This window comes from Phaenicophaeus curvirostris (genome assembly GCF_032191515.1).
Source record: "Phaenicophaeus curvirostris isolate KB17595 chromosome Z unlocalized genomic scaffold, BPBGC_Pcur_1.0 scaffold_52, whole genome shotgun sequence".
NCBI lineage: Eukaryota > Metazoa > Chordata > Aves > Cuculiformes > Cuculidae > Phaenicophaeus > Phaenicophaeus curvirostris.
Window position 1 is genome coordinate 1,322,529 of NW_027206665.1, and position 144,179 is coordinate 1,466,707.

At 43.4% G+C, this 144,179-nt stretch overlaps 1 protein-coding gene across 1 annotated transcript; it reads right to left on the reverse strand.

Annotated features, from left to right (window-relative positions):
- Positions 1 to 40,024: 40,024 nt before the first annotated feature.
- Positions 40,025 to 92,623, reverse strand: LOC138733862 (ADP-ribosylation factor-like protein 15). Its single transcript, XM_069881369.1, has 5 exons — positions 92,574 to 92,623; positions 80,480 to 80,667; positions 75,607 to 75,666; positions 63,397 to 63,605; positions 40,025 to 40,223 (listed from the first exon to the last, which is right to left on the reverse strand). The coding sequence occupies exons 1-5, from the start codon at positions 92,621 to 92,623 to the stop codon at positions 40,071 to 40,073; spliced, it is 660 nt and encodes a 219-aa protein (XP_069737470.1). The 3' UTR covers positions 40,025 to 40,070.
- Positions 92,624 to 144,179: the final 51,556 nt, after the last annotated feature.

The window sequence follows — 144,179 nt, forward strand, 5'->3', positions numbered from 1 at the left end:
ATTTTATTAATTTATGGTAGTTGCCTAAATTTGAGTCCTACTTTTATTTGTGTTCCAGTTACTGTTCAATATCTTAAAGGTGCTGTGAGATTACATTATTCCTCCTTTCATACCTACCCATCTTCCCCCACTAATGCTCACATTTTTGTCCCTCCCAGCTTCAATTGCATCAACAGACCCACAATGACTTTTTAGTTTATAACTAGAGAAAATTTGCTACTCCCAGAACATATGATTATAGCCAAGTTCTAAGTGCCTGAAGAGGTGGTTTGCAATGGCTTTGCTGGCAAAGGCACAACTTTATTAGTGCTGACAAGACATTAAATCCCTATTACAATTACCTATTTTCTGGCTCAAGTATTTGGAACAACATCAGCTCTTGCAGAATGCAATTTCTTTTCTTTCCCCTTTTCCTGAGTTTCCAGCACAGACTGTGTTGCTACCCAATCTGGGATGTGAGGGGTGGTCCCTGGGTCCCCCCTGTAAATTTAGGGATGATCCTCATCTGATTAAGGTAAAAAATAAACCCAACAATTGATCTAAAAGATATTTATTCTTACAGGCAAAAATCTTGGGAATAGTAAAAGCATTGGCTTATCAAACCTTTGATAGGAACAAAGAGGAGGAGGAAGAAAGAAGGAAAGGGGGAGTATAAAGAGGAAATAAAAGAAAAATAGCAAAGATTAACCACCCCAAGGCTTCAGTGCTGAGAGAATCCTTCCAGGATGGTGGGCATGCCAATGGCCCCTCTTGCAAAGTATTCCTTATAGTTTTGGGTGGGCCTGAGCAGTGCTGCTTCTAGGAAAGTTCTGGAACTGAGTTGGGGGGACTCTGGAGTCCAAGGTATTGTTCTGACCCTGCTCTCCCTAATGACAGCATGACCTCTCTGGGCAGCAAGCACAGCTGGGCTGCTTGCAAGAGTGAGGTAAGGCTGAAGGACACTGCCTCTGCTATAGTCAACATTTGAAAACAAGTGGTTTAAGGCAGCAAAACCAATCTCTTACAGGCTAGAATGGCAGCTGCAACTGCCTTGGTGTATTACAAGCACAGTGAGTGCTCATCGGGCTGTTCGGCAGGATTTTCTGGACAAAGGCACTTAGGAGCAGTAGCAGGGCACAGAAAGCACTGTCATAAGATAGAAAGAGAATATCACATATGCCTGAAGTGTGTTGTTGGTATAAAGTATTCACGTATTCCTCCCTTTGACCACTCATCTCCCATTTCCTCACTGATGCGCTTTCCCTGCTCTCACTGCCTTCCACCTTTCTGTTGTCTCTTTCCTCCTCTACTCTCCATTCCCTTTTCCTCCCTGTTCCACACCCTGTTCCCCCACCTGCATCCTCATAAGATGTCTCAGACCCTATGTCCCTTTTCCACATCTCCTAGAATTATCACATATGGGGGGGAAAAAATGTTTGGATTTCACATGCAGCCCCTCCCCTCGAGCATCTGGTGCTAGGAAACAGCCAAAGGAAATGGCTGGTTAAAGAGCTTTGCAGGCTTTGGAATTGTGAGTATTAACAGACTACATGGGTTAAGAGCTGCTGGATGTTTGACTGCAGCTTGTCAGCAGCACTTAGAACACCTCCGCCCACTCCAGTCCACCATGACTTCCCCCTTTATCACTTAGTCACATGGAGAGGGCAGGTTCTTACATTCCAGCCTGGGGACATGAAGAAGTGCTAGCTTCTCTTCTCTTATAGGGCACCTTTGACTAATTGTTTGATAAAAAGCTATTTCGTCCAGATATTGTTGCCAATGTTTTTTTCTGGGTTTTCTTTTTTTCCTGCCTAGTAGAAAAACTGGTCATAACAGAAAATAACAACATTTTACATATGTTCTTCACTCCTTTTGTCAGACATAGTCAGTTTTTCTGATCACTTCTATTATCAAGATTATTACTGAAAATAAATGAATTATCTGACAATCATAGCAGAATTTCTAGGATTTTTAGCTATACCAAACATCTCTCAATTTCTCCCTACAGGACTATTTCACAGGCTGATCCAAAATCAGGGCCTGCTCTTCAGACTGTTCATTCTTAATTATCCTGAGACTCAGACAAATAAAATCAATGAGCTGAAGTCTGACACTGATTTATTTTCAGGGGCAAGGTCTCACTTTGTAATATTGTTTGAGGAGACTGTATTCCACCTTAGTTTTATTTGCTGAGTTCCAGACAGAGGTCTTCTAAAAATAGTCACATATATAAAAAGATGGGGTTTTTTTCAATCCATTATTGTTAATTACACACAACCTCAAATCATCCTTTTTCTCCTTAATATTTGCACCAGTCTAATGACTGCACATTGTTATCTCTCTTAGCAGTCTTGTAGCCCAGTTCCACATGACTAATTTCCCTAATCTTTGTGGCAAGAAGGAGTGCTGGAGATTGCAATTGTTTTGTATCCACCAGCAGCCTGACAGATGAAACAATCCCCACACAACAACACACTATCAGCCAGCTCCTCACATTACCTGGGAGCAACCTGACCAACTATGAGAGGTTGCTCAGGGTATGAGAAACTGCCACAGCAGCCCCAAATGGTCTCAGTCTGAATTGCTCTCACCTTCCCTCCTGCTTCCAGTAAAGCAATTTTACAACTAACAAATTTTACAACTGTCTTGCACCAATTGCACACATGCAATTGCATACTGAGATGGGTCAGGGACCTCATCTGGCTGAAAATAACATGGGAAAAGGACACTGGTGTAAAGGTGGCAGAGGAAAACGAAGTGCTTAGCAGCATAAGCTGGGGAGGTACATGTGCTGGCCAGAGGAGTTCAAGCTCTGTTTAAAGCCACCTGATGCAGGCTACCCTCCCTCTTCTGTGAGAAACATTCCCCAGTGCCAGCCCATGTGGATGAGGCAGATTTCCCCATCCATTTAAGGAGTTTTAAAGTGGAAGAAGAATAGCACTTCCACAGTAGGATATGTAATTATTTTTAATGTCATGATAGACTTAACTCAGGTAAATATTGACTGTTTACTGTACAGGAACAGTTCTTTGAGACAAGGTCCGCATAGAAGCCAAATGCACAAGATCTCAGCTGCACCATTGGTCATGTATGTCTGGCAGGACTGAATTTCTTCCACTTATCCATTCTTGCCATGTTCCCAAGTCCACCCATACTGTGAGGAAAGAAATATCCAGTTTAGGTAAGAAGCAGCTCTTTTCCATGGAGCAACTGTTCTGCATGAAACTTTGTCTACAGCAAGCAGCTATCTACTTGTTTAGAGAAGGGATATTTAGGAGTTTCCATTCACTTATATCAGGACAGCTCTAGCATTATAGCATGTGACCTGGATGTTCCTATCAAAAAAATTGTCTTGAACAAAACACTGCACTACTTCTCTCCACATCTCAATGGGGGGGGCTTTTTTTCACACAGAAAACCCCCCTCAGTTTTGCCAGAATGTGTCTGTTCTAGCTGGTAAGTAAAGAGGTCAAGTCCCCATTTCTCCAGTTTATACAACAACAACTAAACCCACTAACAATTTCTAATGGCTCAAAGTGAGTACGTATCAAGTCTGACAAATAAAACTAATCATGACAGGATTAGAAAAGAATGTGGGCATGGGTTGATGGATGATGTGCAGATATTTATTTTGTTAGAGACTTACAAAAGAAGTGGAAAGTCCAGATATTTCAGAGACACTAAATAGTTCAATATTTCTGAAATGGATGTTTCCAAGGGAGCTAGTTAACATTGAAATGTCCAAATAGGATATGCCTTCTACTTGGCTTTATTAGTTGGTCTAGCTGAGATTTTATTCTTTAAAGAAAAGCATTTTGAGTTCAGCAGAATAATTGTTTTCAGTTCATTTCAACTAACTGCATCAGGATGCCAGTTGTAACAAAAATGAATCTGAGTGTAGGACCTGATTGCTGTTCCACATGACCAGGGGCACAGCACAAACGGAGTGATTGTCTGCATAATCTTTAGTTCAGTTTTATTCATACTGCAGAAACCTGGAGACCAGATATTTCACTTGAAAATTTCATTGAAATTGCTCTATGTTTACACATTTCTAATTTAAAAGATCACTTTTTTATTCCTCAGCTATTAGAGATTGCACCTAGTCAACTCAGGTTGGAAACTACAGATGTTGTTCTGAATTTTTATCATCCCCATCTTTTGTTTTCCGTTGTCAATAGCTCTGTTGTTCTTTCTATTTTTACACTACTTCAGCCTGGAAGAAGCTCTAAAAGATCACCCTGTATCTACTTGAAGTACATCAGTGAGTTGCTTAAAACAAATTCCTTTAATTAATGATTTTCTCTGCTAACACTTAAATCAATAACACTTCTTCAACACTATGACAACACTGAAGTCATCCACAGCTTTGCAACAGATTTGCCTTGATGCTTTATTTTGGTGAATTTTCAAAGGAAGATCAAATCTTGCTTCCAGACTTCCGGTCAACCCAGTGGCTTTCCTAGCAGCAACACACCTGACAGTCTTCTGTAGTCTGCAGAAAGTTTTCTCCATCACCACTGGGGCTTGGCTGCAGGTTTTCTGTTCCTCTCTGCAGGCTCTCCTTGAGTGGCGGTCTCACCGCTTCGTGCCAGGTTTTTCATCTACAGTCTTTGTGCTGTCCTTCCACCAGCTCTGCAGGGATGGAGGCATAATGTTGCCTTCCAGAAAGTACTGTGTCCTTCACAAAGGTTCATAAGGATCTTTTAAAAACTTTCTACCGCTTAATCTCTGGTGACTAGGTGACTACTTTTATTGTTGACCTGATGGGCATAGAGCATTTTGTCCTTTCTGGAAGAAAGGTTTTTTGACCCAACAAACAATAATTACAAAATTTCATAGTTGCATTAGTGAAAGCTCTACCAATGGCTTGGAAGATTCCTATGTATACTCTTGATCCTGGGGGGAAAAAAAAAAGTGAGAGACTCATTCCTTCCTTCATCACTTTGAAGACTTACAGCTTGTGCTCTTAGAGCTGGTGCTTTACCAGCACCCACCTCTAGGGGAGGCTAGTAAACCCCCAGTTTATTACAGCATTTTCCCTACATATGTTGTCAACCCAAAGAATCACAATTGCTTAATGTACAGAATTTGTATATTGCAAATCTGATGAGATAATGCTTTCCGGCTAGCAAATACCTTTCTCCTAAGGATCTTACATTATTTATGAACAAAAAGTAACTCATTTCTGTAGCGATTAAGGCATGGACCTTGTCGATGCCTTACTATATGAGATTGCTCCACTCCCTGATCTTCCCTCACATTTAAGTAATTCAACATATACAGTGCCTTCCCTAATCTGTTCTGCGGTGTTTCACCATTCATTCCCCCTTTATGTTTTAATAACATATTTTTTAGTGTCTGATGGGCTCATTCTACTATCGCCTGTCCTTCTATTATATACACCTTATTTGCCCACTGTCAATTTTCTTTCCATGTTAGTACTGCTCTTCCTGCTTTTCCTGAGCCATCAGTAAATATTGTAGGGCCGTCAACCGGTCGCTCTCTACATAAGGGCTTCCGTTCTATTTGCAATGTTTGCAGAGAGGAAAACAATTTATGACTCAGTAAGTGGATATCAATACTTCTTGGATAATCTGTTAGAGCTACCTGTAAATTCAAACTATTTGCCATGCACCACTTAACATATTCCTTTGTCATTAGAATATATAAATGATAATCAGGTCTTGGCCTAATAACTTCAAATACACACACACACACACACGACCACTCATTTCAAACCTAGCTCAATGCATCCATATAATGTTGGTTATGACTACTCGATAATAACAGAACAAGTATTTCAATTCCAGTAAAATATTGCTCTTTGTTGCTCTGTGAGTGTCGTACTTTGCAGGTTCATGATTTTTGTAGTTTCTGTGTTCATAGAATCACAGACCGGTCGGTCAAGCCAAAGCCTCTGTCTCCTCGTACACAGTTTCCTGCATGGGGTACAATTGCTGAAAACCAAATCAGCTAAGTAATTCTACTGCCCTTTCATATAAAGTCAGGAGGCATAGGCATCCAAGCTATGACTTGCATTGCTCTCGTAAAGTCGGCATCAGTCAATTCTGGTAAAACAAGCAATCTTTGTAACAGGTGATCATGCAATTAACAGTGCACTAAGTCCATTTTTGCATTCTCTAAGACTAATTATTTAAGCAAAACTTCTCTAGCAGTGATATTGCCTGCCTGCTTATTTAAGGCCTCTTGTAGTTGGTCTAGAAAAGTCATGTAATAAACGCCATTTTCCAGATTTCTTTTTTATCACAAATACAGGTGTGTTCCAAGGACTATTAATTGGGACTATATGCCCTTAATTGATTTGCTCCTCCGCTAACTTTTGCAATGCACCCAATTTTTCACTTGTTCATAGTTCCAATGCCTATTGCCATTGCATTTAACACCTCTCTCCCCCACAAGATTAGTGGAACGTGCACAACAAAGGGTTGCACAACAGCCATTTTAAGATGTTCTGGCTGTCTCCCTCCTTTTTTTTTAAAAATACTTAATGTGCACTTCAGCATAAGATGCTGAGTTTGTAGGGGCTAAACCAAATGTATTTCAGGGATTCTTGTGGACCCAAACCCTTGTGAGCCACGCTCTATAGAGTCAGCTTGGAACACAGCTGCTTTGAACAAAATTAATTTTAATATCAAGTTTGCAGACGACACTAAGCTGGGTGGAAGTGTCGATCTGCTGGAGGGTAGAGAAGCTCTGCAAAGGGATCTGAACAGGCTGGACTGCTGAGCTGAGGCCAATGGCATGAGGTTTAAGAAGGCTAAGTGCCGGGTCCTGCACTTGGGGCACAACAACCCTATGCAGTGCCACAGACTAGGAGAAGTCTGTCTAGAAAGCTGCCTGGAGGAGAGGGACCTGGGGGTGTTGGTTGACAGCCGACTGAATATGAGCCAGCAGTGTGCCCAGGTGGCCAAGAAGGCCAATGGCATCTTGGCTTGTATCAGAAACGGTGTGACCAGCAGTCCCAGGGAGGTTATTCTCCCTCTGTACTCGGCACTGGTGAGACTGCACCTCAAATACTGTGTTCATTTCTGGGCCCCTCACCACAAGAAGGATGTTGAGGCTCTGGAACGAGTCCAGAGAAGAGCAACAAAGCTGGTGAAGGGGCTGGAGAACAGGCCTTATGAGGAGCGGCTGAGAGAGCTGGGGTTGTTCAGCCTGGAGAAGAGGAGGCTGAGGGGAGACCTCATTGCTCTCTACAACTACCTGAAAGGAGGTTGTAGAGAGGAGGGTGCTGGCCTCTTCTCCCAAGTGACAGGGGACAGGACAAGAGGGAATGGCCTCAAGCTCCGCCAGGGGAGATTTAGGCTGGACATTAGGAAAAAATTCTTCACAGAAAGGGTCATTGGGCACTGGAACAGGCTGCCCAGGGAGGTGGTTGATTCACCTTCCCTGGAGGTGTTTAAGGGATGGGTGGACGAGGTGCTGAGGGGCATGGTTTAGTGTTTGATAGGAATGGTTGGACTCGATGATCCGGTGGGTCTCTTCCAACCTGGTCATTCTATGATTCTATGATTCTATGATCCGCGCTCTATAGAGTAAGTTTGGAACACAGCTGCTTTGAACAAAATTAATTGGAGTATCTGGCTATGCTTTGGTATTAATACTAGTGAAGATGGTGTTCGTAACAGTAGTGCAGTTGGTGTCCATACCCTTGCTTGAATTATTCCAGTAAAGCCTGCATCTTTGACCCCAGGTAAAACAAAAATTCCCAACCGAATTATTTATAATCACTCTAATTACAAGGCAGTAAAGCCACCCCACAATGGTCCTTCTACGTTCTGTGGTATTGTTTGAACTGCGGACGATTGCAGCACTACTGCGATGGTGGTGGCCATGTCTATCTCAGTGCTGCCTCTGGTTCTTGCTCTGAGATGAGAGCTGCTGCTTGCCATGGAGGCATCTGTGTTGGTACATACCTCCGAACCATGCTTTGCTCCTGGTTTTCTGACAATACTGTCCTGTTCTTATCCCATTTTGATCTACACCAACTGGCAAAATGTTTACCCTTTCCACACCGAGGGCAGATTTTTGGCCCTCTATCCTGGCATCACGTGTGGCAGTCTCGTTTAAAATGTCTCTCCTTGCCACATCTGTAACAGAACATCTTTCTGTCCTGGTTTGCAGTCAGGGCAGCAGCCATCAGCTGTGTTTGATGCGTAAATAATCCCAGCTGTTGTTGTAGGATTTTTTAGACCGCACCATGTCTTTCTACATTCATCATTAGGATTTTTTATCGCTGATTACAAAATTAAGGCTTCTGTAACTGCTTGGTTGTCTACCTGCTTGTCGAGAGCATCCTTCATTCTGTCTATAAATGCCATATACAGTTCATGCCTGTTTCGACTTTCCGATATCCGATATCGGATAAGCGTTTGATAAGCCAAAAAGCTGTGCCTGTTGTAAACTTGCATTATTTAAACTGGCTTGATTCTTGAACTGCTACCACTGTCGTTTCCAAAAACTGCCTGCGTTATAGGAAGCCCCCCCTCGGCCGGGGGCAGTGGGCCCCCCGTGGCCCGTGGTGCAGTTAGCACTTTCTTTACAGGTTTACGAGTCTCTGGCCTCCCGTGAACAAATTTCAGGGAAAGTTTGTAGCTGGTTAAGGTCACCACACTTCTGCAGATGAAAATAAATCACAATTCCTTCATGGTCTGCTGGCCCCGGATCAAAAGGATTATTGGCCGTTGCTGATGGCCCTGCACCAGTCTCCGAATATGGAATATTACTGTTCTGCTTTTTTCGTGGTTCTGCTAAATCTTTGCACGAACTCAAGTGCTTTGGCAATTTGATCATTAATCTCAGGGTTGTCCCTGGTAGCCGTGTCCCACAATCTAAATCCCGCAGTGTCCCAGACTTTTATATCATATGCAGGAGTCAAATCTAAACCTGGATCCCGACCCTGTATCGATTTTAACCAAGTCCTCAGTCGTCACTCAGCATGCTTAACATCCGTTTTTCAGGGCTCTTACTTGTCTGGACTGCTTCAGTGCTCCACACTGGCCAAAATTCATCCAACCAGGCATTGCTACAGCCGCTACTGTCTAGCGGTTATGACCCTGAATATCAGGATTTTCCCTGAGAGATGTGGGACCCTCTCAAGTTGGATGCCATTTGTAGCGATTAAGGCACGGACCCCGTCGATGAGGCAACAAACGAGATCAGCTTTATTGAGAAGATGCAAACCTTATATAGTGCCTCTGTATCCAGTAACAGCGATCCCAGTGAATTTCCACCCATGAGAATCCCGCAGTACAGCGACAGAGTGCAACCCCCTGTTTTCCACAGATGTGCCCCTTATCTTCATGTTTTCCGCCTAGTGCATTCCTTTCCTATTAACCCACGGGTCTTAATAAAGATTCCAAGGTCTCAACAAGCTAGCAAGCATGAGAACATTGGCCGTTTGTTCTGTGCTTGCTGCTAATATTGCAGGTACACCAAGGCATTGGCTGTTTGCCCCAGCATACACACAATACTGGAATCTTTATTCCCACACATTTTCACACCAGCTGTGCCGAAAAGAACAAATGAACTTACTTGGGTCTGAAATGAGCCAGACCAAAAAGTATTTCATGTTGTCTAAACAATAACTAACGTTACTAAATGCAGTAGGGATTGGGGAATCTGCTGATTGCCACTATGAGAAGAAAAGTGGACAGATTCAGCTTTCAGAGACTCAATCCACACAGGTTACCACTGGTTAGAGATGTGCCCCACTATTGCTGTAACAACAGTTAAGGAAAAGAAAATTTTGCTTCACTGCTAAAGACAAAAAAGAATGAAAAGCCTTTGTATGCTGGGTCTAGAGATGGATAGTTGTTGCTACTGAAGGAGGAGGAAGAAGTAGAAAAGATCTGACAGACTACGGGTGAGATGGGCCATTTAAATCCAGACATCATATGTTTTAAAAAAAAAGATAAGTAATTTGAGTCAAGAAATCATTAATTGGGCCTTTGGGTTTTGTAGCCATGATAAAACTGGTGCTTGACTCCTTTTTTTTTTTTTTTTTTTGCTAAGATGCTAGACAAATTCATAGAATCGTAGAATCATAGAATCATAGAATAACCAGGTTGGAAGAGACCCACCGGATCATTGAGTCCAACCATTCCTATCAAACACTAAACCACGCCCCTTAGCACCTCGTCCACCCATCCCTTAAACACCTCCAGGGAAGGGGACTCAACCACCTCCCTGGGCAGCCTGTTCCAGTGCCCAATGACCCTTTCTGTGAAGAATTTTTTCCTAATGTCCAGCCTAAACCTCTCCTGGCAGAGCTTGAGGCCATTTCCTCTTGTCCTGTCCCCTGTCACTTGGGAGAAGAGGCCAGCACCCTCCTCTCCACAACCTCCTTTCAGGTAGTTGTAGCGAGAGCAATGAGGTCTCCCCTCAGCTTCCTCTTCTCCAGGCTGAACAACCCCAGCTCTCTCAGCCGCTCCTCATAAGACTTTAGCACATGACTAAATACACAATGATAGAAGCACTTATTTTATTTCCATAAATTCTTTTGAAAGCCATTTGAATGCAAACTGAGCAAAAAGAAACCCTGTTTAAATGAATTAACAAGGAAAAGCAGTGGGGGATGGGGTGAGAAATGAGACTGAACACAGACATAGTAGATAAAATCTCTTAAAAATAGAGTTGTTTCTTACTCACTTTAATTGAAGAAGGTATTTTTAACACCTTTATTTAGGGTCAGAGGCCTCTGGTTCATTTATCCAATTTGAATGCACTGATGCAGTCAAGATAGATAGTGAAACATACTTCATCTGTTTCAATACTTCATACCAGAGACTGCCTGTTATGTGTTGACTTCCTTTATTTTCATCTCCATAAATAAATGAAACGGTAATATCTTAAGTGAAGTGATAACAGCCCAAAATTGAAATGATACAGTAAAAAAATCATGTCTTGTTTAAAAGCTGCAGCAAACACATCTCTTTTTAGTGAGGCCAAGTGATTGTACTTGCTGCCCTGGTGTGTGCAGACTGTAGTAAAAGGATGACTGTTAGAAAAATTACAATAAAGCTACACTTAATCAGTCAATCATTTTATTTTGGCTTGAAAACTGAAGACAAAATTTTATAAAACATCAGAGCATGGTAGATGATTATTTAGATTTGATTTCTCTGAGGAAGGGATACACTGCTCAGTGCAAATGTTGCATCCCAGTACTTTTCTCATTGCCATAGTGTAAACTGAGGCTATGGCATTGGTGCTAACTCCAAGGTCTGAAGATGAAAAGCAAGGGGGTATAGGAAGAAATACACTTCTCCCCATTAAACCACTATCAAAGAATCCAGATGGAGCCTGCAGGTTCAGCTGGGTGTTAGTTGTCCCAAAGCATTGCATTGGAAAGAATTAGGACAGGGGAAAGCAGATGGATGGAAATTAATCTTGTCTGAAGTAGTATGGAGAAGACAACTTCAAAAGGAAACCAGAAATAAACTAGACATATATTCTCCACATATATTCCTAAATCAAGCATCTGCTGCATTACATCAATACAGACATAATGAAAAACCAAGTATGATTTGCAAGAAGTGGCACTGGTGATTCACTGCATGGTACTACCACTGCTCAATTGCTAATCAGCTATGGTGAGTCGGGGAAAACTGTACAGATGGATATATCACATTCAGAAGAAATATAAAATTGTGGCACAGCTTATTTGCAAGCATATTTTAATTTCAAAATATTGATTTATTTATTGTTAAAGATACTTTTAATCCCTGTCACTATTTTCCCACTAAAACTGTAAATAAATTTAACATAGTACAAAATATTTGAGGCTGAAATAGCTGCATGAACCCATTTGGTTTTAAATAGAGCTTTGAGAACCACAGCACCATAACTCAGTTTATACGCAAATCTGAACTTCATATTGCCTAAAAATTAGAAACTAATTGATTTGAATTATAGTAAAGACATGAATAATACATTTAAATAACAACATGAATTGTCCATAAATCTGAGATAGCTGGTAGCATACTCTATGGATGATCTCCAATAGCAAGGGGTTGAAATATGTAAGAGGACAGATTCTAAATTGTGAATAGATATCTTCTTTTGTGTCTGGCTGGGTTTGAGTTTACATTGTTCAAAAGATACATGTGAATGTTTAGCTACAGCTGAAAGAAATGAACTACATCCAATAAACCTTTTCTGTACAGAATGCATCAAAAAGACAATGCCAAAATCTATGAACTGTTTAGACAAAAGACTTTAGTCTTTCTTGAAAGCCACTGTTCAATCAGCTTCTTAATATGAGCCAAGATGTAAGCATGCCATTCCTGTATCAGGTGAAATTACACTATTGTACACACATTTTCACCATTTTTACTGTAATGCAAAACTTAGCTTTTAGCCCAGAGGACTCTGACAAAACTAAAATCCAAGTCATGCTGGGACAAAACCTTGTCTCCTCTGAAACAGCTGAAGAAGAGACTCATAAGTGTTCACAAGGTACAATAGGACAACTAAATGCTAGTTGAGATTAGTGAAATCAAGCCTCTTGTTACCAGACAAATTTGTCAGATTACCAAAGTGAAAGTGCTTTGGAAAATGTAACACGGAAGGACTACAACCTTGCTGTGATATTCTCATCTTTGGAAGGCCCTAGTTGCATAGGGAAAGCACTACAGTGAGAGCCCATGTTCATTCAAACACCAGCTTTGCTTCAGAGTCTGGATGATCTTCAAGTCAAAAAAACGCTCTGCATCTGATATCCCTTTCTGCAAAATGGAAGGAAATATGTCCTCACATTTGGAGAGAAAGTTGTGAGGCTTAATTCTGTGGGCTTGTAAAGCTATTTGCATAAAATGGAGGAAGAGCCATAGGATGTTCCAACTACACAAAACCATGACATTGATTACATATCGACGTGAGGAGGAGAAGTAATAGAAATAAATTGACTACCATTATATCAGACATCTTCCCTAGAGAGCTAATAGCTAGCACTACCCCGACAGCATATTTAAGGGCATTACATAAAAACCTAGATAAAAATGGGGAAATATTGAAATAACTTCATCCATTTTAACTGTTGTTCTGTCTGGATGGCAAGATATTTTATTACAGGTCATGTAGCAGTCATCCTCTAAAAACATGCATATTTAAAATAGCTACATACACCTGTAAACAATTGTTCATGTGATGATGGCCTGAATGTCAGTAGCAAGATGAGTCTTGACTCCTATCAGACAGACTAATGGAGCTTCTGCGGAAGCTCCAGACATAACCGTCAGCCTTGAAAGACACCAGCACTTCCTTAATATTCCAAAAACTACACAGGGAGGTCTGCTTCCTGCCTGGGGCCTCCGTGAAAGACTATACAACAAAGCTTCCTTTCCTGGTAAAGCTTACAGATTATTACCCTCTATTAGTGTTCCAAGTAGGCAATAATGATATCCAGAGGAAGAAGCTGAGGGCAATTAAGAGGGACTTCAGGGCTGCGGGGAAAATGGTGAAGGGCTCTTGGACACAAGTAGTGTTTACCTCCATTCCGACAATAAGGAACAAAGAGGGAGAGATCAAGAAAAATCACAGAATCACACAGAATAACCAGGTTGGAAGAGACCCACCAGATCATCGAGTCCAACCGTTCCTATCAAACACTAAACCATATCCCTCAGCACCTTGTCCACCCGTGCCTTAAACACCTCCAGGGAAGGTGACTCAACCACCTCCCTGGGCAGCCTGTTCCAGTGCCCAATGACCCTTTCTGTAAAGAATTTTTTCCTAACGTCCAGCCTAAACCTCCCCTGGCGGAGCTTGAGGCCATACCCTCTTGTCCTGTCCCCTGTCACTTGGGAGAAGAGGCCAGCACCCTCCTCTCTACAACCTCCTTTCAGGTAGTTGTAGAGAGCAATGAGGTCTCCCCTCAGCCTCCTCTTCTCCAGGCTGAACAACCCCAGCTCTCTCAGCCGCTCCTCATAAGGCCTGTTCTCCAGCCCCTTCACCAGCTTTGTTGATTAATATCTGACTCCGAACCTGGTGTGAGGAGCAAAACTTTGGGTTCTTTGATCATGGACTGGCCCATGCATCTCCAGGCTTCCTTGCCAGGGATGGGGCACACGTGTCCCCTAGGGGTACAAAAATCCTGACCAAAAATATAGCAGGGCTCATAAATAGAGCTTTAAAGCAGATGTGAAGTGGGAGGGGGATGAAACCAGGCTAGTCAGGAGTGAGCCTGAAAGTGGAACTCGAGTGCCTGAGAGATGGTTTGCTGGCAAGGACTGCCAGTATGTCACCACAGAGCAAGTGGGGGCTAGGGCATCTGGTGATGGAAAGGATGAAACTGGCACTGATGGGTTAGATATTCCAAGGACCAGTCATTTGGGAGTGAACACTATACCCTTTATGAGAGCTGAGGAAAGAACAGCCCAGCTGAAGTGCATTTACACCAATGCATGCAGCATGGGCAATAAGCAGTAGGAATTGGAAGCTGTTGTAGGGCAAGGAGGCTATGATGTCATTGCCATCACGGAAACATGGTGGGATGACTCGTATAACTGGAGTGCAGCTATGGTGGGATTTGAACCCTTTAGGCGGGACAGGAAAGGCAGGAAAGGAGGTGGGGTAGCCCCCTATGTTAGAGAGTGCTTTGATGCCCTCGAGCTCGATTATGGTGATGACGGGATCGAGTGCCTGTGGGTAGAAACCAAAGGAGCCCACAGAAGGCAGAGATTGTGATGGGAGTCTGTTATAGACAACCTAGTCAAGAAGAAGCTGATGAGCTCTTCTCTAAACAACTGGGAGAAGTCTCAAGATATCTCACTCTTGTCCTTGTGGGAGATTTTAATCTACAAGACGTCTGCTGGAAGTACAATACAGCAGAGAGGAAACACTCTAGGAGGTTCCTGGAGTATGTGGGAGACAACTTCCTCACACAACTGATGAAAGTGCTGACAAGGGAAGGTGCCGTCCTTGACCTGCTCTTTGTGAAGAGAAGGCCTGCTGGCTCCGTGCGGATGAGCACGGGCGTCTGTGGTTGCAAGGCAGTGGCCTTGATGAGAGGAGCTGCTGCTGCCATTGCTGAAAGCAAGTAGATAAGAGAAACTGCTGTTGTTGCTAAAAGCAAGTAGATGCTTAAAAAAGGCTCATTTGTATTAACCAATCCATGATTGCTTAGTGTATTGTAAGAACCAATTAGTTTGAAACACGCTTCTTGTAATCGCTATAATAATGTGTTCTAAATGCAATAAATCGGACACTTGCTTGCATCAGGCTATCGTCCCGTCTCTTATTCGCGGCAAATTGGTGACCCCGATGTGATACGGATGAGATTACCAAAGGGTCAGAGAACCACAGGGCTGCGTGGCATGCTGCGAAATCCCACGGAATATTGAGTAAGTTGCTGAAAAGAAGCAGAATCGAATAAGTTGCTGAAACGAAGCAGACACCGACCTGTCAAAAATCCCTCTGGAGCATAGAGGTGAGCTGTGGGAAAAATGGGGAATCAGGTTTCTTCCCCTGAAAGAGACGTATATGAACTTAGGAAAGCCCTCCTTCAAAAGCATGGGAAGAATATTTCTGTGCGTGATCTTAAAGTAATACTTAAATGGGTACAGGCGAAAATACCCACCGTAACTGCGTCCACTATCTTTACGCGGAAACTCTGGGATGATGTGGGGGTGAAACTGTGGGATGCTACGATAGAGGGAAAAAATGGAGCAAAAAAGCTGAGGGCTCCCTGGCAGAAAGTTTTTGAAGCGTTAAAGGCGCATGTCGGCTTAAAAAAGCCGAGCGATAATTTCAAGCCGAGTGCAGGATCGTCAACAACTGTACTAACCCCTCACCCCCCTAAACTGGCTGCGCTTGTCTCTGCAACCCCTGACGGGAGGGCTGACTATCCCTTTGATCCGGGTCCGATAGACAACGACAAGGAGCCCGATCCCCCCCCTCACTGTCCCTCAGACCAACGGGTGCAAGCCAGGAGGGAGGCACAGAAGCAGGGAGAAATTGAAATATTTCAAGCTTTGATCCGTGCATGGCACGGCGGTCCGCGCTGGGAACTAATTAGTGATGAAGCGATAAAGGAGATTCCAAAAAACTGTAAAAAGAGAACCAAGCCGTGGTGTAAATCAAAATGGGATAAGAAAGGGACACTATTGTCAGAAAACCAGGAGCAAAGCATGGTTCAGAGGCACGTACCAACACAGACGCCTCCGCAGCAAGCAGCAGCTCTCACCTCATAGCAAGAACCAGAGGCAGCACCGAGATAGACGTGATCACCACCATCGCAGTAGTGCTGCAATCGTCTGCACTTCACACAATACCATGGAACGTAAAAGGACCATTGGAGGGTGGCTTTACTAACTTGTAATTAGAATGATTATCAATAATTTGGTTGGGAATAGGCATATGGGCATATGGGGAGACAGAGGCTGTCTCGAAAAAAAAAAAAAAAAAAGAAAAAGAAGACTCTACCATAAATGAAATATTTGTTAGACAATCGATATAAGCCTTATTAGATAATGCATAGATAAGTATTTTAAGTGTTGTATGTTCCCGGTACCGTGTGTAATTTAAACATCCGTAACATGGAAAAATTGTGGATCCAATAGTAATAACCAACATTGTATGAATGTATTCAGCTAGCTGAGAAATGAGTGGTTGTGTGTGTGTCTGTTTGAAGCGCTTCAAACGTTTGTAAGACTTAAAAATTGGCTTTGATTAACCTTGAAAATATATCACTGGGACCTTTCAATCTCAAATGTCCACTAAGCCGGCAAACAGGTAAATTTACCTGGGGATCTTTGAAATGAAAGGCTTCAGAACAAAAAGTTTTAAAATACCTAGCAAAACATGCAACTGTATGTGTGTGAACCCCCCCCCCTCCTTTTTTCTCCTTCCTTTCTAAGTTTTTTCTTTCTTTCAGCTTTGCAGCAGTCTAAAGGAGTTAAGGGTGTTATCTCTCTAGAAGAATGTTGTGAGAACACTCTGCATTCCAATGTTGCTCGTCAGCAATTGCTGGGTCCTAGTGCAGACAACCTTTAGGGGTAATTGAGGCAATAATAGAGGAAAATTCAAAAGCTTCATTACGAATTATTGAGTAGATATTTTGCCACACTAACCCCAAAAACCATAGTCACGAAATTTGAAATGATTACAATGATAATCACCGAGGGAAGAAAAAGAAGTGTTTAGTTATTAGGCCAAGACTCGACAATCATTTATATCCCAATGACAAAAGAATATGCTAAGTGCTGCATGACAAATATTTTAAATTTCTGAGCAGATCTAATTGATTATCCAGAAAGTATTGACATCCATTTACCAAGTCATATCATTACTGAACGTACCTATCAAGTAATAAAAACATTGTTAGCAAAACAGAAAAAGGGGGGAATCAGGAGAAACACCAAGGAGCAATGGAGCAATATGTAATGAATTTTTTGCGATTAGCAGGAGATAATCAAATTGTGTCGAAGTTGAAGCATGTACAAACTATGTCATCAAAATTAGAGCAAATATAAGACAATGTGAAAGTGCCACTGAAAGACAGTTATTATGGGCAATGGACAGGTCTGTATAAGCTACTAACATGGGGATGAGGTTATGCTTGTGTTTTAACAGATACAAGACCATTTTGGGCACCTGCGAGGTGGATCAAGCCCGCATTGCTGCGTGACAACTGTTGAGCCCCAGCCACGAAAGCAGTCAACAAGAATGAGGAGGACGTTAACATTATGGATCCTTTTAATCTTATGGGTGGTAGTTAAAGGATGTCCCTGGGTGATCGATTCTCGAAAGAATGGGTGGATAAGATTCTTGTTGTGCAACAGGAAGGGGGAGATGTAGGACAGGATCTGCCTAGCTTCAAGAAAGCCCCCAGTACAGACCAGTTGATAAAACAGGACGTGCTGGAACTTGTTGGACGGAGACCCTGGGAGGAGTAAGATAAGGTTTTTGTTTAGAGAGGAATGGAGACTGCTGGCTCCGTGCGGATGAGCACGGGCGTCTGTGGTTGCAAGGCAGTGGCCTTGATGAGAGGAGCTGCTGCTGCCGTTGCTGAAAGCAAGTAGATAAGAGAAACTGCTGCTGTTGCTAAAAGCAAGTAGATGCTTAAAAAAGGCTCATTTGTATTAACCAATCCGTGATTGCTTAGTGTATTGTAAGAACCAATTAGTTTGAAACACGCTTCTTGTAATCGCTATAAAAATGTGTTCTAAACGCAATAAATCGGACACTTGCTTGCATCAGGCTATCATCCCCTCTCTTATTCGCGGCAAAGGCCTTGTGGGGGATGTGATGGTTGGAGGATACCTGGGGCAAAGCGATCATGAGATGGTAGACGTTTCAGTTCTATATGAGGTGAGGAGTGGGGTTAGCAGAACGGCCACACTAGACTTCCAGAGGGCAGACTTTGGACTGTTCAGAAGGCTGTCCCACAGGAGGCAGTCCTTAGGGGCACGGGAGCCCACGAGAGCTGGGTACTCTTCAAAAAGGAAACCCTAGCAGCTCAGGGGCAAGCCGTCCCCATGTGCTGGAAAATGAGCTGGCGGGGAAAAAAAACAGCTTGGTTGAGCAGGGAGATCTGGGCGGACATAAAAAAGAAGAAGAATGTCTATGAACTTTGGAAGAAGGGACAGGCAGTCCACTGGACTAGAGGCTGGCTGATGCAATAACCATTTACAAGCAGGGTCAGAGGGAGGATCCAGGGAACTCCAGGCCTGTCAGTCTGACCTCAGTGCCAGGGAAAGTCATGGAACAGGTGATCTTGAGTGCTATCATGAAGCACATGCAAGAGAACTGGGTGATCAGGCTCAGTCAGCATGGGTTCATGAAAGGCAGGTCCTGCCAAACTAACCTGATCGCTTTCTATGACAAGGTGATTCGCTTACTGGATGAGGGAGAGGTTGTGGATGTAATCTTCTTGGACTTCGCAGCATTCTGCTTAGGAAACTGTTTCCTGTGGCCTGGACAGGCGCACACTCTCCTGGGTGGAAAATTTGTTGAATGGCCAGGACCAGAGAGTGGTAGTAAATGGCATTAACTCCAGCTGGAGGCCGGTTACAAGTGGTGTTCCCAGGGCTCAGTGCTGGGTCCAGCCCTGTTCAAAATCCTTATCAGTGACCTGGATGAAGGCATTGAGTGCACCCTTAGCAAGTTTGCGGATGACACTAAGCTGGGTGGAAGTGTCGATCTGCTGGAGGGTAGGGAGGCTCTCCAAAGGGATCTGAACAGGCTGGACCACTGGGCTGAGGCTTGACAAGGACAAATGCTAGTTTCTGCGCTTGGGGCACAACCACCCTATGCAGTGCTACAGACTAGGGGAAGAGTGGCTAGAAAGCTGCCTGGAGGAGAAGGACCTGGGGGTGTTGGTTGACAGCCATGTGAGCAGGAGCCAGCAGTGTGCCAAGGTGGCCAAGAAGGCCAATGGTATCTTGGGTTGTATCAGAGATTGTGTGACCAACAGGTCCAGGGAGGTTATTCTCCCCCTTTACTCACCACTGCTGAGACCGCACCTCTAATACTGTGTTCATTTCTGGGCCCCTCACCACAAGAAGGATGTTGAGGCTCTGGAGAGTGTCCAGAGAAGAGCAACAAAGCTGATGGAGGAGGGTTCTGGCCTCTTCTCCCAAGGGACAGGGGACAGGACAAGGGGAAATGGTGTCAAGCTGTGCCAGGGGAGTTTCAGACTGGATATCAGGAAAAAAATTTTCACAGAAAGGGTCATCAGGCACTGGAACAAGCTGCCCAGGGAGGTGGTTGAGTCACCATCCCTGGAGGTATTTCAAAGACGACTAGATGAGGTTCTCAGGGACATGGTTTAGTGGCAGGTAGGAATGGTTGGACTCAATGATCCAAGAGGTCTTTTCCAACCTGGTGATTATATGATTCTATGAAAACTAAGTTGTACATCAAATTCTCAAAACTGCCCGTTTTCCCACTGAGATGTGAATTACTTTAAAGGGGGATGAGGATATATGATGTAAGGGAGAAGTTAGAAACACTTAGAGGGCTTGGCTCACTGAAATGTGCACTGTCTGCTAGTAAAGGCCTTGAAGACCTTGGATATTGATAAGGAAGGAGCTCATTCACACACATTCACTGATAAAGGAAAGCTGGGATGTGAAGAAGAGCAGAAAGCCAGCTGCATCCTGCTCTGTGGTCTTGGATCTTGACCAGGATGAGACTGCGCCTGCCCGCAGATTGAGTTTAGGGATGATTCATGAGGAAGATGAAGGCTACTTGAGCCCTGAGCCCCCACACCATGACCACCAGGAGACACTGCGCCTGCACCAGTATGGGAGAAGCTTCTCAAATCTAATTATAATAGGAAGCGGGGAAAGGTCGTGAATATGTAATAGGTGTTTATGAATAGGCATGTCTTTACACTATAACTATCTGCTTGTTAAACCATACAGTGTGCGAGTTAGGAGGATTGCATCCTCGCACCTGCCGGTGAATAAACACATACCTACTTTATAACCCTTAACTGAGTTATAGAGTTTGATTCCACAGAACAGGGAGAGGGAATCTGAGATAAGTAGTCCATAAGGAAAACATTTCCCAGAATGATTTTGAGATGTTATCAGGCAATGGTCTGGCACTGTGCTATGCTCTTAAAGGAGCTAAACTGTGATCTTAGTCAGTCTTTGTGCCAAACTGTGCCACAGGTACCACCTTTCATTGAGAAGACGTTGCCTGCATCCACCCAGAAGTCACTGCTCAAGGCATTCCTGGGTCTCACAGCTACTAGGGCTGTACAATAAAGAGATATGGTCCTTTGGACATTAGGGCCTTTTTTAGGGCCATGAAGATTAAGAAGCGAAGCAGGAAATTAATGAATGTTTACTGGGTTTCTACGTTTTCAGCTAAATAGATAAGTTGAGGTTGCAGCAAGTGCCCAGACCCTTCTCCTTGTGAAAAGGCAAGTACCTGAATAAGGTGCGCACAGGTTGATGATTTGTTACATCAGGTGGCCGAGTTGCAAGAAAACATTATAAGACTGTACAGTGTTAGAGAAGCCAAGACGGAGGCCCTGGTGACCCACAAAAGCAGGATTCCACTTCAGTCTCCACCTTCCAACATTGCAACGAGAAGCAGATATGAAGCTTTAGCAGCTGTAGACACCCACAAATAAGGTCTGCATGGAGAAATTGTACCAGTAACACACAGTGGATATCGTAAAAAGAAACAAAGAGTGCTCATAGTTGGTGACTCCGTTAAAGGGTGCTGAGGCATCCATCTATCAGCCTGAGAGGGAATCACAAGATGTACGCTGCCTTCCAGGGTCTAAGGTTTGAGACATTGCCGAGAGGGTGCCAAAACTCGTGAAGAGTACAGACTGTGCATCCAACTGTGGAATAAGTCAGGCCAACCAGAGCAGTAACAAATGTTCCTTAGCTGCCTTTCAAGATGAGAACCAGAAGGTCAATTATCTCGAGGGTGTGTATGGCTACGATGGATCCTCTTGCACCCCTCCAGGGAAACCTGCATGCATAATTACCTCTCTGAAATGCCCATACCCCAATGCACACAGCATGGGGAAGAAACAGAAAGAACCAGAGATCTGTGTGCAGTCACAGGGCTACGACATCATTGCGATCACAGAGACATGGTGGTACAGCTCACATGACTGGAACACTGTCATGGACAGCTATGTGCTTTTTAGAAAAACAGGCCAGCAAGGTGAGGGGATAAGGTTGCTCTTAATGTGAGGGAGCAACTGGAATGCATCGAGCTCAGCCTAGGAGTGTATGAGGAACGAATTGAGAGCTTATGGGTAAGAATCAAGGGGCAGGCTAATTTGGGGGACACTGCTGCTGGTGTCTACTACAGGCCACCTGATCAGGAAGAGGAGGTTGACGAGGCCTTCTGCAGGCAGCTGGAAGTAGCCTGATCACAAGGCCCTGGTTCTCGTGGGCGACTTCAACCACCCAGATATTTGCTGGAAAGATAATACAGCCAGGCACACGTACTCCAAGAGATTCCTGCAGAGCTTAGATGAGAACTTATTGACACAGGTGGTGGAAGAGCCAACAAGAAGGGGTATACTGCTGGACCTTGTACTAACAAACAAAGATGGTCTGGTTGGGGATGTGAAAGTTGGGGGCAGCCTTGGCTGCAGAGACCACGAGATGGTGGAATTCAGGATGCTGCATTGAAGAAGCAGGGCAATAAGCAGGATTGCAAAACTGGACTTCAGGAGAGCTGACTTTAGCCTCTTCAAAGTCTTACTTGGAGGAATCCCATGGGTAAGGGCTCTAGAAGGTAGGGAGTCCAAGAGAGCTGGGCAATATTCAAGCACTTCTTCCTCCAGGCTCAAGATCAACGCATCCCTAGGAGTAAGAAATTGAGCAAAGGAGGCAGGAGGCCTGCATGGATGAGCAAGGAGCTTCTGGAAAAACTCAAATGGAAGAAGGAAGTTTGCAGAATGTGGAAAAAGGGACTGGCCACTTGGGAGGAATACAGGAATGCTGTCAGAGTATGCAGGGATGGAACTAGGAAGGCTAAGGACCACTTGGAATTAAATCCAGCAAGAGACATTAAGGGCAGCAAGAAGGGCCTTTCAAGTACATCAGTAGCAATAGGAAAACTAGGGAAAATGTAGTCTCGCTGCTCGATGAGGTGGGTGACGGAGGATACAGAGAAGGTGGAACTGATGAATGCTTTCTTTGCTTCAGTCTTTACTGCTAAGGCCAGCCCTCAGGAACCCCAGACCTCGGAGGAACAAGCGAAAGTCTGGAGAAAGGAGGACTGTCCCTTGGTCAAGGAGGATCTGATTAGAGGTCATTTAGGCAAATTGGACACCCACAAATCCATGGGCCCTGATGGGATGCACCCATGAGAGCTGAGAGAGCTAGCAGATGCTATTGCTAAGCCGCTCTCCATCATCTTTGAAAGATCATGGAGAACAGCAGACGCGCCTGAGGACTGGAGAAAAGCCAACATCATTCCAGTCTTCAAAAAACAAATGGTAATTTTGATATTTCTCCTGATTCAGCACCATGAAGTTCCAAAACTTCTCCCCACCCCATCAGCACCACTGGAGAGAATAATTAATTTTCTTGTGTAGTCTTTCAGTCAGGGTTGAGGAATCAGAATCATAGAATCACTTGGTTGGTAAAGACCTTTGAGATCAAGCCCAACTGTACCTGTCCACTACTAAATCACATCCCTGAGCATCTCCTCTACCCATCTTTTAAATCCCTCCAGGGACGAGGACTTAACCACTTCCCTGGGCAGCCTCTGACAGTGCCTGAGAAATCTTTCAGTGAAGAAATTGTTCCTAATGTCCAATCTGAACCTGCCCTGGCATAGCTTGAGGCCATTCCCTATCATCCTATCGCCTGTCACTTGGGTGAAGAGACCAACACCCATCTCGCTACAACATCCTTTCAGGGAGCTGTAGACAGTGATAAGGTCCCCCTAGGCCTTGTTGAGGGGATTGAGACACGGACTCCAATCTGATGGATCGAAGATGCTTTATTGTGTTAGCTGTCTCTTTATATATCCTTTTGGGTTACACAACAGGCTGTGCATAAGCTGTCCACGTGCCTATCTACAGTTTATTATTGGTTAAAGGTGCTTGTCCACAAGGCTATTACTAACATGTTATTGGCTAAACAACTGCGCATGCTTATAAACAAGTTACACTAAAATTAACCATGTTGATATTTTTCTTCTTTGCTTTTCTCTCATTCGCTTCTTCTTCCCACCGAGCTAGCTTCCCACCGAGCTAGCTCTCTCTTTCAAGGTCTTGTCAGGGTTGCTCGATGTCAACAAGGCCCAGAGCATTAAGTCCTTCTTCCCTATAAAATGTCTCTACAAGGCCTCCCTTTCTCCAGGCTAAACAACCCCAGTACCTCAGCTGCTCCTCATAATACTTGTTCTCCAGTTCCTTCCCCAGCTTCGTTCCCCTTCTCTGGATGCGTCCCAGCCCCTCAATGAGGGGCCCAAAACTGAAAAGAGATGCTGAGCATCATGCACTGGAACAACTCCACTACAAGACAATGGAATGATATTAGAGCAAAATTGGGTAAAAAAGAGAAGCAGGAATGTAATATATCCCAGGGCCTCTGAAAGTTCCAGTTTCCTTTCCATAGTCATACATTATTTGCACTAGCACCAATGCCATGAATGCTTCCAGAATTTCAGTCGTTAACAGTAACCCATTTTAATACAGAGAGATCACTTTTAAAAGGGTGTAAAACCTGGCAAATATTTAAGAACAGCTTCCATGAAGCACAAGAGTGCTCAGTCCCCAGATGTAGGAAATCAGGCAGGGAAGGTTAGAGACCAGCATGGCTGAGTCGAGACCTGCTGGTTAAACCCAAGAACAAGAGGCAACTGCACAGGCAGTGCAAGCAGGAACAGGGAACCTGGGCAGAGTCTAGGGATGCTGCCTGGCTGTGTAGGGATGAAGTCAGAAAGGCCAAGGCGCAGCTGGAGCTGAACTTGGCAAGGGAAGTGAAGACCAACAAGAAGGGCTTCTACAGGTACGTCAGTTGGAAAAGGAAGGTTAAAGACAATGTACCCCCACCGATGGATGAAAATGGTGACCTCGTATCAACAGATGAGGAGAAGGCTGAGGTACTCAAGAACATTTTTGCCTCAGTCTTCACTGACAACCACACTCCTCACCCCACCTGGGTCATGGGACAACAAGATGGTGACCAGGGGGTAAAGTCCCTCCCACTATAGAGGAGGATCAGGATTAGGTTCGTGACCACTTGAGGAACCTGAGCATATATAAGTCTATGGGACCTGATGAGATGCATCCCGGAGTCCAGAGGGAATTGTCCGATGCAGTTGCCGAGCCACTCTCCACAATATTTGAAAAATCATGGCAATTAGGAGAAGTCCCTGGTGACTGGAAGAAGGATAACATTGTGCCTATTTTTAAAAAGGGTAGAAAAGATGACCCTGGGAACTACTGACCTGTCAGACTCACCTCTGTGCCTGGGAAGATCATAGAAAAGATCCTCCTAGATGACATGCTGAAGCATATGGAGGACAGGGAGATTAGTGGCAGCCAGCACGGCTTCACCAAGGGAAAATCCTGTATAATCACCTTAGTGGCTTTATACGTTGGGGTAACTGTAACAGGTAACCACAGCAGTGGACACTGGAAAACCAATGGATGTGATCTATCTGGACTTCTGTAAAGCCTTTGACATGGTCCCCCACAACATCCTTCTATCTAAATTGGAGAGACATGGATTTGATGGGTGGACGGTACGTTGGATAAGAAATTGGTTGGATGGTCGTATTCAGAGAGTATTGGTCAATGGCTCGAAGTCCAGATGAAGATTTGTGAGTAGTGATATCCCTCAGGGGTCCATACTGGGACCAGTGCTGTTTAATATCTTCATCAATGATATTGACAGTGAGATTGAGTGCACTCTCAGCAAGTTTACAGATGACACCAAGATGAGTGGTGCAGTCGTCAAACCAGAAGGACAGAATGTCATCCAGAGGGACCTGGACATGCTGGAGAAGTGGGCCTGTGTGAACCTCATGAGGTTCAACAAGGCTGAGTGCAAGGTCCTACACCTGGGTCAGAGCAATCCACAGTTTCAATACAGGTTGGAGGATGATGAGGCTGAGAGCAACCCTGTGGAGAAGGACTTGAGGGTTCTGGTTGATGAGAAGCTCCACATGAGCCGGCAATGTACGCTCGCAGCCCAGAAGGCCAACTATATCCTGGGCTGCATCAAAAGAAGAAGCGTAGCCCACAGGGCGAGGGAGGTGATTCTGCCCCTCTATTCCTCTCTTGTGAGACCTCATCTGGAGTCCTGTGTCCAGTTCTGGAATCCCCAACATAAGAAGGATATGGAGCTGTCCAGAGGAGGGGTACAAATATGATCAGAGGGCTGGAGCACCTCCCATACAAGACAAGCTGAGAGAGTTGGGCTTGTCCAGCTGGAGAAAAGAATGCTACAAGGACATCTTATAGCAACCTTCCAGTACCTGAAGGGGTCCTACAAGAAAGCTAGGGAGGGACTGTTCAAAAAGGCTTGTAGTGATAGGACTAGGGGCAATGGCTATAAACTGAAGAGGGGCAGATTTAGACTAGACATAAGGAAGAATTTCTTCACCGTGAGAGTGGTGAGGCACTGGAACAGGTTGCCCAGGGAATTGTGGATGCCCTATCCCTGGAGGTGTTGGAGGCCAAGTTGGATGGGGCCTTGGGCAGCCTGATCTATTGGGAGGTGTCCCTGCCGATGGCAGGGGTTTGGAACTAGATGATCTTTAAGGTCCCTTCCAACCCATACTATTCTACAATTCTATGATTCTATGAAAAACAGGTGGAAGAAAAGGCCTGCTGCTCTACAATCAGGAGATAACTAGCCAAGAAAATGTAGGAATATTTCAAATTTGGATTCTGGACTGAGAATTCACCAGACTTCAAACAATTTTATTGTAACTACTAAAACAATACACCAGTTGTGGCAGAAGCCCATCCCCCTTAAGGCCAGGGCTTTCGACCCTGTAGCCGCCGACTCTTTCACACCCTTATTTTCACACCTTTGTCAGCACACTGTAGCTACTGTTACATGCACACTCTGGTGCTGACTAGCAGATATTACCCGGAATAAGGAAGATGAGTCAACAGACAGGGTCCCCAGCCAACGGGGTGTCTTGGGACAGAGGAGCCGCTGGACTACGACCAATAGATGACCACAGTTCAGATCTGACCAGGCTATAAAATGGGGCCACCACCAGAGAACCCTTTTGAGTGGTTCTCCTTGGAGCAGCAGGTCTGCAAATGGTAACTTTCCCCTTGGTACTGGGATGCCACAGTACTGGGACCAGTGCTGTTTAATGTCTTCATCAATGATATCTACAGTGAGATTGAGTGCACCCCCAGCAAGTTTGCAGATGACACCAAGCTGAGTGGTGCAGTCGTCAAACCAGAAGGACAGGATGACATCCAGAGGGACCTGAACAAGCTGGAGAAGTGGGCCTTTGTGAACTTCATGAGGTTCAACAAGGCCAAGTGCGAGGTCCTACACCTGGGTCGGGGCAATCCACAGTTTCAATACAGGCTGGGGAATGAAGGACTTGGGGAGAAGGACTTTAGGGTGCTCATTGATGAGAAGCTCCACATGAGCCAGAAATGTACACTTGCAGCCCAGACCAGCCCTATCCTGTGCTGCGTCAAAAGAATCATGGCAAGCAGAGATTCTGCCCCTCTACTCCACTCTTGTGAGACCCCACCTGGAGTCCTGTGCCCTTTTCTGGAATCCTCAACATAAGAAGGATATGGAACTGTTGGAATGGGTCCAGAGGAGGCCATGAAGGTGAACTGAGGGCTGAAACACCTCTGCTATGAGGACTGGTTGAGAGAGTTGTGGTTGTTCAGCCTGGAGAAGAGAAGACTGTGTGGAGACCTTATAGCAGCCTTACAGTACCTGCAGGTGGAGTACAAGAAAGCTAGAGAGGGATGTTTTATGAGGGCATGGAGTGAAAGGTCAAAGGAGAGTGGCTTTAAATTGGAAGGGGGAAGATTTAGATTAGACATTACGAAGAAATTCTTCATGGTGAGGGTGGGGAGGCGTTGACACAGGTTGTCCAGGGAAGCCGTGGATGACCCCTCCCTGGAAGTGTTCAAGGCCAGTTTGGATAGGGTCTTGAGCAGTCTCGTCTGGTGGGAGGTGTCCCTGGCCATGGCAGGGGGGTTGGAACTGAATGGCCTTTAAGGTGTCTTCCAACCCAAACCATTCTAGGATTCTATCCCTGCATCCCCTGATAAAGACCCCTTCCCCAGCTTTACTGTTGGCCCCAGATATATATATGAGCTATATATATACACTCATATACTGAACCTATAATATGTTAAATGTTATGAGAGTGTTGTTTTGATCCCCCCATTGACTCATTGATTTCGGCCCTTTGGTTTCAGTTTTGAATTAAAATTTGCTTGAATGCACTATCTGTGTGGAGTCATTTTGGTGTACCTCTGTGACATCACTAAGCTACCAAAATGATATTTTTGGGGTTAAATAAGCTTTCAGTAAAATTTGATACTTCCAAAATACTGTTTATAATCACTTGAGAGAATCCATTCTGGGATTCTCTGATGAGGATCAATGTTCTGAACTAGCTGAAGTTTCTGGGTGGGCACTAGATCTGCCTGCTCAGAGAACTGCATGATGGCCTTGAGATGAAAAAAAACCAAACAACCAACTGTCTTCCCTTGGTTAAGGGAGAAGCAGAGAGATCTGGATGGCCAAAGTGAGAGAAGAAACTCATCCCTTCTACCTGAGTTCAAGACCCAAGTCCAGGATAGCATGACCAAGGATCTGAGGGTTTGGGGGTTTTTTTGCAAGAACTAGAACAAGAAACTAATTATCTGTTTATAAAAGGTAATATTCTTCATCCCCTCAAGTCAATTTGCATGGATTTGCCAAGTTTACACCGCACTCAATCACTCTGCTGTGCTAATGCTCCCTTGCTCCAAATATTTCAGATCTGTCTTTTCATCCATTGAAGGTCACTGGAGACTCATTACATGCTGCGTAAATGCTGCAGACATGAAGAGAATACATAGATGGAAGGGAAAAAGTATAATCCCAAAGTTTTCTAAGATCATCAATATTATGGTCCTCATAGCTCTGAAAAACAAGAGCTGTAAGTCATCATAAGGGGATTGATCAACTGCTTTAGCATGAAGGTGGGCCAGCTATGCCTAATTTTGACAGTGGGTATAACTACAGGAGGACAAGAAATTTTACTGAGAAGGAAATGCTGTTTGGGAAAGATGTGTTACAAAGGGAAATGAAGATAGATGACAAAATTTCAAAATAAATTCAGTTGTAGGTAAGTACAGCTGACACAAAAGCAATTCTGATAACATAATCTCACATTTACATCCTCTGAAACATCAATGCAATGCTTTTTATTGTTTCTTCAACACATTTTCTCCGAGTGCCATTTTGAGCATGCACATCAATCTTCCCTGCAACACTCTAATGAAGGTACTTTTCCCTTTGAATTTCCTGTATTTTTAGTTCAAGAAACTGTGTTAAAATAACCGGAGAATACAGACATGCAGATTAGACACTGCTCAGTAACATCAGGTAATCTCTATAGATGAAGAAAAACCATGACAATACTGAAGGAGAAATAAATATTGTAACATTTTGTGTATTCGAGCTATAATGTCCCATAAATAATTGAATGAAAAAGCTATTTTATAAAATGCTTGTAGAAAAGATCTTTCCTTTGTTGTATAACCACAGGTACGGCTAAATGACTTTCATAGTTTTCATAGGAAAGCTTAAACAGGGGAAAAAATTATGACATTTACCTTTCCATATGGAGGCCTACATATGGAATGACATTAAATAAAGTACAATAGCATTCTTCCTTATTTAAACAGCATGGCCTAGTGCAGCGTCAGTAAGGACAACTTAATAATCCAAAGGTTCATTTGCCAGTAATGTATTTCACAGACACACTGTTCAGCTACTAGTGATATCAGAAAATCAATTTACACATCAATTATTCACTACTAGGTTTGCTGGGCTGAAACTAGTCCAAACCTAACAAAGGGGTCAAATTTCAATATTTAAACCAGATTATAAACTTTCCCAAATTCGATTGCTTGAAGTGACAATACTTCTAGTTTCTATGTTAATCAGTAGTTTCTCCATTAAAGAGGCAGCTGTGGAATATCTGAAGTACTTAGAAATTCTCTCTATATCTCTGGGTGGAAGATGTCCAGCACAAAGTTTATAGGCTATATCTTTGTATGCCAGTAAAGGCATGACCCCCATAGCTATCAGAAAATCCCACATTCTGGTGTATTTCAGCACTTCACAAAAGTTAACATACCCCTAAAGCCCCATATCTACATCCAAAGTAGGAGCAAAACAGTATCACATCCATGGAGGGGCTCAGAGAATCACGGAAGCAAGTACCAGAGATAGGACTCATATTTAAGAATTCATTGTTCACATTGAGTGGGGGGTGTGTGTGTCCCATCCAATACTCGCCTTTGAAGTCAAAATGATTAATTGCTTCAGGACGCTGGTGAGCAGGGACTTTCTAGCAAGTGTAAGCTGTAGGTTACAACACACGTGGCACAGCTCTGAGCTCAAATCCCTGGAGAGGGCCACACACTCATGTTTCCTTCACTCCACTGATCTTCATGGGAGCACACTCTGAACAGCAGTGACTTGAGACATAAAACTCAGACCCAGGGAAAAAAAATCAAAGTATTTTGTAAGTTTTCAATAGCATTTTTGTGAGTGAGAAACACTCCCCAGACAGCAAGGGCAGGTTAACCTTGGCATTTAAAGAAACACAAGGGTAAGTACGTCAGGAAACCAGGAAAATGCAAATGGCTTCCCATGCCCAAAAGCCAACTCCATTGTCACTTAAAACAGCTTTGAAACCTGTTGTCCACATTACCTTGCACTTCTGAACTACAAACACGTGCACTGGCAATCTGATGCCCTTCCTGGGACGTGACACATGGTGCAGCCCCACTGCAGCCACCCAGGACCCTGCTTGCTGGCTCTAAGGGAAACTGTGTGCTCAGACGCAGGTGCTCCCATTACTGAGGCAAACTGTTATGCCTGAAAGTGCAGAGAGTACAGTTGCTGTTACACAGAGGTACTCCTCTGAAAGAAGCTGTAGGGAGGTCTGACTGGCACACTGGGGGAAAGGCCTTGTGCACGGGAGAGGGAGGTCTTTCATATCTCCTCTGCTCAACCAAGGAGTAGGTTTTGATCTGCCCAGGATGACAGTGCATCAAACTGTCTCTCATTCAAATTAATCTGCCAGACAGTTAGGACACATTCCTCAGAGAGTTGCCAGCAAAGGGCTGCAAAGGAGGGTGACTCCTGCCCATGTTCCTTTGTGTCTCCTCACTGCCTCATCTGCCTGCCAAACAGGCCTGCTGAGATTTCCCCCCATATCCAGGCTCAATTTGTATGCAAATCCTCCCTCCTTTGTTCTTACTCCCTTCAGAAAGGACAAATTTACTATACTAACTATAATTGTCTTAATAACACGAAAAAAATGACATATTTATGGGATCAACAATCAAACACTGAAATTATAGCACAGCATGACGGGTGTGGAGGCACGCCACCATTACGAATTTTCATGTTTCAGTATTTCTGTCATCGTCTTGAAAAGTACTTATCTCAGTAAATTATGCATGGACAGCTTGTGGCTCTTGAATGCACTTCATAACAACTTGTGTGGGACTCCCACACTAGAGCCATGACGCAGGTGAGCATTGGTCTCTGCCAAGACAGTAGCTGCTGAGCATTTTGAACCCCTCTCTGGAGGAAGATATGTGTCAGCATGGCCTGGTGAGGTAGAGCCACTATCAGTATCTCCTCAAATTGGCATCTCCCCTCAGGCTCTGTGGAGCACATATTTAATATCTTATGGTCTACAGGTCATAGGTTCAGGCAGATGGTAATCACTGCTTCCCATCAGAGAGCCGGAGGCCTTTGTGCTATTGGCAACAGTGGTTTGTATCTCCAATTATACTGGACTAACGTTCTATGCCCCTCTTGCTGAACTAGCCTATGTCTATTCTTCACAACTTTTCTGGTTTAATTACAAGGATTATCAAATGAAAATCCTTTTTCAGCTGGACCTGAACATGCCTGATCTTGGCTTTTAGTTATGTCCAAGCTCATTGACTAACAGTTACATTTTCTAGTTATTATTTTCATTGTAATCTGTAATTTTAATCCTAAAACTGAACCTCAGAGCTAGTCTTCCTGTAATAGCTCCTGCTTTACTAAAGGATAAGCCGATCATCAAAGATCAGTTATTACATGAACCAGAGTTCCAAACCAAAATATGCAAATATAGAAATGCAGAAAGATCATAGAATCATAGAATGTCCTGAGTTGGTAGGGACCCACAAGATCATCGAGTCCACCTCCTGTCCCTGCACAGGACAACCCCAGCATTCACACCATATGTCTGAGGGCGTTGGCCAAATGCTTCTGGAATATTGTCAGGCTTGGCACTGTGACTGCTTCCCTGGGGAGCTGCTCCACTACCTTCCAGACAGTGAGAAAGGGATCTTCATGCACATGAGGTAGAGAGGGGTCACAATACTATGGCTCATCTGGAGACAACTGGGAGTGAACTGATTCTTTTGCATGCTGTGCAAAGTGAACTCTATGCCTGCCTCAACAATCACTCTGAGGGCACACTTGCATGAGGGAATTGTATAAACAGGTGTGAACACTGAGGTTTTTTTAACATCTTAGGTATAGGCAGGAATTAAAGGATCAAATCAGTAACTGAATAGATTGATTAGTAGAGACCACCTCCTTCAGGCCTTGATCAGGCTAGATGTGAAGTTGTTCTCATAGATGAACTGCTTGAGAACACGCAGATCATGAGTATCCAGGTATCATAAAAGGTCAAACATAAAAGAGGAAACAGTTTCTCTCATGTTTGACTTGACTCAAACCTAAAGGCAAATCTGCCTGCTGAATCTTTGACAAGCAAGATTCACCATTCCAAAGCAGTTTTTATGGAAGATTTCTTCTCAGCGTTGAGAACAGGGATTTTTTTTTCTCTACAAACACTGTATGCACTTTTCTTTAATGGCCAGGTGACTGATAGGTCAACATATGAAAACATCACACACTATTTGAACTTTATATTAAAATTCTTCAGAGATCAGAAGCAACCACTAAAAATAGGCAAGATATTTATATAGCCCATAATAGTAGACTCCTATATTATAGGCACCTCTCAGTGGAGATAGGTCTGAACCAAAATCTCAGGTCCACACGTCAGACCAAGAAAAAGAAAACAAATAAACAAAAAGCTAAAGTTCCATCTCAGAACTCAGAGCTGGGACTACCAGGAACATTCCTGATTCTTCTGAAGACTGATGCTTGAGTGTTTGGTACTCTTCATGCTACAGAAAAAAAAAATCAAAAAAAAAGCACTTTTTAGTCTGAAAGTGAGCACTAAAGTCAGCTTGCCGTGTGAATGAAATGAAGGAACCCAGAGGAACAAAATCTCAGCAACATACTGCTATCTTTGGGTAAACATTTGTTTGCAATGTCTTTTTAAAATAATACTGTCAGCTTCAGCGACTGATGATTTCACTCCATTTATCACTGACTTTCAACTGTGGATCATGTTAATTCTGGAAGCCAGTATGGAGGGATGTGAGGTAAATGGTCTCAATACCTTTAGTATATGTGATGAATTTACAAGACTTGTAATACTGTATTCACTGTAACCTAAAGGTCATGCTCTATATCTTAAAAGCAAACAGTGAACTTTCTGCATCAGTCATACTCCTGCATATCATGTACAAAAGTATTTTTAGAACAGGCAATTAACTTTTTTTTAAAATTAACCTTAGTTTCAGATACTTGAAAGAAGGCTTTCAACTTTAACTGACACATACATAAACCAGCAAGGATAACAACTATCTCATTGGCAAACAAAGCAATCAAAACACACAGCAGAAATTATTACTTTAAAGTGACTGTGTCAAAGTTGACAAGCCCAAAAAGTAATCTATCATAAAATTAAACTTTTTGTGAAATGTCCTTTTGATCTGGAAAAATCTAGCAACATTCCAAATCCAAGATTGTCACACTGTTAAAATACCAAGTATTTTTGCTGTGTGATTGCTCACTAAACTTGGTTTAGTTTCAAAACATGTATATGCAAGTTATGATTTTGCTCACTCCTCCACGCTGTCTTTGGGACTATGCAAGATATTAATAGCACTTAGACAGTACCAGATCTTTTGTTTGGGATTTCCATGATTTAGCATTTCAGTTAGTGGTAATGTATAAAAAAAGCTAATGTGAGACTTCTGTACTCCAGCAGTAAATGTCTAAGGAGAAAGAGGGCAGTTCTTCATACATGAAAGGTGTCAAACCACAAAAGGATTTATTTTTGTCTTTTTTTGCTTAATGCACGCAAATAATTTCCAATGCACACTGAAATGCAATAAATTATAGCTACATGGCATAGTGATAAAAATGAACAACTCTCTCATCCTCACATTAACCTAGGCCCTGGATGACTAACCTACAGCTGACACAAAAAGATTTTTTTTTTTAATTTGGTTGAACTCTTAAATCAAAGGGCTAATGAGCTAATAAAAAAATCTTTCAAGTGCTATCAAATGAGACATGTTTAGCAGATTTTTCAGTTCCTATTTATACAAAATAAAAGAATGAAGAAAATATTCCAAGTTCACAAATCTTTCAGATCTGCTTCAGTCTTGGTAAAAGTCAGCTTAAAAAATAATAACATGAGAAAGCATATCTCAGGAGCTGAATCAGCAAGTGATGTACTTCCATCAGCTCTTAAAACTTGCATAGTGAGCGTCTATTCTACTCAACAATGATTGATAGGATAACATTAACTTTTCTCAGCAAGCTTTTGCTTTTCTCATAGTATTTTCCTTTGCTTAACTTCTGTAATTTTTTTTTTGGTGTATGTACTTTGCTGTGTGACTTCATTTAAAAAGAATTTCTAATCATGTGAACACATGCCCCAGTTTAACATTATGAAATAATTGTATAAAGATTATTCCAACCTCTGTTCTAGCAATAAACCTGCAAAATCTTTCAGATATGTTTCTGGAGTAACAACATCTTGCTGTGGAAATAAATCAGCCAATTTTTGGAAGTTCAATTTTATATATATATATGTAAATGTGTAACTATGTATAATTTAGCAATGCTTATACAGTAATATTTGTTTTCATCTAGGAGTAAATAATTTATTTTGAAGATTCCAAATCAAGGTAATATGCCATGCTCCCAAACTGGCTACTACTTAAGAAATCCAACTCAAGTCCGCAGTGTTTCTTTTCTTTATTTTTCTTTATTTTTTTGGGGGGGAGGGAATAGTGGAAATCATGTATAAATCACAAAGCGTACAAGTTCCTCATGTCAGCAGTCGTCCACTGGAAGACACTGCATTTTGAGTATAAATTCAAGATAATATGCCAGTTAACTAATACTTTCAACAGTAAAGATGCAAACTTCTGTAATATAAATTAATTGCCATTAGAAAAGGGCAACTGTATTAACTAATAAGGTACAAAAATCTGCAACTTCGATAAATATAATGAAATGCACAAAGCTAACTGAAATAATGCATCATATTTTTGTACAGCATGTTTGAAGAGGCAAGCTAAGATAAACATGGAACATTACACATCAAGAAAGAATATAAAAAGTCACTAAAATGTAATGTTCTAGCATTCAAATGCTAGAAGTACAAGTGCAGGACACAACGTGGAAGCAGTAAGATTACCAGCTCAGAGTGAGTAGACAAAGAACCTTATCAAAACCAGCTGATTGATATTTTCATTCTGATGGCTGAGACACCACGGACAGCCACAAGCCTAAGAAGCCCAATGCGGGCACATATACATATGCACAAAAAGTAATTTAACAAATGTCTAAAGAATGTTAAAGCACAACACCTTTTTAAAAAAGACAGTGTTCACTCCTTAAAGAACTTGCATGGAAAGTAGAGTCTAGTGCCCAAGTTTATTTCATCTAAATGATGAATATATCATCAGTTCAGTTCTAGGTGAGATGAAGAGGCGGGTTAGTAGGACAGTCCCATTAAACTTGCAGACGGCAGACTTCAGACTGTTCATAAGGCTGGATGGCAAAGTCCCATGGGAAACAGTCCTTACGGGCAAGGGAGCCACGAGGGCTGGGTACTCTTCAAAAAGGAAATCCTAGCAGCTCAGGAGAAAGCCATCCCCATGTTCCGGAAAAAAAGCCGGCGGGGGAAAAAAACAGCTTGGTTGAGTACGGAGATACTGAGAGATATCAAAAAGAAGAGAAATGTCTATGAGCTTTGGAAGAAGGGACAGGCATCTTGGGTGGACTACAGGAGGGAAGTGAGATTGTGCAGGGAAAAAATCAGGAGGGCTAAGGCCCAACTAGAAATCAAATTGGCTAAGTCTGTGAAAGATAATTAAAAGTCTTTCTATAAATACATCAATAATAAAAGGAGGACTAGGGAGACCATACAGTCCCTATTGGATGCAGAAGGAACAACAGTGACAAAGGATGATGAAAAGGATGAGGTACTTAATGCCTTCTTTGCCTCAATCTTTAAGGAAGATTGTTCCCTCTGTGTACAAACCCAGGAGCTAGAGGAGAAAAATGAGGCTCCTATGATCCCATGATCCAAGAGAAGATGGTTAGAGACTTGCTTGCCCAGCTAGACACCCACAAGTCTATGGGGCCAGATGTGATCTATCCAAGAGTATTAAAGGAGCTGGCGGATGTACTTGCCAAACCCCTTTCCATCATCTTCCAGCGGTCCTGGAAGACTGGGGAAGTTCCACTGGACTGGAGACTGGTGCCCATCTACAAGAAGGGTCACAGGGAGGATCCAGGGAACTCCAGGCCTGTCAGTCTGACCTCAGTGCCAGGGAAAGTCATGGAGCAGGTGATCTTGAGTGCTATCATGAAGCACTTGCAGGAGAACCGGGTGATCAGGCCCAGTCAACAGGGGTTCCTGAAATGCAGGTCTTGCCAAACTAACCTGATCGCCTCCTATGACAAAGTGACTCGGCTGCTGGATGAGGGAAAGGCTATGGATGTGGTCTTCCTGGACTTCAGTAAAGCCTTTGACACAGTTTTCCACAACATTCTGCTTCAGAAACTGTCAGCCTCTGGCCTGGACAGGCGCACACTCTCCTGGGTGGAAAACTGGTTGGATGGCCGGGCCCAGAGAGTGGTGGTAAATGGAGTTAACTCCAGCTGGAGGCCAGTGACAAGTGGGGTTCCCTAGGGTTCAGTGCTGGGTCCAGCCCTGTTCAAAGCTTTTATCAATGAACTGCATGAAGGCATCGAGTGCACCCTTAGCAAGTTTGTGGATGACACTAAGCTGGGTGGAAGTGTGGATCTGCTGGAGGGTAGGGAGGCTCTGCAAAGAGATCTGAACAGGCTGGACCACTGGGCTGAGACCAATGGCTTGAGGTTTAACAAGGCCAAATGCCGGGTCCTGCACTTGGGGCACAACAACCCTATGCAGTGCCACAGACTAGGAGAAGAGTGGCTGGAAAGCTGCCTGGAGGAGAGGGACCTGGGGGTGTTGGTTAACAGTGACTGAATATGAGCCAGCAGTGTGCCCAGGTGGCCAAGAAGGCCAATGGCATCTTGGCTTGTATCAGAAACGGCGTGACCAGCAGGTCCAGGGAGGTTGTTCTCCTTCTGTACTCAGCAGTGGTGATACCCCACCTCGAATATTGTGTTTAGTTCTGGGCCCCTCACCACAAGAAGGATGTTGAGGCTCTGGAGCGAGTCCAGAGAAGAGCAACGAAGCTGGTGAAGGGGCTGGAGAACAGGTCTTACGAGGAGCGGCTGAGAGAGCTGGGGTTGTTTAGCCTGGAGAAGAGGAGGCTGAGGGGAGACCTCATTGCTCTCTACAACTACCTAAAAGGAAGTTGTGGAGAGGAGGGTGCTGGGCTCTTCTCCCAAGTGACAGGGGCCAGGACGAGAGGGAATGGCCTCAAGCTCTGCCAGGGGAGGTTTAGGCTGGACATTAGGAAAAAAATTTTAGTACCGCTATAAAAAGGTAAAGATGTTTATAGCCATTAAAAAGGTACACATCATTTAAGTACATCTGCAACACAAACCCACAGATCTACTTTCAAAGTAAAGTCAAGCATTGGTCTTAGCCTTAAGTAGCTATGAAGTATTATTTCAGCCTGTGGTGAGGAATGATCACTATATTAGTAAGAAAAAGTATATTCAAATAAATTTGAAGAAAAAAAATCACTACTCTTGTGCAGTTGGCATTTTCCTAAAGAAAAAGCATTAAGCATTATTAACCATCAAAAGGTTCTAGTCTAAGTAGACATTGGCGTATGCCAAGGCCATATTCTCATTAACTAGTCGGGCCTTTTGTACTTTAGTCATGTAGCACCTTCCAACGGTGCATAGTTGGAAAATCATGATGAAAATATAACTTAGCCTAGACTCACTAACGATACAAGTAAGTACAGTTCCAAGAATGCAATACAGTTGGGCTTATTTTCAATTCATTTGGTCCATAACATGTGGGAAAGAAGAGGAAAAACAGTGAAAAAAAATTTCTCTCTCATGCTCTAATTAACGCTCAATGGAAAAACAGTAAAAGCTCTGAATCCCTTTTTACCTCCCCAAGCTGCCTGCCTTCTCTGGGAAATAATTCTCTCACGCATCTCTACCATTTCTTATTCGTCATTGTCCCTAAACAGTAAAGAAATCCAGGGACCTTGTGGAAATCTGGGGACTCTCTAACCTCTACGATCATGTCAGCTAAGAGAGAGAATTTGGAACTGTAGATCAGATCCAGTTCTTCATATACAGAGAAAGGACCCTCCTTAACCCACACAAGAGAAATTGATGGGCAGCTGAGTCCCATCTAAACTGTACAGAGAGAACTGGAACCAACATAGGGCTCCTCATTGTATTTGAAAATGAACAGTTCCAGTTCTTGAGTATTTCCAAAAGTATGACGAGTGAGGCAATTGATGTGGCAGGAAAGAGAAGAAAAACAGAGCAAGTCCTTCAGGCTTTCTGCCATTTCTGTCATAAAATTAAACAAGGAGCTTACCAGTTTTCCAAACCATGAAAATTGAAAAGTAAACAATAAAAACCTTATAAAAACATTTTGTTTAACAAAGAGTACAATTGCAAGTAATAGAGAAATGGCTTTTATAAGCCATTAAAAGGTGACCCTTTCTATTTTCTTATTCCTAAATAAACCAGTGAGAAACTACAATAAACTTTAAACTTAAAAAAATAAATGCTCAGAGTGTAAAGATATGTTGCTTAAAACATTGAAAAAGTAGTTACAAGTTTCAAAATATAAGAAGAATCAATGAGGAAACATTGACACATCACTACAGTTTGTGTTTGCAGGCACTCATGCGGGTAGCTGACTGCACAAGGTACAACATTCAAGGTGTATACCAGTCCAGTGACTGATCTGTGCATACCCTATTGTGACTGATTTAATGTGAACTAGTGACCTGCCATGTTTCTTTAATGGACAAAATTGGTTTATAAGGTTTAAAAAATCAACAAAAATCAAAAACCTGCGAACTTACAATTGGTAAAACCTGGAAAGAGGAAATCCATATGCACTGTGTTACTGGAACCAAATGGTTTTTTTTCTAAATGTATTACAAATGTTGTTTGGAGTGAATATGTTTTTGTCTTTGTAACACTTAGCTTATAATACAAACACTGGAAGGCTCTTAATTATGGTATAGATGCCTTGGCACTGTTACAATAAAAGTAGTACTCAATGAGTGAGTGATACAAGAGGCAATCCTTATTTAATATCAGTCACATTTCTAACTAGCAATAAAGCCTCCACAGCTGAATCAGCAGATACTTGCTTTGCTTCTCTTATGGAAAACTACTTTCAATGAAAGTTATTACTTTATCCAATTTTGTGTATTTTCTAAAAATATTGTTACTTAGATCATCTTCTTATGTCACTTATTCTTCCAAATACTGTGACTTGCACATATTTGTATGCTAATTTCCCTTTCAGGAAAAATCCAGCAAAATAATGGTTCTGCCTTTGACAAGATTATGCAGTGATTTTATAATAGGAATTAACTAAGTTGTCAATTGTGTTTTCATTTAGTAAAACTTCAAACTAACCTTTGCATTAACGTGAAACTCTTTGCCTTTAAGGTATCCTATTAAGGTTTTCAGTGGCTGTGCTTTCCAGACTGCGGGGTCAGTAAACAAGCTAATACAAATTAGTCTCACAAATCCTTAAGACAATAGCTATTTTTTAAAAAACAAGGTAGCAGGTAGAATTCCTCCTTTGCAGACTCTGTCAATTTTGTGCATGCAGCATTTCCTGTCAAGGATGATGATAACGCAAGAAAGCAACATAGTGTGCAGAACTAGTGGTAAGCCAAGAGGAATCCCCTATTTCAGTAGTGTAGATAACTTTACTGAAAATATTCATGTACCTGATTCACAGATAATTATTTTAACAAAAGGACATTCTGCACTGTATATGAACAGCATATCACAGCACAGTCTTAATACCACACCAAAATGAGCAGGTACAGTGACGCCTGGAGAACCACTCTTCTCTCTTGTGTTTCACATTCTTGAAGGTTCGAAGTCTCTCTCTTCTAACAAGTTTATAAGAAGGGAGAAGCTGTCTTTTACTGCCTCCATATTATCCAAGGAGCAGGGTTTAAGAATCCAGCGCTTCCCATGTGCAAGTGGCTCAAGTTCAAAATATTTTTTGATCTATTAAGAAAAAAAGACACACCAATGTGTTAATATTATAATGACAACACACTGTCTCTGTCATCTAAAGAAACCATTACCACCACATCCATCAAAAAACACGTAAAAGATCAGGTTACTAACTTTTAGAATCTTACCCACAGCTGTTCTTATAATACAGGATATATGATGTGACTTGAAAGTGTTTTCTTTAGAGGCAAGTGACCTGCTTGGAGGCTAGCATTCTACCCATGCATTTAACAGCATGGGAGGTCTGGGGAAGAATAAAAATTTAAGGCAAAGAGCAAAGCACATGAAGCAAGTGTTCAAAACCATAGACAAATCAGCAAAAGTAACTAAGAAATTTTAGGTTACATTTGTACTTTAATTTTAAAGTTGTATGTTTTATCATACTGTTATTGGTAAACACTTAAGATGCAGAATTTGTTTCTTAAATTAATTTTGTTTTTTAAATTAAACACAGTAGACTAGCACACTAGTGTCATTAGAATAGTAATAAATATTATATGTGAGACATGATGATTTTCTATGATGGTCTTTGTTCAAAATCCAGCATGTTCCAGTAGACTTCAGCTGCTCATTAGCAATACCCAATAATGCCTATAAAGAAGGAAGTATTTTAATTAAACTAATTCCATTTTTATTTCTGCAGCAACCATGCAGCAAAGAGGCATAAGAATCTGATGCAATGTATAATTGCAAGGTTTTAAGGTAATTATAAGCAATTATAGCAAGTACATTATAAAAACATATTTTTAATCCTATTAATGCCTCTTAGGAGAAGACAGCAGTTTGCAGGATATTTTGATCCACAGATTGCCATTTTCATAAAAATTATGTCCATCAATACTTGCTATTGTCTACATACCAACAGAAATATTTAGTGCTGACTTAGTTTGCACATTCTTGGTCCTTGCAATTATTGCAAAATATTCTTAGTTTTCTTTTACCACAGACTGAGTCACAAATATGCCAAACAACAGGAAAAATTACTTGTATTGTGATAGTAGAGGCCCCAGACAGGTAACTAGAGCTACACTGTGCGAGGCTCCATGTACAGGGGAAAAAAAAAAAAAAAGGCTTCCAAAGCCCAAGAAAGCTGCAACATCTCTACGAAGCTCTTATAATGTCTATACTACAACTTTGTTTATCTAATAATGAATTCTAATAGAAGAAACTCACTGTAGTTGTATCAACTCACATAAATCATTATTCAACTGTGACAATGTGTCAGGAAGGGTTTCTTATTTTTTAGAAAGGAATTTTGAGCAGAGCTTCTAGTAACAGATATTAGAAAAAAAAGTGGTTTTAAGATGGGAAATTCTGCTTCCCACACCTAAGATACAGGTGAAATCTTTTAAAATTTATTTCTATCAAAGTAGAATTGTATCATTTCCCCTCAAACAAATTTCAGAAAACACTCAAGTTGAAATAAATGGGAATTCAACATTCAGTATTTTAATATTAGCATTCTTATTTTTTAACATTGTTATCTCAGTGCCATATTAATATCTGATATGTTAGCATGGTTATATGTAATCAGAACCTAAATATCAGTCTCTGTAAGGGATATACTGCAGTGTCTCCTGCAGCTCAAGTGACACCAAATTTAATTTACCTCCATTAATATATTGAATTAATGGCACTGATAATAGTATTAGAGAAGCAGGGTAAGAAAGCTTTCTTGCCTGTTTCAGAAACAGCCTCTGCTAAATAAGGGGAGGAAGTGAAAGCTGCACAGAAACATAACAAAGCAAGGTGCCAGTGCAACTAGCTGATAGAGCAGCCTGCTGGTGTTAAGCTGACAAATATGCCCGAGTAATTTGAGATGGTTTTGGACCCACAACTCAGAGGATGTCCACCACACCCTCTCTACTGGAAGACTATTGCCATCAGCCCCTTGAACTCACTGAAGTCTATCCACAATCTTATTTACATAGCCTTTTGAATTAAGGCTATACCATATTAAAAAAATATTAAGAAAAGGTCATTACATTCTAAGGACTGTACTTGGGTTTAAAAGAATTAAATATAAAATTTCAATTTCAGCAGTAAAACAGCAACAGTTGATTTAGTAAAACAAATATTGCAGAGAAATTATTTATCTCAGTGTCCAACATTGATTAAAATTTATTTTTCACTGTTTCTTGGTGTATAATCAAAATGTAACAAAACCAGCAATGTGCTGTCATCATTTTCCACACCTAAGGAACAGTTCAGAGTATCTGCATTAAGAGGTCCTAAATGAATGCTAAAATAAGTGATCATTAAGCAGTGGCTTTTGAAATAGAAAGTTTTGATAATGACATGAAGGCACACCTGCTTGTATTCACATAAGTAACAGCTATATTGTTCATATCTACAGAGAAAAAAGATTTGGTAGATGACTTGTCTCTAATCCAAATATAGAAATATAATGCTAATTGGCTTACAAATAATAAATAACTAAACCAGAAGTAGCAAAAAAATTATCATCTACAACCCAAGAGACACTGTATGTTATGTTACTATATTTCCCCATTTAAACTTCACACTACAATGGAGTTTACTAAACCCTAGAGCTTCGCAAGTGGCCTCTACTACTTTGAAAGTTCCAGAAAGAAGTTTGCAGAAACAAATATTTTCCAATTTACTATAACTTCTCCCCTGTTTAACTCAGAAGATGTCAGTCATTTCTAAAAACAAGTAAGTTTTTTCAGAGTTAAAAAGGAATACTTTTTTACATTTAAGAGATAAAACAACTACATGAAAACAGACTGACACAATCAGATGTGCTACAGACTAGGAGAAGTCTGGCTAGAAAGCTGCCTGGAGGAGAGGGACCTGGGGGTGTTGGTTGACAGATGACTGAATATGAGCCAGCAGTGTGCCCAGGTGGCCAAGAAGGCCAATGGCATCTTGGCTTGTATCAGAAACGGTGTGGCCAGCAGGTCGAGGGAGGTTATTCTCCCTCTGTACTCGGCACTGGTGAGACCGCTCCTCGAATCCTGTGTTCACTTCTGGGCCCCTCACCACAAGAAGGATGTTGAGGCTCTGGAACGTGTCCAGAGAAGAGCAACAAAGCTGGTGAGGGGGCTGGAGAGCAGGTCTTATGAGGAACGGCTGAGAGAGCTGGGGTTGTTTAGCCTGGAGAAGAGGAGGCTGAGGGGAGACCTCATTGCTCTCTACAACTACCTAAAAGGAGGTTATGGAGAGGAGGGTGCTGGCCTCTTCTCCCAAGTGACAGGGGACAGGACAAGAGGAAATGGCCTCAAGCTCTGCCAGGGGAGGTTCAGGCTGGACATTAGGAAAAAATTCTTCACAGAAAGGGTCATTGGGCACTGGAACAGGCTGCCCAGGGAGGTGGTTGATTCACCTTCCCTGGAGGTGTTTAAGGCACGGGTGGATGATGTGCTGAGGGGCATGGTTTAGTGTTTGATAGGAATAGTTGGACTCGATGATCCGGTGGGTCTCTTCCAACCTGGTTATTCTATGATTCTATGATTCTAGACGCCCAACACTATTTATACATTTGAGTTTTCCACTGGATACTCTCAGCTCTCCATCCGCTTTCCTTTCATTTCTCTAGTTGCTTTTTGCCTCGATGGCCATCAGTCACACTTGTTCCCCTCCAGATTTCCTTCAAGGATGCACACTAATCACCAAAAAATGGCCAAAGGAAGCTGAAATTCTCTGAATACTCACCTATGTAGTTCATGCATAATCAGATAATCAGCAGTAATTAGTTTACAGCTCCCTTCAACTGCACTAGTACAAAAGGAGTAAGTTCCTAAAGGGAGCTCTTTTGTCCTCCCCTCACATAAATGGTGAAAAGCATTCTGCCTGTTCATGGATGCCAAAGCAAAATATAAAGACTCAAACATGCTTCAGATGTCTGACCCATTAGACGTGCAATTACATACTGGCTTTGCATTTTTAAGTGTTTAAGTGTTTAAGATTGCTAAATTTTTAAGATATAACCTTAGAAGAAAATGCAAAGAATTAAATCAACAGAATTTTAATATTTCTTTACTACTATGTTACAGGATCTCACTGTATGTTTTGACTTCACATAGGGCCCTTGTTTCACAGAGAAGTTGACATTGTATGTATGCCACATACCGAAGTTAATAAAATCTAACAACACTCATTTCCAATTATTCCCACTCATCCCATGGGCCCCTTTCTAAGTTCCATTCTACTGGCACAATACACTAAGCATATGGTTATCATATGTTGCTTAAACTACATGCTAGAAAAGTCAAGACAAAATAAAAGTGTTCATGCCCAGAACCTCAGCTGGTGTAAATTAGCATACCATCATGGAACTGATGGTACCAAATTGATGTACTTCAGCTAAGTAATCAGGCCCTGCTGAAAGCTTTTATATATTCTGTTACTGAACGTAAACCAGCCAATTCACATTATGCATGAGTGTAAGACATATAGGAAAACTTAGATACTGTAACATATGAATAGAAGCATTTCTATCTATCACTCAATATGAAAAAAAAACCTGCTGGAAAGTATTATTTTTCATTTGAATTCAAAATTTTAATATGGAATTTCACCACCACAAAAAGGCTCTCAACTCACTCTGGTTCATCTGTTGAAAACAAATACAAAATGTAGGCAGTCGCTTATATTACCAGGCTGTGTTTAGAGAAGTTATTGGATAAAATATTTTTTTCATCCATTGCTGTTTTACTGAATAATTTTGCTGGGAATAAAAAAAATTGTAATAACAGATGTATATTATATCTAGTCAAAAGCTTCACAGCCATGTCAGTGTCTTCATTAGGAGTGTGGCAAACAAGTGTGGGGCGTGTTAGTGTAATGGGGCAGTTTGAGCGGGCAGGGAGGGTGCAGAGAGGGGCTGGAGGCCGGCCTCAAGGGACCAAGAACCATGGTGGCCACCCGGCATAAAATTAAAGCTGCTCCGGGTGCTGCAGTAGCCAGGATGTATGTAGCCTCCCAGACAGAGCCTCAGTGGGCACATGCAGCTACCCAGACACTGTGCTGCAGGCAGTGCCCCCAGCCCCTCCCTCACTGAATCACGCCACCAGTACTGATTTCACTCGTGGAAGCTGCACTGCATGGGGGAACTCCTCCGCTTGGTGGCAGAGCTGAGGGAGGAAGTAACTAGACTAAGGACTATCAGGGAGTGTGAGAGGGAAATAGATCAGTGGAGCAGCGCCCTCTCACAAAATAAGCACGCTGCCAGAGCTAGCGCAGATGTGTACTACCCATCTGCCAAATGAAAGTTTGAGGGGAAAAAAAGATGGAGAATGGCATCAAGTTCCCGCCCGGTGCAGGAAGCCTGTTGTCCCCATTCACACAACAAACCCCCAGATTCCCAGATTACCGTGAAGAATAAATATGAAGCGCTGCAAGTGGAATCCATCCCCAAAGATGAAGAGGATGGCTCCCACAGCCTAGAAACGTTCCCTAGGCTGCACCATCCTCAAATGACCATCAAAACATTCTCTGAGAAAAAGGAGAGTGATTGTCTTGGGGGATTCCCTTCTGAAGAGAACAGAGGGACTTATCTGCAGACCGGACCCACTCCACAGGGAGGTCCACTGCCTATTCGGGGCATCAGTGAAGGACGTCACTAGAAAACTTCCTTCCTTGGTGAAAGCCACAGATTATTACCCTCTGCTAGTATTTCATATTGGCAACAATGACACACAGCGCAGGAAGCTGAGAGCAATTAAGAGAGACTTCAGGGCCCTGGGGAAAATGATGGAGGGCTCTGGGGAGCAAGTAGTGTTTAGCTCTATTCGAACGCTAAGGAATGAGGAGCAAGAGATCAAAAAGACTCGGTTAATACCTGGCTCCAAACCTCGTATGAGGAGCAAAGCTTTGGGTTCTTTGATCATGGACTGGCCCACGCACCTCCAGGCTTCCTTACTAGGGATTGGGCACGCTTGTCTTCTAGGGATACTAAAGGCCTCACTAAAAATCTAGCAGGGCTCATAAATAGAGCTTTAAACTAGATGTGAAGTGGGAGGGGGATGAAGCCAGGTTAGTCAGGAGTGAGCCTGGAAGTGGAAATCTGGTGTCTGAGAGATGGTGTGCTGGCAAGGACTGCCAACATGTCACCACAGAGCGAGTCAGGGCAAGTACATCTGGTGATGGAAAGGATGAAACTGTCACTGAGGGGTTAGATAATCCAAGGACTAGTCATTTGGGAATAAACACTATTCCCTGATGGGTTCACCAGCCCAGCTGAAGTGCATTTACACCAATGCACCCAGCATGGGCAAAAATCAGGATGAATTGGAAGTTATTGTAGGGCATAGATGCCATCATGGAAACGTAGGGGGATGACTCGTATAACTGGAGTGTAGGTATGGTGGGGTATAAACTCTTCAGGAGGGACAGGAAGGATAGGAGAGGTGGGGTGGCCCTCTATGTAAGAGAGGACTTGGATACCATTGAGCTCAATTATGGTGATGAGGAGATTGAGTGCCTATGGGTAAAAAACAGAGGAGCCCACAAGAAGGCAGATATTGTGATGGGATTCTGTTACAGACCACCCAGCCAAGAAGAAGCAGCTGATGAGCTCTTCTATAAACAAATGGGAGTAGTCTCAAGATCACTACCTCTTGTCCTTGTGGAAGACTTCAGTCTTCCACAGCCTGTTCCAGTGGGGGGTTGGAACTGAATGGGCTTTAAGGTTCCTTTCCAACCCAAACCATTGTATGATTCTATATATAGAAACCCGACTCAAAACCAGAGAGGTTTTTAATAAGGCGACAAACCGAATTTTTTTTGAAAGACAGCTATTTTCAGTAGCCATGAAGTAGAAATTTGCTCAATAAGAAGTATTTCAATTTTTCTCATCACCAGAAATCAAGACTATCAATGCTTTCAAGTAAGACAATTATAAACATCATGGTGATGAATAACTGTTCACATCTGTCCTAGCAACAAAAGCTGCAGATTTATATTTAGTTCCAGTTATCATAATAAGAGATAATCCAGACTGATATCAAACATATAACCTTTTTCAAAGGGTTAAAAAAGGTTTTGAATGAAACAATGCTCAAGTGTCAAAACAACATCACTATCTCTTTCAATTAATTTGCAGTTACTGCTGTCAAACAAGTTACAAACTGACAGATTATGTAAGCACACTAAAAATTGTATTTTGAATATAAATTCAAAGTTTAAATCCAATCAATTAAAAAAATCAAAATTAATTAACAGTTTCTCTAAAATAACCTAATGATTTTCACAGCTTTGGCACATTTTTCCATCATCCGATTTATTTTAGTCAATTGACTTTAACATTGTGAGTCCCTGACTGATAATCCTAAGCAGGGCAAGTCAACTCTTCCTTCATTGTCAAGCAATAATACCCAGACAATACATATAGTATTCTCAAGCATTTTCAGTTGCTCATTGCAGGTCTCGGAATACTTAAAATTGTACTTTTCAGAATACAGAAGCTGAAATAACTGTAAAGTCCCCAGGACTAGAAAACTGGCATACAAGTTCATTGTTTAAATGATTTGCATAACAACAATTTATAACTCAGGTATCTCTTTAATTCAGTTTTTGTGCATCTGAGAAGAAAATAGAGTAGAAAGAACAGAAACATAATTATGAATATGAGCTTTCCTGAGAAGGACAGTTTTGCAAAATATTTTGCATCCGAGAAGCTAGATTTCTAGTATCCCCTCAGCCATGGTTCTATCTAGCACACCTAGTCAAGTTCCTCCTCTTTCATTACATCTTTATTTTTGCCCTCCAACCCCTCTCTGCCTCAACTATCTTCTACAACAGTGTTTTAGTGGACTGTCCTTAACTATCAGGTCTCCTCCCCAGCAGGGTGCTGGTTACAGCTGAAGACTCTAAACTTTTTTATCAAGTGATACTTAACAAACATTACTCGTCTTCGAACGCCTTTTGGAGATTCAGACCCATGCACATCCTGATCAATAGTAAACAGGAGAGGATTTAAATATCAAGTCACGACTGAACCAAACTAACACAGAAGTTCTATGTGCCCCACTACCAGATGTACTAGATTTTCAAATTATCTCACCCCAAGGTTATACCAAAAATGGAGATGCCACTTTGCTGACCTACTCTTCAAACACAGCTCACTCCTGGAGCATCCATGCCCCTGCACAGGAGGCAGAGACTTGATGATCTGCTGCCTTCTATATGCACAAAAAACCATCAGCCAAATCCTGCCCCTTATTACCCGCAAGAGCAGGCCCTTTAAACTTTTACCCTGTTTGGACACGAGCAGCCATCTTCCTAAGTCAAGTAAACGTCAACAAACATGTAAACCCCCAAAAACTTAATTCAGTATTCCTGATTTCAAAACAGATAGTTCTTCAATAAATAAACATTCCTTCTACACTACAAATAAGGGAAAGGTGACTCACAGGCAAAAGACCTTTTAAATGCCTGGAGAGTTTGGAGAGGGTTTAGAAGGAATAAGCTTGCCAGAAACTGCTGCAAGCATGTTTACTAAAGCCAGCCAGATCAGAAATAGCAATGATGAGAGTTTGCTGTGAGTTAAAGGCTATCAATGCAACAGCTTAAAAGGTATGCATGGTAGTTGCATACTTCAAATCATGCAGATTCAGGCCACTGCCAAGTAAGCAAATGAAACAAAAGAGCAACTATAAATTCAGAAATAGGTAACTCCAACTTTTTTTGTTTTGCAATTGCAAAGCAGACAAAAAGTTTGAAAATATTAAACAAAGACAAGAAAGTATATTACTCCGTCTTATAGACAGACTGTCAAGTTCAATTCAAGTGTCAGGAAGCAACATTTACTATTAAGAAAAAATATTCTTCAGAACATAAAGTTTATGGGTTTTTTTGTCTCTGCACTTATAAGTGAAAATTTAAGATAACTATATTCATTTCACGACCAACGGCATGAAGATTAGTGTTTAACATTCACTCCAAGAGAAACAATAAAGAAAATGAGAAAAAAAAAAAAATATCATCATGTGCTGCAGAAGACCAGAAATCTACATTAATGGGCAACTGCCACTAGAATTTTATTTTTACATGTAAATCCATATATATGTGTATGTGTATTTAATAAATACAAATAAAAATTATACACTATACAAACACGTGCACACATACTCTCTACAGATCTCAAAACAAGAAGCATGTGCACATAATTAAGGGGTCTTCAAGTTTCATTAAAAAAGTTAATGTTTGGCCTTTCTTTCAAACCCAGTTTTATTGTAAAACAATCTAACCAGGAAATTACTTAAAAAGCTGGGTTTATATCTACAGCATGATTTTTATAATGTACCTTTAATGTTGTACAGAAGCTGGTACTTCTGTATATCCTCATGGCAAATTAAACGTGAGCCACAAACTTTCTAACTTACAACTATCAGAAATCTGAATGCTTTTAAATACTGGGATTTTGAATTTTGTAATTTAATAACAACCCTGCCTTGGGCCATTTCTGACCTGTTGTGAAGTAAATCAGGCACACTAATGTGTGCAAACAAGTCTTTTTCACACTATCCATCACCCTGCATCTCTTTTCTCCAAAGATATCTTCTCTCCCACTCTATGTTAGCCATCCTCCCCTCAAAGCAAACAAAATGATCCCCTTAACCTTGTTACCACTCATTAGATCATCACAGATTAGTCAAGTAGAACTGCCCGAGTTTCCCAAAGGAGACATAGACTTCAAAAATCTGTCCATGTCAAATGAAGGAAAAAACCCTGAACATAGGGTCACCCAAGACCAATGATCAAAAGAGACTGAGAATAGTAGAGGGGAAAAAAAGAAAAAGCGGTCTTTTTTTTTTTGGTTAAAAACAGCCTTCTGTATAATAAATGAGAATACAAAGATATTAAGCTTTTTTTCCCCCTTAACAACACTCTATTTTCACTTTTAGAAAATCTTCTGAAAAACAAGGTATTCCATTTTAAAATAAGATTATTTTTTAAGTTCTAAGAGTAAGGTTTCAATAAACCTCAAAATTACCTTAAGAAATTAGCTAGAGAAATAATAATGGAAAATATTGGGGATTTTCTCTCCAAAAAATAAACATTCAATTATTCAAAAATGTAATTAAAATCAATTTACGTTAAATTATTGTTTTAATTTAAACAAATTATGCACTCTGAACTTAATGAGAAACGATAGAGGTAGCATGTCCACAGAAAAAGTAGTCAACTAAAACTACATAGTTTGCACTCTTCTGATACAACAGATGAGCAGAAACATGGAATACTTGAAGAATGTGCAGCACCATTTCTGTAGCCTCTGTTCATCTTTTAAGAATGTATAGCAATTTATTCGACAACTAAGAAAACCACAGAAAATCCACACAAAAAATATTTTTAAATAAAGCAACAACTTTATCTGTAGGTAAGAAATTTTGATACACAGAACAGATTAAATGGCTCAGTGAATGGTGCTGGCTGTATAACAAACTTCTGTGCATACATGTACTATTGAAAGCAACATTGCACAGCCTCTGTTTACCCAAAGTGAATGAAATAAGAAAAAAAATATGAACCCCCGTATATGAGATATTTTTAAAATCACATAGATAATTGCCAATTAATATAGTGCTGCACCTAAAAGGACCCCAATGTTTTCTGCGTTATTGGTGACATGGCATCTTTTAATTTATAATTCTGAAGAGCTTGATTTTTCCTCCCTACAGAGGTAAAACAAATTTCATTCTCTTACTTCCTTTATCTTCAGGCATGAGTAAAGGCTTAATTAAGAAGGAAAAATGAATGTATCTATTTTGGAATAGAAAAAAAAGAAGCCCTTAGATACTCAAATATTTCATACAACTTCATTAAAATAATTTCTTAGCCTTTATTACGACAGTAACATAAAAACTCAAACCACCAAATAATGTAACAACACATTTTGAAAAAATATTGGAAAAAAATTACAGAACAAATCTGTATTGACAGAGAGAACAGTAGTACAACTTAATTTTAAAAAAATAATTAAATTGTATGAAATATATAATGATATATGACATAATATCAATCACCCGCCTCTATACATAATCATACATGAGATGAACTGCCTTTTAAGAAAAGCTCATTCACTAATGCAGGTTGGGGCTTTTGTTGCTTTTCTTTTTATCAGTTTGCTACATGCCTCACAGTGCATATTATACTTGAACAAGGAACTTCACAATGCATTAACTTTAAAAAGGCCTAAACACAAATAGAATCACAGAATCACCAGGTTGGAAAAGATCCACCAGATAATCAAGTCCAACCATTCCTATCAAACACTAAACGATGCCCCTCAGCACCTCGTCCACCTGTGCCTTAAACACCTCCAGGGAAGGTGACTCAACCACCTCCCTGGGCAGCCTGTTCCAGTGCCCAATGACCCTTTCCGTGAAAAATTTTTTCCTAATGTCCAGCCTGAACCTCCCCTGGGAGAGCTTGAGGCAATTACCTCTTGTCCTGTCCCCTGTCACTTGGAAGAAGAGGCCAGCACCCTCCTCTCTACAAACTCCTTTCAAGTAGTTGTAGAGAGCAATGAGGTCTCCCCTCAGCCTCCTCTTCTCCAGGCTAAAAAACCCCAGCTCTCTCAGCTGTTCCTCATAAGACCTGCTCTCCAGCCCCTGCACCAGCTTCGTTGCTCTTCTCTGGACACACTCCAGAGCCTCAACATCCTTCTTGTGGTGAGGGGCCCAGAAATAAACACTGTACTCGAGGAGGGGTCTCACCAGTGCCAAGAACAAAAGGAGAATAACCTCCCTGGACCTGCTGGTCACACGGTTTCTGATACAAGCCAAGATGCCATTGGCTTTCTTGGCCACCTGGGCACACTGCTGGCTCATGTTCAGTCAGCTGTCAACCAACACCCCCAGGTCCCTCTCCTCCAGGCAGCTTTCTAGCCACTCTTCCCCTAGTCTGTAGCACTGCATAGGGTTGTTGTGCCCCAAGTGCAGGACCCGGCACTTGGCCTTGTTAAACCTCATCCCGCTGGTCTCAGGCCATTGATCCAGCCCGTTCAGATCCCTTTGGAGAGCCTCCCTACCCTCCAGCAGATCAACACTTCCACCCAGCCTAGTGTCATCCGCAAACTTGCTAAGGGTGCACTCAATGCCTTCATCCAGGTCATTGATAAAGACATTGAACAAGGCTGGACCCAGCACTGAGCCCTGGGGAACCCCACTTGTCACTGGCCTCCAGCTGGATTTCACACCATTTCCCACCACTCTCTGGGCATGGCCATCCAACCAGTTTTCCACCCAGGAGAGTGTGCGCCTTTCCAGGCCAGAGGCTGACAGTTTCTGAAGCAGAATGTTGTGGAAAACTGTGTCAAAGGCTTTACTGAAGGCCAGGAAGACCACATCTACAGCCTTTCCCTAATCCAGCAGCCGAGTCACTTTGTCATAGAAGGTGATCAGGTTAGTTTGGCAAGACCTGCCTTTCATGAACCTGTGTTGACTGGGCCTGATCACCCAGTTCTCCTGCATGTGCTTCATGATAACACTCAAGGTCACCTGTTCCATGACTTTCCCTGGCACTGAGGTCAAACTGACAGGCCTGTTCCCTGGGTCCTCCCTGTGACCCTTCTTGTAGATGGGCACCAGTCTCCAGTCCAGTGGAACTTCCCCAGTCTTCCAGGACTGCTGGAAGATGATGGAAAGGGGCCTGACAAGCACATCCACCAGCTCCTTCAATACTCTTGGATGGATCACATCTGGCCCCATGGACTTGTGGGTGTCTAGCTGGGCAAGCAAGTCTCTAACCATCTTCTCTTGGATCATAGGATCCCCCTTCTGCTCCTCTAACTCCTGGTTGTGTACACAGAGGGAACAACTTTCCTTACTATTAAAGATTGAGACAAAGAAGGCATTAAGTACCTCAGCCTTGTCCTCATCCTTTGTCACAGTTGTTCCATTTGCATCCAATAGGGACTGCATATTCTCCCTAGTCCTCCTTTTATTGTTAATGCATTTATAGAAAGATTTTTTGTTATCTTTCACAGACTTGGCCAATCTGAGCTCTAGTTGGGCCTTAGCCCTCCGGGTTTTTTCTCTGCACAATCTCACTTCCTCCCTGCAGTCCACCCAAGATGCTTGTCCCTTCTTCCAAAGTTCATAGACATTCTTCTTCTTTTTTATGTCCACCCATATCTCCCTGCTCAACCAAGCTGGTATTTTTCCCTGATGGCTCCTTTTCCGGCACATGGGGACAGCTTGCTCCTGAGCTGCTAGGATTTCCTTTTTGAAGAGTACCCAGCCCTCGTGGACTGCCTTGCCCTTAAGGACTGTCTCCCATGGGACTTTGTCAAGCAGCCTTCTGAACAGTCCAAAGTCTGCCCTCCTGAAGTTTAATGTGACTGTTCTGCTAATCCCCCTCTTCACCTCACCTAGAACTGAAAAACCTATCATCTCATGATCGCTTTGCCCCTGGTGTCCTCCATCTGTCACATCCCCCACAAGGCCTTCTCTGTTCACAAAAAGCAGGTCCAGGAGGGTGTCTTCCTTTATCGGTTCACTCGCCAGTTGTGTGAGGAAGTTCTCTTCCACACACTCCAGGAACTTCCTAGACTGCTTCCTTTCTGCTGTATTGTACTTCAAGCAGACATCTGGAAGACTGAAGTCTTCCACAAGGACAAGAGGTAGCGATCTTGAGACTACTCCCATTTGTTTATAGAAGAGCTCATCAGCTGCTTCTTCTTGGCTGGGTGGTCTGTAACAGAATCCCATCACAATATCTGCCTTCTTTTGGGCTCCTCTGATTTTAACCTACAGGCACTCAATCTCCTCATCACCATAATTGAGCTCAATGGTGTCCAAGTCCTCCCTTACAACGAGGGCTACCCCGCCTCCTCTCCTACCCTTCCTTACCCGCCTGAAGAGTTTGTACCCCACCAGATCTGCACTCCAGTTATACGAGTCATCTCACTACATTTTCATGATGGCAATGACATCATAGCCTCCTTGCCCTGTGACATCTTTCAACTCCTCCTGCTTATTGCCCATGCTGGATGCATTGGTGTAAATGCACTTCAGCTGGGCTGGCAAACCTTCAGCCCTCATAAAGGGAATAGAGTTTATTCCCAGTTGCCTGCTTGTTGGAGCAGCTGATGCCAGAGTGCCAGTTCCTACCTTACCACCCCCAGGTGTAATCACCCCCACTTGCTCTGTGGTGATGTACTGGTGGTCCTCACCAGCACATCATCTCTGAGTCACTGGTGTCCCACATCCAGGCTCACTCCTGTCTAGCCTGGTTTCATCCCCCTCCCCCTTCACATCTAGTTTAAAGCTCGGTTAATGAGCTTAGCTAGATTTTTAGCAAGGGCTTTAGCCTCCCTAGGAGACACGCATGTCCCATCCCTAGTAAGAAAGCCTGGGGATGCTTGGGCCACCCCATGATCAAAGAAACCAAAGCCCCTCCCCTCACACCAGGCTCAGAGCCAGGCATTAATCAATTTCTTCTTGACTTCCTCCTCCTCTGTATTTAGCATTGGAATGGAGCTAAATACTATTTGAGCCCCAGAGCCCTCCATCATTTTCCCTAGAGACCTGAAGACTCTCTTGATGGCTTTGGGCTTTCTGTTCTCTGTGTCATCACTACCAATTTGGAATACTTTCAGAGGATAATAGTCCATCTTTTGGACCAGGGAAGGAAGTTTTCTAGTTACATCCTTCACTGATACCCCTGGTAACCAGCAGACCTCTCTGCAGAGCGGGTCCGATCTGCAGATGGGTCCCTCCATTCCTTTTAGAAGGGAATCCCCTGAGACAATCACTCTCCTCTTCTTATTAATGGAGGATGTTTTTATGTTTTTCTGAGGATGATGCAGCCTAGGGAAAGATTCTAGGCTGTGGGAGCCATCACCCTCATCCTCAGGGGTGGATTCCACCTGCAGCGCTTCATATTTCACCCCTTTGAGCTCTTCAAAAGGGTGGTCCTAGCAGCTCAGGAGAAAGCCATCCCCGTGGTCCGGAAAAAAAGCCGGCAGGGGAGAAAGCCAGCTTGGTTGAATAGAGAGATCTTGAGGGATATCAAGAAGAAGAGAAACGTTTATGGGCTCTGGAAGAAGGGACAGGCCTCTTGGGTGGACTACAGGAGGGAAGTGAGATTGTGTAGAGAAAAAATCAGAAGGGCTAAGGCTCAGCAAGAAATTGGATTGGCCAAGTCTGTGAAAGATAACAAAAAATCTTTCTACAAATATATAAATAATAAAAGGAGGACTAGGGAGACCATACAGTCCCTATTGGACACAGAAGGAACAACAGTGACAGGGGATGAGGAAAAGGCTGAGGTACTTAATGCCTTCTTTGCCTCAGTCTTTAGTTGTAAGGAGGGTCGTTCCGTCTGTGTACAAACCCAGGAGCTAGAGGAGCATAATGAGGCTCCTGTGATCCAAGAGGAGGTGGTCAGAGCCTTGCTAGCCCGACTAGACACCCACAAGTCTATGGGGCCGGATGGGATTCACCCAAGGGTATTGAAGGAGCTGGCAGATGTGCTGGCCAAACACCTTTCCATCATCTTCCAACAGTCCTGGAAGACTGGGGAAGTCCCACTGGACTGGAGGCTGGCTGATGTCGTGCCCATCTACAAGAAGGGTCGCAGGGAGGACCCAGGGAACTACAGGCCTGTCAGTCTGACCTCAGTGCCAGGGAAAGTCATGGAGCAGGTGATCTTGAGTGCTATCATGAAGCACATGCAAGAGAACTGGGTGATCAGGCCCAGTCAACATGGGTTCACAAAAGGCAGGTCTTGCCAGACTAACCTGATCGCCTTCTATGACAAAGTGACTTGGCTGCTGGATGAGGGAAAGGCTGTGGATGTGGTCTTCCTGGACTTCAGTAAAGCCTTTGACACAGTTTCTCACAGCATCCTGCTTGAGAAACTGTCAGCCTCTGGCCTGGACAGGTGCACACTCTCCTGGGTGGAAAACTGGTTGGATGGCCGGGCCCAGAGAATGGTGATAAATGGTGTGAAATCCAGCTGGAGGCCAGTGACAAGTGGGGTTCCCCAGGGCTCAGTGCTGGGTCCAGCCCTGTTCAATGCCTTTATCAATGACCTGGATGAAGGCATCGAGTGCACCCTTAGCAAGTTTGCGGACGACACTAAGCTGGGTGGAAGTGTCGATCTGCTGGAGGGTAGAGAAGCTCTGCAAAGGGATCTGGACAGGCTGGACCGCTGGGCAGAGTCCAACGGCATGAGGTTTAACAAGGCCAAATGCCGGGTCCTGTACTTGGGGCACAACAACCCTATGCAGTGCTACAGACTAGGAGAAGTCTGGCTAGAAAGCTGCCTGGAGGAGAAAGACCTGGGAGTGTTGGTTGACAACCGACTGAATATGAGCCAGCAGTGTGCCCAGGTGGCCAAGAAGGCCAATGGCATCTTGGCTTGGATCAGAAATGGCGTGACCAGCAGGTCCAGGGAGGTTATCATCCCTCTGTACTCAGCACTGGTGAGACCGCTCCTCGAATCCTGTGTTCATTTCTGGGCCCCTCACCACAAGAAGGATGTTGAGGCTCTGGAACGAGTCCAGAGAAGAGCAACAAAGCTGGTGAAGGGGCTGGAGAACAGGCCTTATGAGGAGCGGCTAAGAGAGCTGGGGTTGTTTAGCCTGGAGAAGAGGAGGCTGAGGGGTGACCTCATTGCTCTCTACAACTACCTGAAAGGAGGTTGTAGAGAGGAGGGTGCTGGCCTCTTCTTCCAAGTGACAGGGGACAGGACAAGAGGGAATGGCCTCAAGCTCTGCCAGGGGAGGTTTAGACTAGACGTTAGGAAAAAATTCTTTACAGAAAGGGTCATTGGGCACTGGAACAGGCTGCCCAGGGAGGTGGTTGATTCACCTTCCCTGGAGGTGTTTAAGGCACGGGTGGATGAGGTGCTGAGGGATATGGTTTAGTGTTTGATAGGAACGGTTGGACTCGATGATCCGGTGGGTCTCTTCCAACCTGGTTATTCTGTGATTCTGTGATATTTGTTCTTCAGGGGGATCTGGGTTTTTGTTGTCTGGGTGAGGGGAGCAGGTTTCCTTCATCAGGCAGGAACTTGCTGCCATTCCTCATCTCTTGTTCCCCCAACCTTGCAGTTTGCAGGTGGGTGGTGTTTGGACACACCAGCTCCAGCAGGCTGCTGAGTTAGTGAGAGGGCCCTGCTCCACTGGTCTATCTCCCTCTCACATTCCCTGATATTCCTCAGCCTCTTTACCTCCTCCCTTAACTCCTCCTTCACGCAAAGGAGTTCCCCCACACGAGCACAGCTTCCACAAGTGGAGCCAGTACCAGATGTATGAGCCGGTGTGGGAGGGGGGCACTGCCTGCAGCCCAGGGTCTGGGTGCTGCATGCACCCACTGTGGCTCTGCCTGGGTGGCAGCATCCATCCTGCTTGCTGCAACACCCAGTGCAGCTTTAATCTTCTGCCCGGGGGGCACCATGGTCCTCGGTGTCTTCTGGCTAGTCTCTAGTCCTTCTCTGCACCCTGCCTGCTCAAACTGCCCCGTGACAAAACGCACCCCACACCTCTTTGCCACACTCCTCTTCGCCGTGTTCTCAAGGGACCGTTTAAATCTCCCGTCAGGCACCGCGCGGGATCGGCCGTTGCCGGGTGTCAGGAGACCAGCGCCGCTCGCCCCGCTCCCTCCTGGGTTTTCCTGGGCTTTTCCCGGCTCAGGGAAACTCCCCACTGCCTCAAATGTCCACCCCACCGCAGAACTCACCGTTCTGCGCTGGATGCTGCCAAAGAAGTTTTAGTTTTAAGACAATATTTCTGATCCTTGCAAGTCCGCATCTGAGTGCAATTTGAAGAACTGAAGATAACAGAGAGCATCAGAAAAGCAAAGATGTTGAGAAATTGTGTGTGGACATCACCATGGATTATTCCATGTATTGTTTATACCCTTATTCTTCTACACAGTAGAAAAAATAATTTTAAGAATTACATGGGTAAATATGAATAACACATTAAAACATTTTCAAGAAAAAAGTAATTTCCTCAAATTTTGGTTTTGGGGCTTTTTTGTGGGTTTTGTTTGTTTGCTTTTAAATTATGTTTTCTAGTTTATTTATATAATCCTTCACTAATAATTCTTCCTAGACTAACTCAAAAATTCAGGCTGTTCAGATTCCAACAGAAGAAGTTACTGTTTCATGTCAGACTGCTGTAATAGATTTTTCTAAACACTTCAAGTATTTTGAGAAAACATTTACACTTATAAAGAGTATGCCATGACTAATGATATGCTGCAATATCAGCAAATCATCATTAGAATAATGTCATTATATTCAAAACTCTGCTTCTAGTCTGATGAAGATTGTTCACAGATGGTAGAGAGTGGATAGCTCATGTTTCTTCAGGGTTATGTCTACATCTGATGCTGAATCATTGCAAGAAGGGGATGGGAGAATGGCTTCCTCTTTTTGAGGCAAATGACATTATACACTGGACAGAAGAGATTCCTGAAAAAATTATGGACATTTTTCTCAACATAAATCCCTACAGAAGAAGGCCTCCAATGGACTGCTTTAAGCAAAAACTCAGCAGTGCTCCATTCTCATCTTCCTTGAACTGTGGGACCCTTCACCATTTCTGAACTTGCTGAACTCCCTTCTGTTCTTCATTTTTGTTTCAGTCCCAGATTGCCCTCTATATCAATATATGAAGTCATCCTGGAAAAAAACAGTTCAGCACTGAGAATGGATAGGAAAATATTTAACCTCACCTTATAATGCTAGGTCATTCTTTCTTGGTCCTTGACAACTGCAGTGTTGTCCCAGCAACGTGCATCCAGAATGCTGATGCAAAGATGAACCTTTCCCTATCCTGTCACTCAAAAACACATGCTTGTTATGTAGTGTCCCACATGTATGCCATCATCTCCACATCCAGAACTACAAGATTCTTTCCCACTCCTAATCATAGAACTTTTATGCGCACTTATCTAAGCCAGTTACAAACCCTGATAGGCCAACAAGGCATCAATTTGCAGTTTTGCTTTCCCTCATGCTACCACTCATTCCCAAGAGAAATTCCCCTCAAGTGTCTTCAGAAATGCTGTGTTTGAAGAGGCACCAAAAGTATCCCATACCCAAACTGAAGTCTGACCACCTTCTCATTTGATGCAGGTTTAAAGAAACCCTACATACATCTTCTCAGCAATCTCTTTGAGTAATTATAGACAATATTAATCTATCTTACTTCACAGTTTGGGCAGTGAAGATTTAGCTGAAAAATGTCTACTTTTCAGGCATATAATTAGATTCCAACTTCAACTACCTATATGAATATGAATGGATAGCTTTTCTCCTATTCATTTATTCTTGAACCTCATCCTTCTTGCATGACCAATAAAGATGTTCATCATGATCTCCCATGCAGTGTGAGAATCTAATTCCCACAGAATGGACTGAGACCAGAAACTCATTTCATATGCTGCATGCCTATTCTAATGTAATGATGATTATGAACACATAATCAACTTAAAAATATTATAAATGATATAGTAAAAGTATGCAAAGCAACCAGAGAGTCTCTTGCCTTGGTAAATAAAAGGATCACAATATAATGCACTTCCCTTCAAACAGTAAACTTATTTTAATACTAAATACATTCTGATACTTTCTCAGAATGGAGGATATGTCCTCATCTTTAAAAAAGCAGCAGCTTGTATTCTTGCACTCAGGAACTGATTCTAATAAATATAAGAAATATGTCTGAAATGAAAACACATCTTAAATCACTTATACAATAGAAAGGTCCAAGACCCACTGGATTTATATATGATGTGTCTTAGAGTTCCATGTCATCATTTTTCTGCACCAGTACCAATTCCACTCTCACCTTCCTCCCGCCCTTTGTTTGTGCCTGTACACTAAACTTATCCAATTGTCTTGTGAGCTGAGTCTGATTGAGGATAAGACAAGGAAGAAGGAGAGAAGCAGTAAGTAATTTTTATGACCAAACTAGCTCATCATATGGCCACACAGTCAGACTGTCCCACCTGAAGAATGGGATAGGCAGAGGCCAGCATGCAAGTCAATATTACTGGCAAAAGAAACAAAGTACACCCATCTATACATATATAAAACAACCATTTGCAGACACAAAGAGTGTTTTAAAAATCAAGTTATTGATATTGAAAAGCTATACACAGCAAAATCCTTCAAAATCTACTCCAAAATATGCAAATTTTTTTGGCAGACCTGTACCTTACACCATTAGTTGCAAGAGCTACTCAATATTTACTTTTCTACAGATGGTTTGATGTCATGAAACTGGTGTATGCGGACAGTACTTCCAATTCCTGTCTTAACTACTCTACACCTGTTCTTCAGCTCCCTGTACACTGTGCAATAAGTGCACATTTGCAGGTATGCTCAAGTATTTTTGTATCTTTGGGAGGGTTATTCCAATTCAAAGTTTCTAGGGGCACTCTTTCAACCCAGTTCCTTGCAAACTTATTTCTTTTTCAAGAGCAGGACTAGGAATTTACTATTCGGAGATTTATATTCCTTTGTTAAATTAGACACAAAAATTCGTATGGCACAGTTACCTGCAAGCTGTATTATTCACCTAAACGTGTCAACAATCCCAATTCATCTTTTGACCTAATGAAAATATATTGGGGATTTTATCTGTCGTGGCTTTACTTTAATTGAAACAGAAATCCATTTTTAAAAAAGTATGCTTACTGTACAGATTCTTGATGTCACCTTTTTATAAAATACTTTTTTTTTCAAAAAAGGAGTCATTCTAGATAGATTTATTTATAAATCCTTAACAAGACTTTACAATTCCTTTTCAGATAATCTTAATTTCTTTTTTCTTTTCACCATTATTTCCTCCCATGGCAGTGACTCAAAGAGAACAGACAAATGCAGCTTTTTCCAAGATTTTCATTTTCTCATTTTAATTTCTTTATATGGTCACTTGGATTTTGCAGCAATAAATATTTACTACCCAACTTGTTATTAGTATGATCATTCTAACTATGCGATGATTAAAGCAAACACTACCTGCTAAATATTTACATTGAACGCACTTGCAATTGTATGAAATATTTTCACTCTTCACATCTAGCTAGGATGTGGATCTACTTACGATATAAAGAAATAATAAAAAAAATTAAATAAAAATAATCTGTATTTACATTATTGTTTATTCGAAATCATCTCCCTAACAGCTATGAAGATATTCTTTATATTCAGAAAGGGATTTACTACGAGATGTGTAAATAGGAATTATTTATACATTGTTCTAAAGATGACAAAACTAATATTTCCTAATAATCAGTTTAATAATGTCCTCCTCTCCTGCAAATGTGTTCAGAACTGAAATATGACAAATAATTTCTCTGTTCCCATAAAAGCCACAGTTCTAAAGGAAGCAACCAATACTCAAAATAGCAGAGTCCAGCTCCAACACAATCTTCAAATGTCAGGGAATACGCCTTGGATGAGAAGTATTTGCAGTGAGGGGATTGCAAATATTGAGGTCATTAAGGTTACCATGCTCTCAAAACAGGGTAAGAATCCATATTTTGTCTATTTGATGCAGTAATTTGAAGATAAATAATTTCAGAAACAGTTTCTTGAGGAACCAAAAAATCTACTCCCAATTTAACCTTGCTATAGATGTCCCTGTACACAGATTTGTATCAGTTGATCTTTAAAATGTGAGATTGGTTAATTAATTCAAGAGGCTTGACCAGGGTGAGAACGGGACAGTCTGCAAAGATCACTTCCATTTTCACTTTCTGCTTCAGTCTTATTTTTTAGTAACTAGTGCTGGAGGCATTATCCATTTGAAGCTGTTAGCTGATATAGTGCACACTTTGAAGCTAAGCCTCCTCACGTGTCACTGTTCGACACAATTTTTCAGATTGTTAGCAATGGTATCTAAAATAATACACACTGATAAGTTAAAAGGGTTTCCAAAAAGAAACTCTTTTCCCCTAAACTAGCAGAAGCTACAAAAGGCATGAACTATGGCAAAATAGCATGAAGATACTGTTCCCTACAGAAAACAAAATGCAAAGAAGTAATTAAGTCCTGGAATTAAGCTTGTCATATATGCAGCCAACTCAGACCATAAAGCATTAACAGGATCAGAAAGTGCAGTTTCTATAGCGCTCCAGCTTCCTTGCATGATTAAGGGCCTCCACAGGTGCTGACAAACCTGGACATTCTCCTGCAATGGTTATTTATCTTTAAGGTACCTGAGGCATCAAGACAACATTGTTTATCAAAAAATTATTTCCAGACATAAAAAACACAGCAGAGAAGAAACTGGCAGGGTAACAGATATTAGCTCAGAAAGATCATATTTTAGACAAAAGTGCATCTAAGAAAGCAATAATTTTAAATACAAAACAGCACAGTAAAGTGCTGAAATAGTTTTGGCTCTGCTACAGTAAAAAACGCCACTCATGGAACAAACAGGAGATTTCACATACAGTCTTTAATGGAAAGAGTCCTTTAAATAATGTTTATATACACAATGACACAATCAAAGTTTAATTTCTTACTGCAACTTCAGAAGAATAAGTGGAGCTTCTCATGAAGAATCGGTAACTTTCAGCATTTCCTCAAAGGTATGTGACATGATAGGAATGTAGGTAAGGATTTTTCAGAAACTTAATTACAAAAGGTACATTAAATAGAACAATTATATGATTTACGATATGATAGCTACAAAGCTATTACTCCTTAAAATAAGAAAAATTGAACAGGTTAAGGACTGCAGAACAGGAATTGCAACTCTGCCCTCACATAACACATAACAGTTAATAAAGAAGCTTTTACATAAAAGACTACCCATGGCTGCAATCTATTGGTTTAAGCAGTTGCAAAGAATGGAGTAACGGGATAGTGCAAGATTAAAAGTAATAGCAAATCAAAATCCAAGCAAAACAAAAAATAAATGTCCCATCAGCTTTTGATAAGAGTAGTTTAAAAACATCTTTTCTTCCTTAAGCAAAATATGTTGAAAGCAGGAGAACTGTGTTTGTATCCAAGTATTACTTGTCTGTTTTTCAGAACAACTAAGCCTGTATAAAGTGCACTGGACTAAGTTCTTAGGGGCTGAGACTGTTCTTGGTCTGTTTACTTACAGCAAAGAGTAACTGAGGCCAGACCTTAACCAGGACATCAGGGTAATACGTAATACTGGATCAGTGTCGTGCAGACAGTAAATACAAACAGGCAAGACGCTGCCATGTTAACATACCTCTTGTATGGAGCGAGCTGCTGGCTTGTCTTGATGATTGGCCAGTATTAAAAACGGCAAAGTACATAACTGTGGGTGCTGGAGAGCAGAATGCAGTTCATTCCTAGCAGTTTCTAGATCATCTTCAGAGGAGGCACTGTCTAATACATATATTACCCCTTGGGATCCTTGGTAGTAACGACTCCAATATTTCCTGATATTGTCAGCCCCTTTCAAGACAATAAGAAGAACTAATTAAAAAAAGTATAGTTAAACAGATATAACACTATTATCTGAAAATAACTCTTCTACTTAGAAGAAAGCAATAGACTAAATTTTCTTTCCTAAATATATATCTTTGAAAGAATGAAAAGGAAAAAAAGCAATCATAAATCCAACACACACACAAACTGCTGCGGCGGGAGGGACCAAGCGATCAAATCAATATGATTGATAAAGCAAGGCCGTCTTTATTCAGAACAAATCAGGTTATATACTTTTCTTCTACTTGATTACATCATTGTATTATAATTTCATTGGTTGATCAAACACACAATTATATGTTCCATGGTTACATGCATATTGAATATCCATCCCCCCTTATGCTAATATATCACTACCTGTCACACGCTATTTTACTCTTAACATCTTGTGCGACCACTATGACCAAAAACGCAGCATACTGTTATGGTTTCTGCATCCATGAACACGCTACCTTATCTATAGCTACACTTAATGTTCTACCAGGGAATTGCTTGTACAGCCAACCGCTCCCAACTATTGTTCAGCTAGGAGCCTGTTTGTACAATTCCTCCAAAGGAATATGTCCTTGCTCGTTTAACCATTTCTCAACAACAAACGTCAAACTAAAATTGTTTAAATAAGGAAGGAATTTGACTCAATGCAGTTCTTTATTCCTGAAAGTTTCGGCTCCATTAATGAGTACTGGCAGAACTACCATGCTTCCGGTGCCACCTAGCCTAACTCTATACCTTCTCACTGAAATATTGTGATATTAATATATAAACCTTTGCCCACTCATTTTTCCTTAGCCCTGCAGCCATAACTTGTAGCTTCTGTCATGGCAGTTGCTCATTTCTGAGCATGATAAGGTCTTCCAGTTAATCTCCAAACTTCATAACTGGAAAAAAAGGTATCAGGAAAGTCTATTAAAGTTGCAATTAGACACTCAATGAGGAGAATGGTGATATAATAGTGAGTTGAACAGTGACAATGTGCAAAGGCATTCATTTCAACTACCTTTGCTCTATCAAGCACACTAAGGATTCTGGAAGAGACCAATAGTACACACATGAGTGACTATATGCCACAGTAATTTTCAGGACATGGTTCAGCAGCACTCAGCCATCTCAACAGAAGCCAAGCAATAAGGTTATCTGTAGAAAGCTTTTGTTTCCCCTGGAGAGCAGCATATGTTTTTAACAGTGAGATAGAAAAAAAAAGATTAAAATACGTATTTGACAACTGACAAACTGTCTAAACTATGATTTGGATATGGGCTATTCTTTGTATGTCTGAATCTGGCACTACACTCATGGGGACTAACATTAAGAAGTGAACAGCAGTAGCAACACTCTAGCAGAAAGTTTGACATGTCTGCAAGACAGTGGTTTGCAGAAATGTGCTGAAAGTATCCTTTACAGACATAATTCTTACTCTGAGATAGAGAGAAGTGACCTTTAATGTAGAAACAAATACAAAGTGCTAATAATAATGGATCTCCATTTTTTAGTGGAACAAAACAACTACACAGAATTTCTGAACAAAATGTAGGCACAAAATGAGAATTTAATGCAACATAATCTTCACCTAACACAATTTAGGTGGTTAATGAATATTGTGGACATACATGTTTTCCTATAGAGGATATTGAAATCAGACCTGAACAGTGTTTTCCTGCAAGAGATCTAAAGAGATGGTTAAAGGTAAATGGTCATGGGATTTAGTCAAGACCTTGTTTAACTTCTCTATTAATTTAACCAGGCTCAAAGTAACAACACACAAATAGTACAGGTTTTTCATTTATTTTATCAACTTCTGAAGATCAATGTTACTTATACAGAAGAGGGATTGCATTGAAAGCTAATTCTATGTTTCTGCACCACCACAATATCTATCAATTGTACTTGTAAAGAATTTCATAGTATCTGTTAGATGTCCCAGCCTTTCCAAACAGCTGTCTATGTCAGAACCAAGTTGAGCCAGTTTCCAGAGGGACACTATTTACATAGCCACACACAGCAGTGTCACAAGCTAATGAAGGATCACATTACTTTAAAAACTTGTAGAGAACAATTTTCAATGAACTGAAAGACCAACATCACTGTGATTAGCTCTTTGAAGGCCTATTTTTTTCCCTAGCAATATAACTTCTATCTTATCTACTCTAAGCTTCAGCCAGCTACTTTTCAACCACATGTTGCTGCCAAACCCTCAGCCTTATCTCTGTAACTGTAGTATTTCTAAGAAGAAAAAAAAGCATGGTAAACTGCAAGAGCATGTGAACTCCTGCATCCAGGCACATGGAAGAAAGCAGCACACAGATCCCTACATGAGACACTGGAGACAGAAAAGCAATATGCTGATTTGTTGACCTTATAGCCCTGTCTTTTTGGTTCAAGTTCTTTAGCTGGTGTGGGAAAATAACAGAAAATGGAGGAAATGAGAACCCCAGGTTTCCCCCAACTTTCCCTAAGATCTAATATTAAGCAGTTTTAGTGTAAAATGCTGTTTCTGCTCCCAGGAAAGGAATGTGGTTGCCATGGAAGAGGCCTGCTCTGACAATGTGGAATGTTCTACATCCCTGAAATGGAGAATGGGGTGCTGCTCAAGGTGGCACAGCCAATCTCTGCTATCAGGGATGGACATGGAATTGCAAAAATAACTGCATAGCTGCTATCAAGGAAGATGGGTCACAACTGCTGTCTCAGCAACCATGGTGAAATCGAGTCCTTTAGATGAACTTTGCTCATTATAATGTCATTATAATACTAAAACACACCTCTATCCCAACAGCTACCTGCCTCCAAGGGACAACAACTCCCACTGGGCATGTGCTCCTAAATTTTTATTGCTATACCTTTAAACATGAAGCAAGAGACTCTTACACCATTCAGAAGTAATAGAATGCATGACTGAAGTCACTCAAGCTCCACCTAAAAGTAAAGAAACCTTATAAAAATGAAACAAAAAGGGGGAAGTATAGGGAAGACCTCCACTGGAATGTCTGGGATCAGCTGATGGACTGGACCCTGTCTTCTCTCCCATAGGGACATGTATTGGATAGGAACTCTGTGATATGTGCGCTTATCTACTAACATCACACTAGCTGTTAGTGTTTATCGAAGCTTGAGGTTTGACTGTATATTGCTCTAAACCTAGTTTCACAGTCAGTATCTTATCACCAGCTATTTGAATCCTTATCCTGTCACAAATCTATATAATAAAATTTGTTCGTGGACATATACAAGTTTCCAGAAACTTTAATAATTGATAGTCTCTTTTATAAATCTCAGTTGGCAAGGAGCGTAATGGCGGCACTAGTAAGTTCTGTGGCTGAGCATGTGTGGGAACCATGGTAGATGTAAACGGCCCTTAGGGTACGAGAGCAACCAGGAGTGCAGCAAACAGGGCAGGCAAACAGAGCATGGTGCAGCAGGGCATGCAGGGAAGGTGTACAGGCGGGGCGCTGGAACTCAGTCAGAAGTCCATCCAACAGAAAACAAAAGCCTTTCCAACTCTGCACCAGCTGTGACTGATGCAGCCTCCCAGACAGAGCCCCAGTGGGTGCATGCTGCCACCCAGACTGCAGGCTGCAGGGCGTGCCCCCCTCTTGCACTGGTGTCGGACACCAGTGGGGAATTCACCTGTGGGAGGTGTGCTCGGATGGAGGAACTCCTCCGCTTGGTGATGGAACTCAGAGAGGAGGTGAGCAGGCTGAGGACCATCAGGGATTGTGAGAGGGAGATTGTCCTCTGGAATAACACCCTGTGCTTCCTGTCTCAGACCCGACGGGCAGGCATGCTTTGCATGACAGAGGATGCCCCATCCTTTCTCCATCCAGCTGAACAGAGAAATTCAGGAGATGGAGAGGAATGGCAGCAGGTTCCTACCCAGTGCAAAGGTGTGTCTGCCCTGTGACAACCTCAGCCTCCCAGGTTCCCTTGCACAACAGATACAAAGCTCTGCAAGTGGAACCCAACCTTAACGTGGATGATGTTTCTCACAGCCTAGAAACATTCCCTAGGTTAAGACACCCTAGGCCCTCCATCAAAAAGGCTTCTGTAAAGAAGAAAAGATGGGTTGTCGTCACAGGGGACTCCCTTCTGAAGGGAACAGAAGGCCCAATCTGCAGACCAGACCCGTTTCATAGGAAAGTGCTGCCTACCTGGGGCCTCGGTTAGAGATGTGCAAAGAAAACTTCCAACTCTGGTCAGACCCACAGATTATTATCCACTATTGAGTTTCCAAGTAGGCAGCAATGAAACCCCAACAAGAAACCTGAGGGCAATTAAGAGGAACTGCAGGGCCTTGAGACGAATGGTGGAGGGATTGGGTGCACTGGTAGTTTTCTCCTCTGTCATTCCTATTGCAGGGAATGATGAGAGAAGGAGTAGGAAGAGACAAGAAATAAATACCTCGCTCAGAACACGGTGTGAGGAGCAAAACTTTGGGTTCTTTGACTGTGGGTTGGCCTAAATAACACCAGGCTTGTTGGCAAATGATGGAGCACACCTGCCCCCAAGGGGCAGAAAGGATGCTTACCAAGAAGCTAGCAGGGCTCATCGATAGAGCTTTAAATTAGAGGTGAAGGAGGAGGGGAAAAAAAACAGGCTTCCTAGAAAAAAGCCTGGGAAAGGCACTCCAGTGTCTGAGGGACAGGGTGTCAGCGAAGTCCTTTGGTCTGCTACATCAGAGGAAGTGGGAGATAGGACTCCAAGTGGCAGCACAGATGCAAAGGTTATTGATGGGTAAGAAACAACAGCGAGGGGTCACATAGGAATTAAGACTATTCCCCTCAGGAGCATGGTGGGATCAACAGCCCAACTGAAGTGCATCTACACCAATGCATGCAGCATGAACAACAAACACGAGGAACTAAAAGTCATTGTACAGCAAGAAAACTATGATATAATTGACATCACAGAAAGTTGGTGGGATGACTCGCATAACTGCAGTGCTGCCATGGGTGGCTATAAACTCTTCAGGTGGGATAGGTGAGGAAGGAGAGGTGGTGGGGTAGCTCTCTACATTAGAGTAGTTTGATTACCTCGAGCTCCGTGATGGTGATGATAGGGCTAAGAGTCTATGGGTAAAAATCAGCAGAGCGCCCAATAAGGCAGATATAGAATCACAGAATCATAGAATAACCAGGTTGGAAGAGACCCACCAGATCATCAAGTCCAACCATTCCTATCAAACGCTAAACCATGCCCCTTAGCACCTCGTCCACCCATGCCTTAAACACCTCCAGGGAAGGGGACTCAACCATCTCCCTGGGCAGCCTGTTCCAGTGCCCAATGACCCTTTCTGTGAAAAATTTTTTCCTAATGTACAGCCGAAGCCTCCCCTGGCAGAGCTTGAGGCCATTCCCTCTTGTCCTGTCCCCCATCACTTGGGAGAAGAGGCCAGCACCCTCCTCTCTACAACCTCCTTTCAGGTAGTGTTAGAGAGCAATGAGGTCTCCCCTCAGCCTCCTCTTCTCCAGGCTAAACAACCCCAGCTCTCTCAGCTGTTCCTCATAAGGCCTGTTCTCCAGCCCCTTCACCAGCTTTGTTGCTCTTCTCTGGACTCACTCCAGAACCTCAACATCCTTCTTGTGGTGAGGGGCCCAGAACTAAACACTGTACTCGAGGAGCGGTCTCACCAGTGCCGAGTACAGAGGGAGAATAACCTCCCTGGACCTGCTGGTCACACCGTTTCTGAAACAAGCCAAGATGCCATTGGCCTTCTTGGCCACCTGGGCACACTGCTGGCTCATATTCAGTCAGCTGTCAACCAACACCCCCAGGTCCCTCTCCGCCAGGCAGCTTTCTAGCCAGACTTCTCCTAGTCTGTAGCACTGCATAGGGTTGTTGTGCCCCAAGTGCAGGACCCGGCATTTGGCCTTGTTAAACCTCATGCCATTGGACTCAGCCCAGTGGTCCAGCCTGTTCAGATCCCTTTGCAGAGCCTCCCTACCCGCCAGCAGATCGACACTTCCACCCAGCTTAGTGTCCTCTGCAAACTTGCTAAGGGTGCACTCAATGCCTTCATCCAGGTCATTGATAAAGACATTGAACAGGGCTGGACCCAGCACTGAGCCCTGGGGAACCCCACTTGTCACTGGCCTCCAGCTGCATTTCACACCATTTATCACCATTCTCTGGGCCCGGCCATCCAACCAGTTTTCCACCCAGGAGAGTGTGCGCCTGTCCAGCCCAGAGGCTGACAGTTTCTGAAACAGAATGCTGTGAGAAACTGTGTCAAAGGCTTTACTGAAGTCCAGGAAGACCACATCCACAGCCTTTCCCTCATCCAGCAGCCGAGTCACTTTGTCATAGAAGGTTTGTTTGGCAAGACCTGCCTTTTGTGAACCCGTGTTGACTGGGCCTGATCACCCGGTTCTCTTGCATGTGCTTCATGATAGCACTCAAGATCACCTGCTCCATGACTTTCCCTGGCACTGAGGTCAGACTGATACGCCTGTAGTTTCCTGGGTCCTCCCCGTGACTCTTCTTGTAGATGGGCACGACATCAGCCAGCCTCCAGTCCAGTGGGACTTCCCCAGTCTTCCAGGACTGTTGGAAGATGATGGAAAGGGGTTTGGCCAGTACATCTGCCAGCTCCTTCAATACCCTTGGATAGATCACATCTGGCCCCATAGACTTGTGGGTGTCTAGTCGGGCTAGCAAGGCTCTGACCACCTCCTCTTGGATCATGGGAGCCTCATTTTGCTCCTCTAGCTCCTGGGTTTGTACACAGATGGAACAACTTTCTTTACAATTAAAGATTGAGGCAAAGAAGGCATTAAGTACCTCAGCCTTGTTCTCATCCCCTCTCACTGTTGTTCCTAGTCCTCCTTTTATCATTTATATATTTATAGAAGGATTTTTTGTTATCTTTCACTGATTTTGCCAATCTGATTTCTAGCTAAGCCTTAGCCCTTCTGATATTTTCTCTACACAATCTCACTTCCCTCCTGTCGTCCACCCAAGACGCCTGTCCCCTCTTCCAGAGCCCATAAACATTTCTCTTCTTCTTGATATCACTCAAGATCTCACTGTTCAACCAAGCTGGTTTTCTCTCCTGCCAGCTTTTTTTCCGGAACATGGGGATGGCTTTCTCCTGAGCTGCTAGGATTTCCTTTTTGAAGAGCTCCCAACCCTCATGGGCTCCCTTGCCCTTTAGTACTGTCTCCCGTGAGACTTTGCTAACCAGCCTTCTGAAGAGTTCAAAGTCTGCCCTCTGGAAATTTAATGCTACTGTCCTTCTAACCACCCTCTTCACTTCACCTGGAACAGAAAACCCTATCATCTCATGATCACTTAGTCCTAGGTGTCCACCTACTGCCACATCCCCCACAAGGCCTTCTCTGTTCACAAATATCGTGGTGAGAGTCTGCTATAGACCACCCAGCAAATGATGAGATATTCTACAAGCAACTGGGAGAAGTCTCACGATCGCTAGCCCTTGTTCTTGTTGGAGACTTCAACCTACCAGACGTCTGCTGGAAATATAATACAGCAAAGAGCAAAGTCCAGGAGGTTCCTGGAGTGTGTGGAAGACAACTTCCTCACACAACTGGTGAGTGAGCCGACTAGGGAAGGCATCCTGCTGGACCTGTTGTTTGTGAGCTGAGAAGGTTATGTGAGAGATGTGACAGTTTGAGGACACCTGGGGCACAGTGACCACAAGATGACAGAATTCTCAATTCTAGGAAAGGTGAGGAGGGTGGTCAGCAGAATGCCTGCCTTGGACTTCCTGAGGGCAGACTCTAGACTGTTCAGAAGGCTGGTCGATAAAGTTCCATGGGAGACAGTCCTTAGGGGCAAAGGGGCCCAACAGGACTGGACACTCTTAAAGTGGGAAATCCTGGTGGCGCAAGAGCAGGCCATCCCCGAGTGCCAGAAAATGATCCAGGGGGGAGGAAAACTGTCTTTTCTGAGCAGAGAGATCTGGGTGGATCTCTACAAAAAGAGGAAATGCGATGAGCTTTGGCAGAAGGGGCAGGTGTTTCAGGAGGACTACAAGGATGAAGTGAGGTCATGCAGATAGAAAATCAGAAGGGCTGTAGTCAATAAGTACCCTCTCAAATGCCCCTTGGAAGCTGGTGAAAAAAAATTGAGTTATGTGCAGTTTAGTACACATTCAGAACAGGTTGCACAATGATGCACTCCTATAGATATGCAAAATGCAGAGCTGCAAATCTTCCTTTTAACTACAAATACGTCTGTTTGCATCTTCATTTGCAGCACTCTGAGGCTACCTTCAATTTCCTCCTTTTCAGTACTTTCAGGAGAACAGAACATAGCATTACAGAAAAAAATTCACTGAAAGCAATTTAAAGGTGTCAAATTTGTTAGTTGTCAAACTTGCAATAAGTCTCCATCGAGAGACCAACAAATGTCACACAGACCTTGCTTTAAGATAGTCTAGTCTGTGCATGAAAGCTCTTATTCACCTCAAACCGAAGGAGTAATGCATCACAGCTCCGGAGAAGTTATATTCTCAATCCAGGGAAGAACTTTTTTTCCTTCTCACCAAAAACAGTTAACCTGAGGCCATGAAAGAATGCAGGCTCCAAACCAGTTCTTGTACACTTCCAATATAATATCCACTCATATGAAGTAAAGACATCTATCTATTTTGAAGGTTATATAATTAAAGATGACAAGGATTATGCCAACTGCATCACAAAAATCTTCTTGCCTGAAAGACTGTCTCCCCCATTGGTGGAGGAATAAGAAGTAAGGGAAGGAAAAACACCCCACCGCCATCAACAACTCCTGCATATTTTTTAAAATTTTTAAATATACCCTACCCCCTCCCCCCAAAAAACAAAAAAGCTTTTGAAATAACTGTTTCTAAATCTATATAGGATTTACAATTTCACTTTCCATCACTTACTCACGAGGAAAACTGCCATGTTTCTTAGGTAATTGGGAAGATGCTTGAAATCTTAGAAATCTTAACACATTTTTAAGAAGTCTGGCTGTTTCTTATCTATCTCAGGGATACTTTCTCTTTAGATCTCCCAGTAATCCCCTTGAAGAAATACAGCATATAGATTTTTTATTTTTTACATGAGCTATTTTTCAATCTGTTTTCTCCTTTTTATTACAAATAAAGTTATAAATCATTTCTAAGATACTCACTTTGAACATACATGCAACTTGCTAAGCAGCAATACAGATGCTAAGCAAAATCCTTCCTCAAGGTTCAAAAGTTCCAGGACTTTTGCTTCCTAGGGTTTAAGACCAAGAAATCACAACCTGCTTTCTCCAGCTTTTCAGGCACTGTACTCCTGCAGTCATACACAAAGCACTGAGGCAGGGAATTGGCAGGGTTTTTTCCCTCAAAGAAGAAAATTTTGAGACTGCTAGATCAGCTATATTCACTGCAGCAATTCAACAACACTGAAAAAACAGAATAAAAGAAGAAAACCAAAAAACTCTGAGGAATATTTATTCCCCCCTTTATCTTCACTATATACATAAACCAGAAATATGCATAATTATTTCTACTTTTCTTATCAAATTGAAGTTTATGGAAACCACCTCTGCCATCTCTTGTCTGCCTTCCAGGCTTCCCCAGTGAGATTAATCTGGAAGTCAAGCCTTCAGTATTTTCCCTATAAGGTAATTTAGATGCTGTCTCCAACTTTGAACCTACACCTATTCAAATATTTAAATATTTAAATCAGCATGTGTATTACACTGCTATTTTAAAATAAAACATGTAGTTTGAAAGAAAAATATCCTGTTGTAGTCAGGACCATGAAGTGAATTAAAAGCTCATAAAAGTTTATAAAAAAATCTTACAGATTATTTTTAAAAGGAAGGTAAGAAAATATGTGCCCTGCAATATGCTGTAAGATTTATTTAAGTATGAAGCTTCAATAGTTTGCAGTAGGTGGCACACCACACTAAACTGGACTTTATGTATGACAGCACTGAGCCCTGGGGAACTCCACTTGTAACTGTCCATGCCTATGTAGACATACCATAACTGTGTTAGTTCTGTCTGTCTAAGCCCTTCTGCTGAATGGCTCACAGAGTTTGAATCTGCTTTAGCCTTTAAAAGGGTCAAAGCCATTTCTGGCTAGAATAAAAAAATAAAAACTTTTTTTGGGGGGAGGTGGGAGGAGTGGTGTGTGTTCATAAAATGTAATATCTTTTCTGATAATAAACTAGCCTGCTGTACTCTGCCCTTTGATTCAAAATGCAGAAAATGGAGCTGTAAGTGCAACAGGAGACAGAATTTTTAGCAAACCAAAGTTTCTACTTTTCTCTCCACAAAGCATCCCATCAACAAACAAAGCAGCCCTCCACCTCACAAAAAATGTAACTAGGAAATTCTGTGTTTTGCTTATCCTATTGTACACAGCTTTGATAGGTGTTGCTTACATGGCTCCAACTTGTTTTGAATAAGATAAGCAATGGATTGTCTATTCACACCATAAAATGTCAATTGTAGAAAACTAATGTTTTCAAAGAACAGTGGAAAGATGGCTACCGCTCAATTCCTATCTGAGCTTCCACAGGACTCAAGTTATGATCCACAGGCAGGTGCAAATGGTCTCATCAACAAAATGAGGAAATTATGCGACAGAGCCAGGGCTTAAGCACCATTGGAACAGCAGGCTGAGTATGATTGATAGCAAACAGATCTAGTTTTAATGCTTTTGGAAGCGGAATATCTCTGCCACTCACAGACTGAACAGCTCATCAGGTTCATCTAAAAATTTCATCTGCTAAGTCATTTGGTAAACTGTTAAATGAAGCTATGTTGCAGATGGCATTGCGTGAACTCCACAATCAGATTTTGTGCAAGTGTCAAATGTCTTTTAGTCAAATACAGTATGGAGATTTTATTGCTTTGTGTTAGTATGTCCCTGTGAGGACAACTTAGGTTGGCATTTACTTGTGGGATCAGTTTTCTGATTACTAACTATATAAAATTTTAGCTGCTCTGCCGAGCTATGTTGCTAGAAGGGTCTTCAGTACTCCTCCACAGAAGAGGGTAGTTTTCCCATAACTATTCAAATATTCAATTTAATTTAATATTATTTAAACATAATTTCCTCCCACATTTTTTTCACAAGGCAGATACTACCTGACAACTGCTGCCATCTTATCCAAGAGTTCATATTTTCCATTCAATTAGGATTGCACAACATTGTGACTCCCCTTCCTATTCTTTCTTCATTTGCTACTACTTCCAAATTACAAGAAAAAAATGCATGCTTCGTTTAACCAATGCTATTTAAAATTTTTTTTTTCTCAAGCTCTCATCTAGACAACTAATTTAGCTGGCCTAAGACTGTGAATTTATTACTTTGATAATGAAGCTTAAGGAGAAAGACCAGTGGGGAAGACAGTTCATATCTCTCTTTTCCTGGGCATGCTCAAATGACCGGAAACTAAAGCATCCCTGATATTTATCACTCCAAACTTACAAAGCAATTCTGTCTTAAATGAAATTTCAAAGATGACTACACAACATTTCTATGATTCTATCACAGGATCATGAAAGGCAGGTCCTGCCAAACTAACCTGCTCGCCTTCTATGACAAGGTAACCCGCTTACTGGATGAGGGAAAGGCTGTGGATGTAGCTTACCTGAGCTAGTGCTCATAAGTAAAAGCTTATACATACAATAAACACAAGAAATACACTTCCCTGAGCTGCCACGTGCGCCATACTAAAATTATACTCCTGTTTGTATTTCTATATGACTTAACCATTGTAATCTGAGAAATGACATTAAAGAGATACACTAGATAATTATCAGTCTTCTGCTCCTCCTGCTTTTTACTTTTTGTTCTTTCTAGTCGGCTTTTGTTCAGTTTTTCTCTACTTCATCTGCTGTGGTGAAACACAAGTTTTAAATTCCAGCGGCACTGGAAATTTTTTAATTTATCATTTTTAAATTTAAAACAACTAACAGTTTGGTATGATGAGATTTAGACACTGAATGTTTTCATAATTAAGTGAATAAATTATATACCTCCAAGTTCTTTTATATTCAAGATTGCATTCTGGAACGGCACCACTTTTATGCTAAAACCTAAAAAGAGAAATAAAGAGTATTAGTAATTTATTTTTTTAAGAGGCCATTTGAAATCAACTGCATACATTCACAAAAGATTATTTTTTTACCAAGAAGTAGGGTTTTGCATGGGAAATTCTGTTTTAATATAATGTTTAAAAATTTCAGTTATAAGACGGGGAAAATAAAATAAATTAGTATTAATGAAATTTCCAAAGATACTATTAAATAGTTGACATATATTAAATTCAGCACAAAGCTTCCATCCAACCCATCTGCCATTTCGTAAGGAGTTAGTACCAAATATACCTTTATAAAATGACCTTTTAATGTATTTGGAACTAAAGTTTAGATTTCAGATTACAAGTAATACGAAGTAATGCTTCCGTGATTTTTAGGAGACATGGAAGAAAACACGTAATTCAAATAACTGTTTTCTTACCTTTAAACTTCAAAGCTTTTGGTTAAACCTAGAGGATTAAGCCTCTGCATAAACGTTATTAACAGAAAGATCCTTTTACAGACTTGAGTGGTATGTATTAAAGTGGTTACAAGCATACCAGAAGCATCTATGAATCCTCTATTAGCCTCTTCATAGAACCACAGAATCATAGAATGGTTTGAGTTGTAAGGGACCTTAAAGATCATCTAATTCCAACCTGCCTGCCATGGACAGGGACAACTCCCAGCAGACCAGGCTGCTCTGCTCTACAACTTCCCTGGGAAACCTGGGCCAGGGCCTCACCACACTCATTGTGAAGAATTTCTTCCTTATGTCTAATCTAAATCTTCCCTTCTCCAATTTAAAGCCATTCCCACTACAGGCCCTTGTAAAAAGTCCCTCCCCAGCTTTCTTGTAAGCCCCCTTCAGGTACTGGAAGGCTGCTATAAGGTCTCCTCAGAGCCTTCTCTTCTCTAGGTTGAACAAGCCCAACTCTCTCAGCCTGTCCTCATATGGGAGGTGCTCCAGCTCTCTGATCATCCTCATAGCCCTCCTTTGGACCAGTTCCAATGACTCCATATCCTTCTTATGTTGGGGATTCCAGAACTGGACACAAGACTCCAGATGGGGTCTCACAAGAGTGGAATAAAGGGGCAGAATCACTTCCCTTGACCTACTGGCCACGCTTCTTTTGATGCAGCCGAGGATACGGTTGGCTTTGAGGGCTGCAAGTGCACATTGCCAGGTCATGTTGAGATTCTCATGATCCAGCACCCCCAAGTTCTTCTCAATTCAAGACCCCAAGTTCTGCTCTCAATCACGTCATCCCCCAGCCTGCACTGAAACCCCAGATTGCCCCAACCCAGGTGTAGGACCTAGCACTTGGCCCTGTTGAACTTCATGAGGTTCACACAGGCCACTTCTCCAGCCTGTCCAGGTCCCTCTGCATGACATCCCATCCTTCTGGTGCGGCAACTACACCACTCAGCTCAGTGTGATCTGAAAACTTGCTGAGTGTGCACTTGATCTTGATGTCTATAACATTGATGAAGATATTGAACAGCACTGGTCCCAGTGCGGACCCCTGAAGGACACCACTTGTCACGGATCTCCATCTGGACATCACACCGTTGACCACTGCTCTCTGAATATGACCTTCCAATCAATTCCTTATCCACCGAAGAGTCCACCCCTCAAATCCATCTCTCTCCGATTTAGAGAGAAGGATGTTGTTGGGGACCATGTCAAAGGCTTTACAGAAGTCCAGATAAATCGCATCCATTGGTTTTCCCGTTTCCACTGATGTGGTTACCCCATCTGAGAAAGCCACTGTGTTGGTCAGGCAATACTTGCCCTTGGTGAAGCCATGCTGGCTGCCACTAATCACCTCCCCGTCCTCCATGTGCTTTAGCATAGCTTCTAGGAGGATCTGTTCCATGATCTTCCCAGGCACAGAGGGGAGGGTGACAGGTTGGTAGCTCCCAGGGTCATCTTTTCTACCCTTTCTAAAAAAGGGACAATGTTGCCCTTCTTCCAGTCACCAGGGACTTCCCCTGACCGCCAGGACTTTTCACATATCATGGAGAGTGGCCTGGCCACCACATCAGGCCATTCCTTCAGGACTCTCGGATGCATCTTGTCAGGTCCCATAGACTTATATACGTTCAGGTTCCTTAGGTGGTAACGAACCTGATCTTCCCCTACAGTGGAAGGGGCATTACCCCCTGGTCTCCTTCTTGTTGTCCATTGACCCAGGAGGGGTGAGGAGAGCGGTTACTAGTGAAGACTGAGAAAAAAACCTGTTGTTGAGTACCTCAGCCTTCTCGTCTCTTGATACGAGGTCACCATTTTCATCTATCAGTAGGGGTATGTTCTCTTTAACCTTCCTTTTCTGTTTGTCGTTCCTGTAGAAGCCCTTCTTGTAGAAGCTTGCCGTGCTACTTTTCCAGCAGACGTCAGGGTGTTTGAAGTCCCCAAGTAGGATGAGAGCTTGTGAGTGTGAAGCCTCCTATAGCTGGAGGAAGAAGGCTTCATCAGTAGGCTCCCCTTGATCAGGTGACTTGTAGTAGACACTAACTACAAGGTTTCTTTTGCTGCTTCGGTCTTTTATTCTGACCCACAAGCTTTCAACCTGTTCATGGCTACTCTTCAAAGACAGCTCTTCACACTCTGTTTGTTTCCTGATATAGAGGGCAATGCCTCCACCCCTCCTTCCCTGTTTGTCCCTTCTGAACAGCCTGTAGCCATCAGTAGCCACACTCCTGTCCTGGGATTCCTCCCACCAAGTTTCAGTAATGGCAGTGGGGTCGTAGCTTTCTAGCTGCATGGTAACTTCCAGCTCATCCTGTTTGTTGCCCAAGCTGTGTGCACTTGTGTAGAGGCCCTGCAGCTGGGCTGTTGGCTGCATCACCTCCTTAGTGGAACATCCCGTATTTCCCTTAAGGTGTTCCATGGAAGTTTCCTTTTTGGCTCCTACTACCTCAGGAGAACCCCCCTCATCTTCACAGGACTTCAACTGTGCTGCAGCGTTCCCAGCATGCCAGTCATTACAGCTATTACATGATTAAAATTAAAAAAAACAAAACAAAACTTTATAAAGTGATGTTTTCCTTTAACTGGAAATACAGACAACCAAGAGAAAGGGCTTATGAAAGCCTTCCAGTATTCCCACAATATATTACATACTATATTCTGCATGTTTAGTGCATGCATAAATGTATATAATATTTTATATAAGAAAAATTATATCTGCTCTTTTGCTTCCTAGAAAGGAGCAAAAACTGGAATGGACCTGAGCGGTGTTGATGAGAAAAGCAAAAATACAAGTTTATAATTTGAGAATGAATGAAGTTTTTATCACACTGTATTCTGTGATTCTCAGCCATATTTTTTGATATGGCACAGATATGGTACATATAGGTAGATTTATTATAAGCCAAATAGCCTAGATATGCATCATTTTGATTTGGATGCTGCCTAGAATCCATTTTCATTCCTCAAATTGTCTAACTAAATGATGATATTTTGTTGCAGCTATCTAGAAGCATATAAGAAATTTAATTTTAATTTAAATTATATTTTTATTATTTCCTTTGATAGATCCAAACTGCTATATTACGTTGCTGTTACTATTGCTTTCAGAGTCCAGGTGAACTTGAACTAATTGCCCCATCCCTAGAGGTGTTCAAGGCCAGGTTGGATGGGGCCTTGGGCAGCATGATCTAGTGGGATGTCCCTGTCCATGGCAGGGGGGTTGGAACTAGATGATCTTTAAGGTCCCTTCCAACCCTAACTATTCTATGATTCTAATTTCAAGTGAACTCTATAGATAAAAGAGAGGAAGAACTCTTTCCTTATAGTTGTATTAAATTATGTTCTTGTACTTAAACAAGGATACATTTAAAAAACAGTTATGATTGCTAAGGGACAATCAAAATTCAAGCCCATGAACCACAGCTACAATATAAAGACATATAACTATATACACAAGCTATTCACACAACACTCACTACCTGTTCCCTCAGTCGATCAACCTTATTAAATTGTTGTAGCCACAGAACCAGATTTCTTCCATCTCTATGACCTAATCTGTCCTCTTTCTAAACTTTGCAACCAGGTGTTCCTTTTTCCTGACTCTATAAGGGTTTTTTGTTTGTTTTTCTTCTGGTGGTTTTTTATTTTTAATCAAAATATCCTTTTCAATATTAGGCATTCAGGTTCATCTATATCAGTGCGCATATTCAAATGTTTTGATCTTAAATAACTGAACTTAAGCTGCGGTGGTGGTGTCTATTTTTATGTATCTTCCCAATGTCACCGGAGCTTTTTGTAAATTGATTCTCTCATCTCAGTCTGCCCTTACTACATAAACAAGTCTCTTTGCACCTCTAAAAGAAAGGATTATCACCAGAAATAAGCATTTCCATTACATTTCATCTTTTGGCAGCATATACCACAAGGCAGTACTGACCAAGTATGAGAAGAAATAAATCCCAGTGTAAGTTTCAGAGTATCACTGTCTCATTCTGTTTTATATCACATTCTACTTTTTGGTCTAACAAGACTGCTTAAAAACCAAAAGAGAAGAAACATATCTTTTAAGATCTGCCTACAGTAAACTGTGAATGTCTATTTCCAAAGATTCTACTTACACCACAATGTATGTTCTGACTTTCAACATATTCCAAATTGTATGTTTTCACAGATATTCCCCAGTGTATGACCAAACACTGAAAGAGTAAGTAGTGGTAGTTTCAAAGTAATCCATTAGGTACTTTCAAAAGTAAGATAACTAAGGTGAAGTACTCTACCGTCTTTGCTATGTATGTGTTTCAGAAGTTACATTTGGGCAACATTACAGCACACCATGGAATAAAGGCAGCATCCTACCTGTGGTAGACACTATATTCTCTGGACTTTCGCCGCAAAGCTGTGACAGAAGACTTGTCTTGCCAGAACCAGTGAGGCCTATGCAAACTAAGTCATATTCAGGTCGTGGTGGTAGTGGTCCCTTGCAGCAGAGCGCTCTAAAACACTGCCAAGAGGGGAGAGAAAAGGAAGTTAATTTTTTGCAAATGCTTTTTTAAACAAGGTACTAAAATTCAAGTTTATAAATTTAAAGGTGCTAGAGGGAAGCAGATTGTTATTCAAACTTACTATTTTGGGAAAATCAGGAATTAAACTGAAATCAGCTCAACTAAAATCTGTAAGAGCTTTATAAGAAAACATAAATATATCCATTAACATTTCATTTAAAGCTCAGAGCTGGATTTAGGAAAGTGACTTCCATTTCCTGAATAGCATTAATACTGCCTGTACATTGAGATAGGCACGTGCTCTACTCAATTCTGATTGAGTATGCATGAGTGTGCTTCCTGAGCTCATCAGTGACAAGATCGGAGGCAGCCTGGGCTGCAGTGATCACACACTGGTGGAGTTCAAGGTCCTGAGGGATATGAGACAGGCAAGGAGTCAAGTCAGAACCCTGAATTTCAGGAAAGCAAACTTCCAGCTCTTCAAGGAGTTACTCAGTAGGACCCCTTGGGATACGGTCGTCAGGAGCAAGGGAGCAGAGCAGAGCTGGCAGATCTTTAAGGATGCTATCCATAAAGGACAAGACTGCTCAGTTCCCATATGTACGAAATAAGGCAGGGAAGAGATCGGCGTGACTGAGTCGAGACCTGTTGGTCAAACTGAAGAACAGGAGACAACTGCACAGGCAGTGCAAGCAGGGACAGGGAACCTGGGAAGAGTCTAGAGACACTTCCCAGTTGTGTAGGGATGGGGTCAGGAAGGCCAAGGTACAGCTGGAGCTGAACTTGGCAAGGGAAGTGAAGACCAACAAGAAGGACTTCTACAGGAACGACAAACAGAAAAGGAAGGTTAAAGAGAACATACCCCTACTGATAGATGAAAATGGTGACCTCATATCAAGAGATGAGAAGGCTGAGGTACTCAACAACGGGTTTTTTTCTCAGTCTTCACTAGTAACCACTCTCCTCACCCCTCCTGGGTCAATGGACAACAAGAAGGAGACCAGGGGGTAATGCCCCTTCCACTGTAGGGGAAGATCAGGTTCGTTACCACCTAAGGAACCTGAACGTATATAAGTCTATGGGACCTGACAAGATGCATCCGAGAGTCCTGAAGGAATGGCCTGATGTGGTGGCCAGGCCACTCTCCATGATATGTGAAAAGTCCTGGCGGTCAGGGGAAGTCCCTGGTGACTGGAAGAAGGGCAACATTGTCCCTTTTTTAGAAAGGGTAGAAAAGATGACCCTGGGAGCTACCAACCTGTCACCCTCCCCTCTGTGCCTGGGAAGATCATGGAACAGATCCTCCTAGAAGCTATGCTAAAGCACATGGAGGACGGGGAGGTGATTAGTGGCAGCCAGCATGGCTTCACCAAGGGCAAGTATTGCCTGACCAACACAGTGGCTTTCTCAGATGGGGTAACCACATCAGTGGAAACGGGAAAACCAATGGATGCGATTTATCTGGTGCCGCGATTAAGAGACGGGACATCACTTGATACAAGCAAAAGCATCAGATTTATTGCGTTTAAAGCACATATTTATAGTGATTACAAGAAGCATGTTTCAAACTAATTGGTTCTTACAATACACTAAGCAATCACGGATTGGTTAATACAAATGAGCCTTTTTTAAGCATCTGCTTGCTTTTAGCAACAGCAGCAGTTTCTCTTATCTACTTGCTTTCAGCAACAGCAGCAGCTCCTCTCATCAAGGCCACTGCTTCGCAACCACAGACGCCCGTGCTCATCCGCATGGAGCCAGCAGTCTCCATTCCTCTCTAAACAAAAGCCCTATCTCACTCCTCCCAGGGTCTCCGACTGACAAGCTCCAGCACGTCCTGTCCTACATCTCCCCCTTCCTGTTGCACAACAAGAATCTTATCCACCCATTCTTTCGAGAATCGATCACCCAGGGACATCCTTTAACTACCACCCATAAGATTAAGAGCATCCATAATGTTAACGTCCTCCTCATTCTTGTCGACTGCTTTCGTGGCTGGGGCTCAACAGTTGTCACGCAGCAATGCGGGCTTGATCCACCTCGCAGGTGCCCAAAGTGGTCCCGTATCTGTTAAAACACAAGCAGAACCTCCTCCCCATGTTAGTAACTTATACAGACCTGTCCATTGCCCATAATAACTGTCTTTCAGTGGCACTTTCACATTGTCTTATATTTGCTCTAATTTTGATGACATAGTTTGTATTGCCCATAATAACTGGTTTTCAATAGCATTCACACTGTCTTATATTTGCTGTAATTTTGATGACATAGTTTGTACATGCTTCAACTTCGACACAATTTGATTATCTCCTGCTAATCGCAAAAAATTCATTACATATTGTTCCATTGCTCCTTGGTGTCTCTCCTGATTCCTCCCTTTTTCTGTTTTGCTAACAATGTTTTTATTACTTGAGGGGTACGTTCAATAATGACATGACTTGGTAAATGGATATCAATACTTTCTGGATAATCTATTAGATCTACTTATAAATTCAAAATATTTACCATGCACCACTTAGCACATTCTTTTGTCATTGGGATATAAATGATTGTCGAGTCTTGGCCTAATAACTAAACACTTCTTTTTCTTCCCTCGGTGATTATCATTGTAATCATTTCAAATTTAGTGACTATGGTTTTTGGGGTTAGTGTGGTAAAATGTCCACTCAATAATTTGTAATGAAACTTTTGAATTTTCCTCTATCATTGCCTCAATTATCCCTAAAGGTTGTCTGCACTAGGACCCAGCAATTGCTGACAAGTGACATTGGAATACAGAATGTTCTCACAACATTTTCCTAGAGAGATAACACCGTTAACTCCTTTGGTCTTCTTCAAGGCTGAGAGAAAAGAAAAAACTTAGAAAGGAAGGAGAAAGGGGGGGGGGGGGCACTCACACACATACAGCTGCATGTTTTGCTAGGTATTTTAAAACTTTTTGTTCTGAAGCCTTTCATTCCAAAGATCCCCAGGTAAATTTACCTGTTTGCCGGCTTAGTGGACATTTGAGATTGAAAGGTCCCAGAGATATATTTTCAAGGTTAATCAAAACCAATTTCTAAGTCTTACAAACGTTTGAAGCGCTTCAAACACACACACACATATGCACACGACCACTCATTTCTCAGCTAGCTGAATACACTCATATATGTTGATTGTCACTATTGGATCCACAATTTTTTCATGTTTCGGATATTTAAACTACACACGGTACCAGGAACATACAACACTTAAAATACGTAGATGCATTATCTAATAAGACTTATATCTATTGTCTAACAAATATTTCACTTATGGTAGAATATTTTTTTTTTTCTCTCGAGACAGCCTCTGTCTCCCCATATGCCCATATGCCTATTCCCAACCAAATTATTGATAATCATTCTAATTACAAGTTATTAAAGCCACCCTCCAATGGTCCTTTTACGTTCCATGGTATTGTGTGAAGTGCAGACGATTGCAACACTACTGCGATGGTGGTAATCACGTCTATCTCGGTGCTGCCTCTGGTTCTTGCTCTGAGGTGAGAGCTGCTTCTCGCTGCGGAGGCGTCTGTGTTGGTACGTGCCCCTGAACCATGCTTTGCTCCTGGTTTTCTGACAATACTGTCCTGTTCTTATCTCATTTTGATTTACACCAACTGGTAAAATGTTTGCTCTTTCCACACTGAGGGCAGATTTTAGGCCCTCTCTCCTGGCATTGCGTGTGGCAGTCTCTTTTAAAATGCTTTGCTTGATAGGTAAATGATCCCAGTTGTTGTTGTAGGTAATTGAGCCATTTCTCATCGTATCTGTTAAGAGGCCCTTCTGCAATGCTGAAACTGCTTGAGTTTTGTGGCAGCAGCAGGCGGCCCCCCCCCCCCCAGCCCAGGGCAGAGGCCCCCCCCCCGCGGCGAGCTGCTCCGCGGGAGCTGGAGGGGTGGGGGGGTTGGCCCTCAGCTGGGCAGCTTGGATCTCTTTTTCCAGTTTTTGGAATCTCCTTTATCACTTCATCACTAATTAGTTCCCAGCGCGGACCGCCGTGTCGCGCACAGATCAAAGCTTGCAATATTTCAACTTCTCCCTGCTGCTGTGCCTCCCTCCTGACTTGCACCCGTTGGTGTGAGGGACAGTGAGGGGGTGGATCGGGCTCCTTGTCATTGTCTATCGGACCCGGATCAAAGGGATAGTCAGCCCTCCCATCGGAGGGTGCACAGGCAAGCGCAGCCAGTTTAGGGGGGTGAGGGGTTAGTACAGTTGTTGACGATCCTGCACTCGGCTTGAAATTATCGCTCTGCTTTTTTGAGCCGACATGCGCCTTTAACGCTTCAAAAACTTCCTGCCAGGGAGCCCTCAGCTTTTTCGTTCCTTTTTTTCCCTCTATCGTAGCATCCCACAGTTTCACCCCCACATCATCCCAGAGTTCCTGTGTAAAGATAGTGGACGCAGTTACGGTGGGTATTTTCACCTGTACCCATTTAAGTATTACTTTAAGATCACGCACAAAGATATTTTTCCCATGCTTTTGAAGGAGGGCTTTCATAAGTTCATATACGTCTCTTTCAGGGGAAGAAACCTGATTCCCCATTTTTCCCACAGCTCACCTCTATGATCCAGAGGGATTTTTGACCGGTCGGTTCCTGCTTCGTTTCAGCAACTTATTCAATCTTGCTTCTTTTCAGCAACTTAGTCAATATTCCGTGGGACTTCTCAGCATGCCACGCAGCCCTGTGGTTCTCTGACCCTTTGGTAATCTCATCCGTATCACGTCGGGGTCACCAATTTGCCGCGATTAAGAGACGGGACATCACTTGATACAAGCAAAAGCATCAGATTTATTGCGTTTAAAGCACATATTTATAGTGATTACAAGAAGCGTGTTTCAAACTAATTGGTTCTTACAATACACTAAGCAATCATGGATTGGTTAATACAAATGAGCCTTTTTTAAGCATCTGCTTGCTTTTAGCAACAGCAGCAGTTTCTCTTATCTACTTGCTTTCAGCAACAGCAGCAGCTCCTCTCATCAAGGCCACTGCCTCACAACCACAGACACCCGTGCTCATCCGCATGGAGCCAGCAGTCTCCATTCCTCTCTAAACAAAAGCCCTATCTCACTCCTCCCAGGGTCTCCGACTGACAAGCTCCAGCACATCCTGTCCTACAATCTGGACTTCTGTAAAGCCTTTGACATGGTCCCCAACAACATCCTTCTCTCTAAATCGGAGAGAGATGGATTTGAGGGGTGGACTCTTCAGTGGATAAGGAATTGGTTGGAAGGTCGTATTCAGAGAGCAGTGGTCAACGGTGTGATGTCCAGATGGAGATCCGTGACAAGTGGTGTCCCTCAGGGGTCCGCGCTGGGACCAGTGCTGTTCAATATCTTCATCAATGTTATAGACATCAAGATCAAGTGCACACTCAGCAAGTTTTCAGATCACACTGAGCTGAGTGGTGTAGTTGCCGCACCAGAAGGATGGGATGTCATGCAGAGGGACCTGGACAGGCTGGAGAAGTGGCCTGTGTGAACCTCATGAAGTTCAACAGGGCCAAGTGCTAGGTCCTACACCTGGGTTGGGGCAATCTGGGGTTTCAGTGCAGGCTGGGGGATGACGTGATTGAGAGCAGAACTTGGGGTCTTGAATTGAGAAGAACTTGGGGGTGCTGGATCATGAGAATCTCAACATGACCTGGCAATGTGCACTTGCAGCCCTCAAAGCCAACCGTATCCTCGGCTGCATCAAAAGAAGCGTGGCCAGTAGGTCAAGGGAAGTGATTCTGCCCCTTTATTCCACTCTTGTGAGACCCCATCTGGAGTCTTGTGTCCAGTTCTGGAATCCCCAACATAAGAAGGATATGGAGTCATTGGAACTGGTCCAAAGGAGGGCTATGAGGATGATCAGAGGGCTGGAGCACCTCCCATATGAGGACAGGCTGAGAGAGTTGGGCTTGTTCAACCTAGAGAAGAGAAGGCTCTGAGGAGACCTTATAGCAGCCTTCCAGTACCTGAAGGGGGCTTACAAGAAAGCTGGGGAGGGACTTTTTACAAGGGCCTGTAGTGATAGGATGAGGGAGAATGGCTTTAAATTAGAGGGGGGAAGATTTAGATTAGACATTAGGAAGAAATTCTTCACTATGAGGGTGGTGAGGCCCTGGCACAGTTTTCCCAGGCAAGTTGTGGATGCCCCCTCCTTGGCAGTGGTCAAGGCCAGGTTGGATGTGCCTTAAGCAGCCTGGTCCATTGAGAGATGTCCCTCCCTGCCCATGGCAGGGGGGTGGAACTGGATGGGCTTTAAGGTCCCTTCCAACTCAAACCATTCCATTATTGTATGACCTAATATTTTATTTTGAAGAATGTTTACCCTTATATGTATGTCCATCGTTAAAGTAGTAAACGTCTTCTAGCTTTATTCACTGGTGTTAGTTTAAACTTATCCCACAGACTTTACAAAGCCACAATAAATATTCTGCTCCGGTACATAAGTGAAAAAGGCTTATTGCATTCATGGCCTAACTTAAACTCCTTCAAACAGTTTCCACTTATAGGTGTTCCAGCTGAAGGCCACAAAATTCTTCAGGGCTCGCCAGAACTCCTGAGGCTGTCAGGCCCTTTGCAGTCAGACTTTAATCGGCACAGCATCTTTGCAACAACTTCTTGATGTCATATTGAAAATATATAAAGGAACAGATGAGCTGATGAAAGTCTGAGCTTCTCACTTTCCGGACACTGTGCCAGTTCTTATTCAACCAGACACAATTCTTACAGCCCCAATGACATTTAATAATATGCAGTTCTGTCAAACATAATTATTATCCTTGTAGGAGACATATGGAGGCCCTGTGGGTGATAAAGGGGCTCTGCAGGTTGTTTCTGTGAACTTCAGTCTCTCTTTAGTACAGATTCCTTAAGTCTAACTTAGTCCAAAGCAGCACATGGAGACTCACCATCCACCCACTCCTACTTCATCAGTAAGCACAGTTTGGTATCAAAGTTTTTGAGATGCAGCAGGCACCGAACCCCAGAGTACAGGGAAATTACTCACTCCAGACTACTCTCATATTTTATTTTATGAGTTTCCCCTATCTTTGTCCTTCTGCAAGACTAATATCCCTCAGTAGATAGTTTTCTTTGGCAGGAATGAAAACAGACTTTAAATATTCTAGCTTCAAAAAGTTGCTGAATTTTAAGCTACTGTGTATAGTACTTGAGAAATTCTACAGTTCTATTACTACCAGCACATTTTAGGGGACACCTGTAATAACATATTTAAATTTTATAAACTTGTTTTGGAATCCTCCTTACTCAAGTTCAATGAACATATCTTGCATCAGAAATATCACTATAACACAGTCTGATCGCTGCCTTCCTGTTCTTTCAGCAGCCTAAAGTTACTTGGCCCCTAACAAAGTCAGGGTTATTTAAGCATCCATTATAGATACTAAAAGCTCTACTGTCACTGCTTTGGCATCTGTATCTAGTAGCTGCACAAGATGTGTGAGAGAAGAAAATTCAGAAGTCATTGACCATGGAAATAAAATTACACCCTATATTCTTCCTATATTTTTATTATTTTTATTATTGGCTTTTTCGGTGGCATCCAGTGGCAGAATGGTGAGTGCTGCGGTGGGGTGGACATTCGAGGCGGTGGGGTGCTTCCCTGAGCTGGGAAAAGCCCAGGAAAACTCAGGCAGGAGCGGGGTGGGCGGCGCTGGGCTCCTGACGCCCAGAAGCGGCGGTTCCCACATGGTGCCTGACGGGAGGGGGTGGTCCCAGCGGCTACCACGGGAGATTTAAACGGTCCCTTGGGAACACGGTGAAGAGGAGTGTGGCAAAGAGGTGTGGGACGTGTTAGTGTAATGCGGCAGTTTGAGCGAGCAGGGAGTGTGCAGAGAGGGGCGGGAAGCAGGCCTGAATGGATCGAGGACCATGGTGGCTAGACGTCAGATTAAAGCTGCTCCGGGTGCTACAGCAAGCAGGATGGATGTAGTCACCCAGACAGAGCCACAGTGGGCTCATGCAGCTTCCCAGACCCTGGGCTGCAGGCAGTGCCCCCCCTCCCACACTGACTCACGCCTCTGGTACTGGCTTCAGTTGTGGAAGCTGTGCTCGCATGGGGGAACTCCTTCGCATGGTGGAGGAGCTGAGGGAGGAGGTAAAGAGGCTGAGGACTATCAGGGAGTGTGAGAGGGAGATTGATCAGTGGAGCAGTGTCCTCTCACAAATGCAGTAGGCTGCAGGAGCTAGTGTGGCTGAGCACCACCCACCTGGCAACTACAAGGTTGGGGGAACAAGAGATGGGGAATGGCAGCAAGTTCCTGCCTTGCTGAAGGAAACCCACTGCCCCCGCTCAGAGAATAAACCCCCAGATTCCCCTGAAAAACAAATATGAAGCACTGCATGTGGAATCCATCCCCAAGGATGAAGAAGACTGCTCCCCCAGACTAGAAGCGTTCCCTAGGCTGCACCATCCTCAAACAAACAAAAACATCCTCCGTAAAAAAAAAAGAGAGGAGGGTGATTGTCTTAGGCCATTCCCTTTTGAAAGTGAAATGGTGATTTGTAAATGGTGGGATGGAAGTCAACGACCCTTATCTTCTTGTCCCCAGAGTCGTTGAGATTGACCACTCAGATATGGCCACACCTTAACGACTCTGAGCTGATCTGATTTCATTCCCCCTGGATATGCAATGAGGTCCCAGAACAAGTATAATTGTCACTTTGAATTTGAAAACAATTCTGTGTATAAGTTTTCTGTGAAATCACTGCTCGGCAGAAGCACTCTGAGGACAAATCCCGAGTCTTCTCCAGCTCTGAATAGTGTACCTGCCTTAATGGTTAAATTAATCTATTAAGCGTAAGTTTCTTTGTTTCAGATTTGGCACCCCACATGGGACCCTCTCTGCCCGGCTGCAGGACCCATTTGGGATCGGGACTCTCTTGGGTACCCCCGGGGATTTCTCCGGAGAGACTCCTCTTCTCAACTGGATCTCTGCAGGGACAGACAAAGACCATCAGATAAAAAGGTACACTTGAAAATTTTTTTTGTTCCTTGAGTTTGGGGATCAGTCCATTTGGTTTGGCTCCTCATAAGTTGTTACTGCATAACACTGAGTAGAGCGTATGCCAGACTGCTAGCATCTTATAGGCATACATTGAAGTTGTGGAGGTCTTGGTTGCAAAGGAGTATTTTGTATTTTTCGGAGGTCTCGGTTGTAAAGGAGTATTAACTAATGCCTAGTTTCTGATTTTTGTCACTGTGGTCAGGAGGTCTTGGTTGTAGAGTGACATTAATCACAGAAATTGGAACTATGGCACTATATGTCATTTTGAAGTGAATGTGTGGTCTCTATGTTTTCAAGTGAATAAGTTAATGTTGTTGTGTGTGTGTGTTATTTTTGTGGTGATGATGTGAAAAGCCAATCCCAATTATCAATACCAATTCGATTATTAAGCAGGAATGGTTTTAATAAACAATGCCAGGGCACACATGGGTTAAGTCCACCTAATGTGTCCCACTAATGAGTCCCCACTGGCTGCATGACTTCTATACAGGTTAAACATATATGTTTGTGTGGGTTCCAGGAAATACTGGTTAAACAGTTACATGTCCATTGTTTTTGGAACTTATTAGCATGCCCACTCTTGTAAGCATATCAGAGTTTCTTTGTGTCTTCTGTTTGCCTCTGATGGTCTTTATCTTATCTCCCCACCCCTGTCTCCTCTTGTGTCTTCAGGCCTGTCCTTTGTCCCTGCTGTGGAACTGTCTCTGTTTCAATTCATTTCCTTAACATGATTTATTCCTTCTTTCAGTGAAATGGGGTATTGTGGGAACATTCTACAGAGAACTAGGCCTGGATGCTGTGAGATTGTTTAATACTGAACAACTCTAACAAGGCCTTGAAACAGAGAGCAGAAAGATAAACAGGGGCCAGCTGGGAGGAATGTAGTGGCTACTTCTGTGGGAACAAGCACCAGCTGAAAGAAAAACAATTGAAGAGAACTGTCAACATAGTTAAGTTTAGTATAACTTGGTTTCTTAGCATGTGCAGTAGTGTAGCCAATAATATGTTAGTAATAGCCTTATGGACAGCTACCTTTAACCAATAATACACTGTAGATACCCTCGTGGGCACCCAGTTGTGTAACCAAAAAGGGTTTATAAAGAAACAGCTAAGCTCAATAAAGTGAACATTCGCTGATCACATTGATCTCTGCGTTTTGATTCCATGCTCCCGTCAACAAGTGGCGCCTGAACAGGGACCCTCGGATTGCCTGCCGAAGTTGCTCAAAACGACTGAAGACGTGGTAGAGGGTGGAAGGACCGGCCGAAAACTTTCCGGCACTGACCCGGTGCTGAAGATTTTTCTGGCACTGCTCCGCCAGGGGAGGTTTAGGCTAGACGTTAGGAAAAAATTCTTTACAGAAAGGGTCATTGGGCACTGGAACAGGCTGCCCAGGGAGGTGGTTGATTCACCTTCCCTGGAGGTGTTTAAGGCACGGGTGGATGAGGTGCTGAGGGATATGGTTTAGTGTTTGACAGGAACGGTTGGACTCGATGATCCGGTGGGTCTCTTCCAACCTGGTTATTCTGTGATTCTGTGAAGATTTTCCGGCACTGCTGATGACTGAAACTTTCCGGCACTGCTGAAGACTGGAGTAAGACGCGTGTCCAAATAAAGAAGACTCCGGAGTCGAAGATCCGCTACAGGCAAGTAGCGGTGGTCGGGGAGGAATGGGTTCCACACTTTTTAAAGATAATAAAGAGGCAGTGGTGAAAATCCTCCAACCTATCCTCTCCAAGAGAGGTATTAAATATGACAAGGTTTGTCTAATAGAACTATTGAAATTAGCTACTAAGTTGCTTGGTCCCTGGCAGAAAGTTTTTGAAGCGTTAAAGGCGCATGTTGGCTCTAAACAGCAGAGCGATAATCCCGAGCCGAGTGCAGGATCGTCAACAACTGCACTAACCCCCCCACCCCCCTAAACTGGCTGTGCTTGCCTCTGCACCCCCCCCCATGGGAGGGCTGACTATCCCTTTGATCCGGGTCTGATAGACAACGACAAGGAGCCCGATCCACCCCACCCTGTCCCTCAGACCAATGGGCGCAAGCCAGGGGGGAGGCACAGCAGCAGGGAGAAGTTGAAATATTGCAAGCTTTGATCTGTGCGCGGCACTGCAGTCTGCGCTGGGAACTAATTAGTGATGAAGCGATAAAGGAGATTCCAAAAACTGTAAAAAGAGAACCAAGCCGCCCGGCTGAGGGCCGCTCCCCCACCCCCCCACCCCTCCAGCTCCGGCAGAGCGGGCCTCTGCCCTGGGCTGAGGGTGGGGCCACTCGCCACCACCACTGCCGCCGCAAAACCCAGACAGTTTCAGCGTTACAGAAGGGCCTGTTAACAGATGCAATAAGAAATGGCTCAATTAATCAACGTTGGTAGCAGTTCAAGAATCAAGACAGTTCTAAACACTTATAAAGATACCGGATGTTGGAAAGTTGAAACAGGCATGACCCGTATATGGTGTTTATAGATAGATTGAAGGATGTGCTCGACAAGCAAGTAGACAACTGAGCAGTTACAGAAGCCTTAATTTTGCAATCTGTGACAAAAAAAATTCTAATGAGGAATGTAGAAAGATATGGTGCGGTCTGAAAACTCCTACAACAACAGCTGGGATCATTTACCTATCAAGCACAGCTGGTAGCTGCTGCCCTGACTGTAATCTGGGACAGAAATACGTTCTGTCAGAGACGCGGCAAAGAGAGACATTTTAAAAGAGACTGCAACATGCAATGCCAGGATAGAGGGCCTAAAATCTGCCCTTGGTGTGGAAAGGGCAAACATTTTACCAGTTGGTGTAAATTAAAATGGGATAAGAACAGGACAATATTGTCAGAAAACCAGGAGCAAAGCATGGTTCAGGGGCACGTACCTACACAGATGCCTCCGCAGCAAGCAGCAGCTCTCACCTCAGAGCAAGAACCAGAAGCAGCACCGAGATGGATGTGATCACCACCATCGCAGTAGTGCTGCAATCGTCTGCACTTCACACAATACCATGGAACGTAAAAGGACCATTGGAGGGTGGCTTTAATAACTTGTAATTAGAATGATTATCAATAATTTGGTTGGGAATAGGCATTGGAACTATGAACGAGTGAAAAATTGGGTGCATTGCAAAATTTAGTGGAAGAGCAAATAGATCACTGGCATATAGTCCGATCTAATAGTCCTTGGAACACACCTGTATTTGTGATAAAAAAGAAATCTGGAAAATGGCGTTATTTACATGACTTTTCTAGACCAACTACAAGAGGCCTTAAATAAGCAGGCAGACAATATCACCACTAGATAAGTGTTGCTTAAACAATTAGCCTTAAAGAATGCAAAAATGGACTTAGTGCACTGTTAATTGCATGATCACCTGTTACAAAGATTGTTTGTTTTACCAGAATTGACTGATGCCGACTTTATGAGAGAGATGAAAGTAATAGCTTGGATGCCTGTGCCTCCTGACTTTATATCAAAGGGCACTACAATCACTCAGCTGATTTGTTTTTCAGCAATTGTACCCCATGAAGGAAATTGCATATGGGGAGACAGAGGCTGTTGTTCAACTGACCAGTCCACGATTCTATCAATACAGAAACTACAAAAAAAAACAAACAACAAACCAACTAACCAACCAAAAAAAACTACCATAAGTGAAATATTTGTTAGACAATCGATATAAGCCTTATTAGATAATGCATGTACATATTTTAAGTGTTGTATGTTCCTCGTACCGTGTGTAGTTTAAATATCCGTAGCATGGAAAAATTGTGGATCCAATAGTGATAACCAACATTGTATGAATGTATTCAGCTAGCTGAGAAATGAGTGGTCGTGTGTGTGTGTTTGAAGTACTTCAAACATTTGTAAGACTTACAAATCGGTTTTGATTAATCTTAGAAATACACCTCTGGGACCTTTCAATCTCAAATGTCCACTAAGCCGGCAAACAGGTAGATTTACCTGGGGATCTTTGGAATGAAAGGCTTCAGAAGGAAAAGTTTTAAAATACCTAGCAAAACATGCAGCTGTATGTGTGTGAGTGCCCCCCCACCTCCCGCCCTTCTCCTTCCTTTCTAAGTTTTTATTTCTTTCAGCTTTGAAGAAGACCAGGGGAGTTAACAGTGTCATCTCTCTAGGGGAATGCCAATTTGTGAGAACACTCTGCATTCCAGTGTCACTCGTCAGCAACTGCTGAGTCCTAGTGCAGGCAACCTTTAGGGATAATTGAGGCAATGATAGAGGAAAATTCAAAAGATTCATTACGAATTATTGAGTGGATATTTGCCACACTAACCCCAAAAAACATAGTCACTAAATTTGAAATGATTACAATGATAATCTCTAAAAAATAAAAAAAAAAGGGGGGGAAGGAATCAGGAGAGACACTGCAAAATAGATTGATAAAGGTGCAATATGTAATGAATTTTTTGCGATTAACAAGAGATGATCAAATTGTGCCGAAGTTGAAGCATATACAAACCGTGTCATCAAAATCAGAGCAAGTACAAGGCAATATGAAAGTGCTATTGCAAAACAGTTATTATAGGCAATGGACAGGTCTGTATAAGCTATTAGCATGGGGACGAGGTTATGGTTGTGTTTTAACAGATAAAGGACCACTTTGGGCACCTGCGAGGTGGATCAAGCCCACGGTGCTCTGTGACAACTGTTAAGCCCCAACCACGAAAGCAGTCGACAAGAATGAGGAGGACGTTAACATTATGGATGCTCTTAATCCTATGGGTGGTAGTTAAAGGATGTCCCTGGGTGATGGATTCTCGAAAGAATGGGTGGATAACAGGATGGGTATGAGAACTGTTGGTCAAAGGAGGAATGTTATTTTTAATGGTGTTAATTGCTTTGACAATTATCCTGTGTGTTACAGTGTATACAATGTCAGGTCAATCATATGTTTCACCTGAACGCTTTAGTCATCGAAAAACAAAAAGGGGGAATTGTGGGAACATTCTACAGAGAACTAGGCCTGGATGCTGTGAGATTGTTTAATACTGAACAACTCTAACAAGGCCTTGAAACAGAGAGCTGAAATATAAACAGGGGCCAGCTGGGAGGAATGTAGTGGCTACTTCTGTGGGAACAAGCACCAGCTGAAAGAAAAACAATTGAAGAGAACTGTCAACATAGTTAAGTTTAGTATAACTTGGTTTCTTAGCATGTGCAGTAGTGTAGCCAATAATATGTTAGTAATAGCCTTATGGACAGCTACCTTTAACCAATAATACACTGTAGATACCCTCGTGGGCACCCAGTTATGTAACCGAAAAGGGTTTATAAAGAAACAGCTAAGTTCAATAAATTGAACATTCGCTGATCACATTGATCTCTGCGTTTTGATTCCATGCTCTTGTCAACAGGGTATTTGTACAAAATGATGAATTTTGTCCAGATTGTATATAGATAACTGATGGGTGTTTATTGCATCCTTACATAATGCATGTGGTGTAACAAGAAATTGTGGGCAACATATGCTTGGGATCTGAGTTGTCCTGAATGTAAGATCCAGGACAACAAGGGAAGATCCACCTATGCAGTGCAAGTGATTTGTGGTTGGGGAGCCAGAATGCAAAACCCATAAGATGGGAGGCTGGCAGAGTGGCTGCGCTTTAAAGAAGAGCCAGCTGGGATATATTTTAGATCATTAAGATCTTAAATCATAAGGGGATCAGTGGTCCACCGAGTGGTGGACAAACAGATAAACCCTGATAAAAGCTTTTTAATAATCAGTGGTAGCTGGTGTATAAGCTCGATTATGGGGGAAAGTGGGCATAACACCTTGTTGTAATTAACGTTGTTCTTGAAGTGTGAGGAGAATTGGGAGAAGCAATGTGTGCAGATATGTTTTCCAGTTTGCAAAATCACCTGGAGCAGCAAGAGAAGGTGGCATGAGAATGGGGTCTGGAATTAAGAAATAATCAATGTGCATACTGTAGAGGAATCAGAATTGGGTGTGGTAACTGAGCTTGAATGACTGGGGAAATTACCCTGGAGGATCCACTGGTTAAAATAAAGCTGGGGAATAGGAGTGAAAAGGTTATATTCTTGATAGATACGGGAGCCTCTGTGTAAACCAGCAACTGATTCCTGCAGATCAAAATAAAATATTGTGATTGTAGTAGGAGCTACTGGCCAAACCAAAAAAGCATTCTTTGTGCAGTCTGCTAAATATGAATTGGAAAACAAGTAGGCACACATCTATTTGTTTGCTAGGAGCCCCTAGACCGCTAATGAGAGGAGATTTATTAAAGCAGTTAGAGACAGAAATAATATTTGGAGCAGGAGGTAAAAAATTTGAAGTGAGAGATCATCAACTAATCAAAGAATTGAGTTTGTCTTTAAAACAGGTGGAAAAAACACCGGTACCAGCAGAGATTTTGGAACAGGTTTATCCAGGCATGTTGGCTTCTGAGATATCTTGAAGTCCAGAAATGTGAAGCACGCGAAGGTAAATTTGGCCCGTGTCAGGTAATACTCTCTGCGATTATGTTAGGGTCCAGAATCTAAGAACGAGACGGCACGGCAAGCTGGTACAAAAATAAAGTACAAAATTTATTCTCTTGCGCAAGAGGTTAAAAACAGACTGGCCGCCAGGGACGCTCTTCAAGGGGAGCTACCCCGGCTGTACCTGTGGAGTTACATTTATAGTAAAAGCAGGCACATACAAAATTGTTAGTTGCAATCTTATTGGCTGGTCTAGGGGTACATTCAGTGTATTCGTGTTACATTCTGATGGATTCCAGCAATCTCTTATTGTCTGTGTGTTCTTATCTCAGGGGCGTGTATGCAGTACCCTCCCATCCGTGCATTATCTCAGGGGGCATATATGTACGAACAGCTTCCAGCCAGGCCGCACCCTGCCATAATGGCTTTTACATTCCTTCCTTTTCTTTGCTTAATGACCCTCACAGATTAGAAGATTACAAGGGGATAAAAATGATTATTGACATTTTTTTTTACAAAATGGGTTATTAAAAGAATGTAAAGCAGAATATAATACTCCAATATTTCCTGTAAAGAAACTAGATAAAAGGTTATAGGTTAGTGCAAGATTTAAGGGCCATAAATAAAATTGTAAAAAGAACTACATCCAGTGGCAGCAAATCCCTGTACCTTGCCAACCAATTAAAAGATCAATTATGGTTTATCGTACTGGGTTTGAAGGATGCCTTCTTCTGCTTGATATTGGCTGAAGAAAGCAAAAAGGTGAGTTGCCTTTGAATGGGAAAACCCTGAAACTGGTAGTAAAACACAACTAACCTGAACAGTATTGCCTCAAGGTATTAAGAACAGCTGAACTATTTTTGAGAACTAGCTGGCTCAAGACCTGGAAACATGGGACTGGAACCCTGCTGCAGTATGTGACCTCATGAGAGTTACACAAACAGAGGAGGACTGTGAGCAATGGACCATAAGTCTATTGAACTTTTGGACTGAGCAGGTATCGGGTCTTTCAGCAGAAGGCCCAGCCTATGCAGTGACGTCTTACTTACCTTGGATTCGAGATCTCCAGAGGACACAGGCAGCCCAAAAGGAAGCTATTTGCTGCACACTCATGCCAGGAATGGTAAAGGAGCTCAGAACCTTTATGGGAATGACAGGTTGGTGTCATTTATGGATATATAAATATGGACTCTTAGTGAAACCATTGTATGAACCATTGAAAGAATATCCAATGGGATCATAGAAATTGGCTTGGACTGGGGAGGCAAGAAGGGCATTTGAACAATTAAAGAAGGAATTGATGAAGGCCCCAGCTTTAGGCCTTCCCGACATTTCAAATCCATTCTGGTTATTTTCTCATGAAAGACAGGGGATGGCCCTGGGGGTGCTGACACAGCAGCTGGGCCCCTATAAAAGGGCTGTAGCCTACTTCTTCAAACAATTGGATGATGTAAGCAAGGGATGGCCTGGATGCCTATGGGCAGTTGCAGCTGTAGTTCTGAATATACAAGAAGCCCGAAAATTCACTATGGGCCAAAAATGACTGTGATGGTGTCACACACAGTCTCAGTGGTGTTGGAGCAGAAAGGTCACTGGCTTTCCCCCTCTAGATTTTGAAGTATCAAGCCGTATTGGTAGAGCAAGATGATGTGAATATAATCACCACTAACACTGTAAATCCAGCATCTTTCCTTGGTGGGGCTGCTTCAGAATCAGTGATACGTGACTGCCTGAAGACAATGGAGACAGTATGCTCCAGCTGCCCGGATCTAAGGTTAAAACCTCTCATGGATGCGGAAGATTCCTGGTACACTGATGGACGCAGCTTCGTGAAGCAAGGACATCGTAAGGCTGGATATGCAGTGGCTACCACCAGAGCAGTGATCGAGGCCAGACCATTACCCCAGGAACATCAGCCCAGAAAGCCGAAATAATTGCCTTAACTCAAGCACTGGAATTAGCAAAAGGAAGGAAGATAAAGAGATGGACAGATTCTTTGGAGTGGTGCATGCTCACGGTGCTATATGGAAAGAGCAAGGACTCCTTACTGCCCAAGGAAGACACATTAAATATGCAGCAGAAATCATAAAGCTGCTGGAAGCTGTAAATCTTCCAGAAGAAGTAGCTAGCACACACTACAAAGGCCACCAGAGAGGTAATACTGGCCGGAAAATTGGTAACAAATTGGCAGGAAATTTTGAGGCCAGGAGGCCTGCAGAAAAAGACAGAAGTAATTGCTTTGATTCCAGATGGTAAACTTCAAATCCCTGATTCTGATTTAAAACTGGAGAAATATTCAAGGGAAGATAGAAACTTGATTATCAATAGGGCAGAAAGGGAAGTAGATAATGGGTGATTTTATGCTCCAGATGGACAAATAATAATGCCATCAGGAGTGCTATGGAAATTGGTCTTATAGGAGCTAAAAATGAAACAACAAAAAACCTCAGAGAATACCAAAACAAACCCATTGGGGCACAGATGTTCTGTATAAATAATAGGAATGAAAATAGATCTCTCTGAACTCCCAATAGAAAAGGGGGGGGTACTGGTATTTATTAGTATTAACAGATACTTTCTCAGGTTGGCCAGAAGCTTTTCCTTGCAGGACAAATAAAGCAGAAGTCACAGTTGTATTATTGAATGAAATTATACCTCATTTTGGAGTGCCTGCAGTAATGTCATCAGATAGGGGTACTTATTTGTGTTAAAGTGGTAAAAATTTTAAGAATTGATTGGCAGTTACATCCTCCATACTGACCACAGGCTAGTGGCCAGGGGGAGAAAATGCAAGAAGCCAATTTGTATTGATTTCAAGCACTTCCTTTGGCCTTGTTTAGGAACCAACCCAAGGTCCAAGGAAAGCATTAGCCCTGTATATATAATTGCAGTATACAGGAGAAGATCTCACAGAATTGGGTGAATTTGTCCAATTCGCTAACAAAACCAGAAAAATCCAACAAAAGGAAAAAAAAAAGGAAAACAAACAAACAAACGAAAAACCAAAACAAAATAAAGCAAAATCAAGCTGCATGGCCTAGAGGTTTAGATCAATCTGTACATCATTTTACACCTGGGGATGAGTTTTCTGTTAAATATTTTACAGGAGAACTACTAGAAGAAATGTGGAATAGACTGTACCAAGTATTGTTAACAGCCTTTGCAGCAATCAAGATGAAAGAACTTAGATCTAGTGAAGAAATCACCTACCAGCCAGTGGACAACAGAATGCTACCACCTTTTAAAGATTAAGGCTAACTAAAGTAAAGTGAACTGTAAAGATGGAAAACTGTGGTTTTGACCCTAGGATATGGTATATAAACGAAGAAAAAACGAGTTGAAACAGACACACACCAAATTTGGGAAAAAAATAGAAACTTACATATGATAACTCAGTATAACACCTCATGGGGATTCACTAACATTTGGGAAAAACTTTCGTCCTGGGTCCTGAATCTAAATTGGTTGAGACAGCTGTTGGCAACGATAGCTGGCATATTGGTCTTTGGTAATGATGATCCTTATTTTGGTCAAATGTTCCCTATGGTGCCTTCAAAGTACTGGAGACACATATAGTACTTGAAAGAAACATCAACTTTGCCAGAAGTTAGAATCAAATAAATATTTTGAGAAGATGTTAGAAAAGAGATCTTCATGTTAAGAAGTAAAAGAATTTACTAACTTTCTAGAAAAGGGGGAATTGATATGGGGCTAGGTGAATTAACCATTGATGAACAGGATAACCATTGTTTAGCAGCTCGAGATAAACACAAAGAAAGGACTAACACTTAAGGGTAAACCGAATAGTAATAATTTAGCCGAAGAAACTGACACTTAAAGCATAGCGGAATAGAAGCTTCTCACACTTAAAGAATACACAGGATGACAGTTGTTTAGCTAAAGCAACATATTTCTATAAGCCTCTATGTAGGAAGGGGGTCTGTTGCTAGAAGATTTCTGATAAGCAGGACAAGTCATCTGGACCTGTGATAAGAGTGAAAACAACACTGATAAAGATGGCAAGGATCCGGAGAACACAGACGCAGATTGAAGCTAAAGGAAGTTAAGACAACTGACTCCATCCCTGAGAAAACCCTGCACAGGCACAAAACAGGAAGACTCTCCTCAAACTCATTATAATAAGAAGCGGGGAAAGGTTATGAATATGTATAGGCGTTTTTGGGAATGTGTAACAGTTCACTGTATAAAGCCAAGACAAGTTGCCACGATGGGTACGCACGTTGTTTTGGAGAAATAATTCTCCCGTGCATCTCAGTGCTGAATAAACATACCTACTTTATAACTTTATATGTTATAGAGTCTTGATTCCGCGTGTCAATGGAGGTCTGCTGCTAACCAAGGGCATTCTAGGTGAGGTGAAGAGGGGGAATGGCAGAAGAGTAACATAAAACTTCAGGAGGGCAGACTTTGGACTGTTCAGAAGGCTGGTTGGCAAAGTCCCATGGGAGACAGTTCTTAAGGGCAAGGGAGCCCATGAGGGCTGGGTGCTCTTCAAAAAGGAAATCCTAGCAGCTCAGGAGCAAGCTGTCCCCATGTGCCGGAAAAGGAGCCATCGGGGAAAAATACCAGCTTGGTTGAGCAGGGAAATATGGGTGGACATAAAAAAGAAGAAGAATGTCTATGAACTTTGGAAGAAGGGACAGGCTTCTTGGGTGGACTGCAGGGAGGAAGTGAGATTGTGCAGAGAAAAAACCCGGAGGGCTAAGGCCCAACTAGAGCTCAGATTGGCCAAGTCTGTGAAAGATAACAAAAAAATCTTTCTATAAATGCATTAACAATAAAAGGAGGACTAGGGAGAATATGCAGTCCCTATTGGATGCAAATGGAACAACTGTGACAAAGGATGAGGACAAGGCTGAGGTACTTAATGCCTTCTTTGTCTCAATCTTTAATCGTAAAAAAAGTTCCCTCTGTGTACACATCCAGGAGTTAGAGAAGCAGAATGGGGATCCCATGATCCAAGAGGAGTAGGTTAGAGACTTGCTTGCCCAGCTCGACACCCACAAGTCCATGGGGCAAGATGTAATCTATCCAAGAGTATTGAAGGAGCTGGTGGATGTGCTTGTCGGGCCCCTTTCCATCATCTTCCAGCAGTCCTGGAAGACTGGGGAAGTTCCACTGGACTGGAGGCTGGCTGATGTTGTGCCCATCTACAAGAAGGGTCGCAGGGAGGACCCAGGAAACTACAGGCCTGTCAGTTTGACCTCAGTGCCAGGGAAAGTCATGGAGCAGGTGAACTTGAGTGCTATCATGAAGCACATGCAAGAGAACTGGGTGATCAGGCCCAGTCAACATGGGTTCACAAAAGGCAGGTCTTGCCAAACTAACCTGATCGCCTTCTATGACAAAGTGACTCGGCTGCTGGATGAGGGAAAGGCTGTGGATGTGGTCTTCCTGGACTTCAGTAAAGCCTTTGACACAGTTTCTCACAGCATTCTGCTTGAGAAACTGTCAGCCTCTGGCTGGAGAAGCGCACTCACTCCTGGGTGGAAAACTGGTTGGATGGCCAGGCCCAGAGAGTGGTGGTAAATGGAGTTAACTCCAGCTGGAGGCCAGTGACAAGTGGGGTTCCCCAGGGCTCAGTGCTGGATCCAGCCCTGTTCAATGTCTTTATCAATGGCCTGGATGAAGGCATTGAGTGCACCCTTAGCAAGTTTGCGGACGACACTAAGCTGGGCGGAAGAGTTGATCTGCTGGAGGGTAGGGAGTTGTCCAAAGGGATCTGAACAGGCTGGACCACTGGGCTGAGACCAATGGCATGAGGTTTAACAAGGCCAAGTGCCGGGTCCTGCACTTGGGGCACAACAACTCTATGCAGTGCTACAGACTAGGAGAAGTCTGGCTAGAAAGCTGCCTGGAGGAGAAAGACCTGGGGATGCTGGTTGACTGCCGACTGAACATGAGCCAGCAGTGTGCCCAGGTGGCCAAGAAGGCCAATGGCATCTTGGCTTGGATCAGAAACGGTGTGACCAGCAGGTCCAGGGAGGTTATTCTCCCTCTGTACTCGGCACTGGTGAGACCGCCCCTTGAATACTGTGTTTAGTTCTGGCCCCCTCACCACAAGAAGGATGTTGAGGCTCTGGAGTGTGTCCAAAGAGCGATGAAGCTGGTGAGGAACTTGTAGAACAAGTCTTACTCGGAGCGGCTGAGAGAGAGCTGGGGTTGTTTAGCCTGGAGGCTGAGGGGAGACCTCATTGCTCTCTACAACTACCTGAAAGGAGGTTGTAGAGAGGAGGGAGCTGGCCTCTTCTCCCAAGTGACAGGGGACAGGACAAGAGGGAATGGCCTCAAGCTCCGCTAGGGGAGGTTCAGGCTTGTCATCAGGAAAAAGTATTTCTGGGAAAGGGTTGCTGGGCACTGGAACAGGCTGCCCAGGGGGTTGGTTTAGTCACCTTCCCTTGAGGTGTTGAAAAGATGGGTGGATGAGGTGCTGAGGGACATGGTTTAGTGATTGATGGGAATGGTTGGATTCGATGATCCTGTGGGTCCTTTCCAACCTAATGATTCTATGATTCTATGATTATGGACAGGAAATGCACTCCTTGATATTTTATAAGGCATGGACTAGAGCCACGCCATTATTTCAGATGTTGTCACATATTACAGTGCAGTCTGAAGTGCACAGAACTGCAAGAAATAAGTATATGTAGTGACAGAATCATAGAATCAGTAGGTTGGAAAAGACCTTTGTGATCAAGCCCAACCGTACCTGGAGAAGAAGTCATTCCTGAAATCCAAAACACAAGTATCAAAAACATTGAGATAGTTTTTTAATACACAATTAGCTCTTACTCTTTTCCAAAATCAGAGTACTTTCCCACTCTAATTGGACAAACCTAAGGGTATAAGAGAAACTTAAATAACCAGTCTGAAAGAAAGGCTGCCTCAGAACTCAAATGAAGTCAGTTGGAGTGAATTTTGGAGAGTGTGGAAATAAAACATTTGACTACTGAAAATGTAGGGTCAGAGCTAGCTGGCGTTTGGGAGTGGGTTGTGCATTTCAGCCCCAACACTAACATAAAATTTGAGCTCTTTCATCCAAATACGGCAAGACTTTATTTATAGATATAATTTTAAAGGGAGAAACACGTTAAACTAAGTGTCAGTTTTCATGATTTTTGAGAATATCATACTCAAAAATCTTTGTAACCATTGGATGGGGAGAAGAAGCAAACAAAGATAGGCAGGAAAGGAGTGGCAGGAGTTAATTTTTTTTAATTAATGAGCAGGTTTGAAAGTACTAAAAATAAAGCAATACAGTATCTTGAAAAAAAAATTATGCGTTTTCACATTTTAGATGGCACTTCTTGTGTTCCAGGTTATTTTAGTAATTTTTTGAAAAGAAGAATGTATTTACTCAGGAAACTGGGAGTAATTAGGTGCTGCAGCCCGCAGAAATCTCTGCAATACTCAGCACCACTCTCACTTTGATTTTACTCGTGTGCATGCATGCACGCATAATCGCATGCAAGAAGCTAAGGGAAGAAGTTAGCCAGATCTACTCTTGCTTAGGGATTTCTCTCCCAACCAGAAGATTCTGGTTTTAGGTGGGTAAGCATTTAGGCTGACAATCCTAGACAGCGGCCCTTTAAAACTCTATGGATGTTTCTTCTAGGAAAAAACATTAAATGTTGTGTCTATAGCAGGCATAGCCAAACACTTCTGACATATGTGCCACTTGGAGATCAGAGACTGAATCTCTGGGCAGCAAATGTCCCTGAATTACTGCTTTTCAACACATCATAGTGCCTCGGGCCATCGAGTCTGTCATTGCCTACTTGTACTTCTCCTTTTACTCTCCTTTTCTGGGTGAAATACTCCATTATTTCTGCTTTTTTTTTCTGGACTCATTCCCTGTCTGTTTCTTCTGTTGCCACTATTTAATAGGGACAAACAGAAGCAAAGGATTTCATGCTTAGTTGATTAAACACACACAAAACATCCAAAACCACCCTAAATTAGTGCAATATTACTGCTAACAAACCAAGCATTCAGAACTCTTGAAATCCAGAATTAAGGCTGAAAGCTCAACCATAATTCTGTTCTCCTCCCTCTCTTGCTTATATATATGGTCTTCCTTTACATTTTATTTTTCAATTAAGACATCATTGAACAAACAGACTTCTAGTACACATTTATATCCAGAGGACTGGTTAACCATCTGAATCTGTTGATGAAGTCTCAAGGAGATTAATTTTAAAAAGTCAAATTTACACACAGTGGGCTCTGTAGTTCTGATGTTGTATGAGATCACATAAGCAGAAAGAAATCTCAAACCTCGATGAGAATGTGAACGGGGAGGAGGGAAAGACTGATGTGGGGCTAGGGAGCAGGGGGACTAACAGTCGGTGATATTTAAGCTTTAACATTTAAGGTTGAATAGAATAACAATTATTTAGCTTTAAGTTTTTTGCTCAAGAACTCTGTAGAGAAGCTCCGGATGACAGGGCGCCAGCCCCTGATAAGGAGAAAAACTTGCTGCCTTTGGGCAGCAACTAAAACTGGTCAAGAATGGCTTTGAGACTGGGAGGAATGCCAAGAACACAGGGAGCATGCACAAGGAACAAGATTGCTGAAGTTCACAGAGAGGAAGACATCTTACTTCATCCCTGAGACCCCAGGCCACGACCACCAAGAGAAACTGTGCCTGCACCAGTATGGGAGAAGCTTCTCAAATCTAATTATAATAGGAAGCAGGAAAGGTCATGAATATGTAGTAGGTGTTTATGAATATGCATGTCTTTACACTATAAGTAGCTGTTGCTAAACAGAACGGTGTGCAAGCTAGGAGGATTACCCCCTCGCACCCGCCGGCAAATAAGCACCTGCCTACTTTATAACCTTTAATTGAGTTATAGAGTTTGATTCCGCAAAACAATTTGGCGACCCAGATGGGACCCCCTCTCTATCTGACTGCAGGACCGGTGGGGAGTGGGACGTTCTAGGCACCACCGGGTTATTTCTCCAGAGAATCTCTCATCCCCATCCGATCCCTGCGGGGAGAGAGACGGCTCATCAGTGGGTGGACCAGGTATGTGACTTGGGGTACCTTCAGGGGGCAGGAAATGAGTCTATAAGCACACCGCTGGATCCTGGGTCAGAGGTAGGAATACAACAACTAGTTTCTTTGTTCTTGGGTCACTCAGCAGGGGATATCAGGCGTAAATTTCAAAAGCTGCATTCCACAGAAGATAGGAACCTGGAAGCATTGTTGAATGAGGTGAAAAAGAAATGAAAGAGAGCAGGGTCATCAGAAAGGACAGATAGTGGCCCACGTGAAGGAGGACTGACGGAGACCTGGGGAATCCACCCTAGCGGATCCTCTGGTTATAATGAAGCTAGGGAAAGAGCAAAAGAAGGTAGATTTTTTAATTGACACCGGGGCAACATATTCAGTTTTAAACCAAGCTTTAATATCCCTGGGAAATGACTACATGATGGTAAAGGGAGCAACTGGCCAAAGAGAAAAGGCATATTTTTGCAAACCTCTGAAATACAAATTGGGGAAACAATGGGGTATACACCAATTCCTGTACATGTCCCAATTCCCCGAAGGCATTCTTGGGGAGAGATTTATTAGAACAATTAGGGGCTGTGATTAAATTTGAAAAAGGAGAAATTACTCTAGAGGTAAATGATCAACAATACATACAAATAATGAGCTTATCTCTAGCTAGTGTTCCCACAGGAAGAAAGGTTGACAAAGAAATCATGAACCAGGTATACCCTGGCGTATGGGCCACTGATGTGCCCCGAAAAGCAAAGAATGCTCCACCTGTTGAGGTCAAATCAAAGAAGGGCGGCCAGTAAGAATTAAATAATATCCCCTAAAGAAGGAGGAAATTGGCCAATACCTGTCTGTAAGCCTGATGGATCATGTCAAGTGGTCAAGGACTATTGAGCTGTAAATAAAATAATTGAAGATCTCTATCCAGTGGTGGCAAATCCATATACTCTGTTGACTGTATTGACACCTGAACTAACCTGGTTTACCATTCTAGACCTGAAGGATGCCTTCCTTTGCTTCCCTCTCCATGAGGCCAGCCAGAAAGTATTTGCATTTGAAGGGGAGAATCCCAAGAGCAGATGCAGAAATCAGCTTACTTGGACAGTATTACCACAGAGTTCAGAACAACCCTACTATATTTGGCAATCGACTTGCAAAAGATCTTGAGTCCTAAGAAGCCCCATCTGAGGAAGGAAAACCGTTACAGTATGTGGACAATATCCTGATTGTCACCAGAACAAAGGACGCTTGCATGACCTGGATGGTGAGTCTATTGAATTTTCTGGGACTCCAGGGATATCGGGTATCCAAAAGAAGGCCCAGATAATGCAGCGCCAGATGATTTACCTGGGCTATGAAGTCAGTGCTGGACAGAGGACTTTGGGACAAGCCCGAAAAGAGTCAACATGCAAAACTCCGGGACCGCAAACAGTGAAAGAGTTAGGAATTTTCCTGAGAATGACTGGGTGGTGCCGACTGTGGATGGACTGCTTGTTAAACTCCTGTACGCACTAACAACTGCTGAACAGAAACACCTTCAATGGAATAAAGAAGCTATGCAGGCTCCTGAAAAAAGGCCCTGATGTCAGCTCCAGCCTTGGGACTCCCAGATGCGAGTAAGCCATTTTTCTCCTCTAATATTGGCACAGGATCTGAGCCCATATCGCCGAGCAGCTGCATACTTTTCCAAACAATCAGACGCAACTGCAAAAGGTTGGCCTGGATGCCTGCAAGCAGTCCCATACAATATGTGCTGTACTGGAAGTGAAAGGTGGACACTGGCTTTCCCCACAAAGGTTCTTGAAATATCAGACTGCAATGGTAGAAAATTGTAGTTACTAACATTGTCAATCCAGCCTCTTTTCTTAGCAGAAACACAGAGGAACCAGTACATCATGACTGACTGGAAACTATTAAGGCGACATACTTGAGCCATCCGGACTTGAAGGACAGTCCTATGGGAAGTGCTGAAGATTGGTTCATGGATGGAAACAGTTATCTCCTAAGTGGTAAAAGACATGCTGGATATGCCATTATCAGCAGTCGAGACATAACAGAGTCAGGACCTTTACCCATGAATACCTCTGCACAGAAGGCAGCCTTGGAATTGGCTAAAGGCAAAGCTGCAAATATCTATACAGATTCGAGGTATGCATTCAGAATTGTACATGTGCACGGAGCAATCTGGAAGGAAAAGAGTTATTGAACTCACAGGGTAAACACAACAAACATGCAGAGGAGATGGAGATCCTGAAACTATTGGAAGCAGTCCAGCTCCCTGAGAAGGTAACAACCACGCATGTCAAAGCACACCAGAAAGTGAATTCAGAACTGGAAAGAGGAAACAAACTGGCGGACAGAGAGGCAAAACAGGCAGCCAAAAGAGAGGTAAAAACAAAAGGGGCTTTGACCCCTGATGGGCGAACCTCCCTGGAAGGAGAGCCCCAATATACCAAAGAAGATCAAAAGCTCATTGCAGATTTGGAAGGGTTATATGATGAGGAAGGATGGGTTCTCACCCCACATTACCTGCTCTACCACCTGACTCCAGTGAGGGGCAGGGACAGAGAGCGAAAGCCTGCAGCCTAGTGTGTGGACACTCACCATCTTCTGGACAAAGAAACACATGTTGTGACGTGTGGAGTCCCTAAGAGGGACCTGGGTGTGTTGGTTGACAACCGACTGAATATGAGCCAGCAGTGTGCCCAGGTGGCCAAGAAGGCCAATGGCATCTTGGCTTGTATCAGAAACGGCGTGACCAGCAGGTCCAGGGAGGTTATTCTCCCTCTGTACTCAGCACTGGTGAGACCGCTCCTTGAATCCTGTGTTCAGTTCTGGGCCCCTCACCACAAGAAGGATGTTGAGGCTCTGGAGCGAGTCCAGAGAAGAGCAACAAAGCTGGTGAAGGGGCTGGAGAACAGGCCTTATGAGGAGCGGCTGAGAGAGCTGGGGTTGTTTAGCCTGGAGAAGAGGAGGCTGAGGGGTGACCTCAATGCTCTCTACAACTACCTGAAAGGAGGTTGTGGAGAGGAGGGTGCTGGCCTCTTCTTCCAAGTGACAGGGGACAGGACAAGAGGGAATGGCCTCAAGCTCCGCCAGGGGAGGTTTAGGCTGGACATTAGGAAAAAATTCTTTACAGAAAGGGTCATTGGTCACTGGAACAGGCTGCCCAGGGAGGTGGTTGATTCACCTTCCCTGGAGGTGTTTAAGGCACGGGTGGATGAGGTGCTGAGGGATATGGTTTAGTGCTTGATAGGAACGGTTGGACTCGATGATCCGGTGGGTCTCTTCCAACCTGATTATTCTGTGATTCTGTGATTCTGTGACTATCTCCCTTCTTTCCCATTTCTCTTATAAGTCTTTCTTTTCTCCCTTTTCTCTTTGCAACACATGCGGCTGCAGCAGGTTGTAGCTGGCGGTTTTGTTTTGATTTTGTTTTTTACTCCGACAACATGGCACATATATATATTTACAAATTATATATATATTTATTGTTAAAGTATTGTGGACTTGAGTTTTAAGGTAGTGAATTACCTTAAGCAACAATTCTTAGCCAGCTTGCAGTGAGAAAGTATGTGACTGTACTTAACTAGGCAGACGACAGGCAGGGAATGGGATAAAGAAATTAGAAAAGCAGTTGAAACTTCCTGATATTTATAAGACCTTGGTTTTCGTGGCCAGCTTTAGGTAGCAGGGAGGCTACAGGGGGGCCTCTGTGAGAAGCTGCTGGAAGCTTCCCCCATGTCCAACAGAGCCGGTGCCAGCCGGTTCCAAGACGGACTCACCGCTGGCAAAGGTGATGGTGGTAGCTCTCTGGGATAACATTTTTAAGAAGGGGGAAATCCTGCTGCGCAACGGCAGGAGAGAGGAGTGTGAATATGTGAGAGGAACAACCCTGAAGACCCCAAGGTCAGGGAAGGAGGAGGGGAGGAGGAGGTGTTCCAGGTGCCAGAGCAGAGATTCCCCTGCAGCCTGTGGTGAGGTGTGCTGTGCCTCTGCAGCCGGTGGAGGTCCACAGTGGAGCAGCTATCCCCCTGCAGCCCATGGAGGTCCACAGTGGAGCAGATATCCCTCTGCAGCCCGTGGAGGACCCTACACCAGAGCATGTGCCCTGAAGGAGGCCGTGACCCTGTGGGAAGCCTGTACTAGAGCAGGCTCCTGGTAAGACCTGTGGAGAGAGAGGAGCCCACATGAAGAACTGCAGCCAGTGGGACCCATGTTGGAGCAGTTCATGGAGGACTGCCTCCTGTGGCAGGGACCCCATGCTGGAGCAGGGGAAGAGTCTGTGGAGTCCTCCCCTTGAGGAGGAAGGTGCAGCAGAGACAACATATGATGAACTGACCGCAATCCCCACTCCCAGTCCCCCTGCACCACTTAGAGGGAGGAGGTAGAGAAATCGTGAGTGAGGTTGAGCCCAGGAAGAAGAGAGGGGCGGGAGGGAAGGTGTTTTAAGATTTGGGTTTATTTCTCATTACCTTACTCTGATTTGAGTGACAATAAATTAAATTCATTTCCCCAGTCGAGTCTGGTTTTCCCGTGACGGTAATCGGTAAGTGATCTCTCCTCTCCCTGCCCTTATCTCGACCCACAAGCCTGTCATTTAATTTTCTCAACCCACCACATCTATTTTCAAGATTAGAAAGTTACCAGGTTGGAAAAGAAAGGTTTTATGATATCTCTAGTTGACAAAATTACATTCAGAATGGTGGGTGGGGCTGAGTACTTGTGCACTGGTGATTGGTTCAGTCCCTTGCCTTTATGGAAAAGGTCTCAAGAAGGAAGGAAAGGAGATGCACAAAAAACATTTCTGGAAAGAATGGGTGTGTATTAAGCATTGTACACCCTCCCAAAGTGTGTGATGGAAGCAGTACCAACGGGTTTTGCTTCTACTGCATGTCTCTGTGGGCTGGTGGGGGCCTCATCTTTCAGAATTCTTTCTGCTTTAGCAAAGCAGGCTGACAAGCCCCAGGATGAGCTTAAAAAAGAATAAAGCAAATTGATTATTCATAAGACACAGCAAAGGGATGGATTAGATAGAGATCAGGGAGTAACACACACCACAGGAATTTAGGTTCAAAAGAACAATCCTTTGACTAAGTGAGAATCAGCAGCAGGGACAGACTGTAAGTTCTGCAGCCGGTTGCTAGATGGAGGCAGAAAATGCGCTCTGTGGAGCTAGGGAACCCCCCAACCGGGAGCGAGGGGCGGACAGCTCTGGACTCTCAATTGCAGCAGCTCACACGAGGGCAACTGACATGGGGGGGTCGTTCCTGGAAGCATCGGTGAGAGATTTAAACGGCCCCTTAGGAGTGCGGTGACTGGAGTGCAGCGACCAGGAGCAGGGCTCATCAGAAGGGCAGGGCGAGGCAGTTTGTGAGGCAGTTCCTGCAGGCAGGGTGAGCAGGGAGGGCGCAGTCTCCGTGCTCAGGAGGTGAGTTCAGTTGGTGAGAGGGAGCCCAGCCACAGTATCCATCCAGCGGGAGGCTGCACGCTCTGCACCTGCCAGAAGGGATGCGCCAGCTCAGACTGAGCTCCCAGGGAAACACGCAGCCGTCCAGGTCTCTGGCTGCAGGGAGTGCCACCAGCTTGCACTGGAAACAGAGGGCAGCAGGGGTACAGCTGTGTGAGGTGCAAGCAGGTGGATGATCTCCTCGGCCTGGTAGCAGAGCTGCGAGAGGCAGTAGACAAGCTAAGGAGCATCAGGGAGTCTGAGCAAGAGATTGACTGGTGGAACCACACCCTGAGCTCTCTGAAACAGGAACAGAGACAGCCACCGGAAAAAGCCCCCAATCAAAGGGATTCGGTATCCTCCCCCCACCAGGGTAGGGACTTAAAGGGAAGCAGCAAGTGGAAGCAAGTCCACCAATGGGGCAGAAAACGATCCCCCTCCTTGCCCACGCCTCCCTATGTGCCTCTCCACAATAGATATGAGGCTCTAGCTGTGGAGAACTGACCAGAGGACTGACCAGAGGACTGACCAGAGGACGATGTGGGTGATGATTCATCTACACCAGAGGAGAGGCCAAGACCAGAATGACACACCCCATGCCCCTCCATATTACTACAACCGCCACGAAGAGGAAAAGGTGAGTCATAGTTGTAGGAGACTCCCTGCTGAGGGGAACAGAGGGTCCCATATGTCGAGCAGCCCCCACTCATAGGGAAGCCTGCTGCCTCCCAGGTGCCCGGATTAGGGATATCGCTAGGAAACTCCCCAATATGGTACAGCTCTCAGACTACTGCCCATTACTGCTCTTGCACATGGGAGGTGACGAAGCTGCAGTACGTAGCCCAAGGGAGATCAAAAGAGACTTCAGGGCCTTGGGACGGTTGGTCAGGGAATCTGGGGCCCAGGTGATTACCTCCTCCCTCCTTCCAGTTTCAGGCAGGGATGTTGGAAGGATCAGATGGGTCCAGGCTATTAACACATGTCTCCATGGCTGGGATCATCATAACAACTTTGGGGTTTTTGACAATGGGATGGCCTACACGGCACCACTGAATTAGGGAATGGAATCAGGTCTGGCTTAAAGCCTGTTTAACATAGCTCTTAGCATAAGTTTTTGCTTTGGAACTTGAGTTAGCAGATACTAAGAGTTTTTGCTTTGTAACACAAGTTAGCAACTTATGGGCCTACTCCTCTGAAGGGGTGTGATATGTACCAAGACAGTTGCTTTTGGCCACGTATGCATCACTATCTAGGAAACCATAAAAGTAGTTATAATAGACACAATAGGGAATTAAAGTTATATAACCCAACTGCTTGCTTATGAGGATTAACCACGAGAGGTATGGAGTGTTTGATAAAATCATTATATAAACTGACTGAAATTCCACCATGGCAGAGGTGCATTTTGTAGGGTACAGATGCTATGCTCCCTCTGCTACTGAAAATAAGGGTGCTTTGGCTTATAGTCCATCTGTGAGTCGATTCCTTTGAATCACCAGGTTTACGGTATCAGATGAGAGCCATCTCTCTCAAAGGGGGAGGAGGGTCTTTGTTCAGGAGCTTGCAGGGCTCACTGACAGGGCTTTAAACTAGAAGTGAAGGGGGAGGGGGATAATATCAGGCTTGCCTATGACAAGTTGTGGGAGGACACCCAATGGTTGGACAGATGGGGTGCTGGGATGGGCCCTTCACATGTGCCCTGGGGTATGCTGGGAATGCTGCAGCACAGTTGAAGTCCTGTGAAGATGAGGGGGGTTCTCCTGAGGTAGTAGGAGCCAAAAAGGAAACTTCCATGGAACACCTTAAGGGAAATACGGGATGTTCCACTAAGGAGGTGATGCAGCCAACAGCCCAGCTGCAGGGCCTCTACACAAGTGCACACAGCTTGGGCAACAAACAGGATGAGCTGGAAGTTACCATGCAGCTAGAAAGCTACGACCCCACTGCCATTACTGAAACTTGGTGGGAGGAATCCCAGGACAGGAGTGTGGCTACTGATGGCTACAGGCTGTTCAGAAGGGACAAACAGGGAAGGAGGGGTGGAGGCATTGCCCTCTATATCAGGAAACAAACAGAGTGTGAAGAGCTGTCTTTGAAGAGTAGCCATGAACAGGTTGAAAGCTTGTGGGTCAGAATAAAAGACCGAAGCAGCAAAAGAAACCTTGTAGTTAGTGTCTACTACAAGTCACCTGATCAAGGGGAGCCTACTGATGAAGCCTTCTTCCTCCAGCTATAGGAGGCTTCACACTCACAAGCTCTCATCCTACTTGGGGACTTCAAACACCCTGATGTCTGCTGGAAAAGTAGCACGGCAAGCTTCTACAAGAAGGGCTTCTACAGGAACGACAAACAGAAAAGGAAGGTTAAAGAGAACATACACCTACTGATAGATGAAAATGGTGACCTCGTATCAATGGTGACCATGATCTGTTCAATATCTTCATCAATGTTATAGACATCAAGATCAAGTGCACACTCAGCAAGTTTTCAGATGACACTGAGCTGAGTGGTGCAGATGCAACACCAGAAAGACAGCATGTCATCCAGAGGGACCTGGACAAGCTGAAGAGTGGGCCTGTGTGAACCTCATGAAGATCAATAAGGCCAAGTGCTAGGTTCTATACCTGGGTTGGGGCAATCTGCGGTTTCAGGGCAGGATGAGGGCTGACATGACTGAGAGCAGCCCTGCAGAGAAGGACTTGCTTAGGAGTGCTGATTGAGGAGAAGCTCCACATGAGCCAATAATGTGCGCTCGCAGCCCAGAAGGTCAACCATATCCTGGGCTGCATCAAAAGAAGTAAGGCCAGCAGGTCAAGGGAGGTGATTTTCCCCCCTTTATTCCACTCTTGTGAGACTCCATCTGGAGTCCTGTGTCCAGTTCTGGAATCCCCAGCATAAGAAGGATATGGAACTGTTGGAATGGGTCCAAAGGAGGGCCACAAAGATGATCAGAGGGCTGGAGCACCTCTGCTATGAGGACTAGCTGAGAGAGTTGGGGTTGTTCAGCCTGGAGAGAAAGCTCTGGGGAGACCTTATAACGGCCTTCTAGTACCTGAAAAGGGCTACAGGAAAGATGAGGAGGAACTTTTTACAGCGGCATGGAGTGATAGGACTAGGGGGGAAGGGATTTAAATTAGAGGGGGGAAGATTTAGATTAAACATTAGGAAGAAATTGTTTATGATGAGGGTGGTGAGGCACTGGCACAGGTTTCCCAGGGAAGTTGCGGCTGCCCCCTCCCTGGAGGTGTCCAAGGCCAGGTTTGATGGGGCTTTGAGCAGCCTGGTCCAGTGGGAGGTGTCCCTGCCCATGGCACAGGGTTGGAACTGGATGGGCTTTAAGGTCCCTTCCAACCCAAACCATTCCATGAATCTGTTTGGGGTTTTTTTTTGCCCCAGACTTCAAAAAAACCCCTCCCTTTAAATACATTAAATTGAGAAGACTTGTGAACTGCGTTATCAGTGGTCCACTACTAAAAAATCAGCTGACTTTCAGAAAGATTAAGGATTGGTATTTAGACAAAGGCTACTTATAAGACTAACCTATTAAATACTGTTTATACCTTTGGTGGAACATGTTTGTCAGTGTACAACTTTTTAATTTGCATAATAACAGTTTGCTAAATAAGTTCTGAAGCACTCTTATCTTCAGTATCAGACAACAGCAAAAGTAAAGACACTAAAGATTTCTTACCAAGAAGTCCAAATGATCCAATTTGGGTCATTCCTTGGGTTTCACTTATTTAAACCTAACAATGAGGTATGTCAAGTATACATACCTTTTACACACCTTAGTCATGTTCAGGTACATTCTTTAAAGTAAATATTATAACAATGTTGAGAGAACATACAAAGTGGTCAGAAAATAAATCTGAAATGTTGGTGTTTTTATAAGAAACTACTTGAAATTTGCCTCTGCTGTGTTTTAGCTTATTCTGCCACTTTAGAATTTTAAGATGCATAATCCCTTTCCTCTTCAAAAAAACTGCTGTTCTCACTATTCTGCCAAAAAGATCACCCACAGACTGTTCACAAGAAGAACTTCCAGCAGCATGCAAGAACAAAGTCAGAGGCTACATGAGAAACTATGACCCACAGAAACCCACAGGGCCAGATGGGCTGCACCCAAAGCTGGTGCTGGCTGATCTCGATGGTGACCAAATGGAGTGTCCAACAGGTGGTCCCCAACAAGTGGAAAAAATGCAAATGTTATGTCATCTTCAAAAAAAGCCAGAAGAACCATTCGGAGAACTACAGGCCGATCAGTCTAATTTTTGTCCATGGGAAAGTCACACAGCAGGACCTCTACACAAGGAAAGATATTACAGTCCACTTAGGCAGACAACTTAGATGGGTAAAAGTTGGTTGGATGATTGGGCTTAGAGGTAACAGTTAATGGCTTGTATTCTACCTGGACTGCAGTGACAAAGTGGAGGACCACAGGGGCCCAACCTGTGACCCATCCTGCTTAACATCTTCATCATTGACCTGGGAAGAGTCACTCTTGTCAAGTTTGCAGGTGACACCAAAATGGGGGGAAGCAGTCAACGTGCTGGAGAACAGGGCTGCCATCCAGAGGGACCTGGGCAGGCTGGAGGAATGGGCCTTGTGCAGTTCAGCCCAGACAAATGTCAAGCCCTGCTCCTGGGAATGCAGAGCCCAAGGCAGCAGTCCATGCTAGGGATTCCGTTTGGGCAGCAGCTCTGCAAAAAAGACCCCAGGGCACTGGGGCCTGGAAGAAGCTGCTGCTGCAACCACGTGTTCCCAAGAAATGCTGCTCCCATCGATGTGGTGATTTCTTTCTTTCCCTTTCTCTCTCTTTCCCTCTCTTTCCCTCTGTCTCCCTCCTGTTACCTTACAGTGTGCATGTCGGATTGGATCCAAGTGACTTGGGTTGCATTCAGGGATCAGATTGTGATCTGAACAGGTTGGGATCCATTTCTGTAACTCTGGGAAGTCGCACCCCCATGTCTCAGCTGTGCACCTGAGTATTTTGGTCTGTTTATGTTTGCCGGAGCCAGAATAAATATTGCTTTTGATTTTCACCCTGGGAGTAACCTTGTTGGCCTCTGGATCACCGCACAGATAAACGAACCCTCCCCCCCAGTCAGGCCTGGATGCGAGTGCATGGCTCTTGGGTCTGGGGCGGGACATTTTTGGCACAACGAGCAGGGTTTGTCTGTTTGTAATGGTGACAGGGTGAAAGAAAATTGTGATTTCTGGCATGGTTATGATGGCTCCCTGGGATATGCCCCCTTTATATTGCTCCCAACTGTCTTAAGCTCTGTTGGTGAAACTTGGAGCCCTGGCAGCAGCTGCATGGGTGGCTGCTCAGAAAGGGAGGTCAGAAATACTTAAAATTGGAAGAGAAAATGAAGTGTTGAAAACAGTGAATGAGGCATTGGAGACATGTCTGGAGGCAGAGTGGGCAGCTCTGCTGATAACAGAGAAGGCACTAGTTGAACTGAAAAGGGAAAAGGAGATTATGCGAGGTAACTTAGAGGATGCTTATGCATGTGAGGACAGGCTGACATTACAGCTGCTCTGTGGTTGTTGGGCCGGTGGGGAAACTGTTTTTTCGAGTTTTACAGACAAGGTTGCTGATCTGTCAGGGTAAGCGGCCACCTATTGTTGGGATGAGGGGGTGGTGAAATCGGGTCCCACTCCTGATTCTGATCCCGAACTCCAACCCCTAATTATTATTAATGAGGGGGTGGCAGAACCTGATTCTGCTCTTGATGCAGATCCTGATTTCAAACTCCAACTCCTAATTATTATTGATAAGGGGGACAAGTCTGAAACCTCTGCTGTAGGGAAAGCAAATGCATGTGCCCTAACGGAGTTGGCTGAATTGCAGGAGCATGAGGGAGCACTACGCTTTGTGATTCAAACAGTACTTTGCTGGGGTGGAGGAAACGGATTTTGGGAACAGGATGATATGACTGCGATTGGTACTCCTGGAATCAGGCTTCACAAAGTTTCACCAAGTCAGTTAGAAGAAGAAGAAGAAGAAGAAGAAGAAGAAGAAGAAGAAGAAGAAGAAGAAGAAGAAGAAGAAGAAGAAGAAAGGGGGCCAGCAGCGCGCATGCGCTTGAGGTGAGAAGCCATGGGAATCGCAGTATCCGCAGAAGAAAAGTCATAGAATCATAGAATCATAGAATAACCAGGTTGGAAGAGAACCACCGGATCATCGAGTCCAACCATTCCTATCAAACAGGAGGAGGACCAAATCCTACCACTATCCCTCTGGCAGAGAAGGACAGTGATATTGCATATTTGGAGACTGGTGCAGAGCCCTCAGCGACTGCAGATAATCCCTTTGATCCAGGGTCAGCAGCCCCTGAAAGAACTTTGATTTATTTTTGTCCGCAGAGGTGCAGTGACCCTAAACAACTACAAACTTTTCCTGGGATTTGTTCCCGGGAGGCCGGAGACTTGAAAACCTGTAGAGAAAGTACTAACTTCACCGCTACCACCGCGGGGGGGCCGCTGCCCTGGGTTAAGGGGGGGCCGCCTGCTGCTGCTGCTGCCGCTGCGAAACCCAAGCAGTTTCGGTATTACAGAAGGGACTGTTAACAGATATGATAAGAAATGACTCGATTAAATGACGTTGGTGGCAGTTCAAGAATCAAGAGAGTTTAAATAATGTGATTTTACAACAGGTGTGGCTTTTTGGTTTATCAAACACTTATAAAGATAACGGATGTTGGAAAGTTGAAACAGGCATGACCTGTATGTGGTATTTATAGACACACTGAAGGATGTGCTCGACAAGCAGGTAGACAACCAAGATGTTACAGAAGCCTTAATTTTGCGATCTGTGACAAAAAGTCCTAATGACAAATGTAGAAATGTGCAGTCTAAAAACTCGTACAACAACAGCTGGGATCATTTACCTATCAAGCACAGCTGATGGCTGCTGCCCTGACTGTAAACCAGGACAGAAAGACGTTCTGTTATAGATGCAGCAAGGAGAGACATTTTAAACGAGACTGCCACACGCAATGCCAGGAGAGAGGGCCTAAAAGCTGCCCTCAGTGTGGAAAGGGTAAACATGTTGGCAGTTGATGTAGATCAAAATGGGATAAGAACAGGACAGTATTTATCGGAAAACAAGGAGCTAAGCATAGTTCGGAGGCGCATACCGACACAGATGCCTCCACGGCAAGCAGCAGCTCTCATCTCAGAGCAAGAACCAGAGGCAGCACTGAGATAGACATGACCACCACCATTGCAGTTGTGCTGCAATCGTCTGCACTTCACACAATACCACAGAACGTAAAAGGACCATTGTGGGGTGGCTTTACTGCCTTGTAATTAGAGTGATTATCAATAATTCTGTTGGGAATCTTTGTTTTACCTGGGGTCATAGATGCAGGCTTTACTGGAATAATTCAAGCAAGGGTATGGACACCAACTGCACTACTGTTACGAACACCATCTCCACTAGTATTAATACCAAAGTATAGCCAGATACTCCAATTAATTTTGTTCAAAGCAGCTGTGTTCCAAGCTGACTCTATAGAGCGTGGCGCACAAGGCTTTGGGTCCACGGGAGTCCCTGAAATACATTTGGTTTAGTCCTTAAAAACTCAGCTTCCTATGTCGAACTGCATATTAATTTTTTTTTAAAAAAAGGGGAAAAGCCAGAACATCTTAAAATGGCTGTAGTGCAACCTTTTGTTGTGCACATTCCACTAATCTTGTGGGGGAGAGAGGTGTTAAGTGCAATGGGAATAGGCATTGGAACTATGAACGAGTGAAAAATTGGGTGCATTGCAAAATTTAGTGGAAGAGCAAATAGATCACGGGCATATAGTCCCATTTAATAGTCCTTGGAACACACCTGTATTTGCAATAAAAAAGAAATCTGGAAAATGGCGTTTATTACATGACTTTTCTAGACCAACTACAAGAGGCCTTAAATAAGCAGGCAGGCAATATCGCTGCTAGAGAAGTTTTGCTTAAACAATTAGTCTTAGAGAATGCAAAAATGGACTTAGTGCACTGTTAATTGCATGATCACCTGTTACAAAGATTGCTTGTTTTACCAGAATTGACTGATGCCGACTTTACGAGAGCAATGCAAGTCATAGCTTGGATGCCTATGCCTCCTGGTTTTCTATCAAAGGGCACTAGAATTACTCAGCTGATTTGTTTTCCAGCAATTGTACCCCATGCAGGAAACCACGTACGGGGAGATGGAGGCTTTGGTTCGACTGACCAGTCCGTGATTCTATGAACGCAGAAACTACAAAAATCATGAACCTGCAACGTATGACACTCACAGAGCAAAGAAGAATAATATTTTACCAGAAGTGAAATATTTGTTAGACCATCAATATAAACCTTATTAGATAATGCACGTGCATATTTTAAGTATTGTATGTTCCTGGGACCGTGTGTAATGTAAATATCCATAGCATCGAAAAATTGTGGATCCAATAGTGATAACCAACATTGTATGAATGTATTCAGCTAACTTTGAAATGAGTGGTCGTGTGTGTGTGTGTTTGAAGCGCATCAAACATCTGTAAGACTTACAAATTGGTTTTAATTAATCTTGGAAATATATCTCTGGGACCTTTCAATCTCAAATGTCCACTAAGCCAGCAAACAGGTAGATTTACCTGGGGATCTTCGGAATGAAAGGCTTCAGAATGAAAAATTTTAAAATACCTAGCAAAACAAAAAATAGGAAAAAAAGAGAAAAAACAAACAAACAATAAAACCCCATAGTCACTAGATTTGAAATTATTACAATGATAATCACCAAGGGAAGAAAAAGAAGCATTCAATTATTAGGCCAGGACCCGACAATCATTTATATCCCAATGACAAAAGAATATTCTAAGTGGTGCACGGCAAATATTTTGAATTTACAGATAGCTCTAACAAAATATCCAGGAAATATTGATATCCAATTACCGAGTCATAAATTGTTTTCCTCCCTGCAAACATTACAAATAGAACAGAAGCCCTTATGTGGAGAGCAACCGGTTGACGGCCCTACAATATTTACTGATGGCTCAGGAAAAACAGGAAGAGCAGTACTAATGTGGAAAGAAAATGGACAGTGGGCAAATAAAGTGTAGTATATATAGTAGAAGGATCAACACTAATAGTGGAAATATATGCAGTGCTAAAGCCTTTGAACGGCATCATAGTCCCTTTAATTTAGTTACAGATTTGCAATATGTAGCCAGAGTAGTGCAACGTATAGAAAGAGGATGGTTAAAACAGATAAACAATGAGTGATTTCTTTTAAATGTTAAAGCAGTTCTGGTTTCAAGTCACAGCTAGAAGAGCAGAACTTTACGTGATGCATATTTGGAGTCACACATCACTTCCAGGATTTATAGTCGAAGGGAACAGAATAGCAGACAGACTGACTGCAGAGGCAGTCCAAGGCCCACTACCAAACATTATTCAACTAGCACTAATGTCACATAATCTTATCATCAGTCTGCCAAGGCGCTATGTAGGCAACTTAAAATTTCATTATAATTGGCCCAGAACATAATAAAATATGCCCGGTTTATCAACAAATAACACCATTACAGCCTAGAGGAGCCAACCCGAGGGGATTAAGCGCTTTACAAATTTGGCAAAAAGATACTATTGACATACCTGAATTTGGAAGATTGAGATATGTACATGTTTCAATTGACAGGTCGATATGCGATATGCGATATGGGCAACAGCACATACAGGGGAATCTTTAAGGGAAATAGTGTCAGAAGAGATGCTGAGCTAAAATGACCATGAATGCTGCTGAGCCTCTGGAGTTAACAGTGCAGAGAGCTTTGATAACCAGCTAGCCTCCAGCCTGAGAAAATTCTACGTCAGTGGCAAAAACAAGAAGGCATAGAAACAATAACAGTGGTCACAAGGAGCTGGGAAGGAGAAGAACAGCTGTGGAAATTTTTATGAAGGACTTGCAGGACTGTTGTTGACATTTCACTAAGGTATAAAGATGAGGTTGTAACAATAAACTGGGTCTTAGCTTGAAATGAAAGCAGAGTCTGTGTGTGTCTGTTAATATGCCACAAATAGCAAACTCACACAGGTAAAAACAGACAATGGGCCAAGATATATAAGTAACCAACTTGAGAAGTTTTTTCAAACCTAGGGAATAACACGTCACAGGGGCATACCACATTCTCCACAAGGACAGGCAATAGTGGAGCAAGCCTATCATAGAATCATAGAATAACCAGGTTGGAAGAGACCCACCGGATCATCGAGTCCAACCATTCCTATCAAACACTAAACCATGCCCCTTAGCACCTCGTCCACCCGTGCCTTAAACACCTCCAGGGAAGGTGACTCAACCACCTCCCTGGGTAGCCTGTTCCAGTGCCCAATGACCCTTTCTGTGAAGAATTTTTTCCTAATGTCCAGCCTAAACCTCCCCTGGCGGAGCTTGAGGCCATTCCCTCTTGTCCTGTCCCCTGTCACTTGGGAGAAGAGGCCAGCACCCTCCTCTCCACAACCTCCTTTCAGGTAGTGTTAGAGAGCAATGAGGTCTCCCCTCAGCCTCCTCTTCTCCAGGTTAAACAACCCCAGCTCTCTCAGCTGTTCCTCATAAGGCCTGTTCTCCAGCCCCTTCACCAGCTTTGTTGCTCTTCTCTGGACTCAGACGCTGAAGAATATGTCGTTAAAACAAAAAGGGGGAATGAAGGGTAAAACACCATAGAACAGATTAAGGAAAGCACTGTATGTATTGAATTGCTTAAATGTGAGAGAGAATTAGGAAATAGGAAAATCACCTGTAGTAAGGCATTTTTTCATCTTTACAAACAGAGGGTCAGCAGCTCAACGAGGAAGGACCATATCAGTTAATAACATGGGGTCGAGGATATGCTTGTGTTTCCACAGGTCAAGCACCCAAGTGGATGCCAGCACGGTGTGTCTGTCCGTATCTAAGCAGAGATAGCAATTATGACAAAGATGACGACAATACTAATACGGACAGTAATAATGCTGGGGCTATATCAGCACTCATGGACGGGGCAAAGAAGCTTGAAGATGAATGATGATTGAAAAAAAAAAAACCCCAAAAAAACCCCAAAAAACTTGTTATAAAGGATTCTTAAGTCAGAAAGCTAGCTAAAGGCCTTAATCAAAATCACTTTTCTTGCACTAGTATAATTCTGTGTATCTGTAGTAAGATATTTCTATGTTTAATCATGTGTCAATTATGTTTTCCATGAAAGGTACAACAAACAATTGATGGTTTATATAGTTTATAATGTTTATAAATAAAAGAAGGGGGAAATATGGGCATAAAGATTCCAGTATTGCATGTATGCTGGGGCAAACAGCCGATGCCTTGGTGTACCTGCAGTGTTAGCAGCAAGTACAGAACAAACAGCCGATCTTCTCATGCTTGCTAGCTTTTCGAGACCTTGGAATCTTTATTAAGACCCGTGGGTTAATAGGAAAGGAATGCATTAGGCGGAAAACATGAAGATAAGGGGCATATCTGCGGAAAACAGGGGGTTGCACTCTGTTGCTGCACTGCAGGATTCTCATGGGTGGAAATTCACTGGAAATGGGCCAAATCGGGAAAGGCAGCAGGCCTGGACAACAATGGCAAATTGATTTTCACCTTCACACAGTATGGTTGGTATGATCAGTCTATTTGGCTGATGTGGCAAAATGTAACTCCCTCATTTATCCCTGTCAATGAAAGTTGGCTTTGTACAGTAAATGGTTATGGAAATACGATTGGAATCTATTTGATGGAAAAGGGAATATGGAACAATGGATCTGTGAAATTGTTGCCGCCAGGCTATTTTTTGATCTGTGGTGATCAGGCTTGGGCAGGAATCCCCAGTAAAGTAGTAGGGGGTCCATGTTATCTTGGCAAATTGACCCTATTTGCTCCTAGCATGGATCATTTCAATATTTCAAGATGACCTTGTGTGAAGTGAGCTTTTTCTCACACAGAGCTTAGACCTGAGTGTAAAGATAATGTGAAATTGTGGAATAGGGGCGAGATTCTTGCTGCGGCCATGTTGGCCCCAGGAGTATGGCCTGTTGGAGTATCAAGCAATTCAATCTGACTTCTAAAATGATATCGAACTTGTTAGCGGATGTCGATAGCATGAGACATGCTGTTTTAAAAAATAGAGCAGCCATAGATTTTTTTTTGCTAGCACAGGGCCATTGTTGCCAGGAATTTGAAGGTATGTGTTGTATGAATCTTTCTGATCACTCTAAATCTATCCAGAAGCAGCTTCAGCAACTTGCAGAAAATATGCACAAAATTACTCTGGTTTCTTCACCTTTTGATCAATTCTTAGCGAGTTTAGGATGGCCGAGTTGGCTAACTAGTTTGCTACGCACAATTTTAATACCTTTAATTGCAGTAGGCCTGTTAATTTGTTGTTTTCCTATTTTGTTATGATGCTGCCAGACTTGTTTGGAAAATAGCATGGATTCTATTTTAAAAAGAAAGGGAGGAAGTGTGGGAATATATGCTGGTCTAATGATGTGGCTTTATCAGGTTGCTAGGGAGAAAGTCTGGAATGCATCAAGGTCGAGAAGCGGCTACAGCATGAGAACAAGATGACAGTCTACGTGCAAAATTACTTGTACAAAAACTACTAAGGGAAACTTTGGGCTTTAGCCAAGCATTACGTAAACGTAAGACAAGATAGCAGAAAAGTATATAAAGCTTGCTTGCTTGCAAATAAACGACTTGATTTCCAGTCATATTGATTGTCTGTGATCATGTCCAGGGTACCTGCACGGGTTCGGTCTCTCACAGGCTGAGACCTTTTCCCACAACTGTTGATTTTGTCTTTGTGTTTAATATGATTAATGTGGCTACTTTCACTATACCTGTATTGAGATTTATTTATTGCCAGAACTGTTGATTTTGTGTTTGTATTCAATACGGTTAATGTGGCTACTTTCTCTATACTATACTATTACACTATACACTATTACAGAGTTTGGGTTTCCCTGAGTTGAATATTTCTTTTCGTAAGGAAGTTGCATCTTTCTCTGTCAATATTCTCTGTTACTGGTATTATTGCTCCTCAGGAAGAGAGATCTAAACCCACGGATCTCAACTGGGAGCAAGAAAGTGGTGGTGAAGGATACTCTTGAGAATGTCATCATCACACAGTTTTGTGATTTCTGTCTTTGGGATCCAAAATTCTATCCTTTGGAGAAGCCAGATTACTATGAGGCTTTATACCTGCCTCAAGTTTCCTAATGCTCTGGTTTTAAGCCCCCTAAATTTATCTGAGTCAGTGGGATTCTGGTTACAAAATCAAACCTTAAAACTTTTTGGAGAATAAGTGGCACCCCTTTGAGTGCTCCAACATTATTATTGTTTGTGGGTTATGCATTAACATTGGAGTTGTTTATTTACCATTGCTATTAATCTAAGGGACAGAAAACCAAGGATAAGAACTGTAGTTTCGACCTTATTTGTTAAAATGTTACACTCGTACTCGTTCACTCGGCTATTGTTATATTAATCCTGATCCTTGTATAATCATGCATGCCATCCTGGCTGTCTTTTCCTCCCTATCTTTCTTCCTCTATCAGGTATATCCCGATTCCAAACTTCTCCTGTCTTAAGAGGCCACTTAAATAATACACAGGATGACAGTTGTTTAGCTAAAGCAACATGTTTCTATAGGCCTTTGTGTAGAAAAGGGGTCTGTTGCTAGATGATTTCTGATAAGCAGGGCAAGTCATCTGGAACTGTGATAAGAGTGGAAAACAACACCGATAAGGATGGCAAGGATCCGGAGAACACGCTCGCAGATTGAAGTTAAAGGAAGTTAAGACAATCAACTTCATCCCTGAGAAGACACTGCACAGGCACAAACAGGAAGAAGACTCTTCTCAAACTCCTTATAATAAGAAGCGGGGAAAGGTTATGAATATGTATAGGTGGTTTTGGGAATATGTAACAGTTTACTGTATAAAGCCAAGACAAGTTGCCACGATGGGCACGCACGTTGTTTTGGAGAAATAATTCCCCCATGCATCTCAGCGCTGAATAAACATACCTACTTTATAACTTTATAAGTTGTAGAGTCTTGATTCTGTGTGTCACTCAAGCCAGAGCTGTGTAGCTGTGCTTCAGTGAGAAAGGAGACTGTCCAAGGCTAACCATTTCTGTGGTTTGAAACACAGCCAACTCAGCTAAAGTGAAGTGTGGACTTATGATAATGGAATAACAGAAATAATTGTAATAGTAACACCCTTTTAGTGAACCACTTGCAATAGCCTAGCCCACGTTAATGAATATGTATGCTTTTATACTATAAGTAGCTGGTTGTTAGAAAATACGGTGTGCAAGCTAGGAGGAGAAATTCTCCCTTGCACCCCAGTGCTGGCAATAAACATACCTGCTTTATAACTCTCCAGAGTTTTGAAGTTTGATTCTACGTGTCAGTTTTTGCACCCCAGATGGGAACCTCTCTGTCTGGCTGTGGGACCTGCTGAGGAGGGGGACTCCTATGGGCACCCCCAAGATTTCTCGGGAGGGCTCCCTTCACTCACCCAGATCACCATAGGGGCAAACAAGGGCCACCTCCAGCAGACCAGGTATGTTCATATAAGGTAAAGGGGTACCTATAAGACGCAAGGAGACGTCCCGCGCACGGGAAGAGTGTGGTTGCTCACCCCTGGGGGAGAGTGCACTCTAAGGGTGGTATTACCAATAATTTGGGTCCTAGCCACCTAGCTCAGGGTGGTAGGAGTGGTATGGTAACCTGGGTCCTCCTAGCCAGGGTGGCAGGAGTGGTATGTGGTGTCATCATAGTTACGGCCATTTGTTGTAAGTGTTCGGTACCGTGTATATTTTAAAGAACCAGTGTAACATCACATATTTTGGATCCAATGTTGTGAGTGCTAAACGTGGTTTGGAATAAGTGATTTGTGTGCTTGAGACGCAACATTGTTGTGAAACGAGTGTGGAATTCAGATCCATGGTTCCATTGTCCCATGAGGGGCATGGCAGGAGACGAACAAAGCAAAAGTATTTACTTGTGTTTGTGTGTGATTTGCCATTGGTGTCATTTGTTTGTACATGTTAAATGCCGGCGTTGTCATAAACCTATCATCCCCCCACACGGGGGAAATAAGAAGCTAAACTGAGATATTGTTTAGATTTTGTGTGTATTCGTTGCAGAAAAAATTGCGGAAAAGTACGCTATTACATCTTGCACCCTGGGTATGGTTTTATTGTAGCAGAACTAGTTGGTCAGTATTCTTACGTGAAAGTAGTTGAGGGAGGAGGTGCTGGAGTTGGAAGTATTGAGAAAGTTATTTTGGAAACAATCCTTTGGTATACTTATGCCCACATTATAATCATTGTCATATGGCAGTGATTGTTAAATGTAAAAATTGTTGGTCTGATAGTCCCTCAGAAGTAAGTTTATGAGAACATTTAAATCCTAGCTGCCAGGAGCATGGGCAATTGTTAGCTGTTGCTAGTTTTCTGGAATGAGACAAGAACCAGATACCCTGTAAATCATGGTTGGTGCTGTAAAAGTGACAGGTCTGAGTTATCATGACGCAAGGGAAAGCAATTGCACAGCAACAAAGGAGTAAACTTCTGTGTGTTAGCAGGATTCAATCCTGAATAAGGTTATGTGAGATGGGAGGGAAGCAGGGAAAAGAAATTCCCAAAACACCCCTCTGGGCTGTATTTTAGCACACTGGAAGGAAATATCTGGTGAGCTCAGAGGGACATCCTCTAAAGGATCCCTCATAAAATATTGTAATCAGTGGTGGCCTCTTTACAAACTGGATAATGGGCAAAAATGGCCCCTGACTGGGACCCTCAGTTATAATACTCTTCTACAACTAATGTTGTTTTTAAGAAGAGAAAGAAAGTGGGATGAGGTAATACATGGGGATATGATTTTCACCATGCGAAATCACCAGGAATATCAGAGAGACTGTGTACTGACACCTCCACAAGATCCTATGGTATTAGCATTGGAAAGGGAAAACAAGAAAAAAAGGAAAAGTCAAAAAGATATTGTTCAACATGTAGGATAGGACAGAACACCATGCAGAGACACAGCCCCCTTGATCCAGGGTCAGAAGTAGGGATACAACAGCTAGTCTCTTTATTCTTAGGACAATTAGCTCCGGACATTCAAAGGAAAATGCAGAAATTAAAACCAGCCAAAAGTAGGGATTTGGAAAAGTTGCTAGGTGAGGCTTGGAGGGTATATAGCAATTGGGAAGAAGTGATACGGGGCTAGGGGGTAGAGGGACTAACAATCAATGATATTTAAGTTTTAACATTTAAGGTTGAATAGAATAACAGTTATGTAGCTTTAAGTTGAAATAGTACAAGGACAAGCTCTGCGCCTGTTAGCAGAGAAGCCCCTGATAAGGAGCAAAATTCACTGCCTGAAGCAACTTGAACTGGTCAAGACTGGCCTTGTGGTTTGGAGGAACGCCAAGGACCCAGGGAGCATGCACAAGGAACAAGGTTACTAAAAGTTCACAAGGAGGAAGACATCTTTCTTCATCCCTAAGGCCCTGGTCCACGACCAGGAGGCACTGTGCATGCGCCAGTACACTTCAATAAAGAGCAGGGAAAGGCTATGAATATGTATAGGTGTTTTTAGAATATGTAACACTTTGCTATATAAAGTCAAGACAAGTTGTCACAGGGGGGGCACACGTGTTTGGTGAGAAGACTCCCCATGTGCCAGCGTGCAAATACATGCCTACTTTACAACTTTCGGGTTGTGGAGTTATTTTCCGCAAGTCAGAAGAGATAAGAAGGAGAGATAGAAAGGCATTAGTAGCAGCTTTACAGGAAGCTCAGGAGAGACAGGGACCAGGACCTAGAAAACCTCTAGGAAAGAATCAATGTGCATGGTGCAAATGACAGGGACACTGTAAAAATGAATGCCCAGAAAGGCGACAGGGAAAGGTGAATAGAGTACAGGCTTCTGTCCAAGATGACTGATGGGAACTTGGGGAATCTACCCTAGCGGAACCACTAGTTACATTGAAGCCAGGGAAAAGACAATGAAAATTGGAATTTTTGGTAGATACAGGAGCAACCTAATCAGTTTTAAATCAAGCTTTAACACCTGTGGATAACAACTTTGTAACAGTAAGGGGAGCCACTGGCCAGAGCAAAAAAGGCATACTTTACAAAGCCTCTTAATTTTAAATTAGGTAAACAATTAAGGGTATATAAATTTTTATATATACCAAATTCACCAAAACCCTTATTAGAGAGTGACCTGTTGGAACAATTGGAAGCAGAAGTAAAATTTGAAAAAGGAAAAAGAAAAACTGCGGCTATGTGTGTGAATGCCCCCCCCCGCCCTTTTCTCTTCTCTGAATGTGAAAGTTTTTTTCTCCTTTCCACTTCTTTGCTGAGTCCACAGGAGTTAACCATGTTATCTATGTAGGGGTATACTAAGTTATGAGAACACTCTGCATTCCAGTGTCCCTTATCAGATCAGCAACTGCTGGGCTCTGGCACAGACAATAGTGAATGGGATTTTAGCCAATACTAATGAAAGAATAGTTTCAGGGCCCAAAAGGAGTATGCCAGTGACAATACCCTCTGAGATTAAAAGACTGCAAAGGAATAGAAAGCCCAATTAATAACTTTTTTTACAGCATAGAACTAATAATGGAATGAGAATCTGACTAATGAAAAAGCTGGATGGAATTTTCCAAGTAGTGCAGGACCTGAGAAAAATAAAAAGTTTGTCAAAGATTTGAATAACCAGATTTTTTTTACAGCGTTAAATCTAAAAGATGCATTTTTCTCTCTGCCACTAGCCAAAAAAAGTCAAAAGCATTTGAAAGAGAGAGTCCTACCTCTGGTAGGAAAACCCAACTTACTTGGACGGCGTTACCCCAAGGTTTTAAAAATAGCCCAACAAATCTTGGAAATTAATTAACACAAGAAATTGAAGCATGGGATTCTCCCTTTAGAGATTAATAGCAACTGAAACGAGACCTAAGTTCATTCAGTGGACTGCAAGTTCTGTTGAATTTTCTTGGATTAAATGGCTATCAAGTCTCTCAACAGAAAGCCCAAATGATGCAAGGATAAATGACAAATTTGGGATATGGACTATCCAGGGAACAACAAGAACTAGGTACTGCAAGGAAATAAGCTATCTGCCAGACTCCTAGACCTCAAACCATTAATGAACTTCGTACGTTTCTGGGTATGACGGGTGTAAGGGTCGGTCAAAGGATCAATTTCTGCCTCAACATTTTTTTATTCTAAGCCTCAGAACTTGACTGTATAAATCACAAGATGCAGGCCTTAGAAAAACAGCCAAAGCTGGTACGGAATGAATGCTTTGTACCTAACTGCCTGTACCTACCTCCTTATCTCAAAAATGTTCTGTACCTGTCTCCAAGCCTCCCTGCTCCCTACCACTGTGAAAGATCCATGAAGCAAGGAGGAAAAAACAGGAAGATTAATGACGGGACTTACCACAGACCCATAACCCAACAGAGCATGTGCGCAAGGTGATGATGACTACTGGCCTTCATCAAGAGACCTCAGGTCAACCACCGCCACCAGGAGGAGCACATGCGCAAGGGGAGTATACTCCTCTCTTGGCATGTGTGGCCTGCTAGGTGGAGATTGAAACATCTCCACAGGCAAAGGTGGGTCACAGGTGTATTGACTAGCATAAAAGACAGCTCTGGAGCAGCTGAATTCTGAAGATCTTCCCCACCGTGTGATTGCCTCGATCGAAGACAGAGGCAGTGGAATGCCTTCTGGACTGGGACCCCAGAGATGCTGGACATCTGTGGACCCATGGTGGTAGCTATAAACCCCTTTTCTTCCCTTTCCTCCCCATCTTTTTCCTTATTCTCTCTCTCTCTCTTCCTATTGCAAGCTGCTTTACAGGCACAATTAATAAAGTTCCCGTTTAGATTGAAATTTGACTCCCTTGACTTGTTGAATTGTTGCTTTTTCCTTTGCACTCTGAAATCATAAATGAGACGAACCATCACGCATCCGCTTATGAGTGGACCATGACAATGGGGTGGTGCCACCTGTGGATCTACAACTATGGACTCCTGGTAAGACCTCTCTATGAGCTTTTAAAAGCTAACCCTAAGGAACTTGCATGGAATAGGGATGCAGACAAGGCCTTCCACAAACTAAAATAAGAATTAATGAGGGCACCTACTTTGGGTTTGCCAGATACTACTAAGCCCTTCTGGCTATTCTCCCACGAGAAACAAGGAATAGCCTTGGAAATCCTTGCCCAAACTTCAGGGCCTTATCGGAGAGCGGTGGCATACTTCTCAAAACAACTGGATGAGGTCAGTAAAGGATGGCCAAGCTGCCTAAGAGCAGTTGCAGCAGTTGTGATCAATATCCAGGAGATCTGTAAATTCACTTTGGGCCAGAAGATGACAGTGTTAGTCTCACGTACAGTATCTGTTTTGTTAACATTGTGGTCCCAGCTTCTCTTCTCAGTGGAATGACAACCAGACTGTTGATGAAACAATAAAAGCTGTGTATTCCAGCAGACCAGATCTGAAGGAAGAACCTCCGGATGATGCACAAAATTCCTGGTTTACAGATGGAAGTAGCTTTGTCAGACAAGGTACCTATAAAGCTGCTTATGCAGTAACTATTAGGAACAAGGTAACCAAATCCCAGCCATTACCTGCAGGGACTTCAGCTCAGAAGGCTGAAATCATTGCCTTAACCAGAGCCTTAGGACTGGTAAAAAGGAAAAAGATAAATATTTGGACAGACTCTAAATATGCCTTTTGAGTTGTTCATACTCACAGAGCCATCTGGAAGGAATGAGGGTTGTTGATGGCACAAAGAAAACAGATTGAACATGCTGAAGAAATACTTTGCCTATTAGAAGCAGTACAATTACCAACCAAAGTAGCCATCATGCACTGTCAAGGACACCTGAGAGGTAACATTGACCAGGAAAGAGATAATAGATTGGCTGATTATGAGGATAAACGGGCGGCAAAAAGAATGCAGGAAGAGCAAACTTTAGCTCTAACCCTAGATAATAAAGATGAAAATTTAGAAAATCAGAAAGATATTAGATACTCCAAGTCCGATCAGAAATTAATACAAGAACTTGGAGGACAAATCCTTTCCCAGAAGTGGGCACAATTAAAAGACGGCAGAACTATTGTACCTGCCAGCTTGGTCTGGGAACTTGTAACATGATAAAACCCACTGTGAACCAGACTCTTTATATAAAATCCTAAATCAGAAATGGATAGGGAGGAAATTTATATAATATGCTTCAGACTCAACAGTGTGAAATATGTTAAACCAAACACAATTAGGAATTGTAAGGAAATGTGCCTAGAAAGTGTTGGTGAAAGTTGGGGAATCTCCACAAAATAGGTTACATAAAGCATTGTATGTTATGAACTTTTTATGGTTAAGTGGGTCAGATACAGTACCACCAATTGTTAAACACTTTCATGCAATGACAGATAGATTAAGTCAACATGATGATGTTCGGGTATTAGTCAAATCTATAGACACACAAAAATGGGAAGGCCCTTTCAAGTTATTAACGTGGGGAAGAGGTTATGCTTGTGTCATTACAGATAAAGGGCCTCGATGGGTACCGGCTAAATGGGTACGTCCATACATTGAGACAAGAGCAAAAGTGACTGACAAAGATGGGGTGGATGCTGACTTTGTGGACATTATTAGGTGCTTTAGTTGAAAAACAAAAAGGGGGAATTGTGGAGGTTTTTGCAGGCTGAAGGACACAGGGAAATGGAGGCTGTCCTTGAAAGACCTTGGCTGAGACAAGAAGAAGCACGAAGAAGGCATGAACAGTTAATCTTAGCCAATCATATAACACCACATCGTAGGAGGGGGAACAAGGAGCAAAATCAACCAATCATTGTAAAGAAAAACAGGCGCGCATTCTTACTAGTTAACATATATAAAGGAGCCATTAAGCCTAAATAAAGGTCTTCTGCTCATCAGGCAGTAGTCCTAGGCGAATTTATTTTTCTGAACTCCCAAGAAAAGGGAGGTACAGATACTTGTTAATATTCAGAGATACCTTTTCCAGATGGCCAGAGACTTTTAGCAAACATCATGGATACACTACACCAAAATTAAAAGGGCCCCTAAGCCACAAAAAAGATGAAAATTGATTACATTTATTAATGTAATGTTATGTATGGGAACAGTAAAGTCTTGGGACCAAAATGCATATTTGCAACTGGCAAATTGTTGGTTATGTACAGCTGTTCCAGAGGTAATATAGAAATGCCCATGTTTGGGACGCATCTTCAAATTGGATGCGGGGACCACAAAACTGGACAAGCACTTGTATAGCAGGTTATATAACTCCACACCTATGTTGGGAGGTAATGAATTTGAAAAGACAATAGTTAATATCTCATCAGAAATGGAAATCATAACTAACAACACTGCAGATGCCCTCACAGCTATCCAAACTGAAGTGACATCATTGAGCAAAGTGGTTTTACAAAATCAATGTCTTTAGATAGATCAACAGCGCAGATGGGAGGAGTATGTACCTTAATAAATAAAAGTTGCTGCATTTACATTGACCAATCAGGAAAGGTGACAAAAGACATAGATGAAATCTGGAAACAAATCAAGGTTTTATATGAAGCAGCATGAGATAGTACCTCTTTTGGTTTTACTGAATGTTGAGGAGTTCTTAGATCAAAATGGGCACGGATATTTAGATGTGCACAACCCAGCATTTGCACCTGAATAAAGTTAGCCTTGCAAAAGAATTAGTTACTGTAGAGGACACGTTGCCTTTAAGGTTTCTCTCTGTATTATTAGAAAGTTGCTCTGTCTTGTACTGCTCTCACTTCTCACGGGAAGCTTTCCTCAGTAGTCCTTGACTTGTTACTTTGTAGACCAGAGTGCTCACATAGCTGTTTCTCATGAGAAAGCATAATACTGTAGGTAAACAATGATTGTTTACTGCTAAAGGAGAACTGACAAATCAGCTTGTAACACCATGGCGTGCCCCTGCTGAAGAGGGGTATAAATGTATTGTGAAATCTGAATAAAACAGCTTCACTAGATCATATTGGTCGTGTGGTGTCCATATCCTCTGCAACTGAACTTTGGGAAAAGCTTACCTCTTGGTTACCTAACTTTGTTTGGCTTAGACAATTGTTTGCTTTGATAGTTGCTTTAATGATTTTAGGGCTTTTATTGTATTTTATGTTCAAATGTTTTATATGTTGTACTGGAGGGGCTATTAATGATTATGAACAATGGAAAAAACATCAACTTCGCCAGAAGATAGAACTGGGAAAATACTTTAAGAGCCTCAATACAGAAAGCACCCTTTAAATAAGTAAAAGAATTTACTAATAGGTTAGAAAAGGGGGTAATGGAAACAAGGCATTCTTCAAAACGAGAACATGTTACCAGGAACACTGGGTGCTCAAGCCAGAGCTGTGCAGCTGTGCTTCAGTGAGAAAGGAGACTGTCCAAGGCTAACTGTATCTGTGGTTTGAAGCACAGCCAACTCAGCTAAGGTGAAGCGTGGACTTATGATAATGGAATAATGGAAATAATTGTAATGGTAACGCCCTTTTAGCAAACTAATTATAATAGCCTAGCCCATGTTAATGAATATGTACGCCTTTACACTATAAGTAGAAGCTTATTAGAAAATACGGTGCGCAAGCTAGGAGGAGAAATTCCCCCTTGCACCCCAGTGCTGGCAATAAACATACCTGCTTTATAACTCTCCTGAGTTGTGAAGTTTGATTCTGCGAATCAGCTGCATGGGCTTGTTGTGTCCCAGGTGCAGGACTCTGCACTTGGCCTTGTTAAACCTCATCCCATTGGCCTCAGCCCATCGATCCAGCATGTTCAAATCCCTCTGTAGAGGCTCCCTACCCTCCAGCAGATTGACACCCCTCCCAGTTTAGTGTCATCTGCAAACTTGCTAAGGGTGCACTCAATCCCCTCATCCAAGTCATTGATAAAGATATTGAACAGGACTGGACTCAGAACCGAGCCCTGGGGACACCACTTATGACTGGTCTCCAGCTGGATTCAACTCTATTCCCCACCACTCTTTGGGCGTAGCTATCTAGCCATTTTTTAACCCAGCAGAGGGTATGCCTGTCCAGGCCAGTGGCAGCCAGTTTCTCAAGTAGGATACTGTGAGATACTGTCAAATGCTTTATTAAAGTCCAGGTCCACTACATCCACAGCCTTTCCCTCACTGATCAAGCAGGTCACGTTGTCATAGAAGGCAATCGGGTTGGTTTGGCAGGACCTGCCTTTCATAAAACCATGCTGACTGGGTCTGATCACCCGGTTGTCCTGTGTGCACTGTGAGATAGCACTCAAGATGACCTGCTCCATGACCTTCCCTGGCATCGAGGTCAGGCTGACAGTCCTGGAGTTCCTCGGATCTTCCCTCTGGCCCTTCTTGTAAATAGGTGTGACATCTGCTAATTTTCAGTCAAGTGGAAGCTCCCCAGTCAGCCAGGACTGCTGGTAGATGATGGAAAGTGGTTTGTGAGCATCTCCACCAGCCCCTTTCACAGAATCACAGAATCACAGAATAACCAGGTTGGAAGAGACCCACCGGATCACCGAGTCCAACAGTTCCTACCAAACACTAAACCATATCCCTCAGCACCTCGTCCACCCGTGCCTTAAACACCTCCAGGGAAGGTGACTCAACCACCTCCCTGGGCAGCCTGTTCCAGTGCCCAATGACCCTTTCTGTAAAGAATTTTTTCCTAACGTCTAGCCTAAACCTCCCCTGGCGGAGCTTGAGGCCATTCCCTCTTGTCCTGTCCCCTGTCACTTGGAAGAAGAGGCCAGCACCCTCCTCTCTACAACGTCCTTTCAGGTAGTTGTAGAGAGCAATGAGGTCACCCCTCAGCCTCCTCTTCTCCAGGCTAAACAACCCCAGCTCTCTCAGCCGTTCCTCATAAGGCCTGTTCTCCAGCCCCTTCACCAGCTTTGTTGCTCTTCTCTGGACTCACTCCAGAGCCTCAACATCCTTCTTGTGGTGAGGGGCCCAGAAGTGAACACAGTACTTGAGGAGCGGTCTCACCAGTGCCGAGTACAGAGGGAGAAAAACCTCCCTGGACCTGCTGGTCACGCCGTTTCTGATCCAAGCCAAGATGCCATTGGCCTTCTTGGCCACCTGGGCACACTGCTGGCTCATGTTCAGTCAGCTGTCAACCAACACCCCCAGGTCCCTCTCCTCCAGGCAGCTTTCTAACCAGACTTCTCCTAGTCTGTAGCACTGCATAGGGTTGTTGTGCCCCAAGTGCAGGACCCGGCATTTGGCCTTGTTAAACCTCATGCCATTGGACTCTGCCAGCGGTCCAGCCTGTTCAGATCCCTTTGCAGAGCCTCCCTACCCTCCAGCAGACCCACACATCTACCCAGCTTAGTGTTGTCCGCAAACTTGCTAAGGGTGCATTCAATGCCTTCATCCAGGTCATTGATAAAGACATTGAACAGGGCTGGACCCACCACTGAGCCCTGGGGAACACCACTTGTCACTGGCCTCCAGCTGGATTTAACAACATTTACCACCACTCTCTGGGCCCGGCCATCCAACCAGTTTTCCACCCAGGAGAGTGTGCACCTGTCCAGGCCAGAGGCTGACAGTTTCCTAAGCAGAATGCTGTGAAAAACTGTGTCAAAGGCTTTACTGAAGTCCAGGAAGACCACATCCACAGCCTTTCCCTCATCCAGCAGCCGAGTCACTTTGTCATAGAAGGCGATCAGGTTAGTTTGGCAAGACCTGCCTTTTGTGAACCCATGTTGACTGGGTCTGATCACCCAGTTCTCTTGCATGTGCTTCATGATAGCACTCAAGATCACCTGTTCCATGACTTTCCCTGGCACTGAGGTCAGACTGACAGGCCTGTAGTTTCCTGGGTCCTCCCCGTGACTCTTCTTGTAGATGGGCACAACATCAGCCAGCCTCCAGTCCAGTGGGACTTCCCCAGTCTTCCAGGACTGTTGGAAGATGATGGAAAGGGGTTTGGCCAGCACATCCGACAGCTCCTTCAGTACCCTTGGATGAATCCCATCCGGCCCCATAGACTTGTTGCTGTCCAGTCGGGCTAGCAAGGCTCTGACCACCTCCTCTTGGATCACGGGAGCCTCATTATGCTCCTCTAGCTCCTGGGTTTGTACACAGATGGAACGACTTTCTTTACAATTAAAGACTGAGGCAAAAAATGCATTAAGTACCTCAGCCTGGTCCTCATCCCCTGTCACTGTTGTTCCTTCTGTGTCCAATAGGGACTGTATGGTCTCCCTAGTCCTCCTTTTATTATTTATATATTTATAGAAGGATTTTTTGTTATCTTTCACAGACTTGGCCAGTCTGATTTCTAGTTGAGCCTTAGCCCTTCTGATTTTTTCTCTACACAATCTCACTTCCCTCCTGTAGTCCACCCAAGAGGCCTGACCCCTCTTCCAGAGCCCATAAACATTTCTCTTCTTCTTGATATCACTCAAGATCTCTCTATTCAACCAAGCTGGCTTTCTCCCCTGCTGGCTTTTTTTCCGGAACACGGGGATGGCTTTCTCCTGAGCTGCTAGGATTTCCTTTTTGAAGAGCTCCCAGCCCTCATGGGCTCCCTTGCCCTTAAGGACTGTCTCCCATGAGACTTCGCCAACCAGCCTTCTGAAGAGATCAAAGTCTGCCCTCTGGAAATTTAATGCTACCGTCCTACTAACAACCCTCTTCACTTCACCTAGAACAGAAAACCCTATCATCTCATGATCACTTAGTCCTAGGCATCCACCTACTGCCACATCCCCCACAAGGCCTTCTTTGTTCACAAACAGCAGGTCCAGGAGGGCACCCTCCCTTATTGGTTCATTCACCAGCTGTGCAAGGAAGTTGTCTTCCACACACTCCAGGAATCTCCTAGACTGCTTCCTTTCTGCTCTATTGTTCTTCCAGCAGATATCAGGAAGATTGAAGTCTCCCACAATAACAAGCGGCATTGATCTAGAGATTAACCCCAGCTGTTTCTAGAAGAGCTCATCAGCTGCTTCTCCTTGGCTGGGTGGTCTGTAACAGACTCCCATCACAAAATCTACCTTCTGGTGGGCTCCTCTGATTTTAACCCAGAGGCACTCAACCTCCTGATCGCCACAATCCATCTCAACAGTGTCCAAGTCCTCCCTTACAAAGAGGGCTACCCCGCCTCCTCTCCTACCCTTCCTATCCTGCCTGAAGAGTTTGTACCCCACCATAGCCGTACTCCAGTTATATGAGTCATCCCACCACGTTTCTGTGATAGCAACGACATCATAGGCTCCTTGCCCTACAACAGCTTCCAGCTCTTCCTTCTTATTCCCCATGCTGCGTGCATTGGTGTAAATGCACTTCAGCTGAGCTGCTGAGCCTTCAGCCCTCTTAGAGGGAACAGAGTTCATTCCCAATTGCCTGGTAACTGGAGTGGCTTGCTCCAGAGTGCCTGTATCTCCCTTAGCACCCCGAGGTGTGTTCTCCCCCACTTTCTGTGTGGTGAGGTACTGGTGGTCCTCACCAGCACACCCTCTCCCAATCACCATTGCCCCACGTCCAGGCTTGTTCCTGTCTAGCCTGGGCTCAACCCCCTCCCCCTTCGCATCTAGTTTAAAGCTCGATTTATGAGCTTAGCTAGGTTTCTAGCAAGGGCTTTAGTCCCCCTAGGAGACCCACGTGTCCCATCCTTAGCGAGAAAGCCTTTGTCACTATTGTTCCCCCTGTGTCCAGCAAAGGATGGAGATTCTCCTTGGCCCTTCTTTTGTTATTGATATATTTGTAGGATTTTTTATTATCTTTTACAGAAAATTCTAGTTGCTCTTTAGCCCTTCTGATTTTCTCTCTTCAAGATCTCACTTCATCTTTGTAGTCCTCATGAGTTGCCTGCCCCTTCTTCCAAAGTTCATATCTTTTCCTCTTTTTCCTGATTTCCACCTAGAGCTCTTTACTCAACCAGGCCAGTTTTCTTCCCCTCCGGCTCATTTTTCAGCACACGGGGATGGCTTGCTCTTGGGCCACCAGGATTTCCTTTTTGAAGAGCATCCAGCCTTTGTTAGCTCCTTTGCTCTTAAGGACTGTCTCCAATGAAACTTGATCAAGCAGCCTTTTGAACAGGCCAAAGTGCCCTCTGGAAGTCCAAGGTGGCCATTCTGCTGACCCCTCTCCTTACTTCTCCTAGAACTGAGAATTCTATCATCTTGTGGTCTCTGTGCCCCAGGTGTCCTCAAACGGTCACATCTCCCAGAAGGCCTTCTCTGCTCATAAACAACAGGTCCAGCAGGGCTCCTTCTCTAGTTGGCTTACTCATCAGCTGTGTCACAAAGTTATCTCCCACACACTCCAGGAACCTCCTAGGCTGCTTCCTCTCTCCTGTATTATACTTCCAGCAGACATCTGGAATGTTGAAGTCTCCCAGAAAGACAAGTGCTAGCGATCATGAGACTTCTCCCAGTTGCTTGTAGAATATCTCATCAGCCTCTTCACCCTGGCTGGGTGGTCTATAGCAGACTCCCATTACGATATCTGCCTTATTGGGTGCTCCGCTGATTTTTACCCATAGACACTCAACCCTATCATCGCTATCGCTGAGCTCAAGGCAATCAAACCACTCTAACATAGAGGGCTACCCCACTGCCTCTCCTTCCTCATCTATCCCACCTGAAGAGGCTGTAGTCGTCCATAACAGCAATTCAGTTATGTGAGTCATCCCACCACGTTTCTATGAGAGCAATTATATCATAGTCCTCCTGCCTTACAATAACTTCTAGCTCCTCTTGTTTATTGCCCATGCTGTGTGCATTGGTGTAGATGCACTTCAGTTGGGCTGTTGATCTCCGTATGCTCCTAAGTGGAACAGTCTCCATTCTTAAGCAACTACTCATTGAATTATCTAACCCTTCTGTGGTGCCATTAGATGTGCTATTTCTCACTTCCTGTGAGATGGCAGACCAAGGGTCCTTGCCAGCACACCATCTCTCAGAAATTGGAGTGCCATTCCCAGGTTATGTCCCCCTCCCCCTTCACATCTAGTTTAAAGGTCTATTAATGAGCCCTTCTATCTTCTTGGTGAGTACTCTTTTGCCCCTAGGGGACAGGTGTACCCCATCCTTGGATAGCAAGCCTTGTGCTTTCCCTGTCAATCCACAGTCAAAGAACCCAAAGTTTTATTCCTCACACCATGTTCAGAGCCAGTTATTTCTTTCCCAGCACTTCCTATTCTTTCCCTCATCATTGCCAGTAGTTGGAACGACAGAGAAGAAAACAACTTGTTCCCCTGAACCCTTCACTATACTTCCCAAGGCCCTGAAATCCCTTTAATTACTCTCATTTTTTTTGTTAAGATTTCATTACTATCTAATTGGAAGATCAACAGTGGATAATAATCCATGGGCCTGACCAGAGTTGGTAGTTTTCTCACTGTATGTCTAACTGAGGCCCTAAGAAGGCAGCAAACTTCCCTGTGTAATGGGTTTGGTCTGCAGATTGGTCCTTCTGTTCCCTTCAGAAGGGAGTCCCCTATGACAGTAACCCACCTCTGCTTCTTATCAGATGCTGTTTTGATGGAGGGCTTAGGGTGTCTTAAGTAGGGAACATTTCTAGGCTGAGACACACCATCCTTGATGAAGTTTGGTTCCAGTTCCAGAGCTTCATATCTATTGCACAAGGGAACCTGGGAGGCTGAGGTTGCAGGGCAGACACGCCTGCTGCAGTGGGCAGGAGCCTGCTGCCATTCCCCTCAATCTCCTAAATTTCTCTCCTAGCCTGAATGGAGAGAGGATGGGGCATCCTTTGTCATACAAGGCATGCCTGCCTGTTTGGTCTGAGACAGGGAGCCTAAGGTGTTATTTCAGCAGTCTCCCTCTCACACACCCTGATGGTTCTCAACCTGCTCATCTCCTCCCTGAGTTCCATCACCAAGCGGAGGAGTTCCTCCATCCGAGCACACCTCCCACAGGTGAATTCCCCACTGGTGTCCGACACCAGTGCAAGAGGGGGGCACGCCCTGCAGCCTGCAATCTGTGTGGCAGCATGCACCCACTGGGGTTCTGTCTGCAAAGCTGCATCAGTCACAGCTGGTGCAGAGCTTGAAGCAGCCCTAATTTCCTGCCGAGTGGCCACCATGATACTCTGCTCCTTCTCCAGTGCCCTCCCTGCTCGCCCTGCCACACAAACTGCTGTGCCATGTTGTTCTGATGCGCCATGCATCTGTTTGCTCCTGTTCGCAGCACTCCGGTTGCTGGTGCTCCCACGGGGCCGTTTAAATCTCCTGCGGCTGCTTCCAGGACCGCCGCACCGCCCCATCCTGCATCAGCCACCACATAGGAGCTGCCGCTTCCGGGAGTCAGGAGCCGCCTGCTCCGCGCTCCCTCTGGGGTTCCTGGGCTTCCCCTGCTCTGACAACTGCACCTTTGCCTCGATCTAGTGCCCGGCTGCAGCACCTACTGTGTCTGCTGTCGATACATGCTGATTGAGAAAGACCACTACTTACACTTATCCTTCGGCCTTAAACTAAGGCCATCCTCGAGCTGGTGGAGCTGTAAGGGACATGGGTGGAAAAGGGTCACACCTGCAGGGAGGAGCAGACAGGAGAGGTGACCCCAACCTGACCAACAGAGGATTCCCTGCCATACACGTCATACTCTGGATAAAACTGAGGGAATCACAAGGGTCTCTCCTTTGATGGTCGATGTCCAGTGAAGACCTTGTCTGTCTATTTACCCCCATCCCAGATCCACATGTTCCTGAATCCAGTTCCTGGGTCCAACTCCCTCCTAGCCCAGGGCCATTCCCCAATTTGCTCTGCAGCACCTGTGGTGACATACCGTCATCAACAGGTGGGGGAATGCTTTCATGGAATTATATATATATTGGGGTTTTTTTGTTGTTATTATTTTATTAACATCGTAGTTTTAGATTCCAACCCGCAGATCTTTTCCTCTCATCTTCCTTTCCCTGGGGGTGGGGAGCAGTGAATTGAGAGCCAGTTTTAACTGCCATTAAGGCCGGGCCAGGGCTAAACTGTGACAGTTTCTTGGCACCCAACATGGGGCTCTAATTGGGCTGAACTGAATCAAATCGGACCCCTCCAAACTGCTCTGGAACGTTTACCCACCTAACTCACTCGGATAGCTCAGCTGGGACTGCAGCAGATTACTGCAGCATTACAGGTTTTTCCCTTGAGAGCTGAAGGGTTGGAAATTAAGGCTGACGGCTACTTTATGCGGCTTTTGAGAAAACTGTCACATTTTGTCTTTGAAAAACTTTTCCAACTGTTGATTAAAATGATAACATTCACAACAATGATACAGGTGCTGATGGCCTACAAATGGCTCATAGGTCTTGTGGTGGCCAGCGCCTGCACTCTAGTTAATGTGTTTCAGGAAGGGTATGTGATCAGATAAGTAAGGTACTACTGCAGGAGTTACACAATTGCCTCAGCTTCCACTGAGCATATTGCTTTGATAACAAGCTACGCAGAATGGAAATTTAAGACGGTTGACACTGTATCTTGGAAAACAAGAACTCTAGCCATGCAGACAGCATGAGCCATCACAAGCACAGCAGCTATGCAGACAACATCAGTCCTCATGAGCACTGCAACTACTCAGGTACTCCACCAGCACAGACCCTCATGAGCACAGCAGCCACTCAGACAGCACCAGCTATGAAAAGCACAGCAACTACTTGACCTAAACCCATGCCATGGATACACTGGCTAAATCCATACTGGTTCCAGTGGTTGCCAATACTACAGCTATTCAGACTGCAGACACTCCTACTGAATCCATACCAGTTCCAGGGGTTACAAGTACTATGGCTAAACACACAGCTACTACAGGCACTCCTTCTCAATCCACACTGGTGCCAGTTGCTCCTGTGAGCAAGAGCAAATACAAACATACCTCAGGAGAGGAGGAGAAACAGTTGGAAAAGGCAGCTAGCAAGAATGAAAATGGCTGAGAAAGAGAGTAAAGAAGAAAGAGGTCCTATTCCAGTGCAGGCGGAAGACCCAGGATGGGGTCCTTCATAGCAACCAAAGACTTCTTCATGATTGCCAAGACCTTCACGACCAGAAAGTCTTCAAAATCAGGATCAGCAAAGAGGACAATTCAAGACAATCAAAATCAGAGGTAGCCATAGAACCATAGAATCATAGAATAGTTAAGGTTGGAAGGGACCTTAAAGATCATCTAGTTCCAATCCCCCTGCCATGGGCAGAGACATCCCACTAGATCAGACTGCCCAAGGCCCCATCTAACCTGGCCTTGAACACCACCAGGGATGGGGCATCCACAACTTCCCTTGGCAACCTGTTCCAGTGTCTCATCACTCTCATGGTGAAGAAATTCATCAGATAATTATCCATGAAGGAGTTGTGACATAGGAATTAAGACTATTCCCCTCAGAAGCATGGCCAGGATCAACAGCCCAACTGAAGTGCATCTACACCAATGCACGCAGCATGGGCAACGAACAGGAGGAACTGGAAGCCATTTGTAAAGACAACTTTACTGTTTTGTCTGTCTCAAACATTGTATTGTTTGAGGGCTGCCTGCCTGCATCTGAGGGCCTTATTTGTTGTGGCGCCACCAATGAATAGGGGGAAGTATGTTGCGTGTGTACAGCGGCGGGCACTGCCTCCCCCCTTCTCAGACCCGCCTGCCTGCCCTGGAATGGCCAGACCCTCCTGAAGGAGCTTCTGCACAGGTTAGAAAATGTTACATTTAAAATATAATAGAAATACTGATCATTGATTAATCAAGAACTAGGATTGAATGTAGAAACAGTATGATTCTGTTGATTCTTAATGTATCCTAGCAACAGACCCCAAGGTACTTGTTCAAAGGACCTTATGTGATAAATAGGATCCAGGTGTGTTTAGGAAAAGTATGTACTAGCTACCCTACCCAAGTAGAACATACACCTGCAATAGCCAAAAGACCATCATAAATTTTGTAGAAGACAGAAGAATAGGTTTTGGGAGGCAAGACAGATATACCTGAGCGGTCAAGTGGAGATAAGAGCAGATACAGCCAAGAAAAATCAACGAGTTTGCCAAAAGAACAAAAGGTGAAAAGGACAACGCGAGGAAGACTACTTACTTCATCTGAGGAAGACTACTTACTTCATCAGGACGACCCCCAGAGGGGGCTACGCAGGCGCAGTAGAGACTGATGTCGCAATAAGGCGATGAAGCAACCTACCTATGCATATGTATTAGAGAATGTAGTAACCTGTTGAATATACATTAGATTGCAAAACTTTTAGAGAATAAAAAGCGGATGCTATGTGATGGTCTTCAGAACCAGATCTGGGTGCGTACCCCTGGTTCCCGGGGCCTCGAAATAAAGCACCACATATAACCTCCCAGTGTGGTTATGTTTGTCATTCTGCTAACACACACACATGGCAAGACACTCCCCCTACACACACACACGTGCTGATGGGGCACAGACTGGCCTTATTAAAACTTGCAAGGAGCAATTTAGGACACGCGCCCATCACTCCAGTCGGACCACCCTGGACCATGCAGCCTGGAAGAAGCTACAACTGGAGCTGTCTACTGGAGAGACCACATGTTCTCAAGGAACTGCTGTTGCCCATCGGAGTGGTGACCCTGTCCTTCCCTTTTCCATTTTTCCTCTCTCACACCTTTCCCCCATGCTCTCTCTCTCTCTCTCACTAATCTCACTGTGTTTTCTTGACTGGTATTGGTGTGTGTTGGATCAAATCCGAGTGACCCTGGCTGTATTTGGGGATCAGATTGTAGTCTGACCAGACTGAAACCTGTTTTAGCAACTTTGGGAAGTTGCCCCCCCCCATATTGGCTGTGCACCAGAGTATTTCGGTCTGTTTAGTTTGGCCGAAGCCAGAAGAAATTTTGCTTTTTGATTTCACCCTGACAGTGACTTTGTCGGCCTCCGGATGGCTGCACAGATAAATGAACCACCTTCTGCGACTCTACAGGTCAAAAGAAGGCCCAGACACGAGTGCGTAGCTCATGGATCAGGGCATGACAGGACTCCACCACTGCCCCGAGCAGCCTCTGCCAGTGCCCGACAACCCTTATAGGGAAGAAATTTTTCCCAGTATCTAATCTGAATCTCCACTGGCACAACTTGAGGCCATTTCCTCTCATCCTATCACTTGTCACTTGCTATCTGCTTTCAGGTAGTTGTAGAGAGCAATAAGGTCTCCCCTCAGCCTCCTCTTCTCCAGGCTAAACAACCCCAGGTCCTTCAGCTGCTCCTCATAAGACTCATTCTCCAGACCCTTCTCCAACTCCATTGCTCTTCTCTGGATGCTCTCCAGCCCCTCAATGTCTTTCTTGTGGTGAGGGGCCCAAAACTGAACACAGGATTCAAGGTGCAGCCTCACCGATGCCAAGTAGAGGGGCACAATCACTTCCCTGGTCCTGCTAGACATACCATGACTGATTCAAGCCAGGATGCCATGAGCCTTCTTGGCCACCTAGGCCACTGCTCGCTGATGTCAACCAGCACCCCCAGGTCCTTCTCTGCCAGGCAGCTTTACAGCCACTCTTCTCCAAGCCTGGAGCACTGCA

What these genes read in the sequence shown, in the direction of transcription:
- LOC138733862 (XM_069881369.1), bottom strand. Translation starts at nt 92,623, where the DNA reads ATGGTGGTGATCACATCCATCTCGGTGCTGCTTCTGGTTCTTGCTCTG. An exon ending in CTTCTGGTTCTTGCTCTGAG is followed by an intron (nt 80,668 to 92,573) that starts GTGAGAGCTGCT and finishes TGTTTAAAAAAG; the next exon opens with CATTTGCAAAAAATTAACTT. An exon ending in GAATATAAAAGAACTTGGAG is followed by an intron (nt 63,606 to 75,606) that starts GTATATAATTTA and finishes TTGTCTTGAAAG; the next exon opens with GGGCTGACAATATCAGGAAA.